Raw genomic sequence first — 144,179 nt, 5'->3', positions numbered from 1 at the left:
AGGTTTAGACTTTTCGGATCCCAGGAATGCTGCTAATCGATTCTAGCCTATACCACGAAGGTTCTAACCTCCGAATTCGGTCCGTGGATCAGAGTCCCAAGAGATACACACTCAAACTATCGCTCAATGACTAGGTTGAGCTCAAATAGAATGAGAGTGGTTGTCAGGCACGCGTTCATAGATGCGAGAATAATGATGAGTGTCACGGATCATCATCTTCTCCTGATTGAAGTATGAATGAGTATCTTAGAATAGAATCAAGCGTGATTGAATAGAAAATAGTAGTAATTGCATTAATCCATTGAAACACAGCAGAGCTCCTCACCCCCAACCATGGGGTTTAGAGACTCATGTTGTCAGAAATACAATATGAAGTGTAAAAAAAATGTCATAAGGTTTTCAATGAATCTCTAAAAGTAGTTTTTATACTAGACTAGTACCCTAGGTTTACAGAAAATGAGTAACTAAGTGCAGATAGTGTTGAATTCCACTTCTGGGATCCACTTGGTGTGTGCCTGGGCTGAGCATTCAAGCTTCCATGTTCATATGCCCAAAGTTGGCGTTAAACGCCACCTCAGGTGCCAGAATGGGAGTTTAACGCCGAAAAAGGTGCCAGTTCTGGCGTTTTACGCCAGACAATTTTAGGCTGATTTTAGATGCTAGTTTGGGCCATCAAATCTCAGGCAAAGTATAGACTACTATATATTGCTGGAAAGCCCAGGATGTCTAATTTCCAACGCAATTGAGTGTGCTCCAATTGGACGTCTGTAGCTCGAGAAAATCCATTTCGAGTGCAGAAGGGTCAGAATCCAACAGCATTTGCAGTCCTTTTTCAGCCTCTGAATCAGATTTTTGCTCAGGTCCCTCAATTTCAGCCAAAAAATATGTGAAATTACAGAAAAACACACAAACTCATAGTAAAGTTCAGAAATGTGATTTTTGAATAAAAACTAATAAAAATATAATAAAAATTAACTAAAACATACTGAAAACTATGTAAAAACAATGCCAAAAAGCGTATAAATTATCCGCTCATCACAACACCAAACGAAAATTGTTGCTTGTCCCCAAGCAACTAAAAACAAAATAGGATAAAAGGAAGAGAATATACAATAAATTCCAAACTTATCAATGAAAATTAATTTCAATTAGATGAGCGGGACTTGTAGCCTTTTTGCTTCTGAACAGTTTTGGCATCTCACTTTATCCTTTGAAGTTCAGAATGGTTGGCATCTATAGGAACTCAGAATTTAGATAGTGTTATTGATTCTCCTAGTTCAATATGTTGATTCTTGAACACAACTACTTTATGAGTCTTGGCTGTGACCCTAAGCATTTTGTTTTCCAGTATTACCACCGGATACATAAATGCCACAGACACATAACTGGGTGAACCTTTTCAGATTGTGACTCAGCTTTGCTAAAGTCCCCAGTTAGAGGTGTCCAGAGCTCTTAAGCACACTCTTTTTGCTTTGGACCACGACTTTAACCGCTCAATCTCAAGCTTTTCACTTGACACCTTCACGCCACAAGCACATGGTTAGGGACAGCTTGATTTAGCCACTTAGGCCAGGATTTTATTCCTTTGGGCCCTCCTATCCATTAATGCTCAAAGACTTGGATCCTCTTTTACCCTAGCTTTTTGGTTTAAAGGGTTATTGGCTTGAAGCAAGCTATGGTCATCTTGTAAATCTCAGTCAGGCGGATTCAAATGGTTATGGAGTTTAAGGTGATGAAAATAAACATAAAATAAAGATAGAGATACTTATGTAATTCGTTGGTGGATTTCAGATAAGCGTATGAAGATGCTTTGTTCCCCCTGAACCTCTGCTTTCCTATTGACTTCTTCCAATCATTCATACTCCTTTCCATGGCAAGCTTTATGTTGGGCATCACCATTGTCAATGGCTACATCCCGTCCTCTCAGTGAAAATGGTCCTGATGCTCTGTCACAACATCGGCTAATCAGCTGTCGGTTCTCGATCATGTCGGAATAGGATCCATTGATCCTTTTGCGTCTGTCACACGCCCCACAATCGCAAGTTTGAAGCTCGTCACAGTCATTCCTTCCCAGATCCTACTCGGAATACCACAGACAAGGTTTAAACTTTCTGGATCTCAGGAATGGCTGCCATTAATTCTAGCCTATACCACGAAGGTTCCAATCTTAGATCAGAAACCCAAGAGATACACACTCAATCGAAGGTAGAACGGAGGTGGTTGTCAGGCACACGTTCATAGGTGAGAATGATGATGAGTGTCATGGATCATCACATTCATCAAGTTAAAGAACAAGTGATATCTTAGAGAAAAAGTAGGCGTGAATTGAATAGAAAAACAGTAGTAATTGCATTAATTCATGAAGAACACAGAGCTCCACACCTTAATCTATGGTGTGTAGAAACTCCACCGTTGAGAATACATAAGAACAAATAGTGTAAGCACGGCCGAATGGCCAGCCTCAAAGGTATAAGGACTAAACGTCCCAAGATGAAAAATACAATAGCAAAAGGTCCTATTTATAGAAAACTAGTAGCCTAGGGTTACAGAAATCAGTAATTAATGCAGAAATCTTCTTCCGGGCCCACTTGGTGTGTGCTTGCACTGATCATTGAAGCATTTTCGTGTAGAGACTTTTCTTGGAGTTAAACGCCAGCTCTTGTGCTAGTTTGGGCGTTTAACTCCAGCTTTTGTGCCAGTTTCGGAGTTAAATGCCAGAATTCTTGAGCTGACTTGGAACGCCTGCTTGGGCCATCAAATCTCGGACAAAGTATGAACCATTATATATTGCTAGAAAGCCCAGGATGTCTACTTTCCAACACAATTAAGAGCGTGCTAATTGGACTTCTGTAGCTCCAGAAAATCCACTTTGAGTACAAGGAGGTCAGAATCCAACAGCATCTGCAGTCCTTTTTCAGCCTCTGAATCAGATTTTTGCTCAGGTCCCTCAATTTCAGCCAGAAAATACCTGAAATTACCGAAAAACACACAAACTCATAGTAAAATCCAGGAGAGTGATTTTTATTTAAAAACTAATAAAAATATTATAAAAACTAATTAAAATATACTAAAAACATACTAAAAACAATGCCAAAAAGCGTATAAATTATCTGCTCATCACAACACCAAACTTAAATTGTTGCTTGTCCCCAAGCAACTGAAAATCAAATAGGATAAAAAGAAGAGAATATACAATGAATTTCAAAAACATCTATGAAGATCAGTATTAATTAGATGAGCGGGGCTTTTAGCTTTTTGCTTCTGAACAGTTTTGGCATCTCATTTTATCCCTTGAAATTCAGAATGATTGGCATCTCTAGGAACTCAGAATCCAGATAGTGTTATTGATTCTCCTAGTTAAGTATGTTGATTCTTGAACACAGCTACTTTATGAGTCTTGGCCGTGGCCCTAAGCACTTTGTTTTCCAGTATTACCACCGGATACATAAATGCCACAGACACATAACTGGGTGAACCTTTTCAGATTATGACTCAGCTTTGCTAGAGTCCCCAATTAGAGGTGTCCAAGGTTCTTAAGCACACTCTTCTTTTTGCTTTGGACCTCGATTTTAACCGCTTAGTCTCAAGTTTTCACTTGACACCTTCACGCCACAAGCACATGGTTAGGGACAGCTTGGTTTAGCCGCTTAGGCCAGGATTTTATTCCTGTAGGCCCTCCTAACCACTAATGCTCAAAGCCTTGGATCCTTTTTATCACCCTTGCCTTTTGGTTTAAAGGGGTATTGCCTTTTTCTGCTTGCTTTTCTCTCTTTTTTCTTTTTTCTTTTTTTTTTTTTGCAAGCTTTTCACTGCTTTTTCTTGCTTCAAGAATCAATTTTATGATTTTCCAGATCATCGGATAACATTTCTTCTTTTCCTTTCATTCTTTCAAGAGCCAACAATTTTAACATTCATAAACAATCAAATTCAAAAATATGCACTGTTCAAGCATTCATTCAGAAAACAATAGTATTGCCGCCACATCAAAATAATTAAACTGTTTTAAAATTTGAAATTCATGCACTTCTTTTTCTTTTTCAATTAAAAACATTTTTTATTTAAGAAAGGTGATGGATTCATTTTCATAGCTCTAAGGCATAGACACTTAGACACTAATGATCATGTAATAAAGATACAAACATAAATAAACATAAAGCACAATTTTTGAAAAACAGAAAATAAAGAACAAGGAAATTAAAGAACGGGTCCACCTTAGTGATGGTGGCTTGTTCTTCCTCTTGAAGATCTTATGGAGTGCTTGAGCTCCTCAATGTCTCTTCCTTGCCTTTGTTGCTCATCTCTCATGGTTCTTTGGTCTTCTCTTATTTCATGGAGGAGGATGGAATGCTCTTGGTGCTCCACCCTTAGTTGTCCCATGTTGGAACTTAATTCTCCTAGGGAGGTATTGATTTGCTCCCAATAGTTTTGTGGAGGAAAATGCATCCCTTGAGGTATCTCAGGGATTTCATGATGAGGAAATTCCTCATGCTCTTGATGAGGTTCTCTTGTTTTCTCCATCCTTTTCTTAGTGATGGTTTTGTCCTCATCAATGAGAATGTCTCCCTCTATGTCAATTCCAACCGAATTGCAAAGGTGACAAATGAGATGAGGGAAGGCTAACCTTGCCAAAGGAGAGGACTTGTCTGCCACCTTGTAGAGTTCTTGGGATATAACCTCATGAACTTCCACTTCCTCTCCAATCATGATGCTATGTATCATGATAGTCGGTCTATAGTTCCTTCGGACCGGTTGCTAGTGGGAATGATTGAGCGTTGGATGAACTCCAACCATCCCCTAGCCACGGGCTTGAGGTCATGCCTTCTTAGTTGAACCGGCTTCCCTCTTGAATCTCTCTTCCATTGAGCGCCCTCTTCGCATATGTCCATGAGGACTTGGTCCAACCTTTGATCAAAGTTGACCCTTCTAGTGTAGGGGTGTGCATCTCCTCGCATCATAGGCAAGTTGAATGCCAACCTTACATTTTCCGGACTAAAGTCTAAGTATTTCCCTCGGACCATTGTAAGCTGATTCTTGGGGTCCGGGTTCACGCTTTGATCATGGTTCTTGGTGATCCATGCGTTGGCATAGAACTCTTGAACCATTAAGATCCCGACTTGTTGAATAGGGTTGGTGAGAACTTCTCAACCTCTTCTTCGGATCTCATGCCGGATCTCCGGATACTCATTCTTTTTGAGTTTGAAAGGGACCTCGGGGATCACTTTCTTCTTGGCCACAACTTCATAGAAGTGGTCTTGATGCACCCTTGAGAGGAATCTCTCCATCTCCCATGACTCGGAGGTGGAGGCTTTTGCCTTCCCTTTCCTCTTTCTAGAGGTTTCTCCGGCCTTTGGTGCCATTAATGGTTATGAAAAACAAAAAGCTTTAGCTTTTACCACACCAAACTTAGAAGCTTGCTCGTCCTCGAGCAAAAGAAGAAAGAAGAGAGTAAAAGAAGAAGAAATAGAGGAGATGGAGTAGGCTTTATGTTTCGGCCAAAGGGGAGAAGTGGTGTTTAGGTTGTGTGAAAATGAAAGAGTGAAGATGGGTTTATATAGGGGTGAGAGGGGCGTGTATGGTTCGGCAATAGAGGGTGGGTTTGGGAGGGAAAGTGGTTTGAATTTGAATGGTGAGGTAGGTGGGGTTTTATGAAGGATGGATGTGAGTGGTGAAGAGAATGGTGGGATTTGATAGGTGAGGGGTTTTGGGGGAAGAGGTATTGAGGTGATTGGTGAATGGGTGAAGAAGAGAGAGAGTGATGGGGTAGGTGGGGATCCTGTGGGGTCCACAGATCCTGAGGTGTCAAGGATATCTCATCCCTGCACCAAGTGGCGTGCAAAATGCCCCTTTCTGCCAATCCTGGTGTTAAACGCCAGGCTGCTGCCTATTTCTGGCATTTAACGCCAGCTTCTTGCCCATTCCTGGCGTTAAACGCCAGTCTGGTGCCCTTTTCTGGCGTTCAAACGCCAGTAACTGTCTCCTCCAGGGTGTTCTATTTTTCATTCTGTTTTCACTTTGTTTTTGCTTTTTCAATTGTTTTTGTGACTTCACATGATCATCAACCCATAGAAAACATAAAATAACAGTATAAAATAGAAATTTAACATAGATAAGTAAAAATTGGGTTACCTCCCAACAAGCGCTTTTTTAATGTCAATAGCTTGACAGTGGCTCTCATGGAGCCTCACAGATATTCAGAGCAATGTTGGAACCTCCCTATACCAAACTTAGAGTTTGAATGTGGGGGTTCAACACCAAACTTAAAGTTTGGTTGTGGCCTCCCAACACCAAACTTAGAGTTTGACTGTGGGGGCTCTGTTTGACTCTGTATTGAGAGAAGCTCTTCGTCCTTCCTCTCCATGGTGACAGACACAAGGGAGTCTCCATTCACTTGAATGATCAATTCTCCTCTGTCAACATCAATCACAGCTTTTGCTGTGGCTAGGAAGGGTCTGCCAAGGATGATGGATTCATCCATACACTTCCCAGTCTCTAGGACTATAAAATCAGCAGGGATGTAATGGTCTTCAACTTTTACCAAGACATCCTCTACAAGTCCATAAGCTTGTTTCTTTGAATTGTCTGCCATCTCCAGTGAGATTCTAGCAGCTTGTACCTCAATGATCCCTAGCTTCTCCATTACAGAGAGAGGCATAAGGTTTATGCTTGACCCTAGGTCACACAGAGCCTTCTCAAAGGTCATGGTGCCTATGATACAATGGATTGAGAACTTTCCAGGGTCCTGTCTCTTTTGAGGTAATCTCTACCTAGTCAAGTCATCCAGTTCTTTGATTGCTCCAAGGTACTTAGCAACTTGCTCTTCAGTAATATCTTCATCCTCTTCAGAGAAAGAATATTCATCAGAGCTCATGAATGGCAGAAGTAGATTTAATGGAATCTCTCTGGTCTCAGTATGAGCCTCAGATTCCAATGGTTCCTCATTAGAAAACTCCATGGAGGTCAGTGGGCGTCCATTGAGGTCTTCCTCAGTGGGAATCACTGCCTCTTCCTCCTCTCCATGTTTGGCCATGTGAGATGTGGTTATGGCCTTGCACTCTCATTTTAGATTCTCTTCTGTATTGCTTGGGAGAGTGCTAGGAGGGAGTTCAAGAATTTTTTTACTTAGCTGACCCAATTGTGCCTCCAAATTTCTAAAGGAGGACCTTGTTTCAGTCATGAAACTTTGAGTGGCTTTGATTAGATCAGAGACAATGGTTGCTAAGTCAGAGTGGCTTTGCTTAGCATTCTCTGTCTGTTGCTGAGAAGATGATGAAAAAGGCTTGCTATTGCTAAACCTATTTCTTCCACCATTGTTGTTGTTGAAACCTTGTTGAGGTCTCTGTTGATCCTTCCATAAGAGATTTGGGTGATTTCTCCATGAAGGGTTATAGGTGTTTCCATAGAGTTCTCCCATGTAATTTACCTCTTCCATTGCTGGGTTCTCAGGATCATGAGCTTCTTCTTCAGAGGAAACTTCCTTAGTACTGCCTGTTGCTGCTTGCATTTCAGACAGACTCTAAAAAATCATATTGACTTGTTGGGTCAATATTTTATTTTGAGCCAATATGGCATTCAGAGTATCAATCTCAAGAACTCCTTTCTTCTGAGTTGTCCCATTATTAACAGGATTCCTTTCAGAGGTGTACATGAATTGGTTATTTGCAACCATTTCAATGAGTTCTTGAGCTTCTGCAGGTGTCTTCTTCAGATGAAGAGATCCTCCAGCAGAGCTATCCAATGACATCTTGGATAGTTCAGACAGACCATCATAGAAGATTCCTATGATGCTCCATTCTGAAAGCATGTCAGAAGGGCACCTTCTGATCAATTTCTTGTATCTCTCCCAAGCTTCATAGAGGGATTCACCATCTTTCTGTCTAAAGGTTTGGACTTCCACTCTAAGCTTACTCAATTTTTGAGGTGGAAAGAACTTTTCCAAGAAGGCATTGACTAGCTTTTCCCAAGAATTCAGGCTTTCCTTAGGTTGTGAATCCAACCATGTTCTAGCTCTGTCTCTTACAGCAAAAGGAAAGAGCATAAGTCTGTAGACTTCAGGGTCAACCCCATTGGTCTTGACAGTGTCACAGATTTGCAAGAACTCAGCTAAGAACTGATGAGGATCTTCCAATGGAAGTCCATGAAACTTGCAATTCTGTTGTATTAGAGAAACTAATTGAGGCTTAAGCTCAAAGTTGTTTGCTCCAATGGTAGGGATAGAGATGCTTCTCCGATAGAAATCAGGAGTAGGTGCAGTAAAGTCACCAAGCACCTTCCTCGCATTGTTGGCATTGTTGTTGTTTTCGGCTGCCATGGTTTCTTCTTCTTTGAAGAGTTCTGTTAGGCCCTCTAAAGAAAATTGTTCTTTAGCTTCTCTTAGCTTTCTCTTTAAGGTCCTTTCAGGTTCAGGATCAGCTTGAACAAGTATGCCTTTATCTTTGTTCCTGCTCATATGAAAGAGAATAGAACAAGAAAGTAGGGAATCCTCTATGTCACAGTATAGAGATTCCTTGAGGTGTTAGAGGAAAAGAAGAATAGAAGGAGGAGGTGGAGAAGAGAATTCGAACATATAAAGAAGGAGGAAGTTCGAATTGTACCTTGAGGAGGAGTCTTAGTCCCTTAAATGGAAGGATGTGAAAAGAGGGGAAGAATTTTCGAAAATTAATTAAAAGATTTTTAAAAAAGAAATTTGAAAATTTGATTGAGATTTTCGAAAACTAAGATTAGGAAAGAAATAAAGTGATTTTTGAAAAAGATTTTGAAATTAGAAAAAAAATTGATTGAAAAAAATTAATTTTGAAAAAGATGTGATTGAAAAGATATGATTGAAAAGATATGATTGAAAATCAATTTAGAAAAAAGAAAGTTTTAAGACTAAAGTTGATTACTTGACTAACAAGAAATTAGAAGATATGATTCTAAAATTTAAAATTTGATCCTTTCTTAATAGGCAAGTAACAACTTGAAAATTTTTGAAGTAAATCTTGAATTGAAGCAAGGATTTTTGAAAATAGTAAAAATAAATATAAAATGGAAAGAAATTTATTTTGAAAGAGATATGATTGAAAAGATATGATTTGAAAAAGATTTGATTTTGAAAAAATATGAAAACTTGAAAAAAATGTGAATTAAAAACAAAATCTTCCCTCTAGTGTCATCCTGGCGTTTAACGCCCAAAACTCTACCTTTTTGGGCGTTAAACGCCCAGCCAGGTACCTTGGCTGGAGTTTAAACGCCAGTTTTCCTTCTTCACTGGGCATTTTGAACGCCCAGCTTTTTCTGTTTGATTCCTCTGCTGAATGTTCTGAATCTTCAATTCTCTGTATTATTGACTTGAAAAGACACAATTTTGAAAATATTTTTGAATCTTTAATGATGAGAAACAATAAAAATGTAACTAAGATCAAGTAAACAATGCATGCAAGACACCAAACTTAAATGTTTGTATACTAAGGACTATAACAATGTAAAAAATGCATATGAAAAACAACAAAACACACTAAACAAGAGAATTTAAAGATCAGAGCAATGAAATCATCAAGAACAACTTGAAGATTAATGAAGAACAATATGTATAAATTCGAAAAATGCAAGAAGAAGAAAGTCATGCAATTGACACCAAACTTAAAAATTAATACTGGACTCAAACAAGAAACGTAAAATATTTTTGGTTTTTATGGTTTTATAAATTTTTTTGTGATTTTCGAAAATTATATAGAAAAGAAAATAAAGAGAATCAAAACTTTTAATAAGAATTCCAGGAATCATTGCAATGCTAGTCTAAGACTCCGGTCCGGGATTAGACATGGCTTACTAGCCAGCCAAGCTTTCAATAAAAGCTCCGGTTCAAAACACTAGACATGGCCAATGGCCAGCCAAGCTTTAGCAGATCATTGCTTTCAACAGTAAAATTGATAGAAATCAACAAGCTCTTGTGATGATAAGTTGAAACCTCGGTCCAAAAGATTAGACATGGCTTCTCAGCCAGCCAGACTTCAACAAATCATCATGAAACTCTAGAATTCATTCTTAAAAATTCTGAAAAGTACCTAATCTAAGCAACAAGATGAACTGTCAGTTGTCCAAACTCGAACAATCCCTGGCAACTGTGCCAAAAACATGGAATGCGAAATTGTGATCATCAACAATGGCGCCAAATACTTGGAGCTCTTAAACGTGAATTACACTTTGTCACAATTTCGCACAACTAACCAGCAAGTGCACTGGGTCGTCCAAGTAATAAACCTTACGTGAGTAAGGGTCGATCCCACGGAGATTGTTGGCTTGAAGCAAGCTATGGTCATCTTGTAAATCTCAGTCAGGCGGATTCAAATGGTTATAGAGTTTAAGGTGATGAAAATAAACATAAAATAAAGATAGAGATACTTATTTAATTCATTGGTGTATTTCAGATAAGCGTATGAAGATGCTTTGTTCTCCCTGAACCTCTGCTTTCCTATTGCCTTCTTCCAATCATTCATACTCCTTTCCATGGCAAGCTTTATGTTGGGCATCACCGTTGTCAATGGCTACATCCCGTCGTCTCAGTGAAAATGGTCCTGATGCTCTGTCACTACATCGGCTAATCAGCTGTATGTTCTCGATCATGTCGGAATAGGACCATTGATCCTTTTGCGTCTGTCACACGCCCCACAATCGCGAGTTTGAAGCTCGTCACAGTCATTCCTTCCCAGATCCTACTCGGAATACCACAGACAAGGTTTAGATTTTCCGGATCTTAGGAATGGCTGCCATTAATTCTAGCCTATACCACGAAGGTTCCAATCTTAGATTAGAAACCCAAAAGATACACACTTAATCGAAGGTAGAACGGAGGTGGTTGTCAGGCACACGTTCATAGGTGAGAATGATGATGAGTGTCACGGATCATCACGTTCATCAAGTTGAAGAACAAGTGATATCTTAGAGTAGAAGTAGGCGTGAATTGAATAGAAAAATAGTAGTAATTGCATTAATTCATGAAGAATAGCAGAGCTCCACACCTTAATCTATGGTGTGTAGAAACTCCACCGTTGAGAATACATAAGAACAAATAGTGTAAGCATGGCCGAATGGCCAGTCTCAAAGGTCTAAGGACTAAACGTCCCAAGATGAAAAATACAATAGCAAAAGGTCCTATTTATAGAAAACTAGTAGCCTAGGGTTACAGAAATCAGTAATTAATGCAGAAATCTTCTTCTGGGCCCACTTGGTGTGTGCTTGGGCTGAGAATTGAACCATTTTCGTGTAGAGACTTTTCTTGGAGTTAAACGCCAGCTTTTGTGCCAGTTTGGGCGTTTAACTCCAGCTTTTGTGCCAGTTTCAGAGTTAAACGCCAGAATTCTTGAGCTAACTTGGAATGCCTGTTTGGGCCATCAAATCTCGAGCAAAGTATGAATTATTATATATTTCTGGAAAGCCCAGGATGTCTACTTTCCAACGCAATTGAGAGCGTGCCAATTGGGTTTTTGTAGCTCCAGAAAATCCACTTTGAGTGCAGGGAGGTCAAAATCCAACAGCATCTGCAGTCCTTTTTCAGCCTCTGAATCAGATTTTTGCTCAGGTCCCTCAATTTCAGCCAGAAAATACCTGAAATCATAGAAAAACACACAAACTCATAATAAAGTCCAGAAGAGTGATTTTTATTTAAAAACTAATAAAAATATAATAAAAACTAATTAAAATATACTAAAAACATACTAAAAATAATGCCAAAAAGCGTATAAATTATCCGCTCATCAATCCTCTATTTCCAGCACTACAAAGTTAGTAGGAAAGGCAAATGGCCCAACCTTGACAATCATGTCCTCAATTATGCCTGATGGGATTTTAATGGAGCCATCAGCAAGTTGGAGGCATATCCGAGTTGGTTTAACTTCATCAGTCAAACCAAGCTTTTTGATAGTGGATGCAGTTATTAGGTTGATACTTGTCCCAAGGTCACATAGAGCTATCTTGGTACAAGCATCCTCTAATGTGCATGGTATCATAAAGCTTCCGGGATCTTTAAACTTCTCTGGTAAGCTTTTCAGAATGACTGCACTGCATTCTTTAGTGAGGAAAACTTTTTTAGTTTCTCTCCAATCCTTCTTATGACTTAAGATCTCTTTCATGAACTTAGCATAAGAGGGTATTTGCTCAAGTTCCTCTGCAAACGGAATCTTTATTTCAAGAGTCCTGAGATAGTTTGCAAAGCGGGCAAATTGTTTATCCTGTTCCGCTTGACGGAGTTTCTGAGGATAAGGCATCTTGGCTTTGTATTCTTCAACCTTAGTTGCTGCAAATTTATTTCCTACAGAAGTGGTTGGAGAAGCCTGCTTAAGGGGGTTGTTATCAGCACTTGTAGGTGTCTGACCCCTTAGTAGTGTTTGAACACCAGAATTGGGGGCTGCATGGGCTTTTAACGCCAGATTGCCACCCTTTTCTGGCATTTGGATGCCAGCATTGGCTGTCCCTGGGGCGTTTAACGCCACTTTTCCACCCTTTTCTGGTGTTTCAACGCCAGAATCATTCCTCTCTGGGCTCTTACTGTCCTCAGAGAGATTTTGGGCAGTGGTTTGGTTATCCTTTATTAGCTGTTCCTTTCTTGGCTTCCTACTACCTTGGATAGATACATTTAGTGTGTTCCCACTCCTTAATTGAACAGCTTGACATTCTTCTGTTATCTGTTTAGATAGTTGTTGTCTTGTCTGATCCAATTGTGCTTCTATATTTTGGTTGGCATTTTTAGTGTCTTGGAGCATCTCTTTGAATTTGCGAACTTTTTTGTTATAATAAGCAATTGATGATTGAGTTCAGCAACTTGTTCTTGAGGACTAAGTTCAGTAGATACTGCTTTAGCCTCTTCTTTCGGGGAGGACTCACTGCTTAAATACAGATGCTGATTTCTAGCAACTGTATCAATGAGCTCTTGAGACTCTTCAATTATCTTTCTGATATATATAGACCCACCAACTGAGTGATCTAGAGATATTTGAGCTTTTTATGTAAGCCCATAGTAAAAGATGTCTAACTGCATCCACTCTGAAAACATTTTAGAGGGGCATTTCCTTAGCATCCCTCTGTACCTCTCCCAGGCATTATAAAGGGATTCATCATCCTCTTGTTTAAAGCCTTAGATGTCCAACCTTATCTGTGTCATCCTTTTTGGAGGGTAATATTAATTCAGGAATTTGTCTGATAACTGTTTCTATGTTCTTATACTTGTTGTGGGTTGGTTATTTAACCACCTCTTAGCTTGATCTTTGACAGCAAATGAAAACAGCAATAATCTGTAGACATTCTGATCCACTTCTTTATCACGTACTGTGTCAGCAATTTGTAAAAATTGTGCCAGAAACTCAGTAGGTTCTTCCTGTGGAAGACCAGAATATTGGCAATTTTGCTGCACTATGATAATGAGCTAAGGATTTAGCTCAAAACTGCTTGCTCTGATGGAGGGGTATACAGATACTACTCCCGTATGCAGCAGTAATGGGGTTAGCATATGACCCCAAAGTCCTTCTGGACTGTTCATTTCTACTTAGGTCCATAATGGAGAAAAGGGAATTGATGTGAATTGCAAATAAAATATATTTTTATTTTTACTTTATTTAATTAAAAACAAACCGAATAAATAAAAAAATAAGATAAGATAAAATAATTAGAAATTAAAATATAAATTTCGAAAACTAAAATAATTACTTAATTAAGAATATTTGAAAAACTTTGGATAGGATTTTTTAAAAAGATTTTGAATTTTGAAATTTCAAAACTAAGATAAGATAAAATAGAAATTTTAAAATAAAAATCTAAATTTTTAAATGAAATTTTCGAAAATTTAATTGAATAAATAGAAAAGATATTTTTTTTGAATTTAATGAGGAAAGAGAAAAACAATAAGATGACTCCAAACTTAGAATTTTTAGATCGAAACAAAAAAAACAAACAGGAAAACTTTAAGTGTCAAAATGAACACCAAAAGACAAACTTTAAAAATTTTTAAGAAAATAGAAACACAAAGGACACCAAACTTAAAAATTTTTGTATTTTGGACACTAATAATTTGAAAATGTATAAGATAAACAGCAACAAATATCAAACAAGAAATTTTAAGGATCAAATAAGGAAAATTATCAAGAACAATTTGAAGATCAATAAGGAATTAAGAACATGTAATTCGAAAAATTGAAAGAAAAATAAAAACATGCAATTGACACCAAATTTAAAACATGAAACTAAACTCAAACAGAAGACTACATTATGAAGTTATTGGTTTTAAAAAAAATTTCGAAAATAATTTAGAAAAAGAAAATAAAGATTCTAAAAATTTAACCAAAAACAATAATAGAAGACTCTAAACCAAAAAGATAAAAAAATTCTAATCTAAGCAACAAAATAAACCGTCAATTGTCCAAACTCGAACAATCCCCGGCAACGGTGCCAAAAACATGGTGCACGAAGTTGTTATTACACTTTTCACAACTCCGCACAACTAACCAGCAAGTGTAATGGGTCGTCCAAGTAATACCTTACGTGAGTAAGGGTCGATCCCACAGAGATTGTCGGCTTGAAGCAAGCTATGGTTATTTTATAACTCTTAGTCAGAAAATTAGTAATAAAAATGATTATGTTTATGAAGAATAAATAACCTAAAATAAATGGTACTTGTAATTCAATAACGAGAAACAGGTTGAGGTTCCGGAGATGCTCTGTCATCTGAATCTCTGCTTTTGAAACAACCCTAATTTTCGAGTATGCGAGATCATTTCTGAATACACGGATTTCTCCGAAAGATCAGTAAAGGGAATACCTCTTCTGTATCATCAAGCATCTCAATCCTCATTGTCATTATATTATCTTTAACTCAGGACCTTAGTTGAGACAAGCTCGATAACGCGGTCACGAAGAACCTAGTTTTTGAACCGTATCGGTTAGGGGTTTTGATTCAGTTTTTCGTAAATAGTCTCAGTTTGACAAAACGGACTCGATTTATGATAGGATAGAGATAATAGTATAATATTATCATTATATTAGTATTAGAAAATGCTTGAATGATATTTTAAGGTTACCTGGTCAGTTTTAGTTAAAAACAGAAAATCGGTTTAACTAGGTTTACAGTTTACTGGTGCAGCTTAGCACCAGCACTCTCTGATGACTTTAGCAATGCTAAGGCCTCATTATACATGTTTTATTCTCATAATAAATATGTTACTAGTGTTATTTATGCTAGTAGCTCAGAAAATAATTTTTAGAGATGTTTTTACGAGTGTTCCGATACACCTAGTTTTAGTAGTTGTACACCAGAGATATTTTAATATTATTTTAATCCACCTCCAAGCCAACCAATCACAACTCACCTTACACCCCCAAGACCTCCAAGGCTATCTCATTTCATCATTTTGGCCGAAAATAACAAGAGAGAAAAGAGAGAAACTTTCATGAACACTTAATCTTCAAAGCTTGATTTCTTCTGAACCAAAACTCAAATCAAAACTCCGATTTCACCAAAATGATCCTCTCTTCTTCCTCTACATAACCATGTAACTTATAAAGGATAGAAATAAGGTGAGATGGCTGTCTCCCTCCCATTTCAATTCGGTTTTCAAGGAAAACCATGCAAACATGTGTTTTCTTGATGTTCTTCCTTAGGAATCATGCTTAACTTGACTTGAGGGCCAAGAAACGTGAATTTTCAGCAAGTCTAAGGTGAGATATCTCTTCCTAACATACTGAGTGAGATTTGGTCAGTTGAGAGTTTTTGGATTTAAAGTTGTTCTTGATGTGTTTTAGGAGGAAAAAGTGCTTAAGGACCACCTGAAAGTCTAACCGAATTTGGAGCAGCAAATCAAGGTAGGGTTTGACGAAATTAATCTTGATTGATTGTGTTTGAGTTGTGTGATTATGATATGGTTTGGCTGTACTTGAAATTGATTGTTTATATGATTGATTCTTGTTGAAATTTTGGTGAAATTTTGATGAAATTTGATGATATTCAAGCTATGAATGTCGTTCTTGAGGGCAGCTGGAAAAACGAACCCTAGAGCTTAAATTGGGGTTCAATTTGTGTTAAAATCATGTAGAAAAGATGGGGTTTTAGTGGCTGCTAATTTATTATGAATTATAGTAAAAATCGGTTGCTGAAAAGACTGAAAAACGGGTAAAAGCAGAGAAAGAATTTGAAGAATATACGAAGAACACGAAGAACACTTTGAGTGTGGTGAAGAACATTGAATAATACCTTTTATATCTTAGAAAGAGCAAGGAAGTAAATATTTTGGTGTTTGAGGGGTTATTTTGTAATTTCTGAAAGTTAGGGTGGTTAAAGTAGAAATATTAAAAGTTACAGGTGGTAAAAAGTGAATTTTTATAGGTTAAAAGTTAAAAAGGGGTAATTTTCGAAAAATTAATGATAAAATAATAAATAATAATAAAATATTAAATAATAATATTTAATTAAAAATAATATTTTAATAAAAATAATAAAATAATGCGGAAAAGGCAGTTTTCTGTAAAAGCTTTAGAAAGACAACTTTAAGCACAGAATCTCATAATTACCTTCATAAAACACTTAGGGAGTGGTAAAAACATATTAGTGAGGCAAAGATAAATAAAAGATAAAAAGTTGAAGAAAAGATAAAAATCGAAGAAAAAGTCTGTAAAGTTTTAATGACAGAAAAACAGACAGAGACTAGTGAACACACTAGGGCAACATAGTTAGTCCTGGATTTGCGAATAGGGTTAGGTATTATATGAAAAGTTAAACTGTTTCAGTATAGACTTAATGAACCTATACTTGGGACAGACTAACTATTCATACCGAAATTTACATAAGCTTTAAATACATACGTTAAACAGAGAAATCAGAGCAGAGTAAAGAAACGCAGAGAACAGAGTAACCAGAGTAAAGTAAAGAGATAAAGAGAAAAAGAGTAATATAGATACAGATGAAAAGAGTAATCAGGGAAGAGAAAAGAGATGTAGAGAACAAAGTAATTAAAACAGAGTAAAGAGATACAGAGAAAGAAAGAGGTATTGCATAAGAATGTGAAAGTGATGATGAATAATGAGAATGATAATGAATGAGAGTTAAGCCCCACTTTGGTCCCTGAGATTGACGAGTTGCACCGATTTAGTCCTCCAGATCCCAATTGCACCAAATTAGTCCCCCAGATTCGAAAAAATGCACCACGTTAGTCCTTTCCCTATTTTCCGTCACCGGAGGTCTGACGCCGTTAGTGACTTGGCAAATATTGCCACGCTGGACACGGTGGAAACGGCGTCGTTTGTAGATTGGCGCTAAAATCCCCCTTTGAGCGACGGCGTTTCTATGCAAAGGAAAACAAAACGTTGGCCTCTCCCTCGTTGTTCTTCACTCTTCGTCTTCAACCCCTCCATGACTGACACAGAGGAAAAACGTCTCTCCTCCGTTAGTCACTGAAATCAGGAACGACTAAGCAATAGGATTCCGGAGACTGCTTGATCGCAAGAAAACATTGAACAGTTGTGTGAGGAGGGACTTTGCTGCAACAAGGAGCTTCTGTTCCGTCACCGAGGTTAGTGAAGAATTTAAAAATATTTTTTTTCAAATTTTAGGGAATGCGTTGATGGTTGTTGATCATAGTTTATTGCTTTGTAAGTTATTTTTCCATAAAGTTTGTAGTGGAATTTGGGCTAGGGTTTTATTTGGATGTTGTCTGCAACTGTTTTTTTGGGGTTTGTCTTCATGCTCTGTTCTGATGGTGGATAAATTTGTTTTATTTTGATATATGTTTCTATAATGTATGAATGTAGTTGATGAAAAGTATGTTAAAGGGATCATTGTGTGGAACTGTTTCTGAAAAGAAATTTTTGTTAATCATGCAGATGGATGTGCACTTAGATATAATGTTCCACCATGGGGGAAAATTTCAGAAAGATGAAAAAGGGATGACTATATATTCTCCTGATAAGAAGGCATGCGTTGGAGACATTGATGTAGATACTTTAGATGTTTTTTGGGTGAGAAATTATTATAAGGAACTAGGATATGATAGGATAGGAGAATGTTGGTAGCATGTGCCTGGGAGGAGTTTAGAAGTTGGGTTAAGAGCTCTGAATTGTGATGATGAGCTGAGAGAGATGTGTTTCATGGGTGAAAAGAATGAGGGGCTGGTTGATGTTTACTTTGAGCATGCAGTTTCAACACCAGAAATTCTTGAGGGAAATGAGATTGTGGAGTATGTTGAGGGTGACCATGATGATTTGAGAGAGCCTAGTGATGAAGATGACCATGAACCCCTACAAGATGAAACCCCAAACCCAGCTAATAAACCCACTACCCCTACTGATGAGACTCCATTCACCAAGAGCACTGAACCAATGCATAATACCTCACCACCCAAGACCACAGAACCAACAGATCCTGGTGCTAGTAACCCAACAACCCAAAACAGTAATCCTACTACCACACCCAACTCTAATCCTAGCCAAGCTACTACTGCAGAGCCTATTACAACTACTCCTCCAGTTCCCCCAAAACTGAAACCCAACTCAAATGTCAACCCAAATCAGAAAGCCAATACTACCTCATCACAGAAGGCCACTGCCAACCCGAAGAATGCCTCTAAGCCCAAGCCCAAGCCCAACAAAAATTCTGTGTCTAAGCCCAACCCAAAGGCAAAGCCCAAAATCAGAGCTAAAGCCTATTGCACAAGGTCTGCTTCACAAGTGAGGACCAGGAAGCAACATGAGAAGAAAAAAGAAGTGCTGAGGTTGTCTTCTTCTGAAGATGAACACACCACAGAGGACAGTTCATATGATCCTGGGAGAGATGATAGCTCAATTGATGATGATGTTGTTAAAAAATGTGAGACCAAGAGGAGAGAGCCTGGCTCGAAGCATGCACCTGCTGAGGGACTAGCAAAGTCTAAGAGGAAGTTTCTTAACGATGATGACGCATTTAGTTTCACATATCAACCTCAAAATTGTTGTCCACGTTGAATTGAATTTATGTCCTACTGAAACAGGATCCACCTGCGAGGCCATCAAAGTTGCAGACAAGAAGGAGGTCCTCCACACCACCATCAGGCTCGATTACTGTGGATCCACTACAAGGAGCAAGCTCAGCCACATCTTCAAGACTGGCCAACTTTCTCAAATTTGTCCCAACACCTGGCTTCAAGCCACCAAGGAAGAAGAAATGAAGATGATCCTCTTTTTGCCTATTTTGGATGAAACTTGACAGCTTTTTGTAAATGATGCTTTTTGTTTTGTGGCCTAAATTTATGACAGTATACTTTTAGTATATCTGAATAGATTATGACAATCATGGCACTCTGTGGCCTTTGGCTAAGGTGTATTTTGTCTAAACAGTTGTCATTAGTAAGGCAGGATTATTGTTACTTTTGTTAAAACTTATTGATATGGATATTGATATTGTTACAATTTCTTCCAGCTTCAAGTATGCTACTTCACATGCATTTTTTTGCAAATTCTTTCAGCAATTTCATTGAATGACAGAAAACAAATATGACATCTGAGAAGAAAAATTTTACTTTCTTCTAATACACTTCCACCCTGAATACAGAAACACAAACTCATCTTCAAGCTTTAACTACCAACATAAAACCCACAACAAAAACTACAAACAAAGCCAAACCTAAAATGTACATTTTTTGGGTTCTAATTTCAGCTTCTATCTTCCCAATTCTCCAAGCCAAATCCACCCTAACTTGGTCACCATCCACAGTAGACATTACCCTTCCTCTCAGGTCTTCTTCTCCAATGTCAGCCCAGACAAACAAACCACACCACCTCTTACCATTAACATTGTAGTTAGGGCACCCAAAGAAGGCTTGTTAGGGTTAGCCTCTGTTGTGGACCACCGAAGAATAGGGCGGCACCCACACCCACACCACTGTGGAACAACCGACCCTCTACTTCGACTGGAACTCCTACTGTTGGACCGCATGGAACTCTGGCTCCCACTTGCAATCATGCTGGTAAACTTGGAAGGGAGCAGGAGACGAAGAACCAGAGAGAAATGGGTAGAAGAAGAAGATGATGGGGTGACATGGTGAACTTAGGTTTTAAAAGGGGGATAAGGACTAATTTGGAGCAATTTAAACTTTAGGCCACGTCATACAACCGTTACTGTGTCCAGCGTGGCAATATTTGCCAAGTCACTAACGGCGTCTGACCTCCGGTGACGGAAAATAGGGAAAGGACTAACGTGGTTCATTTTTTCGAATCTGGGGGACTAATTTGGTGCAATTGGGATCTGGAGGACTAAATCGGTGCAACTCGTCAATCTCAGGGACCAAAGTGGGGCTTAACTCTAATGAATGATGATAATGAGAATGATTATGTGATGAACTGCTGCGTGAAGGCAGTCAGATAGATGGTGGTACGACCACTGAGAGTGCTTTCCTGGGATACTTAGCTATAATGCTATTCTGTAAGTCAGAGGACTCTTACAGAGGTATCGAGAACACACGACTAGCATATACTCCTGTAAGTCAAAGGACTCTTACAGTGAGAGTGTGTGTGTATGCTCCTGTAAGTCAAAGGACTCTTACAGTGAGAGTGTGTGTATGCTCTTGTAAGTCAAAGGACTCTTACAAAGAGTGTGTTGGGCAGATATAAGTTAACTAGCTCCGCCATGCAAGTCAAAGGACTCTTGCAGTGGGTTGCTAGTGCCGCCCTGCAAGTCAAAGGACTCTTGCAGTGGTTTGCCTCACAAGTCAAGGACTCTTGCGAGGGACATTGCCAACAGGAAAGCTTTACCTGGTCAGAGGACTCCGGGTAACGTCGGGAGAGGGTATGTAACCAACAAATGAGCTCATTACCTGCGCTAGGGCTAGACATGCATCATATTTGGTTGCATATTTCCTCCGTTATGATTGTTGTTTGAATGTATGCCTTCTTTGTTTTTATTCTATTCTCTGTGTCTGTGTTTTGTTTTCTTGTATTCTTTTGTTTGTGTTTTGCTTTCTGTTTTCTTTATTTTCTCTATTTATCTGTTTCTTCTGTCTACTGCTTCTCGGTATTCTTCTATTTATCTGCTAAATAACACGGAATTAATGAACTTAACTAATAACCCCGACCCTACTAAGAACTCCCTAGTTCTTACCCCTTCTCTTTCCCTTTCCCCTTCAGATGGAAGTAAGAGTACCTTACTATAGTTCGCTGATGACCGTTCGCAAGAAGAGGATTCTGCTCTAGATAGTCTTCTGAGTCTATGGTGAATATCGTTCTCTGATTATATGTAAATACTGTGAGACCAGCCAACGTCTGCACCCCTTCGTATGCGCACTTTAACCTAAATCCTGTGTACGAGATTCCTATTTTGTGGATACTTCATGAGGTACCAGAGAGACGTCCTGTGGAAAATTCTGATCGTGCAGAGGAGTAGCAGATGATGTTCTATCTTTTGATGACGTTCCACCTGACTTGAGTTGTGAAGACTTAGAACGTACTTTCCCTCGCTTTAGTAGTTTGGAGGGACTAGGTGAGTATAGAGTCTAGGCTAGCCTAGGTGCCAGCTTAGGGACCTCTTGAACAGGTCAGGACTTGGGATGTTGTATGTATATATATGTATATAGATATTATTTAGCTATATCTAGGGGTGTTCTAACTAAAAGTCTATACTCTAATAAAGGCTGGATCACTAAATGTTGTTAGCTGTTTGTGATGTATTTATGTGTGGTTGCTTATAACTGTTTTATCTGTTATTATTTGTGAATTGATTATAAATGATTCTGTCTATTAATTCAAATGTTTTAAAAAAAATACCTCGCTAACTAACTACGCTTTTAACAACGAATCAGGCTCATATAATAAATAATAGATAATAATTAGGATGACAAATTGGTAGCACTCAGTTTCTGGTATGTCCTAGGCGTACTGAAAATTGGGACGTTACATCTTTCCTACTGTCTTCTTCTCCAAACACGCACAGCTTTTTCCATGGCAGGCTGTATGATCTTCTCGGATGAAAAATACCAGGCGCTGTCACCGCACGGCTAATCATCTGTCAGTTTCCACTAGCGTCAGAATAGGACCCTTGTCCTTTTGCACACTGTCACTGCGCCCAACATTCGCAGATTTGAAGCTCGTCAAAGTCATCCCCTTCTACATCCTACTCGGAATACCACAGACAATGTTTAGACTTTTCGGATCCCAGGAATCCTGCCAATCAATTTTAGCCTATACCACGAAGGTTCTAACCTCCGGATTCGGTCCGTGGATCAGAGTCCCAAGAGATACACACTCAAGTTGTCGCCCAATGACTACGTTGATCTCAAATAGAATGGGAGTGGTTGTCAGGAACACGTTCATAGATGCGAGAATAATGATGAGTTTCACGGATCATCATCTTCTCCTGATTGAAGTACGAATGAGTATCTTAGAATAGAATCAAGAGTGATTGAATGGAAAACAGTAGTAATTGCATTAATTCATTGAAATACAGTAGAGCTCCTCACCCCCAACCATGGGGTTTAGAGACTCATGCCGTTAGAAATACAATATAAAGTGTAAAAAAAATGTCATAAGGTCTTCAATGAATCTCTAAAAGTAGTTTTTATACTAGACTAGTAACCTAGGTTTACAGAAAATGAGTAACTAAGTGCAGATGGTGCAGAATTCTACTTCTGGGACCCACTTGGTGTGTGCCTATAGCTTTCAAGCGTTCACGTTCATATGCCCAAAGTTGGCGTTAAACGCCACCCCTGGTGCCAGAATGGGTGTTTAATGCTGAAAAAGGTGCCAGTTCTGGCGTTTTACGCTAGACAGTTTTAGGCTGATTTTGGACGCTGGTTTGGGCTATCAAATCTCGGGTAAAGTATGGATTATTATATATTGTTGTAAAGTCCAGGATGTCTACTTTCCAACGCAATTGAGAGCACACCAATTGGACATCTGTAGTTCGAGAAAATCCATTTCGAGTGCAAGAGCTTCAGAATCCAACAACATCTGCAGTCCTTTTTCAGCCTCTGAATCAGATTTTTGCTCAGGTCCTTCAATTCTAGTCGGAAAATACCTGAAATTACAAAAAAACACACAAACTCATAGTAAAGTCCAAAAATGTGATTTTTGAATAAAAACTAATAAAAATTAACTAAAACATACTAAAAACTGTGTAAAAATAATGCCAAAAAGGGTATAAATTATCCGCTCATCACTCTATCATCCCTACTAGCAATCGATCAGAAGTGACCATTGACAGAGTCATCATGATTCATTGGATCATGCTTGGGAGTGAGGTGGAGGTACATGAGGTAATACCTCAAGAATTGTATAAGAAAGCTGAAAAGCCTTCCACATTAGCAAGGTTGGCTTTTCCCCACCTTACATGTCACTTATGCAATTCAGCTGGACTTGTCATAAAAGGAGACATCCCCATTGAGGAGGACAAGCCCATCACTAAAAGAAGGATGGAGCAAACTAGAGAGCCTACACATGCAACTCAAAAAGAGCATGTGGAGCCGCCTCAACAAGAAATCCCTGAGATGCCTTGACGAGAGGGCAGAAGTCGGCTAATTAAGAAATCAATATATGGAATACGTTGTGAGCATAGTTCTTAACCAGCTAAGATCTGCCCTGTCAATTTAGAAAAGTTGTCACGAAATTTATAAATAAAAATACTGGGAGTATGAGTCCCAGGTCGTCTCCCAACGAGTTGCAGGAAAGGGTGCTAATTTATTAATTAGGAATTTTCTGAGAGAGTTGAATTTGGATAATGAGCAATTAAATAATTATAAATTAAAGCAATAAAACTAAGAATGATTATTAATATTCTAATAAAAAGCCTTGATTGGGGTAATGATTAATTAGAAGCTCTATCCTTGTTGGGATCTCTTAAGTGTAGTATCAAAAAGGTTGTTGTTTTTACTTAGTTAACCCTTATTAAATAAAGAAAATTCAAGTGATTGAACTAATCCTTATTCGCAAATCCTAGTCCTCTCCCTTGGGAAGGTCTTGCGTTAGTAAATACAGAACTAGCCAACAACTTCCAATTTTAACCAACACTTAAGCCTTCCAACTCAAGTGTCTCCTCTTAATCAACCCCCATGTCAAGTATGGAATCTAGTCCATTGACATGAATAAAACACTCATAAAAATATAAGAAGAAGCCATGATAAATTAAATTAAATTAATTAAAAGTAAAAGTAATCCTTTGCATTAACAATCCATGAAAATAATCCAATTACTACTTTAAACAAGAATTAAGAAATGTTATAAATAAAATAAAAGAGTAAGTAAAGAAACAAACTAGAATAATGTCTTCAACGGAGGTAATGACTCTTCAATATCCAAAAGTAAAAGCAATGAATGTAAACTAAACCTAGATCTTAAACTAAAAGTAATCCTAATGTATCTAAAACTGTATGTCTATTATGTTTAAGATATGTCTCTGTGTGTGTTGAGTCTCTGCATGTTCCCTGGTTTTATTCTGTGTTTCTGGGCCGAAAACTAGGTCAAAACGCGACCCGAAATCGCCCCCAGCATTTTCTGTTAATTCTGCAGATTGCGCAGATCACGCATATGCGTCAGTCACGCGTTCGCATCATTCAGCGATTTTTCTTGTCACGCGTACGCGTCGTCCACGCGTTTGCTTCATTCGTGCAGACTCCAATCCACGCGTTCGTGTGAGGCACGCGCTCGCGTCGTGTTCGCTGGTCATCTCCTTAGTTTCTTGTGTTCCTTCTATTTTTGCAAGCTTCCTCTCCATTCTCTAAGCCATTCCTGCCCTATGAAGCCTGAAACACTTAACACACGGATCACGGCATCGAATGGTATAAAGGAGAATTAAAATATACTAATTTAAAGATCTCTAGGAAGCAAGTTTTCAACCATAAAACAATATTAGGAAGGAATTATAAAATCATGCAATTAGTATGAATAAGTGGGTGAAGACTTGATGAAACCACTCAATTAAACACAAGATAAACCATAAAATAGTGGTTTATCATGCCTCAAGAGATGTGTTTTCCTTTCCAAGGCTATTGGGACCAATTGAACACTTCTCTAGGAGAATTGAGCTCCAACATGGATCATCTGAGGATGGGACACTAAGAGCACTCCACCATCCTCCATGAAATAAGAGAAGATCAAAGAGCCATGAGGGAAGAACAACAGAGATAGGGGTGTGGCATAGAAGAAATCAAGCACTCCATTGGATTCTCTATAGGGAGTAGTAGCCGTCGTCACTAAGGTGGACCCGTTCCCTTAGTCCCCTGTTGTCTATGTTATTTTTTTGTTTTTCATATATTTTATTTTATTGTCTATTTCTAGTGCATGATCATCTTTATTTTATGTCTTAAAGCTATGAAATATTCTATGCATCTCTAACCATACTTAAAAGAAAATTCTACTTGAAAAAGAATAGGGAGATACTTGAATTTCGAGTTATATCATAAGAATAGTTCAATTATTTTGATGCGGTGTCATTGCTTTTACTCTTTGAATTCATGAAATAAACAGTGCATGTTTGATGTTGGGGTTAATAATGTTGGTTCTTGAAAGAATGATGAAAAAGGAGAAGTATTATTGGTAATATGAAAAATCCAAAAAAATTGATTCTTGAAGTAAGAAAAAGCAGCAAAAAGAAGGAAAAGAAAAAGAGAAAGAAAGAAGTGGAAAAAAAAAGAGAAGCAAAAGAAAAAGAAAAAGCCAATAGCTCTTTAAACCAAAAGGCATGAGCAAGGATCCAAGGCTTTGAGCATCAATGGTTAGGAGGACCTAAAAGAAACAAAATCTTGGCCTAAAAAGTTCAAATGAACTCATCCCCCAAACTATATGCTTGTGGTGTGAAGGTGTCAAGTGAAAAGCTTGAGACTGAGCAGTTAAAGTTGTGATCCAAAGCAAAAGAGTGTGCTTAAGAACTCTGGACACCACTGGCTGGGGATTCTAGCAAAGCTGAATCACAATCCGAAAGGGTTCACCCAGTTAAAGGTCTGTGGCGTTTATGTATCCGGTGGTAATACTGGAAAACAAAGCGCTTAAGGTCACGACCAAGACTCAAAAGCTGAATCACAATCCGAAAGGGTTCACCCAGTTAAAGGTCTGTGGCGTTTATGTATCCGGTGGTAATACTGGAAAACAAAGCGCTTAAGGTCACGACCAAGACTCAAAAGAATTTGTGTTCAAGATTCAAAAAGAAATAAACTAGGAGAGTCAATAATATCATCTGGATTCTGAGTTTCTAAAGATGCCAATCATTCTAAGCTTCAAAGGAAAGTGAGATGCCAAAACTATTCAGAAGTGAATAGCCACTAGTACCGCTCATCTAATTGAAACTTAGCTTCATTGAAAACTCTGAGAATTATTGTATCCTTCTCTTTTTTTTTAATCCTACTTTATTTTTGGTTGCTTGGGGATAAGCAACAGTTTAAGTTTGGTATTCTGATGACCAGATATTTTATTCCCTTTTTTACATCATTTTCATATAGTTTTTGTTATGTTTTGTTAAAGTTTTATTATATTTTCATAGGTTTTCGTGCAAAATTCATATTTTTGGATTCTACTTTGAGTTGTTGTGTTTTATGGTGATTTTAGATATTTTCTGGCAGAAATTGAGGAGTTTTGGCAAAGTCTAATTTAGAGGCAAGGAAAGTATAGCAGATGCTGTCAGATTCTGACCTCCATGCACTCGAAGGAGCATTTCTCGAGCTATAAAAGTCCAAATGGCACGCTCTTAATGGATATGGAAAGCTAATATCTAGGGCTTTTCAGAAATATATAATAGTCCATACTTTGCTCTGGAAATAAAGGCCCAAAACTGGCATTCAACGCCAGCTACCAACCCCATTCCTGACGCCCAGCGCCCAAAAGGGAGCAGCTGGCGCCCGACGCCCAAAAAGGATTCCAAAGCTGCCGTCCAACGCCCCAGAGGCAGTACCAACTCGTGGCTTTACTCAAGCTCAGCTCAAACACTCACCAAGTGGGCCCGGAAATTGGATTTTTGCACTATAAGACTAGTGTATCTTATTTCTTTAATTCTTAGTTATCAGATTAGTATATATAGAACAAGGATCACCCTTGTTCAGAGGACTTTTGAACTTTTTGCCCATTCAAATACACTTTTACTTTCTGTAAGCTATGAGTCACTAACCTCCTAGGTTAAGGTTAGGAGCTCTGCTGACTTTTATGGATTAATAATATCATTATTCTACTTCAATCTATGCTTGATTCTATTTTAAGATGTATCTTCGTTCTTCATCCTAATGAATTGAGAGTGTAACTTGACCGTCATCCCTATTCTACATGGATTCTTGTGAGTCATTGACGGGATAGTACTGAACTACCAGTTTGATTATACATCTCTTAGACGGCTAATCCACGACTTCGTTGGGACTTGGAGACATCAGTTCAGCCGAGGTACGGGGCGATTAGGGCCTTTGTGGTAGAATCAATGGAGCAGCGTTCTTTGACCCGGAAGATTCGACCTTGTCTGTGGCGTTTTGAGTAGGATCACCAAGGGAATGGACTGCTAGAGCTTCACCCCCGTTCAGATTGGATGACCACTGACCTGGCGTTTGATCTGAAGCAGAGGAGATTAATGACCACTGACCTGGCGTTAGTCACTTATAGCCTGTCATGGAATGAATCATCAGAAATTGGAGTAGACAGTAAGAAAAGTTTATCCAGAAGGATGAAGCATCTCCGAAGCCTCAACCGTTCTCTCATCACTGATTTCACACCAGTTAAGTAATTCTATCCTTATTCTGTTTTTATGAGTTTTTCACAATAAACTATATTTTCTATCCACCTGACTAAGATCTACAAGATAGCTATTGCTTGTTCAAACCAACAATCTCCGTGGGATCGACTCTCACTCACCTAAAGTATTACTTGGACGACCCAGTACACTTGGCGATCTATCTGTGCGAATATTGCAGAGTCAATTTCGTGCACCAGATAACACGTTTACCAATTTTGAATTACAAAGCTTATAAGACTGTTGTTTCCAAATTACAAAGTTATAATGATCATATCACAATCCCTAAACTTGACTAAACAACTTTTTGAAAGAATCAAGTTGAGCTTTCATTGTAAGAAAGAGTTATAACTTATAACTCAGATGAAAATCAAAGGAAGTGACCCCAAGCTCAACTGTTTTTTTTTTTTTTTTTTTTTGAAACAATTTAAGAAAGCGTTAGACACTTCATAGGGAAAAATGTGTTACTTGTAAGAATGGCAGTTGAATTAATTGATTTGACTAGAAATACGCATTTTCGTTAAAACTGAATCGTTAATATAAGATGCAAACTAAATGTTAGATGTAATTAATGGTTGGTGTGTGTATAATGTAAAGAGATTAAATCTACATCATCTGATAATAAAATAGTAAAATAGGTGTATAAAACTGTTTCGAGTTATGCAATGAAAGAAATAAGAAGTTTGTGAAGGAAAATTTAGTTTAATACTTGAAGAAAAGGATGAACCAAAAAGATTAGTGCTGTTTTATTTTGTTTCATAAGTAAAGAAAAAATCTCGTATTATTTATAGTATTTTTGTATTGTTCAATTATGCATGGGAAATTGTGGAGTATTATTAAATGGCTTCAGATAACTATTACTTAGGGAATGTAGTATATTATCGTTGAGTCTGATTCATTTATAGTTATTGTTCTTATGTAGATGAACTTTCGAGGTATATCTAATTTTAGAGGAAATTGAACTTGTCTCTTCATTTTTAAAAGATGTATACTTCGGCAAGAATAGCACGAAGGGTGGATACTTGCAAAAGACACCCGACACTCAAGTCAGTAAGTTTTTAAGAGATGTATAATAATTCTATAAATATAGAATGTTAGACATAAAATAGAACTTATCATGTGAGTTCCCTTTGACATATAAAAATATGTGTCTTTATATAGGTATAGAGTTGATGGATAAAGTTAATGTTATGACCATTGGTCATTAAATCAAAACAATGGTTATTAAGATCATCCGTTACAAACTTAGAATGAAAGCAAATAAAGTTGAGTTATAACTCATAATGCACAATAAAGACCGAGCTATAAGGTGATGGATCACAACCTCCAAGCTTTGCCTGTCAATCATATGATCCAGACTAAGCTTAGAAAATAAAATGAGTTATAAATCGGTTAAAAGATAAGTGAATATTGATATGGTGAGCCCCAAGCTTAGTTAGATTCTTATATCGGCACTTATAAAAAGATAAAAGATAAATAATTCTACAATAAATTTTATCTGCTTAAGTTAACTGTGAGATAGATACTTTGTCAACTTATAACAAGGAACCGATGATTATTTCTCGCTCAAAATATCTAATTTATGAGTATGGATTTAATCAAAAGATGTTATGAAATAAATTATATGAATCTAATAATAAATATGCATAAAAATTATAGAATAAAATAAATGAGTCGATTATCCATATGTCAAGTAGCCATATTTTAAATTAAAAAATTTTGAATTAGCATAAGAATGCATAAAGTTTTATAATAAAATTCATCGTTAATAAATGCAAGCGTTATTGTAGATCGATGCCTTCAATTTATTTTATTTTGTTTACATTTAATTTCAAATGCTATAACAGGTAAATAAAATAATAAATCAATGAAAAAGACATTTAAATATAATGGTTATAAACTACCATGTTTAGTGACTTTTGCTTCAATTCATTTCAAGTAAGAGCTCTACTATGAATAGTAGTAGGCTTTAAGAATTGATATAGTAAATAGAGAAGAAATGGTTAATCATGGTCTTAAAAGGATAGAAAATACATAAAAAAATTATTGGTTCAGCATATATAGTTCAAGAATAGTCTTTAGATAGTAATTGAGACCGAATTTATCCTTCTTTAGGTAACATAGAGGGTGTGCTTCTTAAAGTAGTCGATTTTATTGTCGGATTGATTGAAAATTGAGTTTGTTCTCATATAGATTGATAGTCGGGTTTGTGCTCAGATTGATTGAAGATAAAATTTTTTCTCAGATTGATTGAAAGTCGAATTTGTTTTCGGTTTAGTTAAAAGCCGAGTTTTTTCTCGAATCGATTAAAAGTCGAGTTTATTCTCAGATCGGTTGAAAATCGAGTTTCTTCTCGAATCGGTTGAAAGCCGAATTTGTTTTGGAATTGGTTGAAAGCCAATTTTTTTCTCGAATCAGTTAAAAACCAAATTTCTTCTCGAATTGATTGAAAATTGGAAAAGCCGAGTTTATTCTCGAATTTGATTGTTAGTCGAGTTTGCTCTCATATACAAATTTGCTCTCAGATTCATTAATCGCCGAGTTGGATCTCAGATTTATTGATAACCCAGTTTACTCTTGGATCGATTGATAGCTGAATTTGTTCTCGAATTTGATTAATAGTTGAGTTTGTTCTCATATCCAAATTTGTTCTTGGATTGATTAATCGCCGAATTGGGTCTCGAATTTATGGATAGCCAAGTTTGCTTTAGGATCGATTGATAGCCAAACTTATTTTCGGATTTGTTGAAAGTCGAGTTTATTCTCAAATTAATTGAAAGTTGAGTTTTTTCTCGAATCAATTGAAAGCTAAATTTGTTTTCAAATTTGATTGATTTTGATATGAAATGATAAGATACGTAACTGTAAAGAAATTTGAGTATATAGAGTATATACTTTAAAAGAAGCAATGATGTATTAAAATTTGCAATAAAAGATTTATATATTAATATAAAGGGCAAAAGATAAACAAGATTTCGCATAGATATGGTGACACCGAGGTATAGGCGATAATTTGGTTTGTTGAAGTCATTTACTTTTCTGTTTACTTTGGCTTTAATTAGTGTTATGCCTTTGAACCAAGGTTTTGAAAACCGGACCGGTCATCGAACCGTTCTAGTCACTGGTTTATTGGTTTATTGGTCCAATCGGTCCAACCAATGGTTCAACCGAAAAAACCGTTTTAGAATAAAATAATAAATAAATTATAAATAAACATCCTAAAATATAATTATAGTATAATATAAATCTTAAAATACCTTCGAAATTTAAAACACTATATAAAATATCATTAACTTAATCCATATGATCTTATCAAAATACAAACTCAAATTAAATAGTAAAAAAACATATCTAAATATTAAATCCCAACATCATGATTTATCAATCATCAAAATCCACCAGAACTTGTTGCAAATTTGCTTCGGTGGATTAGGATTAGGATTAGCAGCATCATTCGAAATTAATAAAAATTTTATTAATTTCTATTTGATTAATACTATTATCCAGAACTGAAATTAATAAAAGTTTTATTAATTAAAACAAAATTAAAGACCAGCCACAGCACAATGAAAAATCAAAAAATTATCAACATGACCATATCCAAATTCTGCCACCAACATTCAGCAACAAACAAAGCCAGCAAAACCAGCAATAATTAGGAGCCAGCAACTACAAATCAAAGCAAAACCAGTAACTACAAAACAAAGAAGTATCCATAACCAGATACAAAATTAAAGACTAGCCATAGCACATTGAAAAATCAAAAAATTATCAAGATGAGCATATCTAAATTCTGCCACCAACATTCAGCAACAAACAAAGAAATAAAAACAGCAGGACATTCAGCAGCAAAAACACCATTACCAACAGCATTCAGCATTCAGCAACAAAAATTATCATTCAGCAACAAACAGGGCATTCAACAACAAAAATTAGCATTCAACAACAAAGTGTGATCTTATCAAAATACAATCTCAAAAGTTAAATAGTAAAAAGAAATATCTAAATATTAAAAACCAACATGAAGATTTATCAATCATTAAAATCCATAAATTAGAACCTTGTGACTGACTATTATTCGAACTAGGTGGATTAGGATTAGCAGAATCATTTGAATTAGGAGGATTGGCAGACGAATTATTACTCAAACAGGCATTATAAGCAACTGCTTCTTGATTAATACTTTCATCCATAACTAAATTCAATAAATCATAATCCAAATTAAAAACAGCAACAGAACGGCTAGAAATCCAATAATCATCCATAAGACCATAGAACAGAATCAGTAACAAATCCATTACTCAATTTCAGAGACAAATCCATTACTCAATTTCAGAATCAGTAACAAATCAGTAACAAAAGCACATATTAGAACAGAATCAGTAACATATCAGAAATCAATCACTAACTTCAGAGTTCAGATTCACAAATCCCTAATTTCAGAAATTGCATATTTGAGTAATTTGAAATTTCAGAGTTCAGACCACTAACCTTGACTGAGAAATTATAAAAGCTAGAAATTATAAAACCAATCAGAAATATGGTTAAAGCATTTCATCAAACATGTTGAATGCGGTAAAATTAAAATGAAATAAGAGAATCCAAAGCTTAATTTCAATGTGATAGAGAAGAGAACAAAACTATTGTAACTTTAATTTAATCTATGAAAAAATACAAACCACTACCAAATCAAATAATTACTTATTGTAGTAGAAATCAGAAGTTGCAGAGTTTGAAGAAGAGTATTGGTGTTGTCTGTTGTGTGAGTGTATTGTCTGGTGGCTGGTTTAGGGAACTCACGGCGGGGACAACAGAGAGCAGTTCGACGAGTGGAGCACGCGGGTTGGTCGCAGAGTTTGAAGCAGAGCAACGTGGCTTCCAGACGAACACGAACGGTGAACGACGAGCGAACGCGAACGAAGACGCGAACGTGAACGGCAAACAAACGGCGACGGAAGCGTGGCTGAGCAGACAAAGACGACGGACGCCGAGCTCGAGGAAGCAACCGCGATCGGTGACAGCGAACAGGGGTTGAAGACTTCGAGCACGAGGGAAGCTAGATGACGGATGGCGAGCTTTGAGTGCGACGGACGGCAGCAGTATGCCCCTCCTTGTGGCGGTGGTGTAGGCTTACAGTGCTAGGGTTTTGTGGTTAGGTTTGTGATTTCTCTGACTGAAAGAAAGAAAGGGAGAACGGGAGAAAAGAAACGAAGGAGCTTCCGTTTTTGTGTAAATCGGCCGGGTTTCGGTTCGGTCTGACCGGCCAGTTCTCGTCCGGTTCAACAGTTTTTAGCCAATTTTTTGATTGTCGGTTTTATATACCTGACCGGACCGTTAATACTGTCGGTTCGTGGTTAAACCGGTCCGACCGGCCGGTCCGGTCCGGTTTTCAGAACATTGCTTTGAACAACTATGTTGTTAATGGAGGATGATCTCAAATTTTGGTATTCTTCTAATTCGATTTTGAATCCCTTGTTTGTGTTGACCTTAGAATTTCACGAAATAATTATGAGGCGGTTCCAGTTTAAAAAAAGTTATAAATGTAGCTGTGTGAGCAATTAAGCAACAAATAATTTATCATTTAAGTAAGGGATAAAAAACAAAAAGGACGCAATCATTGCAAAATAGAATCTTTTTACAAAACTAATCATTTGGATTAAGTCTTGTCTAAGCATATACAGTAAGATTAAGTCAACAAAAGGCTAAGGACACCATAAGTAGCATACATATTAGTTGATTTCATAGAATAGACAATGAAAATATATGTAACATTAATATTGTCAAACGCACTAAAATGATTATTAGCAGGAAGTGTTATTATCATTTTTTTGAATGTATGGATTAGAGCTAAAGCTAAACCCTGTCATTTTGTGAACAGATCAGATAATCAAAGAAAAATAAAAAAATGGCATAAATAAGACAATATGAGCATTGAGTAATCAAAATACAATTGAAGAATAAAATAATAACTTGCAATAACAACATAAGTAATAAATAGAGAAGTTTTGCTATACATAGAAACAACTGAGAAAGATTAAACAAGGAAAAGGAAAATTACGGTCGCAGGTAATTTGCTTAAAATTTTTGTAGTCAATAACACAACAAGAAAAAGAATAATTAAAATTCGAAATAGACATACTTGATGTTCTGTACTATACAACTTCTTTCTGATTGGTTATAGGTTGACGGTTAGAAATAGAGATGCCACGAAAAGTATTGAGAAAAGAAGTGTACAAAACGAAGAGAGAAAGATTTAACTTTAAATATAGAGGATTTATATACTTTATTTAGAAAAATAAATAATATTATTGGATTGATCAAATTGAAAGAGATAAGTGGATAATGTGTGGATTGTTGAATACACTGTTAACTCCAACTTTCTTTTCATTCGAAAAAGTAAAGTTATTTCTAAGGATTAGGAAGGAAAAAAGCTAGTGCATATCTTTCTAAATAGTTTTTTCCTAGTTCATAGTAGCCAAGACATATCATGTAAAAGTGCTTTAAATATTTAAAAGCTCACTTTTAACTATACATATATATTTTTTTTTAAAAAATAAATTTTAAATCGAGCATTATACATACCAAATTAAAATTGAAAGAGGCAGAAAATGTCCTCGTACATTAATAAAGGTAAATTTTGGTATTTGCTTTATAATAATAAAGCTCTTGTAATATGATAATATGAATTGATATAAAATATGTAGAATTGTAATAATATATCATGTTAAATAAAAAGAGTTTAAAATAATATATATCTTAAAAATTCATAATTGTAGAGAAAAAGTAATATGAAAGCTATATAGAATGCCAAATCAATATACATTGAATGTGAATTATTTAATTTCTTTCATTAATATTTGAATTTTATTTTGTAAGACATGCTTTAATTTAATAATAAAATAATAAAATAATAGTCATTGAATCACATAATAAGTGTTGTTTAGCTATTACAACACAGTTTCGTGCAATAATAATAGGTTGCATGTTTGCACCTATTTTTTATTTAATTTTGTGTATTAATCATATAGTTAGTAACAAAAATTTAATAACATAAAATGAATAATATAATAATTATATAAATTTGATATACAATTAATTTTTTATGGAATCCAATTTTAAGATTTAAATTCATTATTACCTTCATTTAATTGTATAAATAAAATTATTAAGCAATAAGAATATAATACATGACGAAATAAAAATTTAATTGACATACATAGTTGTTATATGTCATTATTGTAAATAGATGGCTTTATATCTTAATATAAGATGTTTCTTTCTCATTTTTTTTTCAAAATAAAAACACGATAATTAATAATCTTTAGTAATAGAAATAGAAAATAATGAGTATTATTTCATAACTTAAAAAAATATACTATTTGTAGAAATTATTCAAAGTATAAAAGATATATTGAGATTTGAATATAACTAATAAATTAGTAAATATTAGTTACACAAAATATAAATACAGAAATATGTGTGAATACTGAATAGAATATAAAATTTACTTGCGTAAGTAAAGAACTTTAAAAAAGTTACCAAAATTGAATATCATATATATTTTTGCTTTTTAGCGTTAATCCTTTTAGTTGAGATTGAAGTTGCTATAGATGTTATATAACTTTATGAAATCTGAGCATGGCAGAAAGTTGTCTAGCATTAAAATATGCGAATTGCAAAAATATCGTAGAGAATACATAAAAATTTGTTGAAAGATAAAAATTCTTAAATAAAATTGTTGAAATTGGTTCAAAAATTTGAATATAAATCAAATTTTATGAATCTGAGGGGTAGGAATTATTTTACCCATCCCTATAAACAGTGTCAATTGTTCTTGTGTGGATGAACTTTCGAGGTATATTTTGTTGGGTTTTTTTCTCTCCTTTGTGAGGCCCAAACCCAACATTTTGAGGGTGTCTCTTGCACCCATTGTGCCACAACCCTAATTCAGATTTTTGGGGGTCATTGAGAGTGAGAGAGAGTAGCCACCAAGTGAAAGAGAAGGGAAAAACAGAATTCCCGTTTTTGCCTAAAGCAATAAATTTCAAGTGGCAGTTTCTCAGTTGTTCACCGCTGGATCGGCTTGAAATTTAAACTGCGTGCTTCTATCATCTTGTTCTTCATTCTGGTCAGTGGAGATGTTGATTGGAGATTTGCAGTGAGAGAAATTGGCTTCGCAAGAGAGAAATTAGGTTTCCCGTTTTTACACAGAGCAGCAATTTTGGAACGGTATTTTCTCATTCTTTCACCGTTGGATTGACGTGAAATTTGAACTGTAGATTCTTCATATCTTGTTCTTCATTCTGGATGGTGGAGATTTTAATTGGAGGTCTATAGAGGAAGAAATTGGCTTTGACAGCAGCTCTATTTTTGGGTATATTTCATCTTCTTGCTTTTCATTTGTGAGCTTTGGTGCTTTGATGTTTTGGCTGGTTATATGCACATTTTTGTGCTTTGTTTGAGACTCTCTTGTACCTCATTTGATTATAGTGGAACTATTTCAATGGTCTGGACGACTCGTGGTTTTTACCTCTCACCTTGAGGGGGTTTTCCACGTTAAAATCTCGGTGTGTTCTTATTATTGCTTTACTTGCTATATTTGCATGTTATAGTTGCTGCCATATTGTGTTGTGAGTGCTTCCATATTGTTCTTGTGTTGGACATTTGTGTCGTTTCCGCTGCTAGGCTCTTTCATACTGGCATCAGAGCTTATTGGTATTTTTCTGGGCTTGTGATTTTGTGAACAATGGAAGCTAATACTAATACTAGTAGGATGATCACTCTTAATGGTCCTAATTATGATTTGTGGAAGTCGAAAATGGAAGATTTGCTTTATGTCAAGAATTTTCATCAACCAGTTTTTGGTACAGAGAAGCCTAATGATAAATCTGATGATGATTGGACTTTGTTGCATAGACAAGTCTGTGGATATATTAGGCAGTGGGTTGACGATAATGTGTTGAACCATATTATTGGAGAGACACATGCTCGGACTCTTTGGATTAAGCTTGAACAGTTGTATGCTCGAAAAACTGGGAATAACAAGATGTTTTTGATCAAGCAGTTGTTGGCTTTGAAGTATACAGATGGGACATCAATGACAGATCACTTGAATAATTTCCAAGGAATTATGAATCAGTTATCTTCCATGGGTATCAAGTTTGATGAAGAGGTTCAAGGATTGTTACTTCTTGGCTCCTTACCAGACTCGTGGGAAATTCTCAGAATGTCATTGTCCAATTCTGCTCCTGATGGTGTAATCTCTATGGATCTTGCCAAGAGCAGTGTTTTGAATGAAGAGATGAGAAGAAAGTCACAAGGTACATCGACTACACATTCAGATGTTCTTGTTTCTGAGTCTAGGGGGAGAAGCAAAAGTCGAGGTCCTAAAGGTAGAGATCAAAGCAGAAGCAAGTCTCGAGGAAAGTATAAGAATATTGAGTGTCATCATTGTGGTCAAAAGGGACATGTGAAGAAATTTTGTTGGCAGCTAAAGAAGGAGAAAGCCAAGGCAAGTAAAGACAAGAGCACAAATAAAGATGATGGTAGCAAGGAAGACAAGGTTAATGTAACTCATGATGATTTTCTTGTTGTTGAGGAGTTTGAATCTGTTAACCTTGTTGATAATAGCACTAGTTGGGTGATTGATAGTGGTGCTTCTATTCATGTTACATCTAGGAGGGATTTGTTTACCTCTTATACTCCTGGTGATTTTGGTGACGTGAAAATGGCTCATCAAGGTGTTGCAAAATGTGCTGGTGTTGGACAGGTTTGCTTAGAAACCTCCAACGGTACCAAGTTGACTTTGAAGCGTGTGAAGCATGTTCCAGATATTCGGTTGAACTTACTTTCTGTTGGTAAGTTGTGTGATGAAGACTTGGATAGCTCATTCTCTCGTGATAGTTGGAAGCTCACCAAGGGTTCCATGGTTGTTGCTAGAGGTACTCGACACTCTACTCTTTATTTAACTCAAGCAAAGATTGTGAAAGATGTTGTTAATGCTGCTGAGTTTGTTGATGAAACTGATTTATGGCATAAGAGATTATGTCATATGAGTGAGAAGGGCATGAATATGTTATCCAAGAGGAATCTTTTATCTGGTTGTAAGGCTGCTTTGCAAAAGTGCAACCATTGCTTTGCTGGGAAACAGAACAGGGTTTCTTTCAAGAGCCACCCACCTTCAAGGAAGTCAGAGATACTTGACTTGGTGCATTCTGATGTATGTGGGCCGATGAAGACAAGAACACTTGGAGGGTCTATCTATTTTGTAACCTTTATTGATGATCATTCTAGAAAATTATGGGTTTACACTTTGAAGACCAAATATCAAGTTTTGAATGTGTTCAAGCAATTTCAAGCTTCTGTTGAAAGAGAAACAGGGAAGAAGTTGAAATGCATTCGTACTGACAATGGTGGTGAGTACTCAGGTCCATTTTATGCTTATTGTAAAGAGCATGGTATAAGACATCAGAAGACTCCTCCGAAGACTCCTCAGTTGAATGGCTTGGCTGAAAGGATGAACAGAACATTGGTTGAAAGAGTTAGGTGCTTATTGTCACAGTCTGGATTGGCAAAATCCTTTTGGGGTGAAGCTTTGAGCACTGTTGTTCATGTCTTGAACCGGACACCATGTGTTCCCTTGCAATTTGAAGTGCCAGAGAAGGTATGGTCAGGTAAAGATGTTTCTTATGATCATTTAAGAGTCTTTGGATGTAAAGCTTTTGTTCATATTCCTAAAGATGAGAGATCTAAGCTTGATGTAAAGACTAGGCAATGTATTTTTATTGGCTATGGCATGGATGAGTTTGGTTACAGGTTTTATGATCCTGTTAACAAGAAGGTGATTCGGAGTAGAGATGTTGTCTTTGTTGAAGACCAAACATTGAAGGATGTTGATAATGCGGAAAAGCCAATGGTTCAGCCTAGTGATGATTTTTCTGACTTGGATATTACTCCCTCTATGCCTATGGTAGAAGATGGTAGAGTTGAAGCTCAAAATAATGAGCATGATACAAGTGCAGGTGAAGATGGAACAGTTGATCCAATACTTGATGAAGTTGGTGATGATGATCAAGATGAAGAACCTGCTTTAGAAATTCCTGCAAATGCACTTAGAAGGTCTACAAGAGAGAGGAAGCCTTCGTCAAGGTATTCTCCACATGAGTTTGTTTTGTTGACTGATGGGGGAGAACCTGAATGCTTTGGAGAGGCTGTTGAAGATGAAAGCAAAGCTCAATGGCTTGAAGCTATGCAAGAAGAAATGAAGTCCTTGCTTGAGAATGATACCTATGAGTTGGTGAAGCTACCGAAGGGTATGCGAGTTTTGAAGAACAAATGGGTATTCAGAATCAAGAATGAAGAACACAATTCTAAGCCTCGGTATAAGGCTAGATTGGTTGTTAGAGGCTTTAGCCAGAGAAAAGGTGTTGATTATGAGGAGATTTTTTCTCCTGTTGTGAGGATGTCATCCATTCGTGCTGTGCTTGGACTAGCAGCGTCTCTTGATTTGGAGATTGAGCAAATGGATGTGAAGACAGCTTTTCTTCATGGTGATTTAGACAAGGAGATCTACATGGAGCAACCGGAGGGCTTTGTTGTTAAAGGAAAGGAAGATTTTGTGTGCAAGCTTAAGAAGAGTCTTTATGGGTTGAAGCAAGCTCCAAGACAGTGGTACAAGAAGTTTGAATCTGTTATGGGGAAGCATGGTTACCGTAAGACAACTTCAGATCATTGTGTATTTGTGCAAAAATTTTCTGATGATGATTTTATCATTCTTTTGCTTTATGTGGATGATATTTTGATTGTGGGCAAGAATGCTTTGAGGATTAATGAGTTGAAGAAACAGTTGAGCAAGTTCTTTGCTATGAAGGACTTGGGTCCTACCAAACAAATTTTGGGCATGACTATTACTCGTTATAGAGATTCCAAGAAGCTTTATTTGTCACAGGAGAAGTACATAAAGAAGGTGCTTCAAAGGTTTGGCATGAATGATGCTAAATGTGTTGCTAGTTCTTTTGCTCCTCATTTTAAGTTGAGTACCAAGCAGTGTCCAACCACTGATGAGGAGAAACAAGCAATGGATGAAATTCCTTATGCCTCAGCTGTTGGAAGCTTGATGTATGCTATGGTGTGTACTAGACCAGACATTGCTCATGCAGTTGGTACTGTGAGTCGTTTCCTCTCTAATCCAGGTAAAGAACATTGGAATGCTGTTAAATGGATTATGAGATATCTCAAAGGTACAACTAACTTGAGTTTGAGTTTTGGTGGTGAGAAACCTTTGCTAGTTGGCTTTACTGATGCAGACATGGCAGGAGATATTGATTCTCGAAAGTCTACTTCAGGTTATTTGGTCAAGTTTGCAGGGGGAGCTATTTCATGGCAGTCAAGGCTACAAAAGTGTGTTGCACTTTCTACCACAGAGGCAGAGTTTATTGCAGCAACTGAAGCATGTAAAGAGTTGTTGTGGATGAAGAAGTTTCTTGCAGCACTTGGTTTCAAGCAAGACCGTTATGTGTTGTTGTGTGATAGCCAAAGTGCTATTCATCTTGCCAAGAATTCTACTTTTCATCCAAGATCTAAACATATTGATGTTAGGTATCACTGGATACGGGATGTGTTAGATTCCAAGTTATTGGAACTTGAGAAAGTTCACACTGATGACAATGGTGCTAATATGATGACAAAAGCATTGTCAAGAGAAAAGTTTGAAACATGTTGTTTGATCGCCGGAATGGCGAGAGCCTCCACCTAGTCGAGAAGGGGGAGATTTGTTGGGTTTTTTTCTCTCCTTTGTGAGGCCCAAGCCCAACATTTTGAGGGTGTCTCTTGCACCCATTGTGCCACAACCCTAATTCAGATTTTTGGGGGTCATTGAGAGTGAGAGAGAGTAGCCACCAAGTGAAAGAGAAGGGAAAAACAGAATTCCCGTTTTTGCCTAAAGCAGTAAATTTCAAGTGGCAGTTTCTCAGTTGTTCACCGTTGGATCGGCTTGAAATTTAAACTGCGTGCTCCTATCATCTTGTTCTTCATTCTGGTCGGTGGAGATGTTGATTGGAAATTTGCAGTGAGAGAAATTGGCTTCGCAAGAGAGAAATTAGGTTTCCCATTTTTACACAGAGCAGCAATTTTTCTCATTCTTTCACCGTTGGATCGACGTGAAATTTGAACTGTAGATTCTTCATATCTTGTTCTTCATTCTGGACGGTGGAGATTTTAATTGGAGGTCTATAGAGGAAGAAATTGGCTTTGACAGCAGCTCTGTTTTTGGGTATATTTCATCTTCTTGCTTTTCATTTGTGAGCTTTGGTGCTTTGATGTTTTGGCTGGTTATATGCACATTTTTGTGCTTTGTTTGAGACTCTCTTGTACCTCATTTGATTATAGTGGAACTATTTCATTGGTCTGGACGACTCGTGGTTTTTACCTCTCACCTTGAGGGGGTTTTCCACGTTAAAATCTCGGTGTGTTCTTATTATTGCTTTACTTGCTATATTTGCATGTTATAGTTGCTGCCATATTGTGTTGTGAGTGCTTCCATATTGTTCTTGTGTTGGACATTTGTGTCGTTTCCGCTGCTAGGCTCTTTCATATTTCGCCTTAGAGAAAATCGAACTTGTCTCTTCATCTCCAAATAATGTATACGGCAAGAAGAACACGGAGGTTGAGTACCAAACACTCTAATGCTCAAGTCAATAAATATTTAAGAGGTATATAATAATTCTATAAATATAAAATGTTAGACATGAAATAAAACTTATCATGTCAGTCCCCCTTTGAGATAAGAAAATATGTGTCTTCATATAGACATAAAGTTGATGGATAGAGTTGATGTTATGACCATTAGTCATTAACTCAGAATAATGATTATTAAGATCGCTTGTTACAAATTTAGAATGAAGGAAAATAAAATCGAGTTATGGCTCATAATCCACAATAAAAACCAAACTATAAAGTGACGGATCAGTTACAAAATTTTGTAAAGAAGTGTGCGCTCTCAGAGAAGCCATTTCTACAACAGACCATCTAGTAAAGAAAGGACAAGATCTCCTTGGATTGCATATTTTATTTCCTCCCTCTCTGATTTCATGCCTACCTTGTCTTTTGATTTGTTCGAATCCCTCAGATTGAGATGGTCCTGATTTTCTGTTTTGTTTGTTCTTGCTCTGTTTTTGGGGTCTATAACCCCCTTTGATTCACTAAAAAAAATCTATGGCAAAAAAAAGAAGTTAACAATGCCAAAAGAATAATTTCCTGCCTCATGGTTTATGCCAAAATGTTCTTGTATTAGTAAGCTCTTTGAAGTATAACTCATCCTGAATGAAGTTGAACTTGCATCCTCTTTGATAGATAATATACTTCGGTAACAAAGAATACATAGTATCAATACTTGCAAAAGGCACAAAAATTAATAGAGAACAATTATAACTTTGTGAACATCTTATGAAGAAAAGCCTGTTCTTACCTCCTCAAAGCTTTTCTATTTTTATAAGCTTACTGGACATATAACCTTTATTCAAGATGGCTACCAATATCATATAGTTGAAATCCGACACAACAGCTCAGAGTAACCTTATTTTTTTTGTTGGGTCATGGCTCATAGCCAACTTTTAGGAAGGCATACACCATATGTATTACTCGTACTTGGGTTTGTTGATTGCCTAAGGAGTGATTAGATCCTTGTGTGTTATGTAACCCCAATTAAGTTTATATGTATATATTTAAGGAATTACTAGAAGGTATACACGTAAGTATTTTAGTTTAGAAAGTCAAATGATACAAATTAGAACTAGTAGGTTTACCATGTAATTTTACCAAACCTGCTGAAAACTCTATCTGGTTCTCACTTCGTATTTGTTCTCTTGTATTTGCTTTCTTGTTTCTACACATATGGTAACAGTGATGATCTTCATCTACTTACCGAACGAAGATGACTTACGTAGGGTCATGGAAGATCATTCCAATTTATAAAGAACTCAAGGTAATAATTACTTGCTTATGAATATGTATGTTTTCACAATTCATCAGGATTATATTATCATAATTTAAACAACGCTAATAAATATGAAATTCTAACATGAAGCCACAACTCAAGAAAGGTGCTGTGCTACTAAGGAGGTTACCGTGGTTATACTTGGGGGGAGGCGGCGGGGGAGATAAAGATGATGAAAAGTCTATTAATAGTGGGAATTTGTAAATGCTATGGCATTGGTTAAAGTGTCTAAGCAACGGTTGCAAATTATAAGAGATGATGGTTGGTCTCTTTTACTTGACGAAGTCTCATTATTGTGACAAATATAATATTACTGTTCCAAAAATAGATGATATATTTGTGTCACAAGGAAGATCAAGACGCAAAGCTCAAAAGATCTCAAATTTACATCATTTTCAAGTTGAAATATTCTATCAAGTAGTTGATAAACAACTTCAAGAACTCAACTGGGGTGTACATGGGTCGGGCTACAACGAGTTTGCCTTAATCCAGACCCGACCCGGAATATAAACCAGGTCTAATTTTTAGACCCTAACCCGATGAAACTTACGCACCTTTGGGCCGGGTGAAAATCGGGTAAAAATCGGGTGAAAATCAGGTCTTTAGCATGTAAAAATCACCTAATCTCCAGCCATTATTTCACAATTCACATAGTAAAATTCACTTAAAAAAATATAATAAGAACCAACTATTTTCTAAAATTAAAACATAACCATAATCAATACTAATATTGTCTAATAACACCAAATATTTAAATCAATGCAAATAACACAATATTATGCGTTAGTCTAAAGTCTTATGCATTTTAAACATAAAACATTAACTTATAATCTTATAATGACTAATAACACAAAATATTAAGGTTTACAATATTTAAATTCCACATAAGAATAGCCATCATCCATCACTAATAACACAATGTTAATTGTCTATGATGACTGGGCCACCGGGCCGAGTTCGGGTGACCCGAGCTATGGCCCGGACCCGACCCGAAATAATGACTAGGCCTATTTTTGAGACCCTTACCCGACCCTAGACCCGATGAAATCACACTAAATTTGCCCCTAAAATGTTTGGGGCCGGACCGGGTCTTCAGGTCGGACCGGGCCATGTACATCCATAAACTCAACAATCGTTTTACAGAAGTGAATATTGAATTACTTCTTTGTATAGCTTGTCTGAATCCAAGACACTCATTTCTTGGGTTTGATAAGGAGAAGTTAATCCAGTTAGCTCAATTCTATCCATTAGAATTTTCTTCTACTCAACTTTTGGCACTTGATAGTTAACTTGAGAACTCCATACTATATGTGCGTTCTGATGATTAATTCTCAAACTTAAATGCGATTGGTGCTCTTTCTCAAAAATTGGTTGAGGCTCGAAAAAATATTGTTTATCCATTAGTGTTTTTTCTTTTAAAGTTAGTTTTAGTTTTGCCTGTAGCAACTGCATCAGTTGAAAGAACTTTTTCTGTTATGAACATCATAAAGAGTCGGCTTCGCAACTGTATGGGAGATGAATTTTTAAATGATTGTTTAGTGACATACATAGAAAGAGAGACATTCGATTGTATTAACAATGAAAAGATTATTCAATTTTTTTAAAATATGAAATCCAGAAGAATGAAATTTTAAATTATTTATTATTTAAAATTATTATTTTATTATTTTAATTTGTTAATTAAATAATTTGAAAAGTAATCATATTTTATAATACTATAGTATAATTATATAAATTATTATTATACTATATATATTATATATTTTGCCCCCACTAATAATATTTTTTAGATCTGTCACTGGCTATTAATAGTGGGAATTCAAATTCTCTAAATTTTAAATTTGTACTTTAAAGGGTAAAGTGTAATCTTCTACCTTTAAATGATTTCTCTCTCATATTTATTCTTGGTTTTATCTATAAAATAAATAGTGAGAGATCATACTTACTTTCTAAAATAAAATTCAAACTTTAGAGAATCCAAATCCGGTTGATCCGTTGAAGGATGTGGTGACGATACTCGATAGTGGTAAAAGTAGGGAGCATGGTATACGGTCACCAACCAAATAATAGAGTATGTATTTGCGTGTAGATGAAATCTATAATTAAGGAGGGAAGGGGGAGGGGGAACTGGAAAATAAGTATTCGCAGTGAATTTCTTAGCTAGACAAGTATAAGAACCCTGGATTTGCAAAGCCACAATTGTTTTAAACTCTGCTCTTTTCTTGAACGCTCAACGTGTATTTACGAATCTGAATGTGAAATCCTTAAATACAATACACAATTGCATGCAATCCAATGGTTATTGCTTCAATAACGGTTATTTCAACATAATGCTCGGACCCATGATTTGCAAAACATGAAATAAATTTGACTATACAATGTGCAAGAAAGAATTTTATGTCTCTATCTTGAGAAGAGAATTGAGGGAAGTACTATTGAATCGCTGAGCAAATCCTCGAACAACAAGAACAATGACATCCCGAATGTGTCTAGAGTGCACCATCAAGTCTGCTTCGTTCTCACTGTCAACTACTATCTTTAGGCGGTGTTGATCATTCCTGAAAAGCTCCACCTGATTCATTTGATCAACACAAGAAACGAAAGATAACAATAATCAGGCAGTGATGGTTCTTCAAGGAAAATGAATTTCTATAGTTACCCAAACTTACATGAAAAGGAGGGGCGTAACTCCCACGGATTTCGGTAGTTGGAAAAGACGTTTTTGTGGCAGGCTTTACCACCTTGACTCTTTTCTTGTTTACTTCAAGGATTCGCCTCTCGTAAGTGCCTACTGTTGATATCTGAAAATGACACCAGAATTAAGTATTGTCCCAATGTAGCTTTATCAGAGATAAAAATCAATATAATACCTATGATTTAAAACAAAAACACCAGAATCAACCTACCTTTTTCGAATTCTGATCCTTGTCACACAACACCTGTCAAAGATATCAAGTAATGAGCATAAGGACAGAAACTAAATAACCACAGGAGGGAAGAATAATATAAGAACACTTATTCAATTAAACACGGAAGGAAGCAAAAGAGAAAAAATTAAATCATTCTATCCGACAGAGAGTTGCTAAAGTTTGAGTTTAGTTTTGATGTAAGGATAGTGTAAAACATTTTACGCAATCGTCCATTCACATCCATTCTTTTGGATAACCTTTCACATAGTCAATATAGAAAGTAGTTATTTTTGCTGATACGACAATTTTTAATTGGATGCACGTGTAAAACTGCTTTAGACAGTGCATCAAAATTAAATTCGCTAAAATTTATGTATACTTGGACAATAAAGTTTTTACCCACAAAAATTACAAATTATCAAGCTTCCTTCAAGAACTGTAACAGCATCATAATTAAAACTTCGAATTTTGAAATGGCCTTCCCAAGTCAGTTTCATATTTTTTCTTCAATACTACGTTTTCAGAATATTTTTATGCCAATAAAACCAAACATAGATATATAGCCCACCTCAAACTTGACTGAGCCAAGATCAAGGTTCTGCTTCACTTCTCTAATAACATCAGGCTCTGCGAGTGCAAGGATAATCAGTCCCAGAGAACAATTTAACCAAAAAGAATTAGGAACATAGTTCTCCATAAACAAAACAGAAAGTGCAAAAGGCGGTAGATAAAATATCAGATTGAAAGGTATGCACAAAAAAACCATCAGTTGGGTTTGCTAATAATATACAAGATAATACAGCAATTGTTTGCAAAGATCATCATCCACGAAACAGGTTTCCATATACCAGCTGTTATATCCAGCAACTAGATATTAATAAGAATGTCAATACATGAATTAAACCTGAGGTTGCATCTGGGACATATTCAATCAGAAGTGGACTCATGCATCACAATCATACTTCCTAAGAATGGGATTCCAGAGGAATCAAATACTCATGCAAGATATGTTGGGAAAAAGTTGGTTTTCACAAGAGAGGTTAATACTCGTGCAAAGAAAAAATAGGGGTTTGATGGGGTCTAGGCATTTAAAGCTTTTGCAAAATTTGATGAGCACATTTGAAATATTCGATAACATAAAAAGCAAAGAAAATAATCTAGCTGATTGCATTCACACTCTGGGATTGACAACTAACAAATCAGTTCAAATCATAGTGACCATATATGTATATGAGAGATAATTTACTTACAGTAAGCCATCAGTAATTAGATAAACAATGTCAACTTACCAACTGCGATTGGCTCGGTGGATACAGAAATTGATTGTCCCTCTACTCCATCCTCTCTTACAGGAGTATAAATAGCCACCAACCTGTAGCCAACATCATCAACGTTAGCTTCATACATTCTGCTTGTTTCACCTGGAATCATCAGAAGAAAAGATTTCAAAGTATGAAATTTAGTCTCTATGGAAGATGTAAATCAATCACAATACCTCTCAAACCATTGAAACAAAAGAAATATCAGTTTTGGGTAAGCTTGTAGATTTATACCAGGTATGGAGATTAGATCAGGACTTCCAACCATTGATCTAAGCCACTGAATTCTACTTTTTCCTTCCTTCCCACCATTATAAATGCCTCGAACAGCATAGAGATTGGTATGAAATCCCCTTCCCTCAATCTCCAACTTTTGGATTCTAGGAATCCCTATGAAATCACATATAATACTTATGAAGTCAGAAAGCACAGTAGAAGTCCATGAGAAACAATCATAAAAAGAAACATAAAAGCAATAAAACACTATTTTTTCTCCTTCATTTCTTAGCAAAAGAAACACTGCTACACAAGGATGTATCCATTTACTTTAATGAGCTTATAGGGAGTCCAAATAACATTAATTTTTCCTATCCACTTTATTATTCCTCTCCTGAATTTTATTTCCCATTAAATAACGGATATTTTTATCATTTAAGGCATCTCATGCACAAGCAAGACCGAACTAAATGGGCTGAAAAGGTGTTTTTGTTGCCTTTTAGGGGTGTAAACTGAAAACGGAAAACTTGTATAGAATGTATATTGAATCAAAATAATTACCTGGTAATACAGGGGTGGTCTCAATGTACACCACATCACCTGTTCTTCCAAATACATCAGTTACGACACATTCACATTTCAACCGACGACCAATGTCCTCTAGTCGCACCTTATATGAGCAAGAACATTGATTGGGTAATGGATCATAGTCTCCCACTTCTGATGAACAAAACCTGCGGCATATTCATGAAATACACGTCATGAACCTCAAACATTCACTCTGCCTCACACCCTTTACAATTGAAAAATATTTTACATGTCCCTAAAATGACTAGATCTCATTTGAGATAGCAAAATTAAATTTCTCATGATTATTAGGTTAAATCATTGGGAACAAGGGCATTATTACTTCATGGAGTAGCTGGGAGAGATGGTCCGTACTGGCTTCTCGACTTCAAATTGCTACATCTACTCCATAGTTTCCAGAATTTTAGGACTAATGACAATAATGCAAAGGCTTCACATGTTAGAGCCATTTATCTTTGCTAGATAACACTTTTAGCACATGGCACTATAGGCTGGGACATGCTTTACAAAAATGTATTTCTCGATGTATTAAAGAATTGAAAATTTTCATATATTAGGAAAACAGTTTGAGAAAATTAAGCATCATGTCTTAGCAACGATGATTGCCTTCTTCTCCCTCTACTATTACTTGTGAACATCCATTAGAATTAAATGTTAATATTTACTATATTTGCGGTCCAGACTTTTCTATCCAACAATGGATAGAGATACTACATAGCATTCGTAGTGCATTCTCTAGATTCACTTGAGTGTACTACTGTACTTCCTAATACAAAAATCAGACAGTTCAAGCCATTTTGCAATTCAAAAGTATCTGATGAACTGCAGCATGGCACCAAAATAAAAGAAATCCAATGGATTGGGCTGGGGATTTTAGAACTTTCCCAAATTTCACAGTAAAAGGGCACTCTCATAGACTTATTTTCCCTCACACTCATCGCAAGAATGATCTTGTTGAGCAAAAACATCGCCACATAACAGAAACTGCAGTCACATTACTAGCTCATGCCTTTTGCGATGAGGCAGTGACCACTGCGACTCACAATCAACAAAATCCCAATTTAAAACTCTTTTCCACAAGAACTTGGATTACACTCAATTCAAGGGGTTTGGGTGTTCGTGTTTTCCATTCCTAAGATCTCCCAACAAACACAACTTTGATTTTCACTCATCTTAATGCATATTTTGTTCTGATAAAAAAAAAAAGGAATTTCTTTAAGATGAAAAGGATAATAAAGGTTCCACTATACAAAAGCAAAACAAAAGATTTATCTATAAAACATAGATTTCCAATCTCTTCTCAACATGTCTAACAGGGAACATCCCCTATAAAGCTCATGAGCTTTACACCAAACAGATGCTAGGCTTCAAATTCAATCTCATAAAACATGCTTGTTAGAAAACCTGTCATTGAGGATGCCTGCATTATGCTCCAACCGAATAGTCCAAATAGTGGTGAAAACAGCACAGAGCCACAACTTTTTATTACCAAATGCAACAAAGCTAGTCAACAGAAATTGGTCAAGTGTTGCGGGGCACATCCAACATTAATTAAAGATTCTCAACAAATTGTTCCATAAGAAAACAGCCATCAGGCTATGCAAAACCAGATGAGAGTTTGACTCTGAATTTGCCTTGGACACAACGCACAAATCAGGGAGAGTCTTATGAGAATATCGAACTGGCAATTAGTCATTGGTACTAATTCTGTTAAGCACTGCCGTCCAATCAAAAGATTTGACTTTAGACTTTAGAGCGAGCTTCTACTTCCAAATTGTTTTATCTAGATGGAAGTTGTGTTGCAGGAATAAGTAAGAAATCGGAAGAACGATTTACAACTAAAACTACCGGAGTAGTCAAGAGACCATATCCTTTTGTCAAGGTTAGAAGACAAAGAAAAGCCATCAAGGAGATATAACAGAATCAAAAGTTCAGAGGATTCCCTATCATTAAGGTCACAAAAAAAAAAATGGAAGTCACCAGAGGAAGAGGAACCCTAGGTAATCTAAAATGACCGAATAGGAGAATTATAAAAGAACGATAGACGATATAGAAGAGGAAGAGGAAAGGCTAGGTTTACAAGACATGAGAAGCGAAAAGGATATCCTGGGAATAGGCATTGTGGAGAGAACTTAGCCTTTCCTTAATACACATTTACATATTCCTCATCTCATGAGCTAGCTTCTGAGTTTCAAACTTTCAATTAGAACCAATAAATTCTAACAGTATAAGAATATGATCGAGATTGACTCATAATTTTATGACAGTATGAAAGACTATCCTGTATTTGATAGTGGTGACTTGCAACTGCACAATTAGGTTTTGTTTGCATAAACAATTATAAGAACTAGCCAACAAAGTAGAGGTTGTTAAATAGAAGCTTATGTCACTACTCCAGTCAAACAAGCTGAAAGCTTTCAGATAGGCAATTTGAAACTAATAGAATGATCTGAGTAAAGGAGTTAGAAGAATCTAGAAGCTGTTACCGCAGTTATAGGAGTTGCCGGCTAGGATAGGTTCCTCCCTAACAAGCTTAAGATTGTGAAGACCTTCCTGCCCCTATGATCAAGTATGCTGAACACTCTCCTCATCTATGTATAAATACTGGTTCATCACTCTGATATGAAACAGATTCTCATTTCTACAATTCTCGGCTTCTCTCTCTTCTCTCTCTACTTTCGCTTCTCTGAAACTCTATTAGAAACTCAACAGAGTGGAATTTTAGTAATTTATTAAAAATTATATAAACCAAAGCTAATTCTAGCTTTTCCAAAAGCTTATATTCATATTCAATTCCGTACTAGATGAAAGCCACAAATAGACTCAAATAAATCCTAGATGAAAAAAATGTAGAAAAAAGAACTATGGAATTTAAATTTCAAACTGGCAAAATATACAATCGTACATATACTGAATGAAAAATATTAGCATATTGCCAATTTGGATTATAGCAACATACCATTGGTATCTTATCTCTTTTTTGTACTTGTTCCAAACATGTTGCTGAGCCTCACTGTTTGGAATCACTTCCACTGCTGTAAGTACATCACCTTCAACTGCCTTTCCAGTGAGAGCAAGCATCTCCACATATGGCAACTCTAAAAGACAATAAAGAAACCACATTTAATTTCCAAGATTGGTAACGTTGAGATCTGGACGAACAAAGTTCTTTTACCATTAGTAAAGCACATGCTTCAACACCAAATAACTACCTGGGAGTACAATGTCAGTTGGGTCCGATAACCTGAGTTCTCCCACAACCAAATCAGAGCGAACTGGCGTGTATCTGAATAACCAATAATAATGGGAATAAATATCAATTATCAACATAATATGTTATCTCATAGAAATTCTAGGTTTAATTAGTAGAAGGCAAATAATGGTCTGAATAATATGACATTATCTAGATTTGGTGTATAATGATGTGACACAATACTAACTTAATCAGCACATATATCTATTATCCATTATGTATTGCATATATAATGGGGATTCTCCTTTATTTGTTTTCCTGTAAAATATCCTTTTTCATAAATTAATTATTCCTCCCTTAAAGGAAATAACATAAATAATTTTTCCATGTTTAGGAATTGAACCTAGGATCACTGTTAATGGGACTGACATACCTACTATCTTGACCAATCCCATGTTAGTTACTATTTTCAGACATTATTTCTTTAAATAAAATAAATAACCAAAAAAAGTGTATTAATAGGCATGTTCCACTGGTCTTGATAATTAGGTTGACAGACAAAGATCCAATGTGCATGTTGAGAAAAATAACTAGCTTAAACAGCAATGCATATCAATATGGTTCATGCTATCAAATTAGAGACCCAAAACCAAGTGTCTTAGAGTTCAATCCTTGCCAACCCTAATGTTCAAATAAAAGGTTAAACTACAAGGTAGGGCTCACTGCATTGTCATTGCATGAGAAAGCATGATACAAAAACAATATTACAATACCTACACCTTCCCAAAGATTTTAAACTTCTGGGAGAGATGGGCAATTGCATAGAATAAGTACTATTGTATTATGAGTCCAAGCCCAAGATCACAAATAGAATAAGACTATTAAACTTAATTACATAAGGAAACATGAAAATCAGGAAAGAACAATTAAGATTGCTGCCAAAATTCAATTAAATTAATACATCTACGGATATTTGAGGATATTGAAAACTAATAATAAAGACATGCAATGATAATCCTAAGATGGACAGAGCATAAATTGAAGATTAATTAGTTATACAGTTAACTTTAAACAATATAGCTAACAAACGACTAGTGCAATAAACTGTTAGATTGCATATACAACACAACTATGCCCCAGCTGTCATGTTTGACAGTATATAACTATTTCTTGTCTGAGCTTTCATTATAGAACGTGTTTTGGATCAGAAAAGCACCATGTTACATCCTTTGTCAAAATATATTCCCTATTGAATTTACAATGTCCGAAAAGAATAAAAAGATTAAAAAAGAAATTACATTCAACAAGGCCCAACTTCCTCTAGACACTAAAGTTAAAATGGACTCCTATTCACGAATGCTCAGCCTCAACAAGCATCAATGCATCGTCCGGAACACCATCTAAATCAGTTCTTGCAAATGCTAAAGAAACATAAATTAAACCGTATTAACTAATAAATGTTGTCAATTAAAATTTAAAAAAAAACTTCAAAAACGTTTATCCAGATCATGTAACAACACTCACGACTGAGTACATTAAACTGGTCTTAACTCTAATTCTCCACATTTTAAGCAACTATGATTCACTTATCTCTTTCACAATTTCAAGCTGAACATCAAAGAAACTTACATCTATCATGACATCACACACTATCATTATGGTAAAACATGAAAAGCATGATAGTAATATAGAGTAATTACCCAAACAATATACGACAATTGTAATCTGAATCAGTAACTTTGTAAGTTTTAGAATTTGCCCCTTCAATTAGTTCGATGGTTCCTTCATTATTTTCTCTATACCAGCTAAAGAGGCTTTCTCCTTCATATCCACCGAAATATACACCATCCCCAGAATAAATTCCCGAAGACAACTCTATCAGCCGGACATTAGAAACTATGGGAGGAGCTGCAAATTATCATGAGAATAAGACAAGAAAAATTGCAAACACAATACATGTCAGAGGTTAATAAAGCAAAAAAGGCTAAAGAAACAAATAAAAGCATAATCACACTCATCATAGGCCCAAATGATACTATATAGAGTAAGCTTTCTAGATAACAGCACAGAATCCACATCAAAAGCATTTTCAAACCATGTGAAGAGATGATGTAATCAAACATAATTAAGAAAGAACATTCAACGAAGTACTGCAGAGATACCTGGAGAAACTGGAGAACTGCACAATGAAATCAAGGGCTCTCCACATTTGCCGTCAGCACGAGTAGGCACCCAATACAAGGCCAAGTAAGATTCAACATCTATAAGTGATGGCGTATATGTTCTGCCATGACAAGGAAAATAATCACAATCCTAATTTTCAATACATATAAACCTTCATAGAGAATAACACAGCAGAATATCCTGGTACTCACAGGTCTCTCCCGCATATTACGACATCAGAAGCATTTGATATATCCAGTAGGGCAGATCCTTCAAGCTTATTTTTTGTCCGATACCAAATGTATTCCCCAGCTCCTTCATGTCCACCAAAATACTTTTTAATCGGGACAAGCTCTGTGCCTTCACAGCAGTTGGGAACTATGAGTTCGATACCCATAGGATCAGCTGTGCACAGAAGATAAAAAACGAATGACACTAAGGCACATATAATGGAACTTGAAAGAATAACATAGAAACAGAGCACAATGACAAGAAGCAACATCCAAGAGGGTGAAGATGAAAATTCAGTTCAGAATTTTTATGCAAGCATCAATAGTGTATACATATCTCCATGCATACATATATTTAAACCCTCAACTAATTCATTAATAGGAATAGGGGTTCAGAAATGCTCACTTTTTGCAAAGAACAAATCATTCTTGTAACCATGTATCAACTGAACTAAATCTATATTATCAACTATTTAAAGCAAGGTTAAAGCAATTAATGTTACTGGCATCTCCCGTTTTATATTAGCTCCAACTAAAAAAACTAGGGCCAGCAAAAATCCATCCATTGTCGAATTCAAGACAACCTTACCAGGAGAAATTACATCAGACACTATGCGCTTTGGGCTCCCTTTGATTCCATCTTTGCGCACAGGGTTGTATAATAATTCAATGCACACACCAATGTCCTCAAGTGTCAAATTCAAAAAATCTGCTAATTATTAATATCATTTATTTTGCCATAGTGAGTATATAAAACAACTACCTACCCAAGGAACAATAACTACACAAACTCACCACAGCAACTAATTTTCTCACGTAGACCATTCTCTTTCACCCTAAACCACTCATTAGTGCATTCTCCTCTCTCCCTAAAAAGCATACAATAAATTTCATGTCAGGATAAACAAGGATAAAAAACTTCGAAAATAGACATACGAAGCTATAAACAAAACAGTGGACCACAAAAGCCTTACCCTCCACTATAAACAGCATTAAATTTCAAGCACTTCCCTTCCATAAATGATCCAAGGAATTCCAGAAAATGACATTTTGGAATACCTGAATTGCAAGAGAATATAAAACAAAACTGCAATTGCATCCTTAAAAGAAATTTAAAAAATCATCTATGTATTGATAGCACACTAAAGAATTAGTGTTAGATACCAGGTATTATTGGTCCAATTTGTTCAGAAACAACCATGGGACCGCGTGCCCAATCGCAGCGAACAGGCTCACATGAAACAGAAATAAAGAAGCCAATGTCGTCAAGTGAGGGTGTATATGATTCCATGGTGGCACCCATTATTTCACTTTGTGTGCCATCAGAGCTGGTCTGTATAGAACCAAAATCAATATGTTGGTCAGTACAGTGTCTAACTGAACAAAATACAGCAACATTATAGTATATGATCATTAAGATCTTGGTCCTGTTTTTTCACAATAGAATAGATATGTTAACTTCACCTATTTTTCATGTTAAATCGTATGTTCAAGGTTTCTACACTATATATGTAAGGGAAACTACAACTTCCATGATATTGGCAAATACTTTGCATTCACTTTTTTGTTACAATGTTGGTGCTTCAGGGAGAACTCTCTGTTTAGACCTTTAGCAGCAAGAGGAAGAATTTAAAGGAAAATGTTTCTTGAATGAGGAAACCTTCACCATCTGTTACGTCAAGAAACCTAATGGTTACAATGTGTATACTATCTCTCTGAGGAATTTAAGAGCTTGTGACTCTCCAAAAGACTGCAAATGAAAGTATTTATTTCTTTCCACTTTATTCTTTCTTATTATACCTAATCGGTAACTAACATTTTGTAACTAAGTAATTAACTAAATCCTAAAAAAAGATACCCTATCACTGCTCCCCCTCCCTAAACAAAAAAGACATCGATCTTATCCTCAAATATGTGAACTTATAACTAGATATTTACAAAACAGTTCTTCTTGAATCCCAAATTTTAAAAACCAATTCCTCTTGCTTCTTCATCCAAAAGTCCCACTCCAAGGCTCTATATTTAATCTCTCTTAACAAAGCCCGTGATATGGAACCAATGTTGGCTCCAGCACTGTTTGTGCAAAGTGCCATCACTGCTAGTGGGTACTGCTCAGATATCTGTATTGGAACAGGCCAACTTATGTGAGCCCTCGTGGCAAGCTTGGTCAACGCACATGTAAACATGCCCACCTTATCTTGTACTGAAAGCTAGTGATGGTTCGTGACATGATCCAACAACCAAAATCAAAAGCAAACCGTTAGGGATCCAAACAACACAAAATGAAAGAAAAATGACCAAAGATCCACAATTTTACCAGAAACCAGCAGCAGCAGCAAGTTCACTAATTTCCGTATTAATAAAAGTATTTGAATGTAATATATAGGAAGAAATATATTTTGAAGAAACCTGATAAATTTGCAATATAGGATGTAAGATTTTGGTTTTCCAAAAGTTTCAAATATGATTGAACACTTCAAACTAAAATATTTGAAAAAAGTACCCTAAACCAGCGGTATGTTGAATCACCCTCTTCACCACCCCAATACTTCTTTTCAACGTTTAGCATTGTTCCTTCGACAGCATTTCCAATTATGCGTAAAGAAAGTAGTCTTGGGCTTCCTGATCAACAACAAACAACCTCACTATAAGAATCAAAATATAGAGCAAGCAAATCAATCTCCAGACACAGCAGAAAGCAAAATAAACAATGTAAGTCAAGCATAACATTGTTAAACACTTACAATGATGTTGGTGAAAAAAGCACCAACACTTCGCTATTGTTGGTCGGTTCAGCAGAATATTTAGTCATGTATAATTTCCCCACAATAAAACCTTCATCTCATTTTGAATGAAATTTAAACACAATACAGACATTGTAGAAGAGATCTTTTGGTTGGGTTAAAAGCAATGATAATAATATTGGAAACCTGGTGTTTGATTAAGGGTTTTGAGGTAATTTCCAAAGCCTCTGTTAACAGTTTGGCAATAATCTTGTTTCCAGAAACCAAAGCTAACCATAGGTTTCAAATTTCATGACTTAGTTTGTGGTTTTGTTGTTTTGCAATTTCCAGCGATTTGTTGTTTTACAAAATTGACCGAAAGAATCAAATATTAAGTAGTATAAACAATCATTCCATACCATTTATAGAAATTCCCCATACAAAAACTACAGTTCATGCAATAAAAACAAAAATAGATTATCTAAAAACCTCATTTTCAAGTAAAATATCAAAATTAAAATACGTCTAACAATCTATTTCATAAATATCAATTATACAGATATCTAAACTATAACCAATTAATTTACTTTATTACAAGCACTTTTTTGTATAATTGCTTTTATGAAAATTATATGAAATAGAAATCAAATGCTTGCTTAATAAACTCAATAGTTCTATGTCATTACTAAAAGATGTCTAAATTTCACAAAAATAAACCAACTTCTTAATTTATTCTCCCATATAGATCCATAAACATGTTACCAGGGCGAATACGCTCCTGTCCCATGCAAATTCGTAGGTCAGCTACAACACCATCATCACGAACTGGAGTACACTGGAATGAAATGAATTTTCCAATTGCTTCTTTAGTAATACGATACTGCAAACCTGTAACACCTGGTATCGACGAACCCACATCACCATCAACCTGCTCATTCCAAAAGATATTTTATATTGAGAACAAAGGTATAGATATAGATAGACTGTTCTCGCTCAGAGAGAGCGATGAAAAGGTGTTCTGTTATTCTGTTGAGTGTGAGTTATAGAGAAATCAAACGACTGAAATTTTGTATCCCGAGACTGAAATTTTAGTTCGTCTCTGGGCATCAAACATAATATTGAGTCCCAATCCTCCAGTCTCAGTTCCAATCTTTGGAAACAAACACTATGAGAGGTAAGGCAAGACAACAAGAAGCCCAATAAAGCTTTTCAAATTCAATGCGAGGCATATTTTATTATTTATTTTCGAATTTTTAGGACTTCATTTTAAGTTTATTTTGTTGTTAGAGTTTGTTGGAAGATTTGATTTACTTTTGATTTGTTTAGTAGTATTTTTAGGGATTTTAATTTAAATCAAATCTGATTTTTTTTGTGACAATCAAATCTGATTTGAATTAGTTATCATATCTTTAGGATTTTAAATTTTAAATCAAATCTGATCTAATCCAATAAGATCAAATCTGATTTAAATTAGTTATCTTATCTTATCTTTTTAGCTAGTTTGTTAGGAGTCTATTTAAACACTTTTGGTGAGGTGAGACAATTTACATAACTTTGATGAATAAAATTTCCTTAGTGCTTTATGCACGTTTTTTTAGTGTGATTAAGTGAGGTGAGTAATTTGCTTCGCTTCTTGCATGGAAAAGATTGAGTGATTCAATTTTCATCCCTCTGATCTAGGTTGTCAAGGATAGGTTCTTTGAAGGTCTAGTAGGGAGCCTCTTCCAGTGACCTAGGTTGCTAAGAACAGGTTTCTTAGAGGTCTAGTAAGAAAATCTTTATCTATCTTTTATGTTCCCGCTGTGTCTTGGGTATACCTTTACTGAATAATCCTTATCTATTGTGATATAATCCCTAATCCCCAATCTAATTCCTATCACACTACCTTATAGAAATGGGGGCTTGCAAAGCAAGATACACTAAACAGTCCTGGGAAGTTGTTAACATAACAATAGAATTTTACTTATAATCTTCTTATTCACGATAGCATTTTTTTCTATCAAAACAAAAATACAAGTTGTCTAATATTATCACTTGATTCAATGAAGAATGCTGTGAGTTTTTAGGTTAGCAATCTATTTTGTTAAATGAAGCTCAGCATGTTGTAACTATGACAGGATTGCATACCTCATGAAGATACCAATTATATATACTTTTCCCTTCGTGACCTCCAACATATCCATATGAAGCTGTCAATATTCCACCTTCACTATAATCTCCAATAATAGACAAGAAATTCAAACTTGGAGGTAGAGCTGTGAAAATTGTAGGAAGTTGTAAGATATAAGCTGGTTTAATTTCAAGAAGTAGAGATGATATTCTAGGAAATACATTATATGAAACATATGGTATTTATATTCTTGATAGTTTATGACAGAACAAAAACAAAGGAGGGATAAGGGATGTGGAAACTCACTCTCAACTGCTCTATCAGATATTACAAATGCTGGTTCACCATAATCACCATCAGGAGTCATTGGTGTATATTTTGCAACAATGTAACAGCCAACAGCTCCAAGTGGTATGCGGAATGCCTGAACCAGTCATAATCCAACAAGGAATTACAATGATATTATGCGTAAAAAAATCACACCTTGCTTTTCACGAATCATTATGTAATGATATAAAGCACAAAACAACTCACCTTTGCTATTTTGGAAGAACTTAAGGCCTCAAGACTGTTTTCATCCAAAGTTGAAGAATATGTCTTAAACCACTGAACTCTGCTAGATCCTTCAGTTCCTCCAGTAACAATACCAGTTGCAGTTACCTTGCTATTCTCTCGTAGGTCACCAATTATTTTGACATTGGTTACTTTTGGTGGTGCTGAAATCCAGATAAAAGCATCACAAGAAAAATCAAAGATAATATGTTGATTGTTGATGTGATTAGCAGCATTTGGTAAAAGCATCATCATCTTCAGATATCTCAACATATTACTAGAAGAACTGAGAAGAATTACATATATGAAACAATAAAGCATTTAAAAGAATTAAAAATGCTTAATCAATGGTTACTTTTAAATTTGTAAGTATTCATAAATTTATACATATTTACATGCATTGCTGTTAGGATGCCTAATCCTCTACTCAACTCTTTTTTTCTCTTCAAAATAAATTTCTTTTGATATTAAAATGCAAACTTCGGCAAATAAAAAACAAATTTTATTTTCAAAACGCATAGGGTGAAAGTTGGAACCATTTTCCAGAACATTACACACTTGGGGGTGATCAATTAAAAGAATGAAAAGGGGCAGAAAAAGTTACTATAGAATCCTTTGTGAAACCTAACCATGCAATTCACAGATCAAAAGATGACTAACTCCATCCCCTCACGGAATAACATCCTATAATATTGTCCTTGAAGAAAACAGTCAAAATCCAATCCAATCCACCCAAAAGCTCAATTTATTGGCAGGTGGGTGACCATATGCGTGCGGGGTTGGGCAGGGTTGAGGAATGTTTGATATCTCCAATCTAAATAGATGGGCCCACAAATGGTTGTGTGTGTGTGTGTGTGCGTGTGTGTGTGTACTGGCACTGGCTACTGTTAAGAGTATATCCAATAATGGTGAAGCAAAAAACAGAAGAAACAGGGCGGAGGGGACAATGTAGAGTGTTACTGAGATACCTTGTTTGACAACAGGCGACCTTGCTGACAGAGATTTTCCTTCCTGACCTGAGAAAATATACCAATGAAGAGTTAAATATTTACATTACATGTATATACTTAAAGAGCAGCTGGTACACAGGCATCCCACAATAGCACAGAATCCGGGAAAGGGCCGCACCCAAAGGGTGTATTATAGACAGCCTAACCTGATAATTACATCACAACTTGAACCCGTGACCTTGAGGTCACATGGAGACAACTCAAGGTTGTTCCAAGGTTCCCCTTCACATTATATGTATATAATTAATAAAATCACAAAAAATCTAGAAACCAACCTTCAAAATTAATCGGTATGTATACAAAAGCCAAACATTGACCAACATCCTCTTTGGCCAAGGTATATTCAGAAGTACCAGCTGAGACTAACAAAAAGTCACTGCCCAAGTTTACCACAACGAATAACAGAAAAATTAGTAAAACAAAACACGGGAGAAAGGAGCGTGAATCCTATGAGGCATAATAAAATGAATACTCACCCTGCACTCTTGTTCTCCCGTAACCATTCAAACTTGCTGGGACCCTCCCTCCCTCCAAAATAATCACCAACTCCTTTAATGGTATTTCCTTCAACAACATCTCCAACTATTCTAACATTACTAACTGAAGGAGGAGCTGCAATGTGAAACGGAAAAATGACAAACAAACCTCAGATAGTACCATGGAAAGTAGTTCAGCAAAATTGGTCCCTCCAAGATAACAGTTTGACAGCTTCGAAACCAAGAGATATTTCCAATTTTAATCTCATGACAATAGATTAACCCTTTCTTTACAATAATAATTTCCAAATAGAATCATTTCATTAATTATAAGCCATTTATATCCAATATATACTTTCACTTCATGTTCATCTACATATTCCTAATAACAGAGGACACATTAGTACCTAAAAAAGAATTATCACAAGGAAATTAAAAATTCAATTAAAGAAAGTTCCCTATTCAAATGTGCCACCAAGCATGCTTTTCGCTGATGGAATAGTCCTAGTTCAAGAGTTGAGCAAATATATAAATGGAAAGTTTCAGAACAGAAAACAATCTTGAGACCATATTTTCAATTAGGTGAATGTTAGAAAAGGTTAAAAACAGAGAAAAAGTAAAGGTTAGCAAAATAGGGCGTATCTTTAACATGGTGGTCAAAAATGGAGAACATACCACAACTCATTGGGTTCCTCAGAAATCAAGATAGAATCATATAATATCAAAGATTATCAAATATGATCTCTTGGGATTAGCACTGATATTTATCACTATTTCCTTATTAGTATTACGATTTTACCATTATTATAAAAAGATGTTAGTATTCCTCTCATGTAAGTCACATCACGTACACATCACATAAGAATAATATATTCTTTCTCCCATTCTGTAAGCTACTATTTACTCTTATTTTCCTGGTTAATCACGGACTTTAACAGTGTTTAAGCATCTAGCTGTATGCATCTTATAGACATATGAAGGAACAATAAAAAAATGTAAACAACAGGATTCAAGCTACGTTAATAAAACAGAGCAGTGTTATGGGTGTCAACCGTACGCGGTTGAATATTTGGCAACAAAGCCAGAAAACATGAAAACATTATGTTTAATTAGTACACATGTTAGATGAGAGGAATAATAATGAATGTAGACAAGAAACTAAAATAGCAACTATTGTGTGAAGGACATGCAAAAAAAACACTTGTGAATAGTAAGAAGATCTCATCAAATTCAGTGTCATCAAACAATTTAAGTCAAAGAATGATCAAGAATAGTGGTAAACAAAAATCATTAAAGACTCAAAGTTAAATAACCTGTTCGATAAACATGATTTGCACTAAAACACTATCATTTTATCTACGTAGCCCATTCCATTTAACGGAAAAAGACATGTACATGCTCCTATCCAACTGCAAGCAAATCTCGGGGATTATAGATCTTTCACGGTATGCAAACTAAAATTGAAGCATAGGGCAATCAAACCCTTCTCTTATAATGTGTGAAATGTCATAAAGAAATGGCCCCATGGTTATCCAGCAGAGTATTTCATGTTAACCATCGCATGGAACATTTATTTCAGCATGTCACTCTAACAGCCTTCGATGCATTTTTCCTTTTTATATCCATTCAAATAGCCATTTTTACCACCTTCAAAGTGTTCTCTGATGCCAACCACTACCAACTTATGAGTGTGTCACAGAGCCCATCATTCACCTTAGCACCACTTGCACGATAGGCTCCCCACTGTGCATGTCTCCATCCGCTCATCCATGTACCTACACGCAGCACTTCACTTCTCAAGCATCAAGTTACATGATCCTTTTGGCAACACATGGCGATGCATCGCTGAAATCACCCTATTCTCCACATTGTAAATATCCCATGCTGCTTACATCCAAACACTACTTGAATGCACCAGTTTTCATGTTTCCATTTTTTACCCTTTCAATGATGACCCATGTTTGTTGATCCTTTTCCAACAATTGCTGAAGATTCCCTGATGATTGAGCCAACTAATCTTTGCACCATGGTAGCCACTTTGGTTTGTCCATAGTGTTGTCATCTTGTCAAACTTGGCTAATCATGTGTGATTTATTATTGTATGTATAGAAAATTTCTGATGCCTTCATTGAGTTTCTTACAACCCATCAATCCTAATTCATTCAAATAGTTTAATTCCTATTTGGAAGTACCGATGAGTTTTGCCTCTTCAATTTCTCCAAAACATTGTATATCCTTTTACAATCGTATTCAACGTTGAATTAAATTCATTTCCACTTTTCTCTTAATTATTTATTTCCTTTTACCTGGTACCAAGTAAATCAACATGGCATTGAATTATTATCACCTTCAATGATTTTCTTGCTGCGGTTTCTTCTTTTTGGATTATCCTTTCTTTTGCCATCTACCAAAAACACTTCCCATTTATCACACATTTTCTCATATTTCTTTTCTTTCTTTGATATTTCGTTTTAAACTTTCTAAAATAATTCTTCCAAAACCACTTTTTTGAAAGCATAATATGGCTCCATTATGGTTCACTTCCAATCTATTCATCATGCTGGCAAATCCAGCATTTTTTCTGCCTTGTACCGATTTGTTAATCTTGTTCCCAGACTTGTTTCTTCACTGCTTCAATCATAAATATTTAGTTCAGGATTCTCCCATGAGTTGGTAGTTCTTCACTGCCTGAAGTGCACTCTCTATTTAGCCACTGCATTCTCTGTTTTCAAGTGGATTCCCTACGGTGTGGTAAGTGATTTCCCACACTTGGTAATCTCCATCTCGGTTGTCTTTTCTTTATCTCAAGGCAGTGCCCATCTTAACCTTTTCCAATTTGGTTTGTGATATATCTCTGCTTTCACAACGACTTGGCTTCCACCTTTGTGGATCTAATTTTGGCTTCCATTGCCATATATCTCTGCTTTCACAATGACTTGGCTTCCACCTTTGTGGATCTAATTTTGGCTTCCATTGCCAATCTCTATTCCCATTCCTACATTGAAGTGCAACGTTTGACCGATTTGTATGCTGGTGAATTAACTCATTTCATATTCGTATTCTCCATTGGTTGGATGAAGGCCTTTGTGACTCGGTTTTTCCTTCCTTTTTTAGATTCTAGTTCACTGTATTTTTCACATCTCGTTGTGGTGTACCCTCATCCATCTCATGCTGGACATGCTAAAGTACACATTCTCCAACTTATGAAGAGAAGTCGGACGATATTATTGTAATTAGGATTAGCAAGAAGGTTATGATAGTTAGTTACATGTCTAACACAATATAAGTCATGTAATAGACTAATTTTTTTTTTGGTGACTGAAAATATCAACAAACAAAGAAACAAAACACAGCCAAGCCAAGCTAGCTAGAACCCGTTGCCTCTTGCACTAGGTATTGCTCCAAATCTGCACCAGGTTTGATCCAAGAAACATGAGCTGAATCACTTCTAGCTCCGGATTTAGCCAACCAATCAGCGACACTATTAGCTTCCCTTCGAATCAGATGGAACTGGACCTCCCAATCTTTGGACAAAAGATCTTGGAGTTTTAACACAATATCCTTCACCTCATGTGTTGTGTGGCTGGTGATGTTACTCAACACAAGATAAGCATCGAGCGAGTCTGTTTCACAAATAACCCTCTGGCAACCAGCTTCCCAGGCTAACATCAGCCCCTGCCAAGAGGCCATCAGCTCACAACGATAAACAGACCACAAAGGAAGAGCACCTGAACGGCCCAACACCCATCTCCCTCTATCATCCCTCAGAACACAACCAAAACCAGCTCGCTGGGCTCCCTGAAGAACACTCGCATCATAGTTGACCTTGTAGGTGCCGTTGGGTGGAGGCTCCCACTTAAATTTCCTTTCAATATCTGAATAGATAATCCGGTTGTAATGAAGGTTTCTAAGATCAAAGCTCATATTTCTAGCTAGGATCGCCACTTTCTTATCGGACCAAACTTCATCTGGGTTGAAAACCTCATGACATCGATGCCTCCATATCCACCAAATTCCGGATGCGAAAAGGCAGCCCATACTAGATATGCCCTGTTTAAGCCAAGGAGTTAAATTGGACAATCCTCTAGTCTCGCTGAACGAAGGATCAATGATATTCCAAACAGCTTTGGCCCTATCGCAATCTCTAAAACAATGCAGAATTGTTTCCGAATGGGCACCATACCTCTTACAAATATCACTAGGTGTTAACTTGCGCTTGAACCGGATCGCGTCAGTAGGGACAGCATTGTGAAGAGAAAGCCAAAGCAAGAATTTGATCTTCTCCGGGATGAAAGGCTTCCATATCCAATTCCAATCTTCGCTTTCATCCCATTGGAATTTTCTTTTCGCCAACCAAATATATCCACTTCTAGAAGAATACTCTTTTGTTGCGGCAGCAGCCCAAATCCACCCTGGGCCATAGTGGTTGTTACCAGGAACAGGCAACTCAATTAGGGACGAACGGATATGATGAGGAAGAGGAGAATAGAGGTTGCTAAGATCCCATCGACCATTATAAATAACGTCATCTAGAGAAAGGTGGAGGTCAGTTATATGAACATATGGAATTAAGTCTGCAAGCTTACCCAAAGGAGACCATTCATCAAACCACAAAGATTGATCCAAAGTACCACAGCACCACGCAAAGCCCTCTTTCAAGCTATTGAACGCTTTAATCACACTTTTCCAAACGTAAGAGGCCCCAATAACCTCCACAAAACCTTTCCCAGCAGCCAGATACTTCTTGGTTAGGAGTTGTACCCATAGTTTCTCTTTGCAGTGAAGAAGTTGCCAAACAAGCTTTCCCAGAAGGGCAATGTTTGCACACCTAGAGTCCCTCACCCCTAGGCCTCCATGTTTTCTCGGTGCGACAACCTTAGTCCAATTCACAAGGGGTAGTCCCCTCCCATTAGTCTGACCCTTCCAAAGGAATTGTCTCATCATCGAGTCAATTTTTTCACAAGCATAAGAGGGAAAAAAGGCTACTTGCATATTATACACTGGGATGGAAGTCAATACCGACTTAACCAAACATAACCTTCCTGCCTTATTAAGAAGCCTACCTTTCCAGCTAGCTAGCCTCCTTTGGACCTTGTCAATAACCTCTTGCACCATCTTTTTCGCCGCTCTATCATGGCCTATGTTTACCCCCAAATATCTGCCTATGTTCTGAGTTAAGTGAATCTGAGAAACCCTTGACAAGACCTCCTTCCTCCGATGAGTGATGTTCTTAGAGCATTGAGCCTTAGATTTAGCCAGATTAACTTTCAATCCAGATGCCTTTGTAAAGAGTTCAAGAACCTGCATAACCATTTCAACCTGCGACCTTGTTGCTTTGCAGAAAAGGAGAAGGTCGTCAGCAAACATAAGGTGTGAAATCCTAGGTCCCCCTTTGGAGATGGCAACAGGCACCCAAGATCCATTAGACACATAATGAGAGATAAGGCACGCCAATCGTTCCATACACAAAACGAAGAGATACGGAGATAGAGGGTCACCTTGTCTTAGCCCTCTTTTAGAATTAAAATTCTGTAATCTCTCGCCATTCCATAGGATTGAAAGAGAAGAAGAGCAAACACACCTCATGATTAGGCTAGTTATATTCTGAGGGAAGCCAAAACTAGTAAGAGTATGTTGAAGGAATCTCCAATCTACCCTATCATATGCCTTCTCTAAATCAATTTTGAAAGCCATAGTACCTTTCTTGGACTTGGTCTTGCGCATAAAATTAAGGATCTCTTGCGCAATAAGATATTCTCGCTCGTTCCTCTCCCCGGGATAAATCCACCTTGAAGGGGACCAATAACCTCTGTCAGGAAAGGGCGGAAGCGATTAACAAGGACCTTAGTTAAAATTTTGTATATGACATTGCATAGGCTTATAGGCCTAAATTCTTTCATGGCCGTCGGCCTGTCCACTTTCGGGATAAGAACAATAAGAGTCTCAAAAAAGGAAGCATCTAAAACTTCACCTGCGAAAGCTTTACACACAATCTTCCAAACATCCCTTCCCACTACGTCCCAATACTCCTTAAAGAAAATAGCTTGGAAGCCATCTGGTCCAGGTGCCTTGAAGGAGTTCATCTCCATAACAGTCCTCCTCACCTCCTCAATAGAAACTGGTTCAGAGAGAAACTTACAGGCCTCTTGACTAAGTTGCGGCAGGGGAACCCCGTTAAGAACACCAAAATCCACTTCCTCTCTAGAACAAAAGAGTCTTTGGAAAAAATTATTAGCTTCCTTTCTCAAGGAGTCCTCGTCATTCGACCAAGTTCCAACTTCTAACATAAGGCTATGAATTTTATTTCTTTTCCTTCTAACAATGGTTTGGAGATGAAAGAAACTGGTATTTCTGTCTCCGAACTTGACCCATTTTTCCCTAGATTTTTGATACCAGTAAATCTCCTCTCTTAAGAGGACAGAATTTAGCTCTTGTTGAAGTCGTTTTTCTTCTTCCCTCAAACTAGGGTCATCACTAGACTCCAAAGAAATCTGGACTCTATTAATATTTTGCTCAAGCTCTCTTTTTGTAACAAAGATGTTGCCAAAAACTTCTGAATTAAATTTTTGAGCATCTCTTTTCACAGCAGTCAGGCTTTTAGATACATTCGGAGACCCAGAGTCCCAGGCCTTGTGAACCACTTCACGGAAGAGGGGATGGGTGGTCCACGCCGCTTGGAATCTGAAAGGACAGTTTCTCTTCCTCTTGTTCATACCAGCAGGATTACACATGACCAAGATAGGTGAATGATCAGAGTGATACCTTCCCAAAATTTCGCAAAAAGCCTCAGGATATAGCAGACGCCAATCTTCATTAAGAAAGGCCCTATCCAATTTTTTTGCTACATCTAAGCCCCCCTTAACTCTCCTGTGCCAAGTAAACTTCCTTCCCTTCGTACCCATATCCATAAGTCCGCAGCTATCCATGGCAGTTGCAAAAGCAAGAGATCTGTTAGCGTTGAAGGCACCCCCTTTCACATCTGTTGAGACGAGAACTTCATTGAAGTCTCCAAGAGCAATCCAAGGGCAAGTAATAGAAACAGAGAACTTTTCAAGATATTTCCAAAGGGTTCTTCTATATTGCACCTGAGGATGGGCATAAATAGCGCTGCACACCCACACATTAGATCCTTTTACCACTTTGAAGGAGACACAATGTTCAGTGATATCAAGAATTCTACTTTCCTTCCAAGACTCCTGTACCAGTACCCAGATACCCCCACTCTGGCCCCTAACCTCAGAGATGCCAACACTACTATACCCGAGCTTCTCCCAAAAAGATTTCATCTTATCAAAGACTATATGAGTCTCAATAACAATAAAGAAGGTAGGATGATGAATTTTCACAATCTCCTTGAAGTGCACGCGGGCTAATTTACTAGATGCCCCTCTCACATTCCATGCTAAGATGCTTATGTTTTCACACTAATTGTAATCATCATTTTCATTTGAGAAATTTATTTCCACTTATTTAAATATTTTCCTTCAAATATTTATTTCCTTTTTCATGGTGCCATGAAATTCAACAGAAGTTATTTTATATCCTTAAAGCTTAAGTGTAGCAAGCTTAAAACTTAGTAAGCTTTACCTTGTAGAGAGGTGCAAGTGCAACAAATAAAGAGAATATCCCATTATATCTCTATCATATCTCAAAATATCAAATATCTCTAAGGATTGATTGTTATTTTATGATTATTTCCTCCTTTAACAAGGATTATGGCAAATACCTTGTATTTCTACAACACCACATAATATAATAGCAACATATTTCATATTACTCAAGACTTTCTATTCTTCCTCTCCTAACTAAAAAAACCCATCGTCTCAACAGTCTCCACAACCTTTTGTGGCACTAGAATCTTCTTTACCCCAACCATAGCTTCTCCAAACCACAATCACCAGCCTCCTCTAGACAAGTTTCCTCACAAATGCTACCAAGCATGATTCAAAAGAAGCTCAAACATTAAGATAAAGATGATAAAATTTAATACATACCGGCTTTTATAAAATCTGTATATTTATATTGAGGCTCTCCTTTAGCACCTTCCTCTGTTACTGGTGTGTACATGAAAACCAAACTTGAATCAACATCATCTAAGGTTAGCAGATACTCTTCATCTTCTGCCCCAGCAATGACTACAGGACTGCTGTTCCATTTCCTCCGCAGCCAACTATATTAAGGAAAGGTAACAAAAGACATGGCGGAGTTGCATTACACAACTTTCTCAACAGAACATATATTTCATCATTTACACAGATGCAGACCAACACATGGAACCTGAAATGCAAGTACAGATGTAGAGAATGCCATCTCACCTAGCAACACCTTTTCCTGGAGTCCCACCACACCATGCAACCTTCGCACAGCCCTTGATGATACTTCCCTCTACTAGTTCTCCATGAACTTCAAGTGTTACAACCTTTGGAATTCCACTTCCTTGTGAAAAGTAAAAGCATAGAATAAGAAATGCATGAGAAATATACATGCTAAAAAATTGTTAAAGTACAGAACATCAATATAGAAAGAAATCATACAGCTCCTTTTTCTTTTGCCAGAAAGAATCTAAACAGGTAAGCAAACATATAGTTATCGACAGCGCCAAATAGCAGCACTATTGAGGCAAAAGGTTGTGTTTTAGAGTTGAACATCCAAAACTCTATCTTCTTGTCATTTGGCACAAATAAAGGCAATGTCACAGCATTGCATCTATGGTGCCCCTCCATCACTTTAAACCCTTCTCTTTTTTCGTTTTGCTTGCAAAATTCTCTTTGTCCTCACTTCTAGTTTGCCATACTAACAAAAGGGGGTGTTTCTAGTTTTCCCCTCACAATAGCTCACCTTCAAGCAACAACACAATAATTCAGGTTTGGAGGAGCTCATCCGTTCCCCAAAAGCAAAGTTACTTATGTTCATACTTACACAAACCAACTTCACAAAGACAGCTAGGATATCCCACAATTCTCTCCTGACAAAGGCTATTCTATATAGGACATGTTAATAACTATCTGTAAGGATATAAGACAGGTCTACCTCGTGAAACTGCAGGAGAGACGGCAAATATAGAAGGATACTCTGTCTCGCCTAAACAGGGAGTGCATTCCACTTTCAGAATTTTACCAATGTCATCATGCTTTGGCCAGTAAATCTGGTAATCAAACACTTTATTGAGAACAGGGTATCGGACAAATATATTTACAATAACAAAAAGAGAATAAAACATAAAACAATTTAAGGTAAATGTAGTCAACTCATTACCTCACCAGTAGCATCTGGAATAGAAACAAAATTTGAAAGTGTTTTGTCACCAGAAAACCATTGATATTTTAAGACTAATGGAGAGTCCACACTCACTGCACCATCAGGAATAACCGTGAAATGACAGTGACACACATCTTCTTCCGACGGTTTATCAATGGAGGCTTCTTTGAGGAGGAACCCAGGAGGGATATGATCTTTCCATTTCTCTGCTAGAAAACGGAAAGTTGACTCTGCAGCTTGCTCAGGGCGACCAAACTCCCAACCATCTCTGATACATAATGCTGTTTGTGCAGGATATCGTTTGGCTAATGCCATTTCCTCACGAGAAAGATCTGCAAAACTTCTTCAACTTATATTAATTCGTAGGATAACTCACAGACAACAGTAGATAACACATACAGTGGGTAATATTCAGGGAATAAGAATCAAGAAGTTTTAAACAATCAATTCCAGTCCTAACAACAGTAGATGATAAAGGGTAATGAAAAAGTTACCACCCATACCTCTATCGTTATATTTTTTCAAAGTGGGCCCAACTAGCAATATCGAAGCAGCTTCTAAATGAGGCATCTTAAGTATAGGATTCTCCTCCACACGCAAATGCTACGATACAACAAAATCATTGGAAGTAACCAATCAGTTCACATTTTTACTATACATTCATGTAGTAATTTTCACTGATCGCAATCTCTAACATTGGATGTTGAAAATACTGGTATTACACAATTTACAAGTGCAGCCAATGATTTAAAAGTTTCAAACCAGGCACACCACACACGTGCACCAAATGTTTCTAATGGGAGCACATAATGGCTGACTGTCATATTACTCAACTTTTTCCTTTACGGGAAAATATTTCAACTGCATTTATAATTAAGTCAAACATCCATAGAGATAGTATTTTTAATATTACGAGGGAGGAGGAGAAAGTTAAAGAGGGGGGGGGAGACGAAATACCATTAACACCAAGCGAAGAATACCAAAAGCAAAGGAAAGGAAAAGCGATCCTCCTAATAGATCCAAAACAGAACAAATTAGCTTAGCTTTCTAATTGGCACACGTTTGAGAAGGAAAGTCCTCTAACAAATCAATGAACTTTGCACCAAATTGAGGTCTATAAGGCTCTGAGATATAACAGAAGGTAAAAGAGAATTGAAGTAGAATCAGTATAGAAATTTAGTAGGAATCAGTAGAAGATAATAGAAATAGAAGAAAAAACAGAATCACTGAAAAGAGAGTATTAGTATGATAGTTCCCCAATTAGTGAAGAATTCTATTATGTAAGTGTGTATGAGCATATAAGAAATAACCACAATGATATTTGGCATTCGAGAGGCCAATTTCCCCCTCAATTCTCACTCTACTTTTTACCTACCCTTCTCCTCCCTTTTCTATTTATATACTCCTCTCGCCTCCAACAACTCCCTAAAACTCACTTCCCCCAAAAACTCCCTTCAAAATGTTGTTCTTCAATGCCTGAAAAGTAGATGAACCATTCGTGAGACCGAAAGGCATTACTAAGAATCATATTGCCCCTCATGGGTCTTAAATGCTGTTTTCAGAATATACTCCTGCTGCATGCGGATTTGGTGGTAACTGGACTTCTAATCAAGCTTCGAAAATACCGCAGCCCCAACAACTTCATCCAATAACTCATCTATAATCAGAATTGGAAATTTATTAGGTACTATAATGTTTTTCAGCACCCTATAATCCACACAAAACCGCCACCCACCGTCCTTCTTAACCAAAATAACAGGACTAAAGAAAGGGCTCATGCTAGGCAGAATGATATCAATTTGCAAAATCTCGGCCAAAATCTTCTAAATTTCAGACTTTTAGCCATCCAACCAGAGCACCTAACACCACCTCAGGCTGACTCAATTCCATAAGTGCAGTAGGTTCCACTAAGAGTGCATTGGACTCCAATGAAGTCTGTTCAATCTTGCCTTTCCATCATCACAGCTCTACAGGTTTCCTCTCTTTTAACTTCAACAAATACTTCCTCAATTGAGGGTAGGATTGCTCGTCCAATAACTTTACCATGAACATCATCTAGCTCCACATTGAGTCCTGCAAGAAATTGAAACATCCTCACTTATTCCACTGCTTGTTAGTGATGTTTAGCATCAACAGTTGAATTCTACTTGTAGGTATCGAAGTGGTAAGGGTCCTTGCCACACCCACTTCGTTCTATGGAAATATTTGGTGACACTATCACCCCTTGTCGAATGTCTCTAACTTGGAGAGTGAGATGATAAATCTAGGATTTATTCCCAAAATCATATGTAATCTCCTTTACAATATTCCACAATTCCTTGGAGGTCATATAATACATATAGTTACAGCTGATATCTTCCTCCACTGAGTTCACCAGTCATGTCACCACCATGGAATTTTCGGTATCATACACATTATATTGCCTGTCAAAGACACCAGGCTAGCTTCACTCCTCAATGAGGTATCCAATCTTCCCTCTTTGATGAATGTACATCTAAACTGATTGGGATCACATATGGTAGTTCAACCAATTGAATCGCAATGTGGTGATCTGAATTAAATGGGAGTCACCACCAACCAATACCCGTTGCTCATATTTTGAATCTAATAGAGTGGGAGTGGCAGTCTCCTATCCATAATTAATGGTTAAGGGTTAGCCATGGCTATAAATCAAAGGCATAGTGCAAAGTCCTGCTCTGATAACACCTTGAAGTGTTTGAATATTGTGTTATGTCAAATGTGCAGAAAATCATCCTCTTTAGAGAGGGATTACAGAAATAGAAACAACTAGAAAACAAGAAAATACTAGCCTAAAATAAAAAGAAAGATTTCTAATTCTAATCATAAAACCTCCTAAAAATAAGCTAAGCTAAAAAGGAAAGAATATCACAACAAATCATATTTAGGAAAAAATTCATTAAACAAATCACGGAATCTGATTAGATTTGATGTCCTTGACATCCGGTCAACAATTAGTATTGATCCAATTAAGAACTGCAATCCAAGTAAGAGATTTGACCCTGGAGAGAGATTTAAATTTGCAAACAAGTTTATCGATGTTTATTGTTGGTTTTCAACAAGGATTGGATTACTCTTTTGACATCCCTTTGTTCATTGCAAATGGTCAACACTTAACAGTTCCATTATAATTGATAGACATCAGCATGCTTTGTTCCAAATTTTATCCTTAAGAAGAAAGGAAGGAGGGACAACCAATCACACCAAACGGTAAAATAGAAAGAACCCAAGCATCACACCACAAACTATACATTTTCCCTAGTTGATTTTCTTAGAAAACCAATAGTTCATTTCATCACAACAATACAAAAACTAAAAGTATAATCCATATTCTAATATTCTATTGTCTATGACTCCATTCCATATATACATTGAGAGGATGACATTTCACACAATAAATAAGAACTTTGTCAAACAATAGGACTAATTCATACACACAATGCATGATATGCTTAGGCCATGTTATACTAACCTCAAGAACAGGTAAATATGGGAAACCCTTAAGAGTGGAAATTCTGTTTTTGCTGGCAGCTAAGACCTGCACCAAAGTCCAAATACATAGATTAATATATAATCCAATGTGTGTGTATATATCTAAGCCAATATATTGTCACAACTGAATGAAACAAAACAACCTGCAGTCGAGGTTGACTTGCCATAGTGAGAGATTTCAATTTATTTTGAGCTACTGAGAGGAACTGCAAAAACAGAATAAAATCAGAAAGTTTATAAAACACTTAAGTTGACAAACGAGTTAAGACATGATTAAAATCATGAAGTTTGCAGAATTATTAAAGCTTGCCTCCAAGTTAGGAAGTTGCGGGAGACTTGCCAATGATGTAATTTGATTTCCAGCAAGATAAAGTTGCTGCAGAAAAATTTATCAAGTAACAATTAACATTGTAAAACTTTTTCCAAAAGCAGCAATATGACAAACACATTACACATGCATACAAAAATACAAACCCAAGAAAGAAGGCAACACACCTGCAGTACTTTGCAATTCTCAAGAGGCTCAAATCCAGGCCCTTTAAAGTCATTAAAACTCAAATCAAGAACCTGGCAATAAATAATTCTTTTAAGCATTTAGAAGATAACAAAAATTCTCAAACAAAACCTCAAAATCTAAATAAATTACAAATTAAAAGTATACAAAACCTTCACTCTTGTCAATATTTCAACTCCGTCCAATGTAGAAAGGAGATTGTCACGAAGATAAACAAACTGTCCAAAAAAATTAGAAGTTAATCAATAGAACACATTGGGGTACATAAAAGAACATAAAAGAAATAAACCAAAATTCTACAATTAACACTATGTAGTCCATGAGAGCAAGGCAAAATGGAAAACTTATTTTCTTTTCTGATAAGAGAAAAATATTTTTGAGATGAAGATAAGAATGATACAAGAAAATGTACCAATAACATAGCATCCCAATCTCCAATCCATACATGTTTGAGAAGTAAAGTCTGCTAAAATGTCATGTCATTTGCACCAAATAGACACCAAAGACCTAGCACTAACCTACAAAACTTGATTTTTGAAATTTATTTTGAAGGTGTGGGAATTGTGACCCGACCAGAGACTTCGAATAGTTGTATAATATAGCACAATCGTACAAAGATTTGGCCTCCTTTATTTTCAGAAAACCGAAAACCAACAAAACTAATCAACAAAACTGATGTAAGGTCACAAGGCACACAGAACAATCACCAAATGTAACAATGTATTCAGTATAAGTTCAACCACATGACAGTAAAAGTGAAAACAGACCTACTTTTTGAAAAACCCAAAGTCTTCCAATTTCCCTAACACCTCAATCTTTATTTCACAATCTTAAAGAACAAAAACCTAAACCTGTTGCCAAATACAATATCAACTAACCAAAATCATCTCACTAGGGCCAACTGTTCAATGTGTCTAAGACCTGTTAGAAAGTGCTTTGCTTCATGTATTCCAGTTGTTCAGTAATTAAGAGAAAAACAAAAATGGACCACCAAGAAAAGTTATGCTTTTTTTCACAACTTCTCTTCCTAGCAATTAGCAACTGAACAATTTGCACTACTGTTTCTCAATACAAACTAGAGTGAGCTCAATCATAACAAACAACTTTCATTCCAAATAATTGTGTCCATTAAATATCAAGAAAAATGGAAAACACTAATTAATTCATATGTCATCAACTGATGAACCAAAGCATTGCCATAAGAATGCATATTTGTCCTTTTTCTCTTTTTGAAAAAAAAAAGTATACTAATAAGATTGAAAATTACAATGTAGGAGAAGGAGAAGAGATCCTCTATACAAGAACAAATAAAGTAAAGAAGGCTAGCAATGGAGGACAACATTCCAATCTCACAACATATAAGATGGAAACTCCTCTACACAGACTATGTGCTTTACACCATACAGAGGCTAAGCATCTAATCTATCCCACAAAACATCTCCGTCTGAAAATTTGTCATGGAAAGTGCAAGAATTGCACAACAACCAAGTATTCCAAATGATAGCATATATAAAGCACTGCCACAAGGATTCAGCTGCCCCTCTCTTCCCCAACCTCAAACATTGTCAAAAGAATCTAACTTCAGGTTACCAGACATACCCAACACTGACCAAAAATGCTACACCTTACTCGTACATATAACACTAGAATATGATTGTAAATTTGATTGTCTTTTTCTGGTTAAAATAGTAAGCAAACAATCATTCTCGGAATATATTGACATTTGTCAAGATGAAATCTTGAAAAGAAAAGCAGCTCTACCAATAAAAATTACAGTTTTCTGCACCTTTTAAGAAGCACAAAAGTGTTCTTTGTAAAATAATCAATTAAGAATGGAATATAAGAGTGATCAACAATAATAAAACCTAAAATGTGCTTTCTATAGTTCTATCAAATTGTAAAACAAATTCTATCTTTCACAAAAATGTCTAAAAGTAAATAATTTTCTGTATTATCTTATAATATAATTTATCCAAGCATATTCAGGCACACCCTCCTTAGAACACCACCTGTGATAAAAAAAAAATAAACAAAAAAAAAAATCTGACAAACGTAGCTAATATCTGGCATGAGTTAAGATTTCAACATAGACCATCAAAAAAAAATCAGAACATATATCATAATCTTAATGAAACAACCAAATGACATATTTACCTCTAAGTTTGAGGACAAGTTTAATCCACTGGCATTCAGACTGCGAACTCTGTGTCCCCTAAGATCCAACCTCTGATAATAAAATATCACAGATGGATCCTGAATTAGATAACACAGTACGAAGACTAGAAAGTTCCATCACAGTATATCACAAAATTATAGGCAGGGAAGAGATTGAAAACAATAGTTCAGCATCAAATATACAAGACACACTACAATTAGGCCCCCCCAAGAGATATGGAAGCAATTGATGAGACCATTTCACAACATGTATTGGCTCAAGTATGGCAAACATCAACTAGCATTTGCAGTTTCATAGAGGTAAAGTATAATGATTCTTAGTCTGACAGTCTAAAAGATTACTGTACAAGCATTAGATTTTTCCAAACACAACAGCAACCATACTTTCATTCACATACATATAATTCTCTCTTTCGTTGCCAATTGCTGCACTTACACATTAGAGTTAACAGAAATTCATTCACTGAGGAGAATCTAAATACTTGTGATATCACCTAAAAGTATTCAAAAAGACACGAGTCTTACCACATCATCATTGGCCTTATTATCAACCTGTGGAAGAACAATAAACCGTGAATCCCGGGTATCAGGCGTGCCTACTTTCCTCCTCCGAGACAGGCTAGAACTCCTATCAATTGAGGTGGCCGTTGAAGATAGAGACCCTGCTCTTGACCCGCTGGAAACCGAAGGCGACCGCACCACTGATGGTGATGAAGCCTGCAAAACCATCCTCCTAGAAGAACCACCATGGCCGCTGCTGGCAGTACTATCCACCGAAGAACGAACACTCCTCGACGAAGAAACCGACAATGCCGGCCTACTCAACGGCTTCTTGACAACATCCACCTTACTCACGGAAGTCCTCAAACCTAGTCCAACCGGTGATCCAAGTGCAGGCTTCGCCGCAACTCCAGCGCGAGGTGAAGAAGTAACAGAATTTCGCCGGAGCTCCGGCAATGACCTCCGCGTCATTTCGGTGCTGCCCTTGACGCCTGCAGCAGAATCTGCACCGGCTTTCCGTTTTTCATCAGAGATAGACGGCTTCTTCGGCAATCCACCGATGCTGTTTCGCCTTGGCACGGAAACCGAAGAAACAGAACCGGTGGATGAACTTGATCTCTTAGCCGCCAAAGCCGAAGAACCCGAACCATTTCGAGGTTCCGTTACTCTCTTTCTTGCGGGAACTGAACCGCCAGTGTTCGCGGCAGTTTTCGAAGAAGCTCGTTTCCCTGCTTCCGAAGAGGCCTTTCTTTCAGCAGTTTGGGGATTTTCTGGCTTTACGACTTCGCCTTGATGCTCTGAAGGCTCCTCCATTTATAAACAGCGCTTCTGAGAAATTTTCCACAACTGAAAAATAAAATCAAGAAAAGAAAAACATGGAGAAATGCAGGCTTGTAAGACTTAAAATGAAGCGTTTATAAAGAAATGCAGGCTCCGCAACAAAACGGCAGCGTTTTGGGTAGGATCTAAGAAGAACAATGCTTGTTAAGGGTACTATAACTACAGGTAGTAGGTGAGTGAACCGTTTTATGTTTTGTTGTGACCAAACTAGAACATTAGAGATCTAGGATTAGAAGAAGACGCAGGAACTGAAACCGAGGCTGAGTCATAGAAAGAAAAATTAGGAAGAAGAAAAGGAAGACTGGAAGAGAGTGCGAAGTGCGTAACATAGCCAGGGAAAAAGCAGAAAAAGGTTGGGATGGGGGGAGAGAGAAAGAGACAGAGGAGCTGGAACCAGTGAGAGGTGTGAGACTGAGAGTAAAGAAAAGGGAGCAAAAACCGAAGAAAAGGGACCCATATGGGACCCATTTGGGGGTAAAGTGGAGTTTTAAAAAATTTTAAAAGCTATCTGTCCATCACACCCGCGAATTGAAGAGCGGGTTTGGGAGACGACATGGGGCAGTGGAAGCTTAAGTTCAATAATTTAGTCTCATAATTAGCGTAAGATATAGGTTCTTTTCTAATTTTCACACATTATAATAAGAAATTTGGTGGTACGTGAAATCAACCCTATTTTATTTTATTTTATTTTATTTTATTATTCTTTAAAATATTAAATATTACACAATGCTAAGTATAAATATTTTATATTATAAATATAAAACAAACATCATTAAAAAGGAAATTTAAGAGATCTCAATATCACATAAATAAAGAAATGTTAGTACTAATAAATTTTACTAAATCTAATAAGAAATTAATTACTATACTTTGAAGTTTGAACAAGTTTAGATAGGATTAAACAAATAGAATAAAAATTTTGAATTGGTTTCTAACTATTTTGTTTTGAATAAATGAATTTCTAAAAAGAAATAAAGAAAATGGTTTTTATTCTTAATAGACAAATTAATCTATTATTTTTATAAATATTATATGAATTTAATTTTAGCACATTATCACTATAAAGTTATTTTACACATACATCTAATCATATAAAATTATATTAACAAAAATAACTTATTTTTATATTAATCACATAAATGGTCATTTAAAATAATAGATATAATTATACAACTGTATAAAATATTTTATACTATCAGTACATCAAAATTAAACTCATATTATATAATAAAAAGATTAAATTATCTAAAATTTAAAATATTAATTTATTAAGTTTTTATTCCAAAATAGTTTATAAAAAGATAAAAATCAATTTAAGATTCCATTTTAATGAAAATTTTCATTCCCTTTAATCAATTTACCTTTTTATTAAATTTAGATTAATACTCTAAATAGATTCCAAATGAATTTTTATTTGGAAGCATTTATTTCAAAAAAAAAATATTAGAATTTGTTTTCCTCAAATTTTGTATTTTAAGATAGATAAATAGATTTTTCTACCACTTTGACCTATTTGCAACGAGCAGAGAGATCTAAAGTAGCAAGCATCTCGTCAAATAGCTGATGTACTTATCACATTAACACATATATATCAAGGCTGAAAACAAATAAATCAATCTATCTAACATAATAAAAATCTTGTAAGAGAAACACATAGTTTTTTATGATAAACACAAAAAATTTATAAGAAAATCATAGGAAAAAGTATGATAATAAAAGAAGCATAAAAAAAAACTTAAAAGAAGCAGCTAAAAAAAGCTCTAGATAAAAAATACAAAAATTTTATAAACAAAAACACAAAATTTATGCATTTTTTATTTTATTTTATTTTTTCTTTCTCTTCATTCCTTTTCTTTTCTTTTCCATCTTCTCTTTTTTTTCTCAAGGAAAGAAAAAAAAATAACCACAAAATGAGAACAAAAAATGTGAAAGAAAGAAAGAAAAAAAAAAGAAAAAAGACTAAAAATATAGGAGACAAAGTAACTATTTTTATTGTAGAAAATGAAGACCCAAAAATGAAAAAAAAGAAGAGAATCGAGTCATAATTTTGTTTTAACAATAGTTTTTGTTTGTTAACATTTTGGATTAGTGACTTATTAGTCTAATCTGATTGAACTTAGTTTAAAAAATACTTAGCCAAGTAACATGAATAATTTCAAAAATGTTTTGAATGTTCAATTTTTATTTTGAAGACTTGAAATAACCTTCAATTTTTATTGTATATTTGATAAATCACTATTTTACGGTTTATTTTGTATTGAATTGAGTGAATTTTATCAACTATTCTCACACTTATTCATGTAAATTGTATTGTTTTAAGTTTCCTTTCTAATTTTGTGCTATGATTGAAAGCATGTTTCTTTGACCTTAAATTTGCTAATTTTAATCATCTCTTATTACCATTTGATGCCGTGATATGTTTGTTAAGTGTTTTCAGGATTTATAGGGCAAAAATGGTTTAGAGGATGGAAAAAAAGCATGCAAAAGTGGAAGGAACGCAAGAAATTAAGGATTTCAGAATCTTGTAGCAACACGCACGCATGGACGACACATATGCGTGACTGGTGCATCATACAAATGACGCACACACGTGGATGACGCGTACGCGTGACCAGTTCAATATCCAGCGACGCGTACGCATGGTTGACACGTATACGTGACAGAGTGTCACGTGCTGCAATTAACAGAAAACGGTAGGGGCAATTTCTGGGCTATTTTTAACCCAGTTTCAAGCCCGAAAACTTAGACAAGAGGCTGCAGAGTGGAGTTGGAAGAATGAATCATTCACTTTTCATTCATACACACATTAGGTTTAGATGTAGGTTTTTTAGAGAGAGATGCTCACTCCTCTCTCTAGGTTTTAGGGTTTTTTGTCTTGTTCCTTCTCAAATTTAGATTTCTAGCTTACTTTAATTTAGTTTTCTTCTACTTTTAGTTGTTCTAATACTTTAGTTTATCTACTTCTCTTGTTGATTTCTTTATGTTGCCAATTTAGTTTATAAATTCTTCTTGTTCCTTTAATCCATATTAATGCAATTTATGTTTTCATGTTTATGATTGCTTTCTTTAATTTGTTGTTATTGTTTCCTCTTGCAATTGTTAGTCTTAGATTTTGCTATGTCTTGTTAGTTTTCTATGTTTCTATTTTGTGCCTTCCAAGTGTTTGATGAAATATTTGGTTGAATTTTAATTTAGATTTTTATGTTCTTAACTTGGATTGATCAATTAGAGACTCTTGAGTTATCAAAATTCTCTTGTTGATTAGTAATTGAAGATTGTCGGTTAGCTTGAACTTCACTAAATCTAGTTTCTTCCTATGAGTTGACTAGGACATGTGAACTCAAGTTGATTGTATGCACTTGACTTCCCTTCATTGGTTAGAGGTTAACTAAGTGAAGGCAATTTACATTTACCATCACAATTGACAATGATAATAAAGATAGGACTTCTAATTCTCTTTCCTTGCTAAGACCTTTCTTAGTTATTAGTTTATTTTCTTGCCACTTTACTTTCTTGTTTCTTATTACAAAACCCAAAAATATACTTTTTCATAGCCAAAAAATAACCAACTTCCCTGTAATTCCTTTGAGAGACGACCCGAGATTTAAATACTTCGGTTAATTTTATTGGGTTTGCTTAAGTGACAAACAATTTAAACGTTGACCGAAGATAATTTGTTGGTTTAGAACTATATTTGTAATGCGTTATTTTTGTGAAAATTTTTACCGACAATTTTCCTCTGTCAATATTCTAATGTCATCATCATTTTTTCTTTTTGAGATTGCAAACTCTTTATTGCTAAATTTGGATATGATTAAAAAAGATAAAGTGCATGAAATTATATTCTTTTGACAATGAAATTGTATATTATTTTGCTAAACTCTACTTAGACACGATGACGTTATATTATTTCTCAATTTTGGCTTATAGAAATATAATTGAGTAAAAATTGAAGTGAAAATGTAAAAGTTACGAGCAAATTGTCACGGTTTTGGACACGCTCCAACGCTACCGTGCCGACACTCAAACTTATTCAACCTCTTGAGCTAACACCAAGTCAGCCTAACCCTCAATATTTAGCAAGAAAGCTAAGAACACAAGAGAACACAAGAGAAAGAAAGTTTTGGTGGAAAGAACACTCTATTACTCAAGTGTTTATTACAAGTGATTCACACATAATTCACACTAACTCTCACCTCCTATTTATAGCTATCCACCTCCTTAATGGATGGTTAGGATTAAATCTAATCAATGGTCCATATTAATTATTTAGAACCTTCATTACAAATATCTATCCCACTACAACTTTCTAAATACTTCTAGATTCTTCCATACTACTCTTCATACTCCTATATACATTCACACTCTTCTAGAATACTCTATGATCTTCTAGAACCTTCTAGAGTATTCAGGAACCTTCTAAGACATTCTAGAACGTTCTGGAACCATCTAGAGCATTCTCAAACACTCCAAAAAATTATTCAAACACTGTTAAATCTAATCTTCTAAAATTTACCGTGACATTCTCCCCCACTTAATGGACAAACGTCTTCGTTGCGTTCTGTCATGATAACGCTCTAGGTGTTCTGGAAATTACCACAGATTTTCACAATGCGATGCGATTAGCTAAGATCTCTTTGATTTCTTTATCAAAGGATCTAATCACCACAGGCGGAGTACGACTCGAGTCACCTCTACTCGATTCATCTTGGTCTTTATGATATGGTTTAAGCATACTCATATGGAAGACCAGGTAGATCTTCATAGAGGGTGGGAGTTGTACTTTGTAAGCAACCTCCCCAATACATTCAATGATCTCAAATGACCCTTCGTATTTGCGGTTTAAGCCCTTATGAACCTTGCGAAAGGCTTTGAATTATTGTGGAAGAAGTTTAATCATTATCTTATCTCTCACTTGATAGCTCGGATGCTTCCTCTTCTTATTTGCCCATTTTTTCATCCTCTTTGCAGCTTTGTCAAGGTAAGAACGAGTGACATCTGCTTGTTCTTCCCAAGACTTAATCATATGATAAGCTCTAGGGCCCTTCCCTGAGTAAGAGGAAGAAAGAGAGTGAGGTGTAAGCGGCTGTTGTTCAGTCACAATCTCAAACGGACTCTTCCCTGTAGATTCGCTCCTTTGCAGATTGTATGAGAATTGAGCAATGTTTAGGAGTTTTATCAAATCCTTTTGATTAGCGCTTACGAAATGCCTCAACTAATGTAAGGTCCCACATCGGTTGGGGAGTGGAACGAAGCATGCCTTATAAGGGTGTGGATACCTCTCCCTAGCATGACGCGTTTTGACGAGTGAGTGTGGGGGGTTTCGGCTAGCATCCCTATCGTCAAAGGCAAAACCGTGAGGCCTTGTGTGTCAAAGCGGACAATATCGTGCTAGCGGGTGATCTGGGCTGTTACAAGTAACACTTAAGTAAGGCATTCACTCTCTCAATCTGTCCATCGATTTTAGGATGGAAGCTTGTTGAAAAATGAATCTCCGACCCAAGGAGTTTGAACAGCTCCGTCCATAGTCGTCCTGTGAAGCGTGGATCTCGATCACTAATGATGCTCTTAGGCAATCCCCAATATTTCACCACATTCTTGAAGAATAGTCGTGCTGCCTCCTCTGTAATGCAATCAGTAGGGAACCCCTCAGACTTCGGTAAGGCAGAGATGAAATCTAGATAGACACTTTCCCACGGTCACCTTGATGGGGCAGAGGTTCCAACAACCCACTTAGTGTCTTATTTTCAATCTTATCTTGTTGGCATACAAGACAAGTCTTCACATAGCTCTCCACTTCATCTCTCATATAAGGCCAATAATAAGAAGATTCAATGAGTGCCAAGGTCCTTCGCTGACCTTGGTGACCAGCCCACTTGGTGTCGTGGCATTCTCTCACTAATTTTTTCTTAGATTTTCCCATTTAGGGATGTATAATCTTCTCCCTTTAGTGTAGAGAAGGTCGTCTTCTAGCCAAAATCTTTTGGTCTTACCTTCTCTAGCCAACTCCACCAACTTCTTGGCTAATGGATCATGATGCAACCCTTCCTTGATGGTATGCACAATATCTCTTTCGACCATGGAAATGGCTACCAACTCAGCCTTGCGGCTCAGCGCATCTGCTACCACATTAGTCTTGTCAGGCTTGTATTCAAATTCAAAATCAAACTCAGCTAAGAAATCTTGCCACCTAGCTTGTTTGGGACTTAACTTCTTCTGAGTTTGGAAGTAGCTTGTAGCCACATTGTCTGTCTTGACGATGAAGTGTGAACCAAGCAAGTAGTGATGCCAAGTTCTCAGACAATGCACCACCGTGGTCATCTCCTACTCTTGGGTAGTGTATCGCCTCTCTACATTATTCAATTTGCGACTCTCAAAGGTAATAGGATGTCATTCTTGCATCAGAATCCATCCAATAGCATAGTCAGAAGCATCAGTGTGGACTTTAAATACCTTTGAGTAGTCGGATAGTGCTAGTACTGGTCCTTCTGTGATAGCAGCCTTTAACTCATCAAAGGCCTTTTGACACTTCTTTGACTATTCCCAAGAGTGATTCTTCTTGAGAAGATCAGTTAATGGTGCAGCCTTAGTGGAGTATCCCTTGATAAAATTCCGATAGTAATTAGCCAACCCAAGAAATGACCTCAATTTAGATACCTTGTTTGGCGGCTCCCATTCTTTGATAGCCTTCATCTTTTCTTAATCCATGCAGAGAGTTCCATCTTTAAAGATATGTCCCAAGAAGTGGACTTCGTCCCTTGATGTGGAACACTTTTCCTTCTTCATATATAGGTTATTCTCTCGCAAGATCTTAAACACGGTTCGTAAGTGTTCCACATGTTCCTCCAAAGTATTGTTATAGACAACAATATCATCCAAGTAGACCACTACAAACCGATCAAGGTAAAGTCGAAAGATCTCATTCATCAAGGTACAGAAGGTCGCAGGAGCATTGGTCAAGCCAAAAGGCGTCACCAACCACTCATACAATCCATACCTCGTGACACACGTAGTCTTAGGCTCATCACTATCGGCAATCCTCACTTGGTGATATTCTGACCTCAAATCCAGCTTTAGGAACCACTTGGCTCTACCAAGTTGATTAAGCAAATCGGCTATCAAAGGAATATGGTATTTGTTCTTGATGGTTACCTTGTTAAGTGCTTGATAGTCGATGTATAGTCTCAGTGAACCATCATGCTTCTTTTGGAACAAGACTAGTGTGCTATAAGGTGCCTTCGATGGACGAATGAACCCAGTATCTAGCGAATCCTTGAGTTGCTTCTTCAACTCCTCATGTTTTGGCGGTGCAATCCTATAAGGTGTTGAGGCAGACGACTTTGCTCTTGACTCCAATTCAATCTTGTGATCCACCTTCCTCCTAGGTGGTAGTTGTTTTGGCAACTCGGGAGGCATCACATCTTTATTTTCTTCAAGGACTTCCTTGATTTCGGGAGGAACGTCTTCTCTTTCAAGTGTTGACTCCTCTTGTAATAGAGCCAAATATGTAATCTCTCCCTTTTTGAACCCTTTCTTGAGTTGTATAGCAGAGAGTATCAGTGGTCCTCTAGCTTTAGAGACTGTAGGGACCATGCATGGAGACCCTTTCTCCATGAGCATACTATGTCATAGTATGACATAGGTATTATATGTGTCTTCCTTTGTAAATCAAGCCCAATGACTATTTTGAAATCGTCCATGGGTGTTACTGAGAAATCCACAAGACCCTTCCAAGAATCAAGAGTAATCTCAACCGCTTTTGCTACTCCCTTAAGAGGTTCACCCTTGGTATTCACGGGTTTGAACTATCCATTCTTTTCGGTGATCTTCAACCCAAGCCTCTTTGCTTCATCAGGCGTGATGAAGTTGTGTGTAGCACTAGTGTCGATCATAGCCATGACGGGTTTTCCATTGATAAAGGCCTTGACATACAACAAGTCTTTCTTTTCTGCGGTGCTTGTCTCTTTGCCCTTCACAGCATTCATGAGTTAGATAGATCCAACACACTCATTTACTTGAGTTTGGGCCTCTTATTCCTCGGCGATAGATGTCAGAGTCCCTAGCTTGGGATAGTCCTTCATTTAGTGTGGTCCCTTGCACACGAAGCATCCTCCTTTGGGCACGAAAGCCTTCTTCTTTTCCTTGTACTGTTTCTTTGAAGAGTATTTTCCTTTCTTCTTGGTTGAGAAACTCTTCCCCTTGTCTCCCCCACCTTTAGTAGAACTAGGCTTGGAGGAAGACTTGGGTTTAGAGTCTCTCCTATGATACGCAGTGAGTGATTCGGCCACCACGATGGCCTCATCAACATCCTTAACATTCGTTTTTTGTAGTTCTTGTTTTGCCCAAGGTTGGAGTCCATCAATGAAGAAGAACAATGCATCCTCTGATGCTAAGTTGGGAATTTGAAGTGTGAGAGTAGTGAACTCCTTTACGTAGTCGCTAATTGTACTCTTGTGCTTCAACTCTCTCAACTTCTTTCTTGCTTCATAAACCACATTCTTAGGGAAGAATTGTCTTTTCAATTCCCTTTTGAAATCTTCCCATGTGGCTATGTTGCAAGTACCCTTCTCCATATCTACGCATTTTTTCCTCCACCACAAAGTAGCATTATCAGAAAGGTAGAGAGCTGTAGTGGGTACCTTTATTGCTTCTTCGACCACCCCTTGCCCTTCGAAGTACCTCTCCATTTGCCATAGGAATTTCTCCACCTCTCGAGCGTTCCTCACGCCCTTGAACTCATTTTTCTTGGGGAGATCAATCTTTGTTGTCTCCCTTATAATGGTAGGTCGAGATTTTGCCTCCTTGAACCAAACTCGAACTTCCTCAAATAGTTTCAAGGAATTCCCAAGCTTCTCTTCGATTTGGAGCATGCTTTCTTTGAAAGCATCTAGTTCTCCTAATACGTGAGCCTCGAGGGTCTCCTTATCATGTTCTATCCTTTGGAAATGCTCATCCATAGAGGATAGAACATTTTCCAATACAAAAACGCTCTCTTCTAAGAAGTTAGAGTCCTTACCTCTAGGCTCACTTGAAGAACGGACCTTCTTACCTCCCCATTGAGAAGGAATAGCATTCCTTCCCCTTTGAGACTCAACATGCTCCATGGTTACACTAGAAGCCATACCTATAAACCACTTGTGCTCCCTCTCGAACCCTGCTCTGATGCCAAATTGTCACGACCTTGGACACACTCCAACGCTACCGTACCGGCACTCGGACTTACTCATCCTATTGAGCTAAGACCATGTCAGCCTAACTCTCAGTATTTAGCAAGAAAGCCAAGAACACAAGAGAAAGAAATCTTTAGTGGAAAGAACACTCTATTACTCAAGTGTTTATTACAATTGACTCATACATAACTCACACTAACTCTCACTTCCTATTTATAGCCATCCACCTCCTTAATGGATGGTTAGGATTAAATCTAATCAACGGTCCAGATTAATTATCTAGAACCTTCATTACAAATATCTATCCTACTACAACTTTCTAAATACTTCTAGATTCTTCCATACTACTCTTCATACTCCTATATACATCCACACTCTTCTAGAATACTCTATGACCTTTCAGAGTCTTCTAGAACCTTCTAGAGTATTCTGAGACCTTCTAGGACATTCTAGAACGTTTTGAAACCATTTAGAACATTCTCAAACACTCCAGAAAATTATACAAATACTGTTAAATTTAACCTTCTAAAATTTACCGTGACAAGATAGAATAGTTATGGTTTATTTCTTTGTGAACTAAAATTAACAATAAGGAATAAAATATATAAAACTCTAAACCCAAAAAATACAAGCAACAAATGTTGTTTGTCATTATTCTTTTTAAAAATAAAATAAAATAATAGAAACAAAAACTCAAGAAGACACTTTCATTTGAGAATTATATAAAGGTAGAAGAACGCCTTAGAAGAGAAATAGTATGCAAGGATTTAAAAATAATTCGCAGATGAGTGTAATATATAGGGACAAAAAACAAAAGTGAGATTAGATTGATAAGTTATATTCCCCGACAAAAGAAGAACGAAAATTGATATGCTGGTTAGGAGAATATTTAATTTGAGTAAATGGGTGCAGAAAGATGCAAGGAGTTTAAGAATGGAGCTATAGAGTAGTAATAATAGCACCAATTGTGGTAGTGTTGTTAAGAGAAAATTTTTTTATATGATAATGATGTTCATGCCTGTGATAGTAGGAGTGAAAAGGTGGTAGCGGTTTGATTTTGTTGAAGTGGTGATGAGAAATTGGAGAAGAGATATAGAAAGTAAAAAAACAAAGAAGATAGAAAGATAAAATTAGACTATAAAAATGAATTTAGACAATAACATTAAAATCTATTCAAATACTAAGGATAAAATTGAATTAGATACATTAAGAATATTTTTAGCTCGTAAAAAATTTTAGAAATAAAAAATATATTTTACCCTATTTTTAAACACTTAATCTAAAATTGTTGACAAATTTGTTATATTATTTTGATTTTTTTATTTATAATATTTTTTGCTTTAGAATTAAATTTATATCTTAAATAGATATCAATTGAAGTGTTAAATAATATTGTCATTAATAATTATGAATTGAGGTTGTTGGTTGGGTTTTAAAAAAGTTGGATTTTTTAATAATAAAAAAATACAAGCCAATAAAATTCTTATTAAGTCATTATAGTAAAGTGATAGTTATCTCAATTAGATATTTATATTTCTTTCTATTACACCATTTTGATGGTGTGTATGTGTAGCCAAATTAATACTTGATTGATACCTTTTTTTCAAGAGTAATTTAAAAAATTTCTAAATTCACCTTCCCAATTTGATTGTATTATATTAAGTTTTTTCTAGGGCAACAATTTAACATTAGCCTTAAATAGTTAAATTGTAAAAAGATAGGGAAAATTTTTTATTTGGACCTCAAGAAGTAGGTATACCTAAATTTAGATTGCACATTTGCACATCTATAAATAGAATATAGTATTAGAAAAATAATAATTTGTAGAAAATTTTGTGAATATTGACAAAAAAGTATCCATCAAATAAGAAAACTAACGTTATACCCGTAAAAAGATGGATTCCGTGTGATAAAAGTACCCAAATTCTAATTTTTTGTTAATTTTTTAATAAAACTCCTAAATTATCCCCTCCCTTCATCTTCAACCTCAACCCCACACCATCTATTCTTTTTCAACTCCCAACATCTTTGGAGAAAGTCCCTCCATCCTCCAGAGACAGCCCCTCTGTCATCACCTGCTAGACTTCAGTCACACAGTCGTTGCTAGGGGTGGCAATGAAGCGGGTAGGGACGAATTTTTGCTCTATCCGACCCCTTCCCTCTCAACAATAACCCGCATAGAACCCGTCCTGCTCCTACCCGTGGGTAGTAAAAAGTTGAACCCTAACTCGCGAGTACCCGCCCACTCCTACCCGCCCCTATAATTATTAAAATTCAATAAATAAAATTAAATTTCAAAATTTATACAACCATCATCACACACATAATATAAATTAAAATAAAAATTTAAATATGATATAATATTATTAATTATTTTACTAATTATTTTACATATATTACACATGTTATATATTATATATACCGGGGTGGGTAATTATCCGCCCCGAGCAAGTAGAGGCGAGGTGGGTACCCGCGAGTTCGGGTGGTGTTGCCATCCCTAGTCGTTGCATCTCTCTACTCTCCTGTTCTCCGTTACCAGCATCTAGTGACACAGCCGCCATCGCCTTCCCTTATACTCGCACTTTGCAACGCTTTGTCGCCTTCCGTTTGTAGCCGTCCATCCCTGCTGTTTATGTCAATTCAGTCCTTGTTTCCTTTGTCCAACCCGCAATTTCCGTCGCCGTAGTCTTTATTATCGATGTCCGCCGTTGAGGTTGGCGCATCTAGCCCTCTTGTCTCTCACACAAGCTCTTCTCTTCTTCTCCTTTACAATTATCTGATCCTCTTCTTCTCTTCTCTCTCTCCTTTACTAAATAAGAAGAATCCAAAAACCTAATATTTCAACCAAGCTTCCATTAATTGAGATCTCTTTCAATACAAAAAGCGATAACAATAGCTTGAATAGCTCCTATTATAAGCATCAAAGCTGTGCTTGAGTAATAAGTTGGGTATTTCTTGGACATTTTAGCTTGAATGATGAGCCAATTTGAACCCCTTTGACAAAACTCAACACCATTGTCCCTACCAATTCCAATCACTATTTCAAAACTGAAAGTACTCATCACATTTTTTGATCTTTTCAGGTACTCCCCTAATTTCGATTTTTCAAAAGTGAAGGTTATGACTAGCACAAAAATTATGCTTGGTACGAGGTTGTAAATGGCAAACACAAACATCGCTGACATCAAAGCCAACGCCTTATAGAAAAGGTTCTGAAACAAACTTAACTTCCGGCAAATAATAGAAAATAGGTTAAGAATAAGATGGTGACAATAGAGGATTGTAAAAGTTTAAAATTTAGGGAAGAAGAGATAGTGTAGAGTTGAGGTTGAAGATGAAAATGAAAGGTGTGGATAATTTAGGAATTTTATTAAAAAATCAACAAAAAATTAGAGTTTAAATACTTTTGTCACACGTAACCCATCTTTCATGGGTATAATATTAGTTTTCTTGTTTAATGGGTATTTTTGTTAGTGTTCATAAAGTTTATGGGTACAAATAGTTATTTTTCCTATAGTATTAATATCCAACAAGATTAAGCGATGCGTGGATAACTAAATTAATTATTTTATATAGTATAAATTTAAAATGCTATATATATTGTTTAGGGATATATTAGATTATATGTAAATTTATATTAAACTTAGAAGTTAATTTATAAAAAATATTATATAATACATTTATTTTATTTGGGAATTTATATATGATTTAATAATATTATTATTCAACAAAAAAATACAAAGAAAAAATATACCATTTTAATATAGATAATAATTATATTTAACTGTTATTTTATAATTCAATTGAATAATAATATGAATTAAATTTAATTGATTAAGAAGTTTAAAATTTTAATATAGATAATGATTATATTTAACCGTTATTTTATAATTCAATTGAATAATAATATGAATTAAATTTAATTGATTAGGAAGTTTAAAATTTTGTATAGTAGCATATCAAAATTAATTTAGATTTTATAATGATAAATAACAATTTAAAATAAAAAATTAATTCAAAATTTAATCATTATAAAAAATAAAATTATACATAAATTAGACTATAAGTAATAAAAATATTCAATTAAAGTTTATTTACCTGATTTTGTATAATTATTAATTTTTATTTTTAAATAGTTACTTTTCTTTTTTTTAATCTTTTTTTAGGTTATATTTAAATAGTATAGTACAATAATGAAACTATTAGATAAAGGGAAAGTATGAGGAGTCAATGGAATATTTGTACAATGTGTACAATGGAGGTTTATGGAGTATTAGAGATATAACCATTAATGTTACCTTTTCTCATCAGCTGAAACTTTTGGGATGAGTAGTATCATGACATGGTATTAGAGCGCTAGATCCAAAAGGTCAAGAGTTCAACAGGCATATATATAAAATATAAAGTATTTTTTAGATAAATTGTAATGATATTTGATATTTTATTAATATTAAAATATAAATTAAAATTTTTAATGTCTTATTTTAATTATATCAAGTATTTAAAATATTTTTTGTTTTAATAAATAATAATATATACTATATCTAAATTTATTTTAAGAATATATGTTAAGAACAAGACTGGACACGCGGACACGTGATGGTATTTAGGTGTGTCCAGGCATGTCCGGAGAAGAATTTTTTATTTTTTATTAAGACACGGTTGGACACAGCAGACACGCGTGTCGGACGAGTGTCGGTGAGTGTCGTGTTCGAAATGTGTCCGACGCGCGGACACCATAACTCAGAGAAGTGTCCGTGCTTCATAGGAGAAGATGTTTATTATCCCTAGTACTCGGATGGTTATTCTAGATAGTATGGGGATGTTCATTTTGTAACTCAATAGCCCATTGTACACATTGTACAAATAGTCCATTGTCTCCCTAGCGGGATCCTTAGATAAAATATAAGTATGGATATTACTAATATTTTGATAATTAAAAATATATTCAATTTTCTAATTTTATTTTTCATGAATCATGATAACATGTATTTTTAACAATATTATTACAAATAAATTATATTAAAAAAAGTAAATTGTTGAAAAAAAAGTGATATATAGATGACAAAGACACTGTATAACTTATGAATACAATTATACATAGAAATAAAAAAATTAATGGATACAATTATACAATCACCTCCAAATTTTAGTTGTGCAAAAAATTAGCAAGAATAGAGAGGAAGAAAGAGAAAGAGAAAAAGACATGAAATTATGTTAGAAGAGATAAAAAAAAATGTGTAAAGTAAATGCTGATTTATATAGTAAATATTATTAATATTTTGATAATTAAAAACGATATTCAATTTTCTAATTTTATTTTTTATGAATCATGACAATATGTATTTTTAGTAATATTATTTCAACTAAATGATATTAAAAAAAAATGTAAATTGTTGAAGGAAAAAGAAGTGATATATAGACGATAAAGACACTACATAACTCATGAATACAATTACTCAAAGAAATAAAAAAAATTCATGAATACAATCCACCGAGCTTCTGAAAACCGGTTCAAATTGACCAGTCAAACCGGTCAAATCGCAAGCCGATAGAAAAAATGACTCGGACAGATGTTAAAACCGACATTTTGAAAAATCGATATTAGACCGTCGAACCGGTCAGTCAAACCGAACGGAACCCGGCTGGTTTTCTAAATTTTTGCAAAAAGCCAAAAACAGCGCCGCTTGGATTGAACCCTAACCATTACCCAACCCTCACTCCAAAACGGCAAAACGCGCAGCACTCCCCCTATCACCCTTGACCTTGAGCTGCTCCTTCCTCATCGTCATCGAGCTCCTCCCTCACTCCCTGAGTTCCGTCCAGCCACCGGCCTGCTACCGCCGCCGTCGGAACTTCGAGCTTCGAAGTCGCCATCGAAACTTTCTTTCCCTCCATCTTGCAGCCACCGTTTGAGCTTCGAAACCACCGTCACCGGTCTCGCCTCCTGCCTCTGTCCCGCGGCTACTGTCCCGCCGGTGCCAACTCTATTCCACCGGTCAGCCCTTCGGATTATATACTCTTCCTGAGCCAGAGGTGTGCTTTATATGTAGTTTCCCTGTTTTGATTTTAACATGGTGCTCATTTTAAGGGCAATATTATTTAAAATACTCTGCTTTTGTCTTACTTCATATATACAGAAACCTAAAAGTGTACTACATTTTGTTTGTCATTGTTATAAAAAAGACTTAATATATGCATTTTTAGAACTTTTGTCGGTGCAGGTGAACTTCTTAGCCAAACTGGTGGCTTTGAAACCCGGAGATACTGTGCTTGGCATGATAAGAAATGTAATGCAAGGAAAAGATGAAGGTGTTGACAATGCTGGTAATGATGATGAAGGAAATGCTGAAAGGGTATGTTGAATCGGCAAATGTGTTACTTAACTGGAGTATGTTAAGTGTGAGTAGTAAGAAGTAAAAATTTAAAATGGGGTAGAAAAGCCTAAGATGAGGAGAACACACTGTGTTATGCAAATTTTAGGCAATAAATATATTATACGTAGCATATCAATGTGCTCCTTTTCTTCTGTCATTTAGTTGTTAGGGGGAATTTTTAGCAAATTCTTTAGGAAAATAAATCATCTCTCTTTTCCTGCGTGAGAACTTATTTAAAATTTTATACACAAATATCATCTATGAAACATTCTCCCCCATCTTGTTTCTGTTAACATACTCACCCTAAGTTTTATGCATGAATGCAAATTATAGCAACATAACATGTATAACTTTCATTATAATCAGGTGAGTGCGACAGGAAGGAAGTCGCATCCAGTACGTCCTGGCATGTTTCTTGAGACCGTTTCCAAGTTAATGTCAAAGTCATGCTTGTTACATTTTATTCTTTGGTATGAAGCAAATTGGACTACGATGATATCTTTTATGCACTTTTTTATTTTTTTGTTATCTACAGTGAATTTGAAGTGTCGCGGGTTTCACCCATGTGATCATCTTATTAATTAGAGCTTGTGAGTTTATGCTAATTTTGTAAAAGAGCTTATTTGGTTTATGTTTCTTTTGTTGAAAGCTTTATGTTCCTGAAGAATTTATTTGTAAAGATTTTATCATAGTATATGTTATAGCTTATAAATGGAAATCAAATGAGCTCTAACTCTCTTGCGTGCTTATGTCTTTCTGTTTGTCTGATTAAAGTGCTTGACTTATGTATTCTTAGGACTGAGTGAATTTATACCAAGACAAATTGGAATGTTTGCTTGATTTAATGCAAGGTATGTGCTTATTTTTTAATAATGTGTTGAATATGTGGGTTTGAAGAGGCCTTTTAGTGCAAAAATTCTAGTTTGTATTAGCATTGTCACTACTAAAAAACTAGTTATTATAGAGGGATATTTCCGAAAGATTTTATCCCACAAAAATACAGATAGATTTTACGAGGGATTTTTTGTCGGAAACGAAGAAAAATGAATTAGCATAAATTACAGACAGGAAAAAAAATTCGTCGATAATTCTGTCGGAAAAATTCATTTTTTTCGTGGGATATAGTTACCAACGGAAAATCCATTTGTAATTAAATGAACAAATACACTGCATTTTATTAAATTATTATAGACAGAAAATCTGTCTATAATTTAAAATATTCCGTCGGAAATATTAAAATAAAGATTTAGGATCACATTCTCCTCTTCATTTCAAACCACACTTCCGCTCCTCCACAATCATCCCCTCTAAATGCTCCTTCGCCGCGCTATCAGCCTTGCACCGCCGTCGCACCGAACCTCTATTGCACTGAACTTCCATCGCACCGAGGCTCTATCGTACCCGTTCCCGGTTATTCTCCGTCGCACCCCTTCCGTCAGCCTTGCTCGCGTCGCTCCCTTTCGAACCCTAATGTGTGTTTCTCTCTTCGATCTCGTCACTGGTGCTTGCTCTTCTCCGTGTGTTGCTGCGTTTCTCTCTTCGATCTTGCCTCAGCTGTGTAGGTAACCCTAATCTCCTTTCTCTTTCATCGCTGTTTTCTTTCATTCAATTCCATCGCTAACTCTAATTATATTATCCTATGTTCCATCGCTAACTCTAATTCTATTTCCTATTCTATGATAAGAACTTGTAACGGTTACAGTTCTTTATTTTGTGTTCTTATAAACTTGTTTGTGAAATCAAGGTTCCTGAATGCATTGACTAGTTTCATTTTGGTTGAATTTTTTGGGGTTTAGGTTTTTATTGATTCACAGTGTCTCAGCGATTGAAGATTAGTGTCCATGTTAACTTGGTCTTCCATATAGGACTGAGAATCAAGATGCTATAGATGCCGCAATTGTTGGTATACTTGCTGATCCAAAGGAGGTAAATATATTCCCAAATTGATTTTTCAATATAAGAAATTAAAAGAGAAAAAATATATGTTGAATTTAAAGGTAAGAATTTCTAAATCTTAATGTAAATTTTGCAGGCAAGAGCTGGAATCAGGGAGGTCCATTTTTTCCCTTTCAATCCTAGAGACAAGAGGACTGCTCTAACTTACATTGAATTTGATGAAAATTGGCATAGATCCAGCAAAGGTGCTCCTTAGCAGGTAAAAATATTCTATTATTGGCACCAGCTGATTATTTTTGTGCAGGGGACTTAACAATATTCTTTTCTCCCGGTTTAGATATTGAACCTCTGCAACTGCAAAGAGGATGTGAGGAGGAAGGCTATGCAACTATTGTTAAGATTGCTGAGCGTGGGCTCCGATCTTTGGGGGTTGCTAGACAGGTTTGACAAAATAAAGGATATTAACATTTATAGTTTACAACTTGGTTGAATGAGTTTTTATTCATAATTGCTGCTTGAATATCTTTATATAACAGGAAGTACCTGAGAAATCAAAAGATGCTCCTGGTGCACCATGGCAATTTGTTGCACTGCTACCACTATTTGATCCTCCCAGGCATGATAGCGCTGAAACTATCACAAGAGCCCTGAACCTTGGTGTTAATGTAAAAATGATTACTGGTAAGATTTGTGGTGTTATTTTTCTTTTTTGTTCATACCATTAACTCAAATCATGTTGCTTAGAAATTTCTTTTGGGTTTCTTTTTCTCTAGGTGATCAGCTTGCTATTGCCAAGGAAACTGGAAGAAGGCTTGGCATGGGAACAAACATGTACCTTCATCCTCATTGCTTGGTCAAAGCAAGGATGCTGCAGTTTCAGCTCTTCCAGTTGATGAGTTGATTGAGAAAGCTGATGGATTTGCTGGAGTGTTTCCTAGTAAGGATAATATATATTTGAGTATGCATCTTGTCTTATGTCAAATGTTTAAAATAGTTACCAATAAAATCTCCTGGTAAAATAATAATACTGATGGTAGCATCATCCATTTTGTTTTGGTACTAAAACAAAATGGACTGCAACTTACAACAATACTAGCAGTGGTGAGCTCTATTATAAATTTATACATTAAATTCATCTATGAAAAGTTAACATGATATCACCTACTAGTGAAAATTGTGACAGTTATGAACACTAACTTTCTGTTGTTGCAGGATGTTAGGGACTTGGGTATTATGGGTGCTCAAAGTCCCACATCGAGTAGTATGGGATGCTTGATGTTATATATAAGGAGAGTGGTTCTTCTCCCTTAACAGCTTGCTTTTAAGGTGTGGTTTTCCACTTTCCTTAGATACCTAACAATGGTATCAGAGCCTGGTTGTCGGCACCATGGAAAGGGCTACCTATAGGCTGGATTAAGGTGAATACCGAATACTGATAGACCGTAGCAAAGTGGCTACCGTTGGGTCAGTGTTGATAGAGTGAAGCCGCCGTGGACGTCGGCTCTCCAGGGCCGGTGTATTGTTAGGGACTTGGGTATTATGGGTGCTCAAAGTCCCACATCGAGTAGTATGGGATGCTTGATGTTGTATATAAGGAGAGTGGTTCTTCCCCCTTAACAGCTAGCTTTTAAGGTGTGGTTTCCCACTTTTCTTAGATACCTAACACAGGACAAGTTTGGTGTAAGGTCTCTGAGACACAGCCCTGCAGAAATGATGGCAGCCCTTTACCTACAAGTCAGTATTATTAGCCAGCCCTTTATCTACATGGTTGATCTTAATTGATCCATAAACCTCAATATTCTTAACTAAACTTGTTCAATTAAAATAGACTGCGTGCATGTTTGGGCGCCATTATTTTGTTAAAAAAAGATCTTTTTCAATGAAAAAAGATCTTTTTTTTATTTTTTAACGTGTTTGGCAAATTTCTAGTAGTAAAAGTAAAAGCACTAGTAAAATAAAAAAAAGATCTTTTTTGAGAAGCTGTAATTTACATCTTTTTTTAAAAGATCTTTTTTCCTTAAAAAAAAGATGTTTTTCGTGTAATAAATAAACAAAAAAGTACTTTTATATTTTTATACCCAAACATAATTGATAGATAAAAAGACCTTTTTACGTGAGATATCCAAACATAAAATTACTTTTACTTTTCTATAAGATCTTTTAAAAAAAGATAACTCGAAAAAAGATTTTTTCTCAAAAGCTCACCCAAACAAGCCCTGCATTCACCACAAAGAAAGACTATGGCAAAGAAGAGAGATAGAGGCACAATGGGCTGTTGCACAGAGAAATCTTCATGGTCTTCAGCCACCAGAAACAACCAATCTTTTCAATGACAAGTATAGCTACAGGGAACTTTCAGAGATTGCTGAGCAAGCAAAAAGACGTGCTGAGGTTGCAAGGTAAGCTTTCACTTTAGTTACTAGTTACTACACTTGTATTATATAACGTTGATTAATGATTGAATAAAGGATAAATTACACTTAACTCTCTTGAGATTACACATGACCCTATGAAAATATACTAAATTAGAGATTTTGTTTGAATTGGTTAACAGTTTGAAGGAGTGGATTTGTTGAGCATTGAATTGAATCAGATTGGGTACATTTTGAAATGGACTCTGTTGAAAGAGTTTGTTGCATGCATTCTACCTGTTTGCTGTTTTGCCTATTTCTGGCTTTCTGTCATCATTATTCAGGAGAAATTAGGAATAGATTTTGTGTCTGTGAAAGTGGAATGAGCTTGTAGGGTCTCAAAATCCATGGAGATTAATGGTAAATTAATTTGGTATAAGAAAACATGCATGCGCTTTTCAGTCAAATAATGATCCTTTCAACCTTTAAGTCCTTATGGTTATTTATTAACATTCTCTTAAAATGCTGATTCTTTTATGCATTCTTGTTGTTCTGTCAAGCAAGGCATCTGAAGCGGTTGAGCATCATTACGTGAATGCAAGTGATCTCAACTTGTTGGAGGCACATGAAGCTGAAGCGTCCTTAGCTGGAAGGGTGCTTACACTCTTATGGTAGGACTCACCCTTATTCAAACTGCTGCCGCTAAAGGAGCAGGTACACTACTCTCTACTCTCAAAACTTGTAATAATTATATTCCTAAATTAAAACATTTTATTTTCTTCTACTGTTACACCTTCTTCTACTTCTTCTCAATAATATTTGTACTAAAATTTATTATAATCATTATCATTAGTTATTAACATATATATGCATTTGAACATTGAACTGTTTTATATGCTACTATATATAATGTGAAACTCTTTTTAGTATTGATGAGGTGATATATAATGCAACATATGTTATTCATGTAGGCAACATATGATTTTTCGTTTTATGTATGAATAATTTGTGGAAGAAGAAGCCAGAGCATACATAAAACTGAGTGTGTGAATAGATACACATTCAACTTCCTATCCACTTTCCTACCGCTAAAGAACCCATGGCTAACCCAAAAAGTCATTACTCCATGGCCATCCAACCCCAACAACCACCCTCCTCAGTTACCGGAAAACACAGGATTCTCATGACTGCCCCAAACTTCCTCAGGCTCTTATCCATTCTATTCTCCGCCGTTTCCGTCGCCGTCATGGTCACCTCCAACCAAACGGTTTCCCTCTTCTCCTTGTCCCTTGAGGCTCACTTTTACTACTCTTCAGCTTTCAAGTAAGCCTCCAATTATTTTTGTTAATCCTCAATTTCTATATATATGAAAAGAAATATATATATATATATATATATATATATATATATATATATATATATATATATATATATATTTCATTTATTTATTTATTTTTGGTTTGCCGCATAGATACTTTGTTGCTGGAAATTCTGTAGTGTGTCTCTTAACTGTGCCGACACTCATGCTCAACTTTCTGCTGGGACAACAATTACTTATGAGAAGGGACTATTAAAACATTTTATTTCTATCTACTCACACATGATCATATATTCAAACTGCTACTGCTAAAAGAGCAGGTACACTACTCTCTACTCTCAAAACTTGTAATAATTATATTCCTAAATTAAAATAGTATCTTTTTGTTTGTTTATAATTGTATTCACTATTCACCTACTGCACTATAAAGGTTTCTATTGATATTAGAGTATAAAGCACACCTCTCAGAAGAAGAGCTAATCAAGAAAATCAAACGTAATACTTTGACTTCAAATTGATTGTGACTATCTTGCTGCTTTTTGTCACTTTTGTCAATTAAGCATCAAGATTCTAGATGGCATGAAAAATCATCTCATGTTAAGACTGATAGGAATATGAAGTTTCTGTATTTCATTTACTTTTGTATTCATAATGTGTTATACCTGATATAAAAATTTAGGCAATATTCTTTGTGTGAGTTGTTATACTGGTTACATGCTTTATTATTTTTTCACTGCTTGCTAAAGTTTCGTCTTTTTTCTTATGTAGATACCAGCCTCTCCTTCTAGCTGATCAAGTAAAATCTTTAAATGAATATGATGAGGAAGGAGGTAAACTATAATTCTTCTGTTAATTATTTTGACAGATTAATATGGTTGTTATTCTGACTCGATTCGATTGATACAGAAGGCTCACCAAGGGTGCGAGGAAGAGGATGTGGTGGAAGGGGGAGGGGAAGAGGAAGGGGTAAAGGTATTGCTGACCACTTATTACTATTTTTTTTTATTAGAAGATTCCTTATACTTTTTGTTTTGGTTTCTTCGGGAATATGAAAAATACTTACTTAGACACAATCTGTTTCACTTAGGAAATTACGATGGATGTATGGAATACAGTAATGGTTGGGATGGTGGCAGAGGACGAGGCCGTGGTGTACGGGGAAGAGGCCGAGGCTTTGGTGGGAAGTCAGTAGGGTACTACAATTACAATGAGTATGATGCACAACCAGCAGTCCGTGGTATATTGCATGCCCATGTTATGTAGATTTGCTGATAGATAAGTCTTAATTGAATTGCAATTCCATTGTCAGATACAATTTCAATTTATCCCAGGTTTATGCTGTCATCTCTTAAAAATCAAATTTTTATATGGTGCAGAAGAATTACTCCCTGGTTCTCGATCCTTGTTGTATCATATTGTACAATTATTATCTCATATGTGATTTTCTTTAAAAAATTGTTCTTCCAGGACGTGGACGAGGAAGGGGAAGAGGTCGGGGATATGGTCACAATAAATTATAGAACAGATGGACTTGGCCGCGGAGGAGCTGCTTGATCAAGTTTGTGTTTCATAGTATTTATGTGATTCGGTAGAACTGTAGAGGATGGTTGCTCTCTCTGCCAAGTTGTGTGAAATCTTATATTTGGTTAGTAATGAAGGGTCGTAGCAATGCCCACTGTAGTTTTGTTTTGGTTCTTGTGTAGCCTATATATTTTTTGCTAGCTCAAGTAGGTTGCTAGGTTTTCCTTTTGCTTTTTTAGACTTTCTTAAATCATAATTGTAAAATATTTTGATAGGAATTAGGAATCATTGTTATAAATATGTTTTTTGGGATGCTTGGCTTAGCCTCACAGTATATTCCACTTCAGAAGTTTCCTTTAATGAGCACCTTCTTTCAAGTTTAGCCCTTTAACGTGACCTCCTTTTGCTGAAATACAGAAAAACTCCAAATAATTTGGAGGATATTGAATACATTTCTCTCGCAGGACTTGCACTACAGTCTCGTAGACGTTTAGAATCTTTTATGAGAAGGTAATGTTCATTTTTCAAGGAATTTTGCATAATAAATAGCTGTCATCTCAAATTATTGGTAAGACTGCATGTTTAATATTTCAAGCATTCATGAATTTCATAGTTGATACCAAAATAGACTACATTTTAACAAGACATCTGATGACACATATATCATTTTTTGTTTGAAGGATGATGATGAGGATGAAGATGAGGATGAAGATTATAGCTGATAATTTTAGTATAGTTGAACAATATACTGGGAATTATAGTTGATGATCAATACACTTTGTTTATGTTTTGAATTATATTGATTTTCTTGTTTATAGTACTTTTCTTTTAGTTTGATAATACGATGAATTTGTTTATTTTTTGAAATATTATAAATATTCGAATACAAATTAGATAAAAATTTGTATTAAATTTATATAAACGTCTAAAAAAATTCTATTTTACCACTGACGGATTTATAGACGGATTTTCTGTCTGTATTCAGAGTGTGGGATGATTTTCCAATGTTAAAATTACAGACGAAAAATTTGTTGGAAAATCTGTTGCCAATTATCGACGGAAAATTTGTCAAAAAATTTGTCTGTAATTACTGACGGAAATTTCGTCTCTAATTATCGACGGAAAATCTGTCAGAAAATTTGTTTGTAATTATCGACAAAAAATCTGTTAGAAAATTCATCTGTAATTACTGACGGAAAATCCATCAGAAAGTTCGTTGTTTCAAGGAAATAAGGAGAGAATTTACCGAGGAAAAATCTGTTGGTAATTGGTAAAAATCTGTCGGTAATTTTCTGACGAAAAAAATCATCGGTAAATAATTCCTGACGAGGCTTTTATAGAGGACAAAATCTGTTAGTAACCAAAAATTCATCTGTAATAAAGACTAAATCTGTCTGTATTAAGTAATTTTCTAACTGTGTGTCCTATCATTCAGTCTGTGCATGTGTTTCAAAATGAGGTTTTCTTGTTTGTACAACAAACCAAGTTATATAATCTATAAGAGAATGCAAACAATGAATTTAGCTATCACTAAAATTTTGTTATAATTATGTTTTAATGTGTTTATTTATATTTTATTTATTATTTTATTATAAAATGGTTATTTCGGTTGAACCACGGTTGAACTGGTCGAACCAATAAACCAGTAAACCAGTAGCTAAAGTGGTTTGAGGATCGGTTCGATTTTCAGAACCTTAGCAATCAGTCAATCACACAATCACCTAATATATACGCTTAGCAAATTAAAAAAATAAAAATAAAAATTATGGTCATCAACTAAATTCCAGTTGTGCAAAAAAAATAGTAGGAATGGAGAGGGAGAAGGAGAAAGAGAAAGAGGCATGCGATTATGTGAAAGGAGATAAAGAAAATGTTTAAAGTAAATATTGATTTATATAGTAAATATAAGAATGATTGATGAGTATGAAAGGAGAAGAAAATGACTTAGATTTTAATTAAATTTATATCTATTAAAAAGAATTAGCATTAACATTGAAAGCAATAGTGTAACCTATATAAAAATAAAGAATAAGAGAATATGAAAAATTAAAGTTAAAAAAAATCCTATAACATTATATAAAGATAAGTTATTATGAGGAGATAAAATTACAATGAAAATTCTATGGCATAATGCAAAGATAGAATATTGTATTTAAGTTGTGTAAATTAGCCACTTAAGTTGACGTCGCACAATAATAAAAAGCTAGAAAGCTAACGATCTAACAATGTATTTAGAGACTACTTTAAACTATGTTTTAATATATTACTAATAGATTATCTATTATTTGAGTTCACAAAGGATGGCTGATAGATAAATAGATTGGAGTATAAAATTGTATGATCCTAGTAACTCTAATTCTACTTCTAATCAAATATAGATAAGGAAAAAGTTCTTTAAAGTTTCAAAATATAAATTGGATTTTAGGCTCAAGTCATATTCCTTCTAAGAAAGGCTCGTAATTGATCATGAATTTAACTGGGTTTTGATTGTGAACATGTAAATTAAAGGAAATAGCAATAAAAGTAAAGAGTAAAATAAAGAAATTAAAAACAAACATAATCAAATGAATTAAAGGAAACTTTAGCTTAAGGGTATTTTACTATTTCCTATTGTTATATATCCTTTCCCTTTTCTTTATGCCAACAAGAAAGAGTAAATCATCTTAATAAGTTATCCAACAATAATGTAATAAGCCTATTGGAGTTTCTTATCCTAATTAACAAGATTCTAATTAGTCGACCATCAATAAAGTGGAGAGTTAGTTACAAGTATGTTAATTAGGTTAATTCAACTCAATTCAATCCTATCAATCATACATGTGATTAAGGTAAATTTGTCCTAATAAGTTATTCTACCATAACGAGAAAAGTCTATTATAGTTTCTCAAATTAATTAACAAGGTATTAAACATCGACTACTAAAGTGTTCATTAGCACATTACATGAAAAACACAATGAGAGAAAGTGCAAGCGGGGGAGAGAGAATGGCGGTGCAAGGAGATCAACGTGGGATGCACAAAGATGCTAAGGCACCGTCGGAAGGTCATCCACAAGAAGTAAGAGGTTCAAGCAAGGAGGCGGGTAAAGAAGAAAGCAAGTGTGGGGGGAGACCAGCCACGCAAGGGACCTTCGGAAGCAAGGTATCCTTCAAAGATAAGGTTGTAGGGGTTTCGACACCAAAACCCTTGGTTATTGATGAATCTATGGAGGGGGATCGTCTTGCCATGGTTGAGGGAGGCAATGCGGGAAGGCCTAAAGTGACATTTTCTAGTGAAGAAGGAAGGTTCTAGCTGAACCCTACAAAGACTCCATTGTAGTGAAGGTTTTTGGCAAGCATGTCAGTTACACTGCTTTATCTCATAGACTACGCTTCATTTGGAGGCTTAAGGGAGGATATAAAATTTTGGATGTTGGTAATGACTACTTCTTGGTGAAATGCGATCTTTTAAAAGATCGAGAGAAGGTTCTCCTTGGAGGCCCGTGGATGATCGACGGTTTTTATTTGGTAGTTAAACCCTGGTCATTTGAGTTCCATCCGGCAGAGGAATCCTTTGGTTCCACTCTTGTGTGGGTTTGTTTTAATGGGATGATGATCCTTTACTACCAGGAAAAGGCCATGCAACGTATTGCGACGGAGGTAGGCAAACCTATTAAAGTAGACGTTGTGACAAAAGAGGCGGAGAGGGGAAATTTTGCCCGGGCATGTATCCTCATTGATTTAGGAGTGCTAGTGATTGATGAGATTGAAGTGAATGATTGATGAGCGGATATTTTATACGCTTTTTGGGGTTAAATTCATATAGTTTTTAGTATGTTTTAGTTAGTTTTTAGTTTATTTTCATTAGTTTTTAGGAAAAATTCATATTTCTGGACTTTACTATGAGTTTGTGTATTTTTCTGTAATTTCAGGTATTTTCTGGCTGAAATTGAGGGAGCTGAGCAAAAATCTGATTCAGGCTGAAAAAGGACTGCTGATGCTGTTGGATCCTAACCTCTCTACACTCGGAATGGAATTTCTGGAGCTACAGAAGTCCAAATTGAAGCGCTTCCAATTGCGTTGGAAAGTAGACATCCAGGGCTTTCCAGCAATATATAATAGTCCATAATTTGCTCAAGGATAAATGACGTAAATTGGTGTTCAACGCCAGTTCCATGTTGCAGTCTGGCGTCCAGCGCCAGAAACACGTTACAAGTTGGAGTTCAACGCCAGAAACAGGTTACAGCCTGGCGTTGAATGCCCAAAACAGCCCAGGCACGTGAGAAGCTTTAGTCTCAGCCCCAGCACACACTAAGTGGGCCCCAGAAGTGGATTTCTGCATTATCTATCATAGTTTACTCATTTTCTGTAAACCTAGGTTACTAGTTTAGTATTTAAACAACTTTTAGAGATTTATTTTGTATCTCATGACATTTTTAGATCTGAACTTTGTACTTTTTGACGGCATGAGTCTCTAAACTCCATTGTTGGGGGTGAGGAGCTCTGCTGTGTCTCGATGAATTAATGCAAGTATTTCTGTTTTCTATTCAAACATGCGCGTTCCTATCTAAGATATCCATTCACGCTTAATTATGGAGAAGGTGATGATTCATGACATTCATCACCTTCCTCAATTCATGAACGCGTGTCTGACAATCACCTCCGTTCTACATCAGATTGAATGAGTATCTCTTAGATTCCTTAATCAGAATCTCCGTGGTATAAGCTAGATTGATGGTGGCATTCATGAGAATCCGGAAAGTCTAAACCTTGTCTGTGGTATTCCGAGTAGGATTCTGGGATTGGATGGCTGTGACGAACTTCAAACTCGCGAGTGCTGGGCGTAGTGACAGACGCAAAAGGATAGTAAATCCTATTCCGGTACCATTGAGAACCTGGACCCTTTTCACTGAAAGGAAGGATGGTAGCCATTGACAACGGTGATCCACCAACACACAGCTTGCCATAGGAGGACGTGCGTGCGTGAACAAGAAGACAGAGGGAAGCAGAATTTCAGAAGACAAAGCATATCTAAAACTCCAACATATTCTCCATTACTGCATACAAGTATAATTTGTGTTCTGCCCTTTTTACTTTTTACAATTCAAACTAAAAATTATTATTGATATTATATCCTGACTAAGAGTTACGAGATAACCATAGCTTGCTTCACGCCAACAATCTCCGTGGGATCGACCTTTACTCACGTAAGGTATTACTTGGACGACCCAGTGCACTTGCTGGTTAGTTGTGCGAAGTTGTAAGAGAGTAATGTGAACATTGACATCACAATTTCGTGCACCAAGTTTTTGGCGCCGTTGTCGGGGATTGTTTGAGTTTGAACAACTGACGGTGAATCTTGTTGCTTAGATTAGGAAATTTTTGTCTTTTGGGTCAGAGTCTTTTATTTTCTTTTCAAAATCTTCTTTTTCAAAAATAATTTTTCTATTAAATCTTGTGTCAAACTTTAAGTTTGGTATTTTCTTGTTGATTTTCCTTTGTTTTTTTCGAAAATTTTAGTTTGGTTTTCTAAAAATTTTAAGTTTGGTGTTCCTTCTTCATGTTCTTGTTGTTCTTGTGAGTCTTCAAGGCGTTCTTGAGTTTTCCCTGTGTCTTGATCTTAAAATTTTTAAGTTTGGTGTTCCTTGGTGTTTTCCCTCCAAAATTTTCGAAAACAAGGAGCATTAAATCTAAAAATTTTAGATCTTGTGTTATTTTATTGTTTTTCTCTTTCCTCATTAAATTCAAAAAAATATATTTTCCCTCTATTTTAAAGCAATTTTTCGAAAATTTTCACCCATTTTTATTTATTTTATTTTAATTTATTTTATTTTCAAAATAAATAAATAATTAAATAAATAAAAATATTTCTTCTCTATTTTACATCATCTCCCTTTCTCCATCATGGATCTAAGTGGAAATGAACAGTCCAGAAGAACTCTGGGGTCATATGATAACCCCTCTACTGCTTCATATGGGAGTAGTATCTGCATACCCTCCATTGGAGTCAGTAGCTTTGAGTTGAATCCTCAGCTCATTATCATGGTGCAGCAAAGCTGCCAGTATTCTGGTCTTCCACAGGAAGAACCTACAGAGTTTCTGGCACAGTTTTTACAAATTGCTGACATAGTACATGATAAGGAAGTAGATCAGGATGTCTACAGATTATTACTGTTTCCATTTGCTGTAAAAGAGCAAGCCAAGAGGTGGTTAAATAACCAACCTAAGGCTAGCATAAAGACATAGAAACAGCTGACAGAGAAATTCCTGAATCAATACTTTCCTCCAAAACGGATGACACAGCTAAGGCTGGACATCCAAGGCTTTAAACAAGGAGATAATGAATCTCTTTATGATGCCTGGGAGAGATACAGAGAGATGCTAAGAAAATGCCCCTCTAAAATATTTTCAGAGTGGGTTCAGTTAGACATCTTCTATTATGGGCTTGCAGAAAGAGCTCAGATGTCTCTAGATTACTCAGCTGGTGGATCTATCCACATGAGAAAGACAATTGAAGAAGCTTAAGAGCTCATTGATACAGTTGCCAGAAATCAGCATCTGTACCTAAGCAGTGAATCTTCCATGAAAGAAGAGGCTAAAACAGTGACTACTGAACCCAGTCCTGCTGAACAAGCTACTGAATTCAATCAGCAAGTGGACTTTCTAACACAGTAGTTAGCTGAATTCAAAGATAGACTACAAGAGACAAGGATGGCTAATATAAATATGGAAGAATAATTGAAGCAAACAAAGCAGTAGCTGTCAAAACAAATAACAGAAGAATGCTAAGCCGTTCAATTAAGAAGTGGGAAAACATTAAATACCCCACCTCAAGGCAGCAGGAAGCCAAGAAATGAGCAAACCACCCAAAATCCATCTGAGGACAGTAAGAGCCCAGAGAAAGATAATTCTGGCGTTAAAACGCCAGAAATTGGGTGGAAGGCTGGCGCTGAATGCCCAGACTATGCTCAGGACTGGCGTTTAACGCCAGAAACAAGCAAGGAACTGGCGTTGAACGCCCAAAAGAAGCACAGTTCTGGTGTTCAGACGCCAGGAACAGATGAGGAGTTGGCGTCTAACGTCACTCCAGCTTCTAACTCTGGTACTCAAATGCCAGTGAGGGATCAGACACACACAAGTGCTGATGACAACCCCTCTAAAAAGGCTTCTTCAACCATTTCTGTAGGAAATAAACCTACAGCAACCAAGGTTGAGGAATATAAAACCAAGATACCTTATCCTCAAAAACTCTGCCAAGAGGAGCAGGATAAGCAATTTGCTCGCTTTGTAAATTATCTCAGGACTCTTCAAATTAAGATTCCATTTGCAGAGGCACTTGAGCAAATACCTTCTTATGCCAAGTTCATGAAAGAGATCTTAAGTCATAAGAAGGATTGGAGAGAAACTGAAAGAGTTCTCCTCACTGAAGAATGCAGTGCAGTCATTCTGAAAAGCTTTTCTGAAAAGCTTAAAGATCCCGAAAGCTTTCTGATACCATGCATATTAGAGGGTAATTGCACCAAGACAGCCCTATGTGATCTTGGGGCAAGCATCAACCTAATACCTGCATCCACCATCAGAAAGCTTGGTTTAACTGAAGAAGTTAAACCAACCCGGATATGTCTCCAACTTGCTGATGGCTATATTAAATACCCATCAGGCGTGATTGAGGACATGATTGTCAGGGTTGGGCCATTCGCCTTTCCCACTGACTTTGTTGTGCTGGAAATGGAGGAGCACAAGAGTGCTACTCTTATTCTAGGAAGACCTTTCCTAGCAACTGGACGAACTCTCATTGACGTCCAACAGGGGGAAATAACCCTGAGAGTCAATGAGGATGAGTTTAAGTTGAATGCTGTCAATGCCATGCAGCATCCAGACACACCAAAAGACTGCATGAAAGTTGATCTCATTGACTCTCAGGTGGAGGAGATCAACATGGCTGAGAGTCTCGAATCAGAGCTGGAAAACATTTTTAAAGATGTTCCGCCTGACCTAGAGGATTCAGAGGAATTGAAAGAGCCTCTGAAATTTCCTCAGGGAGAGGAAAAACCTCCTAAACCCGAGGTCAAACCATTACCACCATCCCTGAAATATGCATTTCTGGGAGAAGGTGATACTTTTCCAGTGATCATAAGCTCTGCTTTAAATCCACAGGAAGAGGAAGCACTAATTCAAGTGCTAAGGACACACAAGACAGCTCTTGGGTGGTCCATAAGTGACCTTAAGGGCATAAGCCCCGCGAGATGCATGCACAAAATCCTATTAGAGGATGATGCTAAGCCAGTGGTTCAACCACAGAGGCGGCTAAATCCAGCCATGAAGGAAGTGGTGCAGAAAGAGGTCACTAAATTACTGGAGGCTGGGATTATTTATCCTATTTCTAATAGCCCCTGGGTGAGTCCTGTTCAAGTTGTCCCTAAAAAGGGAGGCATGACAGTGGTTCATAATGAAAAAATGAACTGGTTCCTACAAGAACAGTTACAGGGTGGCACATGTGTATTGATTACAGAAGGCTCAATACAGCCACCAGAAAGGATCATTTTCCTTTACCATTCATAGACCAGATGCTAGAAAGACTAGCAGGTCATAATTATTACTGCTTTTTGGATGGCTATTCAGGCTACAACCAAATTGCAGTAGATCCCCAGGATCAAGAGAAAACAGCATTCATATGTCCATCTAGAGTATTTGCTTACAGAAGGATGCCTTTTGGGCTGTGTAATGCGCCTGCAACCTTTCAGAGATGCATGCTCTCTATTTTCTCTGATATGGTGGAAAAATTTCTGGAAGTCTTCATGGATGACTTCTCAGTATATGGAGACTCATTCAGCTCCTGTCTTGATCACCTGACACTGGTTTTGAAAAGATGCCAAGAGACCAACCTGGTTTTAAACTGGAAAAAATGTCACTTTATGGTGACTGAAGGGATTGTCCTTGGGCATAAAATTTCAAACAAGGGAATAGAGGTGGATCAAGCTAAAATAGAGGTAATTGAAAAGTTACCACCACCTGCTAATGTTAAGGCAATCAGAAGCTTTCTGGGGCATGCAGAATTCTATAGGAGGTTTATAAATGATTTTTCAAAAATTGCAAAACCTCTAAGCAACCTGCTAGCTGCTGACACACCATTTGTGTTTGACACAGAGTGCCTGCAAGCGTTTGAAGCTCTGAAAGCTAAACTAGTCACAGCACCAGTTATCTCTGCACCAGACTGGACATTACCATTCGAATTAATGTGTGATGCCAGTGATCACGCCATTGGTGCAGTACTGGGGTAGAGGCATGACAAGCTTCTACATGTCATTTATTATGCTAGCCGTGTTTTGAATGATGCCCAGAAAAATTACACAACCACAGAAAAAGAATTGCTTGCAGTGGTTTATGCCATTGATAAGTTTAGATCATACTTAGTAGGATCAAAAGTGATTGTGTACACAGATCATGCTGCTCTTAAATATCTACTCAAAAAGCAGGATTCAAAACCTAGACTCATAAGATGGGTGTTGCTTCTGCAAGAGTTTGATATAGAAATAAGAGACAGAAAAGGGACAGAGAACCAAGTGGCTGACCATTTGTCCTGGATAGAACCAGTGGAAGGGGCGTCCTCCCCCTCTATTAAGATCTCTGAAACCTTTTCGGATGAGCATTTGTTCGCCATTCAGGAATTACCATGGTTTGCAGACATTGCAAACTAAAAAGCTGCAAGGTTCATTCCCAAGGAGTACAGCAGACAACAAAAGAAAAAATTAATTACTGATGCAAAGTACTACTTGTGGGATGAACCCTATCTCTTTAAGAGATGTGCAGACAGAATAATACGTAGGTGTGTGCCTATAGAAGAAGCACAGAGGATCCTATGGCATTGCCATGGATCACAATATGGAGGCCATTTCGGAGGAGAGCGAACAGCCACCAAGGTCCTCCAATGTGGTTTCTACTGGCCTACACTCTACAGAGACTCCCGAGAGTTTGTGCGTAACTGTGACAGTTGCCAGAAAGCTGGTAATTTACCTCATAGTTACGCCATGCCTCAACAAGGAATCTTGGAGATTGAGTTGTTTGACGTATGGGGAATTGATTTCATGGGGCCTTTCCCACCATCATACTCAAACACTTATATTCTGGTGGCAGTTGACTATGTATCAAAATGGGTAGAGGCCATTGCCACACCCAACAATGATACTAAAACAGTACTAAAATTCCTCCAGAAACATATATTCAGCAGATTTGGTGTCCCTAGGGTACTAATCAGTGATGGGGGCACTCACTTCTGTAACAAACAACTTTACTCCGCCATGGTCCGGTATGGGATTCACTACAAGGTGGCAACTCCATATCATCCACAGACAAATGGGCAAGCTGAAGTTTCTAACAGAGAACTAAAAAGAATCCTGGAACGGACTGTAAGTACCCGTAGAAAGGATTGGGCACGAAGCTTAGATGATGCTCTGTGGGCTTACAGAACAGCATTCAAGACTCCTATAGGGACCTCTCCGTACCAACTTGTGTATGGTAAGGCTTGTCACCTGCCCGTGGAACTGGAACATAAGGCCTACTGGGCAACCAGATTCCTAAACTTTGATGCCAAATTAGCTGGAGAAAAAAGATTGCTCCAGCTGAATGAGCTAGAGGAATTCAGATTCACTGCTTTCGAAAATGCCAAGCTGTATAAAGAAAAATAAAAAAGGTGGCATGACAGAAAGCTGTCATCTAGAGTCTTTGAACCAGGACAAAAGGTTCTGCTATTTAACTCTAGGCTCAGGCTATTCTCCGGGAAACTGAAATCCCGATGGAGGGGACCATATGTGATTACAAGTGTATCACCATATGGTTATGTGGAGCTTCAAGACATTGATTCTGATAAGAAGTTCATTGTTAATGGACAGAGAATCAAGCACTATCTTGAAGGCAATGTTGAGAAAGAGTGCTCAAGGCTGAGGCTAGATTAAAAACTCAGCAAGGTCCAGCTAAAGACAATAAAGAAGCGCTTGCTGGGAGGCAACCCAGCCATGGGGCATCACTTCCTCTAAGCATTTTGCCTTATTCTTGATTTTATTTGTTTATATAAAGTTCATTGATACTAAGGTAAAGACGCAATTGTATAAGTTCACAGGGTTACAGAAGGATCCTGCACACAAAACAGAGAAAAGGAGCTCACTGGCAAGAAAACACCAGTAAAAGTCTGTTTTGGGCATTCAACACCCAAAAGAAGCATCCACTGGGCGTTGAACGCCAGTAAGGATAGCCATCTGGGCGTTAAACGCCAGAAAGAAGCATCTTCTGGGCGTTGAACGCCAGAAAGAAGCTCCTTCTGGGCGTTTAACGCCAGATTTACAGCGTCCTGGGCGTTCAGAAAAATGCCCAGTGACAATGGAGTTCCTGGCTTTCAACGCCAGAAAGAAGCAACAGCTGGGCGTTGAACGCCCAGGAGAAACAGCAGTTGGGCGTTGAACGCCCAAAACATGCAGTGTTTGGGCGTTCAAACGCCAGGATGGTGGGGAGGAGGTAATTTCGTTTTTACTTCATAGTTTTCATTTTAGTTTTAATTTTCATGTTTCAATTCATGATTTATTGCATAAACATATTACAAACCCTGATTTCTAAAATCCCTAATTTCTAAAAACCCTACTTTAAAAATATCAAATGTATCTTAATCCATAAGCACAAATCCTTTTTTCAATCCAATTCAACTCTTTTTCAAATTTTCAAAACAAATCTATCTCTTTTCATTCTAAAATCTTTTCAACTAATCAATATCTTTTTTTAAATCTCCATATCATCTTTTTCAAAAATCCAAATTTATCTTTTTCAAATATCTTTCATATCTCTTCAATTTTAAATTATATCTTTTCTTATCATACTTATTTCTTTTTAAATCATATCTTCTATCTTATCTTTCTCCCTATTTTCGAAAACCCACCCCCTCCCTTTTAAAAACACATTCGGCCTCCCTCCTCTCATCCACCATTCAACACTCGTTCTCCTTCTATCCCTCTCCTTTCTTTCTTTTGCTTGAGGACAAGCAAACCTCTAAGTTTGGTGTGTTTATCCGTGATCACTAAACCATACCCACTAAGATCATGGCTCCTAAAGGAAAACAACCCACTCCAAGAGGCAAGAAAGAGAGTGTTCCAAAACCACTTTGGAATCAAGGGAGGTTCTTAACCAAAGAACATTCAGACCATTACTACAAAATAATGGGTCTAAGATCAGTGATCCCGGAAGTCAAGTTCGATCTGAAAGAAGATGAATATCCGGAGATCCAAGAGCAGATTCGAAACAGGAACTGAGAAGTCCTAGCTAATCCTGAAACGAAAGTGGGAAGGAATATGGTTCAGGAATTCTACGCTAATCTGTGGCAAACAGACAGGCAGAGAATATCTGGAACTGCCCTCTATGACTATAGGACTGTGGTCAGATGAAAGATTGTTCACATCCACCCTGACAAAATCAGGGAGATCTTTAAGCTACCTCAGCTGAAAGATGACCCAAACTCCTTCAATAGGAGAATGATGAGAACAAACAAGGGCCTGAATAAGATTTTAGAGGATATATGCATCCCTGGAGCCAGGTGGACCACCAGCACGAAGGGTGTCCCAAATCAACTCAAGAGAGAAGATCTCAAACCAGTCGCCAGAGGATGGCTGGACTTCATTGGGCGTTCTATATTGCCCACCAGCAACCGTTCTGAAGTCAATGTTAAAAGAGCAGTGATGATCCATTGCATTATGTTGGGAAAAGAAGTAGAAGTTCATCAACTGATCCCATTTGAATTCTACATACTTGCAAACAAGAACTCCAAGGATGCCAGGTTGGCTTATCCAAGCCTAATCTCTATGCTCTGCAAAGATGCTGGAGTAAAGATGGGAATAATAGAGTATATCTCAGTGGAGCAGCCAATCACTAAAATCACAATGGAAAAACAACAAGTGCATGATGATCCCATCAAGAGGAGGGCGCAAGAATTTCTACCAGAACTCCCTCAATTTGAATACTGGAAACATCTTGAAGCGTCTGTTACTAAATTGCAAGAAGCCATGGACCAAATAAAGGAAGAACAGCAAAATCAAAACAGCATGCTCTGCAAACTGCTCAGAGAACAAGAAGTGCAAGGGCGTGAATTAAAGGAATTAAAGCGTCAGAAACTATCTCTTGAAGGGCCAAGCACTTCACAGACTAAAGAGACATCCACTTCCCAACTTCAAGGTTGTTGAGTTCTGATATTAACCTTAGCCCTGTGATAACTGTTTTTATTTGAGTTTTACCTTAGGAGTCATATAGTAGTAATTAGTATCTATATTTTTGATTTTATCTCCAATTAAGCTATAATTTATTTTTCTCATCATCATTAAACATGAATAAAATAGAAGATTTTCTTTAGAGTAAGGAGTCAATAATTTTCGAGTTTTCAACAAGAAAAATTCTAATTATTTATATGTGGTGGCAACACTTTTGTCTTCTGAATGAATGCTTGAACAGTGCATATGTCTTTTGAATTTGATGATTAAGAATGTTAAATATGTTGGCTCTTGAAAGAATGATGAACATGAGACATGTTATTGGTAATCTGAAAAATCATAAAAATGATTCTTGAAGCAAGAAAAAGCAGTGAATACAAAAGCTTGCAGAAAAAAAAAATAGAGAAAGAAAAAGAAAAAAAAAGCAAACAGAAAAAGCCAAAGCCCTTAAAACCAAAAGGCAAGGGTAATAAAAAGGATCCAAGGCTTTGAGCATCAGTGGATAGGAGGGCTTAAAGGAATAAAATCCTGGCCTAAGTGGCTAAACCAAGCTGTCCCTAGCCATGTGCTTGTGGCGTGAAGGTGTCAAGTGAATACTTGAGACTGAGCGGTTAAAGTCAAGGTCCAAAGCAAAAAGAAGAGTGTGCTTAAGAACCCTGGACACCTCTAATTGGGGACTTTAGCAAAGCTGAGTCACAATCTGAAAAGGTTCACCCAATTATGTATTTGTGGTATTTATGTATCCGGTGGTAATACTGGAAAACAAAGTGCTTAGGGCCTCGGCCAAGACTCATAAAGTAGCTGTGTTCAAGAATCAACATACTGAACTAGGAGAATCAATAGCACTATCTGAATTCTGAGTTCCTATAGATGCCAATCATTCTGAGCTTCAATGGATAAAGTGAGATGCCAAAACTGTTCAGAAGCAAAAAGCTACTAGTCCTGCTCATCTAATTAGAATCTGAGCTTCACTCAAAAACTCTGAGATATTATTGCTTCTTAAATTATTTGTATTCTATTTTATTTATTTAGTTGCTTGAGGACAAGCAACAGTTTAAGTTTGGTGTTGTGATGAGTGGATATTTTATACGCTTTTTGGGGTTAATTTCATATAGTTTTTAGTATGTTTTAGTTAGTTTTTAGTTTATTTTCATTAGTTTCTAGGAAAAATTCATATTTCTGGACTTTACTATGAGTTTTTATGTTTTTCTGTAATTTCAGGTTTTTTCTGGCTGAAATTGAGGGAGCTGAGCAAAAATCTGATTCAGGCTGAAAAAGGACTGCTGATGCTGTTGGATCCTGACCTCTCTGCACTCGAAATGGAATTTCTGGAGCTAAAGAAGTCCAATTGACGTGTTTCCAATTGCGTTGAAAAGTAGACATCCAGGGCTTTCCAGAAATATATAATAGGCCATACTTTGCTCAAAGATAAACGACGTAAACTGGCGTTCAACGCCAGTTCCATGTTGTAGTCTGGCGTCCAGCGCCAGAAACACGTTAGAAGTTGGAGTTCAACGCCAGAAACAGGTTACAGCCTGACGTTGAACGCCCAAAACAGCCCAAGCACGTGAGAAGCTTTAGTCTCAGCCCCAGCACACACCAAGTGGGCCCCAAAAGTGGATTTCTGCACTATCTATCATAGTTTACTCATTTTCTGTAAACCTAGGTTACTAGTTTAGTATTTAAACAACTTTTAGAGATTTATTTTATATCTCATGACATTTTTAGATCTGAACTTTGTACTTTTTGACAGCATGAGTCTCTAAACTCCATTATTGGGGGTGAGGAGCTCTGCTGTGTCTCGATGAATTAATGCAAGTATTTCTGTTTTCCATTCAAACATGCGCGTTCCTATCTAAGATATCCATTCACGCTTAATTATGGAGAAGGTGATGATTCATGACACTCATCACCTTCCTCAATCCATGAACGTGTGTCTGACAATCACCTCCGTTCTACATCAGATTGAATGAGTATCTCTTAGATTCCTTAATCAGAATCTCCGTGGTATAAGCTAGATTGATGGCGGCATTCATGAGAATCCGGAAAGTCTAAACCTTGTCTGTGGTATTCTGAGTAGGATTCTGGGATTGGATGGCTGTGACGAACTTCAAACTTGCGAGTGCTGGGCGTAGTGACAGACGCAAAAGGATAGTAAATCCTATTCCGGTACGATTGAGAACCTGCAGATGATTAGCCGTGCGGTGACAGCGCACCTGGACCCTTTTCACTGAAAGGAAGGATAGTAGCCATTGACAATGGTGATCCACCAACACATAGCTTGCCATAGGAGGACGTGCATGCGTGAACAAGAAGACAGAGGAAAGCAGAATTTCAGAAGACAAAGCATCTCCAAAACTCCAACATATTCTCCATTACTGCATTCAAGTATAATTTGTGTTCTGCCCTTTTTACTTTTTACAATTCAAACTAAAAATTATTATTGATATTATATCCTGACTAAGAGTTACGAGATAACCATAGCTTGCTTCAAGCCAACAATCTCCGTGGGATCGACCCTTACTCACGTAAGGTATTACTTGGACGACCCAGTGCACTTGCTGGTTAGTTGTACGAAGTTGTAAGAGAGTAATGTGAACATTGACATCACAATTTCGTGCACCAATGATGTTATTTACAAAGTAGATTATGAACATCTTAAACTAATTTGTGAGAAGTATAGGTGTTATGGTCATGTTGCAGTTGATTGCAAGAAGGATAATGACGTTAAAGCGGTGGAGGAAGGTTTCTCCTTGCCAAAAAATGATAACCAGCTTGCTGACTCTGCAGAGATGGAGTAGCAGCAAGATGCTTCCTTTTTTGGCAAGTCTTCAATTGATGAGGGAAATCAGGGATATCCAAAGTCAGCGCCTAGTAAGGTGCATGCGAAGTTAGGAGATGTTCAAGCAACTAATCAGGAGGAGGCAATTGGGGCGTGGATTAAGGTGGTTAAAAAAAGGGAAGGTTCTACGAGATGTGGACAAGAATCTTAAATCCCAAGGGCCCAAGAACAATAGGCCCATCACAAAAAAACCTGTGGTGGTAGCTAATTTCTCAAAAAGACGAATGAAATATGGGCATCCTTCCTCAGGCAAGTCTAATAATTAGTCCAAGGGCAATAATACCAAAACATCTTTCTCCTTCTCACGAGGGAACAGTGGCAAGAACAAGTGGAAGCAAATCAGATACTCCCTTTCTCCATTATAACAGAAAGCGTCTGAGGCCATGCTCCTTTCAGAACTCCCACAAGATGCGGGAGCTAAGGAGCAGGATGAAAGGAACCAGAAGCTTTTTAGGCCCAATGTTGGAAAAAGAAAGGAGATCGCCAAGGAAAGGGTGTCTGAGCTATAAAGTAGGTAGTGTAATTTTCCTAAATTTATTGTTTATTGCAAGGTTTTGAAAACCGAACCGGTCATCAAACCGCTTTAACTACTGGTTCACTGGTTTATTGGTTTGACCGGTTCAACTATGGTTCAACCGAAATAACTGTTTTAAAATAAAATAATAAATAAAATATAAATAAACACATTAAAACATAATTATAATGAAATGTTAGTGATAGCTAAATTCATTGTTTGCATTCTCTTACAGATTATATAACTTGGTTTATTGTACAAACAAGAAAACCTCATTTCGACACTGGTGACCGGAATTCACTCACTATAAAATGAATCCATTCTTTGGCAAGCACACCAAATATCGTCAAGTAATAACCCACTAGGAGTGGGGTCGAATCCACAGAGATTTGTAGATTTGAGCAACTTTAATTAATGGATCAATTAATCAAGTTAATCAAGAATGATTGCGAGTGCATAATTCTAAAAGCAGAATGATAAATGAATTAAAATTAAAATAAAGCTATAAAGTGCAGAAACGTAAAGAGCAAGTAAGTAAATAGCAGAAACATAGATGACTAAATTGTAAATGGGGAATGGGTTGATGACAGAAATTAAAGAAAGCTATAAAGAATGGGTAAGATAAGAATAGGGAAGATTCATTGGAGTTGGGAGATATTGTTCTCTTTGGATTAAAATTAGATCATCTCATCTTCAATCATGCAACTCATTGACCTCTTGGCAATCATTATTGATTGAACCCCAATTTCTTGGTGATTCAATCTCTCAAATCTTGATAATCAGTCAATTCCTTGGTCTAATTGCTCATGAAGAGAGATATGATTGGTCCCTGATTTTACCACATATCATCATAGATCCAAATAATTGGGCAGATTTCATGTCACTGTATCCAATCCCAAAAACCCAGATCTACTCAATGTGAGAAAGGATTTCAAGCACAGTTTCATGTTTCCTTTTTCAAGGCTCTCATGAAACCCAATTTGCATTCAACCTTTTTTTCCAAGATGATTGAGCACTACGAATGAAGAACGAAATTCCTTCTAGCAAATCAAAGAGAAGATGAAGAGAAGAAGAAATTCACTGTCAATTAATCCATCAAGTACAATAGAGCTCCCTCCCCCAATGAGAGGGAAGTTAGCTACTCATAGCTCAGTATAGAATGGAAGTTCAAAAATGGAAAATTAAAGCTAAGTACAAAAGTGAAAATAAAAGCTCCAAAAGTCTCTAGTCTGAAAGTGTGTAAAAGTAAAGTCCTTTTCCAATTCAAGGCACCACCTATTTATACAAGTGTTCTATGAGTCTTCAGGTGTACTTGCATGATCTCAAAGTGGGCCTTTCTCATTTTCAATCAGTACAATACAATTCGGCCGAATATTCTGCTTCCAGGAGAACGTAGCGCTCTTTGAGAAAACAGAGTGCTCTGGCACCTACGCGTACGCGTCTTTTACACGTGCGCGTCATTCAGCTGTTTGGCATATTCACGCGTACGCATCACCTATGCATGCGCGTCATTTCTCTCTGCAGACCTTGTCCAGCGTACGCGTCACCTACGCGTACGCGTCCCCTGTAGCGCTCTCCAAGAGAGCGTAGCGCTCTTGCTAACAACGCTTCCGACGCGTACTGTAAGAACCGCAACTAATCAACTGATTAATTAAGTGATTAATTGCCCAAATTAGATTCCGAAAAGTTAGAGAGAGAATTTGAGAATTTAAAGGTGATTTTTGGACTCAGTAGGTCTTTCTGAGTCAAAAAATGTGCATTCGGTGAAAAATCGTGAACTGGCAGTTGAACCGATTGAACCGGTTCAAGTCTGCCCGGTACCGCACGAGAAAAAGTGGAAACCGTCAAAAACCTTAGAAAAACATTAGAAATAGAAAACCGGGCATTAATTTTAAAGGTTTGGCCCAAAGTTAGGCCAAACGTGCTAAAAATGCTAACGGCTTGGACCAGGCCCAAGTAGGGCCCAAGCCCAACATATAAAAGGGTTCATAAGTGAACCCATTTTAGCATAACACACAAACAAACACACTCATACATGCTGAAAAGAAAAGAAGAGAGAAACCCCATGGTTATTATTCATTACCATCTTCACAAGCTCATATCTTGAGCTATAGAGCTCCGATTGCTGCACTGTTTGCGGCTACACATTCTTCATGAAGAGCTCTACAAAACCCATACAAGAACCTGGAGAGATAACCACAAAATCTTTTCTATTCTTCTCTCCAAAATTTCGGTTCTTAGGGTTTGTGATTAAGTGAGTTTTTGTGATTTTGGATGTTTAGATTTGTTCTAATCCTTGCTTAGCCTTGGGTTTTGACATCCAAATCTGTTGGAAAAGGTAAGAGCCATTAAACCCTTGTGAATTTATGTTTAATTGGAACCCTAGGTTGATTTGAGGTGACTTATATGTATATAGTTTGATTATTGTGGCTTTGGGAGCTTTTGGAACTTAATTGTGCTTAGTGGAGTGGAAGTGAAAGCTTGGATTTTGGTTGAAAGCTCTTTGGTGCTCAATTTTGAGTTTTGGACATATAGGAGATCGGCCAAGGTATGGTTTCGGTTTCCTCTATGTAGTATATAATATTCATGGACACTTTGGCTAGTGACCCATAGGATATGTTTGAATTTAAATGGTTGTTGAGTTGTTAAATGATGATATGTGGTGATTTATGATGAATTAATGATTGTTGGGTTTGAGTATGATGAATGATGGTAATATGATAATGATGATTGATTGTGTAACTTGAAAAGGCATAATGATGATATAAGTGACGTTGAATTGGATGATTTGGCATTATGGTTGTAAAGTATGATATATTGGTGTTGATGTTGAAGATGATGAAATGTGAAGAAAAATGTGGTAATGTTGGTGTATTATGGCACAAAAGGTTAATTTTGATGAAAGATGAAGTTCTTGAATGGTTTGGTATGATTTGGAATGTGTATGGTAAGAAATTGTGTAAATGGTGAAGTTTGGTAAAATTAGATTTTTTGGTGAACTTTGTTCGATCATAACTTTTGCCTCGGTTTTCAAAAATTGATGAAACTCGTCTAGAATTAAAGATCTTTGAAATTTGTAATTTTGTAATTTTGTAGAGGAAGTTATGATCATTCAAAGATGGTGTTAAAAAATCGGAAATTCTGCAAGTTGCAGAATTTCATGATTTCTGATATGTGCGCGCGCACACTCTTGTGCGGACGCACACCCTGCGAAAATTTTGACCTATGCGCACACACAGGCAGGGAAATGTGTTCTGTTTGCAGTGCTAGCACAGTTTGTTCGTGCACATATCTAAGGAAAAATTTCAACCTGTGCGGACGCACAGGCCTGTGTGCCACACACGCTGGGAAGGCCAGTCTGTTAGGGGCGCTGCCACAGGTTGTGCGAGTGAACAGATTCTATAAGTTTTGCCACCTATGCGTACGCACATATTTTAAAATTTCCTGGGGCGTGCGCACGCACAGACCCCTGGTGTAGTTCTTTTGATTCTCATTAAGGACTTTGCTAGCATAATAGATGACATGCACTAACTTATCTTTCCTTTGTCCTAAAACAGCACCAATAGCAAAGCCTGATGCATCACACATCAATTCAAAAGGTAAGTCCCAACTAGGTGGTGCTATAATAGGTGTAGAGAAAAGTTTGCTTTTAAGCTCATCAAAGGCTTGCATGCATTCTCTATCAAAGATAAAAGGGACATTAGAGACAAGCAAGTTACTTAAAGGTTTGGCAATTTTTGAAAAGTCTCTAATGAACCTTCTATAGAACCCAGCATGTCCTTAGAAACTTCTAATTGCTTTGACATTGCAAGGTGGGGGCAATTTTTCAATCACTTCCACCTTGGCTTTGTCCACTTCTATGCCTTTCTTGGAGATCTTGTGACCAAGAACCACACCCTCTGTGACCATAAAATGGCACTTCTCCCAGTTCAACACGAGGTTAGTTTCTTGGCATCTCCTTAGCACCAAGGCTAAGTGGTGCAAGCACTTAGAATATGAATCACCAAATACAGAGAAGTCATCCATAAGCACTTCAATAAATTTTTCAATCATGTCAGAAAATATGGAGAGCATGCACCTTTGGAATGTTGCAGGTGCATTGCACAATCTAAAGGGCATTCTCCTATAAGCAAAGACACCATAGGGACAGGTAAATAAGGTCTTCTCTTGATCTTTGGGGTCTACAACTATTTGGTTGTAGCCAGAATAACCGTCCAAGAGGCAATAATATTCATGTCTCGCAAGTCTTTCTAGCATCTTGTTCATACCCTAGGTCGAGCTATCCGACCTAGGGAGATCAAAGACAAAGCAACCAACCTCTTCAGGTCAGGACCTCCAACCTCTCCTTTAAAAGAGGTTGGCCAAATCAACATAAAAGGCCTGAACAGGCCTAAATAAAGAGACACAGCCCAATCTAAAGGCAGTTGAAGCCTAGAAAGATAAGGGCGGCTCCCCTAGGAGATAAAGATGACCCCACTTGAAGATAAATATAAGATAACTAACTTATCTTATCTAGAACGGTCACTCTGCACCATTATAAATACACTGGAGCACCCAGGTATAACTATAGTCTGATTCTACTAAAAAACCTGCTCAAAGCCCATGCCAACTTAAGCATCGGAGTCTCTTGCAGGTACCACTATCCTCCGGTGATGAAGGATCGGTAGCACCATCAAGTCCAGTAGGTCAGACACGACAGCTCCGGCCACCACCGCAGATCTCGACCGAGATCGACCTACAGTTTTAGGTAACCCTCGAAACACATCTGGTCCATGAAAGGTAGGGGGAGGTGATTCTTCCTGGTAGCTTCATCAAGTCTCCTATAATCTATGCACATGCTCCATCCAGTCACTGTTCTTGTTGGTAGCAATTCATTCCTTTCATTTGGCACAACAGTGATTCCTCCCTTCTTGGGGACTACATGCACTGGGCTCACCCAAGGGCTATTTGAGATTGGGTAAATTACCCCTGCTTGCCATAATTTTAGCACTTCTTTTTGTACCACTCATTGAACATATCCGGAGGACATTTCCTTGTCAAGTCTTTAAATATCTCCCAGGCCTCATAAAAGGGTTTCACCATCTTGCTGTCTGAAGGTTTGCGCTTCAACTCTCAATCTATTGACTCTCTGTGGAGGGTAGAATCTTACTAGAAATTTATTCACAACATCATCCCAAGTGGTCAAGCTCTCCTTAGAAAATGCTTCCAACCACTTTGCTGCCTTATCTCTGAGAGAAAAGGGGAACAAAAGTAGTTTGTAGGTGTCAGGGTGTACACCATTTGACTTTACAGTGTCACAAATCCTCAAGAATGTAGTCAAATGTTGGTTAGGGTCTTCTTGGGCACTCCCTCCAAATGAGCAGTTGTTCTGAACAAGTGTGATGAGTTAAGGCTTCAACTCGAAGTTGTTAGTATGAATTGTTGGCTTTAGAATGCTGCTTCCGCAGTTTCCTGGATTTGGGTTGATGTATGAGCCTAGAACTCTCCTCTCTTGCCCAACATGATTGCCAGCATCTTCTCCAACTTGGGTATGCACCTCTTCCTCCATAGTAACTCCTAGATCTTCCTCCACTACTTTTTCTCCAACTATTCCTTTGCCTCTTGCTTCCCTCCTTAGCCTAAGAAAGGTCCTCTCAGGTTCACTATCAAAAAAGGATGAGGTTTCTCCTCTTCTACCTGTCATACAATTAACAAATACAGGCAACAACAAGTGCAGAATTCAGTAAAACAGATTATAGTCAGCTTGGTTAGAGCAATTTATCAAATAGTTAGCGGATTAGTATGGAAATATAGACAGTGAATAACAAAATTTAAGATGCTAAGGGAAAAGAAGAAAATAAGAAACTGAAATTAAAGGAATTAGCAAGGAAAATAAAATTGCTTAATCTAACTATCCATCAATTTAGTCATTGTCAAATTTAAACCAATTCCCGGCAACGGCGCCATAAAACTTGGTGACCGGAATTCACTCACTATAAAATGAATCCGTTCTTTGGCAAGCGCACCAAATATCGTCAAGTAATAACCCACTAGGAGTGGGGGCGAATCCACAGAGATTGGTAGATTTGAGCAACTTTAATTAATGGATCAATTAGTCAAGCTAATCAAGAATGATTATGAGTGCAGAATTCTAAAATTAGAATGATAAATGACTTAAAAATAAAATAAAGCTATAAAGTGCAGAAACGTAAAGAGCAAGTAAGTAAATGGCAGAAACATAAATGACTGAATTGTAAATGGGGAATGGGTTGATGACAGAAATTAAAGAAAGCTATAAAGAATGGGTAAGATAAGAATAGGGAGGATTCATTGGAGTTGGGAGATATTGTTCTCTTTGGATTAAAATTAGATCATCTCATCTTCAATCATGCAACTCATTGACCTCTTGGAAATCATGATTGATTGAACCCCAATTCCTTGGTGATTCAATCTCTCAAATCTTGATAATCAGCCAATTCCTTGGTCTAATTGCTCATGAAGAGAGATAGGCTTGGTCCCTGATTTTACCACACATCATCATAGATCCAAATAATTGGGCAGATTTCATGTCACTGTATCCAATCCCAAAAACCCAGATCTACTCAATGTGAGAAGGGATTTCAAGCACAGTTTCATGTTTCCTTTTCCAAGGCTCCCATAAAACTCAATTTGCATTCAACCTCTTTTCCAAGATGATTGAACACTAAGAATGAAGAACGAAATTCCTTCTAGCAAATCAAAGAGAAGATGAAGAGAAGAAGAAATTCACTATCAATTAATCCATCAAGTACAATAGAGCCCCCTCCCCCAATGAGAGGGAAGTTAGCTACTCATAGCTCAGTGCAGAATGGAAGTTCAAAAATGGAAAATTAAAGCTAAGTACAAAAGTGAAAATAAAAGCTCCAAAAGTCTCTAGTCTGAATGTGTGTAAAAGTAAAAGTCCTTTTCCAGTTCAAGTCACCACCTATTTATACAAGTGTTCTATGAGTCTTCAGGTGTACTTGCATGATCTCAAAGTGGGCCTTTCTCATTTTCAATCAGTACAATCCAATTTGGCCGAATATTCCGCTTCCAGGAGAACGTAGCGCTCTTTGAGAAAATGGAGCGCTCTGGCACCTATGCGTACGCGTCTCCTACGCGTGCGCGTCATTAAGCTTTTTGGCATATTCACGTGTACGCGTCACCTACGCGTGCGCGTCGTTTCTCTCTACAGTCTTTGTCACGCGTACGCATCACCTACGCGTTTGCGTCCTTTGTAGCGCTCTTGCTAACAACGCTTCCCACGCGTACGCGTACTCCACGTGTACACGTGGATGTCAAAATATCAACTCCACGATGCCGCTCCATCCACGCGTTTGCGTAATCTTCCACCATTGCCACACCCACGCATACGCGTCACTGACGCGTACGCGTAATAAGAGGACTTTTGTGTGGTTTATAATTCACAAATGAATTCTCGTTGCAATTATAGTTTCTAAACCAACAATAGTCCTTTCATACAAAAATTTGGTTGTCACAAGTAACAAACCCCTAAAATTATAAACCGAAGTATTCAAACCTCGGGCCGTTCTCCCTAGGAATTGCAACAAAGTATCTTGTTATTGGTTATGAGGTATTTTTGGGGATTTGAATGAGAAACATGAAAAGTAAATGGCAATGAAAATAAACTAACAACTAAAAAGGTCTTGGCAAAGGTTGGTAGTCAAGGATCTCTATCCTAATCACTAACCACAACTTGAGAATTGGCAAGAATCAATTCCACTAAGTCAACCCCTAACTAATAGTAGAGGAAAGTCAAGTGAGCTATATCAATCCAAGTCCATAAGTCCTAGTTCTCCACCAAATTAATTAGTGAGATCTAGAGTTAATGGTTCCCAATCGTCAATCACTTGGACATTAGTAACTCAAGAGTTCCTAAGTTACCTTCCCAAGCCAAGAGCACTAAAATCTACTCTAACATCTTCTCAAGCATTTTGACAAACACTTAGAAGGCATAAAAGGGAAACATAGTAAATCAACAACAAGAGCAAAATCTAACAACAATTAATTGTAAAGAATTAACAATAACAATTAAAAGAAATACAATTATTATGAATTACCTCTAATTGAATTGAAAGAGAAGAGAAGGAACAAGAGTAGATCTACAACAAAATATAAAAGCAACATAAAGGAGATTACAACAAAAGAATAGAAGAATCATGATTGCAACAACAAGAATTGAGAAGCAAAAGTAGAAGAAAGCAAGAATCTAAATCTAGATCTAAGAACTAAGCCTAATCCTAATCCTAATCCTAATCCTAGAGAGAAGTGATAGCTTCTTTCTCTAAAACTAACTAAAACTAATCCTAATGAGTGTGTATGAGCAAAAATGAGTGAATGATGATTTCTCCTTCAATCCTTGGTCCTTATATGCATTTTGGTGCCAAAGTTGGTTGCAAATTGGGCCCCACAGCTCTCAAAAATCAATGGGCACATTTTCTATTTAAAAATCACGTGCGGTCACCGGCGCGTACGCGTATGGTGCGCGTGCGCGCCCATCGAGCATTTCGCGATCCACGCGTGCGCGTACCGTGTGCGTGCGCGTGGATGAACATATCCAATTCTTTGGTTTTTTCATGTGTTCTCCACTTTGCATGCTTTCCTCTCCATTCCTTTGATCCTTTCCTAGCCTTTTCAACCTGAAATCACTTAACAAACACATCAAGGCATCTAGTGGAATCAAAGGTGAATTAAATTTAGCTAATTAAGGACCTAGAAAGTATGTTTTCACACTTAAGCACAAATAAGGAGACAATCATAAAACCATGCTATTCCATCGAATAAATGTGGGTAAAAGGTCATAAAATCTCCTAAATTAGGCACAAGATAAACCCTACAAATGGGATTTATCAACCTCCCCACACTTAAACCAAGCATGTCCTCATGCTTAAACCAAGAAGGAACAAAGGGTATGGCATTTATTCAATGAAACTAAACTATATGCAAATATGCAACTACCTAAATGAATGCAATAGCTTGGTCAAAATAAATCAATTCCCAAGAAGCATATATGCACAAGGGCTAAGGACTAGCAAGTCTAATCCACAATTGAATTGAGTTATTAAATATTTTTATAAACTTGCATGAAGAGTGATGATCATAGGTGAAAACATGTAGTTGAGCAATCGAACCCTCACCGGTAGTGTTTGCACTCTATTCGCTCAAGTGTTTAGGGTTGATTCTCTCAATTCTCCTCTAATCATGCTTTTCAAGATTTGTTTTTCTTCTATCAATCAACATTTATTTTATGCATGCATACAAGTATTATGAGGTCTTTTCATTGGTTGTAATGGGGCTAGGGTCAAGGTAGGATGCATATATGGTTAAGTGAGCTTGAAATTTGAATCTTTGATAAGCCTAGACTTCCCGCCTAACCTACGACAACCTATATAATTCAAAACTAGCCTAACTACCCATTCTTCACTTTTTAACATACTCATGCATTTTCTTTTCATTTCACAACACTTATGCATTGATCCTTATTGAGCTTTGCTTTGGGGCATTTTGTCCCCTTTTATTTCTTTTCTTTTTCTTTTTCTTTTTTTTCTTCTATTTAATTTTTTTTTCTTTTGTCTTTCTCATTTGTTTTTCTCATTTTTTTCTTTTTAAGCTATATACAAGGACATCAATGCATAAGGTCTATACATTTAATTAATACATGAGCATATACCCAATTCCTAATATTTTCAACAAAAATACAAACTACCCTTTTATTCACCCAATGTCCCAAATTTTCTCACACTTGAATGATACACACACTAGCCTAAGCTAATCAAAGATCCAAATTAAGGACTTTTATTGTTTTTCACTTCAAGGCTTGTAATGTGCTGAATTAAGAACAAGTGGGTTAGTTGTAGGCTCAAATTGGCTAACAATGGATGATGAGAGGTAAGGCTATTTGGGTAAGTGAGCTAATGAAACAATGGCCTCAATCATATAAGTGCATGAATACACAAAATAATGGACATAAAGAATCAAACAAATCAAAAATCACAATCATAGAAAGAGAATAATGCACACAATAAGGAAAATAAGTGGTTATAAGATGTAACCACACCATTAGGCTCAAGTCTCACTTGCTTGTGTTCTTAGCTCAAAACATGATCCACAATGTATATAATTCAAGCAAGTTCTATGAAAAGTTTTTACTCAAATCAATTTGTGCCCTATAGATAGAAATCTTGAAGAACCTCATTATTTTGACTAAGCTTATTGTGTATATATATGCAAAAATAAGAAAATGCAAGTAAAAATCCTAAAAACCTAAAATGAAATGCAAAAGTGTTGAGATTAGAAACTTGTCACCCAAAATCGCCGACTAGTCGGACGACCTCCCCACACTTAAAAGTTTGTACCGTCCTCGGTGCATTCAAAGATGAGCAAGGGGGTACAGCGACTCTCCGGGTTGCTACATGTTCTTCTTTCCGCTTCCATGTTTGCTTGTGGTGCATCATGCATGAAAAATAGAAAGTAACACCATAAGATGAGAAAATACAAAGAAAGGAAGCATACATTGTTGGAATGGGGTATTAATCACTAGAATTGAGTGAGTAAATTAGTGTGACATTAGGAAATATTAGGTATGTGAATTCTAAATTGCGCGGTTTAGAACACACATTAGCATAAAAAGCAATGTCACAAAAGAAGCATGCACTTCACTTATCCTAGTGTGCTTGAGATGCTTTAAGTAAACTTGTAAGGTAAAACAAGCATTAAAGAAGCATGAGAGCATTCAAGCTATAAACATACGGATGCATATGATCATGAAGCACAATGCATTAAGATAAATGCTCAATATCCAACATCAAGAAATTGCGTAATCGAGGGAAAAGATTGAAATTATATGGTGGCAAAATCATGCAATTCAAAAGGTTTAAGTGCTCTAAAGGCAGTATCATTCACTTGGTATTCACAAAAGTTAAGCATGAAGAATTCAAAACTAAGTAGCAGGATATAACCTCAACAATAGAATCCAACAATGAATATCTAAAAACATGCATGCTAACATAGCATTTAGGCAATAAGAGGCAGCAATGTGTAGTAAACAAAATCAATAATCCAACACTTATAATGAAAAGAGAGAAAATGAAATGAAAACTAAACTAAAACCAACTAACTAACTAACTAACTAATTATTTAACTAAAATAAATGGTTATCAATGGTGTTTGGGAGTGTTGGATGAGGGGTAGAAGAAGGAAAGAAGAAAGGAGAAGGAAATAAATAGAAAGAGGAGAAGAAAAGAAATGTGTTGAAGGAAGGACATCCACGCGTACGCGGGCATGGCGCGCGCGCGTGGATGGTGGTGCAATGGATGCGACGCGTACGCGCACATGGCGCGTGCGCGCGGATGGCTTATTTCGAGAGTGGCGCGTACGCGTCATGTGCGCGTTCGCGCGAGTTGGTTTGTGCGAAAGGCACAATGCGCGCGCAACGTTCGCACAACTCTCGGGTTTTTGGCTTGGGGGTAGAATTTCTCAATCCACACGTACGCGTACATGGTGCGTCCGCGTGGGTAGGAGAAAATGCTTGATGCACGCGTACGCGCGCAGTGCGCATACGCACGGATGGTGCTCTGTTTTTTTTTTTTTTTTAATTTTTTCTATGTTTTTGCACCAATCCAAGCATTCCAAACCTCCAAACAGCTACCAAAACACCATAAAACCTTATTTAACGTACTAAACTACCAATTATACTCAACAAATCAACCAAAAATATGAATTTAAACTAATTTCCAATATATAGAAAAAGAGAAAATGAAAAGAAGTTACCATGGTGGGGTGTCTCCCACCTAGCACTTTTGTTTATTGTCCTTAAGTTGGACTTATGGGGAGCTCGGTTTAGGAACTATATTGCAACGAGATTTCATTTGTGAAATTCTAAACCGTCAAAAGTCCCTAGCCAAATTTTGAATCCAACTTTGAATGTTGTCGCAGGCGCTCCTTGAAAGAGAACGTAGCACTCGTGGCTGAAGAACGCTCCTCATATCCAGACGTATGCCTCATCCACGCGTACGCGTGGTCTTCCAAAAATCACACTTCGACGCGTTCGCGTCACCCACGCATATGCGTCGCTAGCAAAACTTTCTTGGTGGAGAACGCAGTACCTCTTTGAAAAAGAGCGTAGCACCAGTAGTCATAGATAGTGCTACAGGAGTGCGTAGCGCTCCTTGCAAGAACGCAACGCTATCCTCTGTATGCTTCCTGTTTTGTTCTTTTCACCTAAAAATTCATACAAAAACCCATTTCAAAGCAATGTCCTATAAATTTAGCATTTATTTCATATAATTGCATCACTTTGAATGAGATTTCACCAATTCCATGGTCCTTTTAAATAAGAGAAAGAGGTAAATGACGTAAGCCATCAGAAACACATGCACAGAATAACTGAATGATAGGACAATGCTAATACAAACTAGAATTTTTGCACTAAAAGGCCTCTTCAAACCCACACATTCAACACATTATTAAAAAATAAGCACATACCTTGCATTAAATCAAGCAAACATTCCAGTTTGTCTTGATATAAGTTTACTCAGTCCTAAGAATACATAAGTCAAGCACTTTAATCAAACAAACAGAAAGACATAAGCATGCAAGAGAGTTAGAGCTCATTTGATTTCCATTTATAAGTTGTAACATATACTATGATGAAATCTTTACAAAGAAATTCTTCAGGAACATAAAGTTTTCAACAAAAGAAACAAAACCAAATAAGCTCTTTTACAAAATTAGCATAAACTCACAAGCTCTAATTTAATAAGATGATCACATGGGTGAAACCCGCGACACTTCAAATTCACTGTAGACAACAAAAACAATAAAAAAGTGCATAAAAGATATCATCTTAGTCCAATTTGCTTCATACTAAAGAATAAAATGTAACAAGTATGACTTTGACATTAACTTGGAGACGGTCTCAAGAAACATGCCAGGACATACTGGATGCGACTTCCTTCCTGTCGTACTCACCTGATTATAATGAAAGTTATACATGTTATGTTGCTATAATTTGCATTCATGCATAAAACTTAGGGTGAGTATGTTAACAGAATCAAGATGGGAGAGAATGTTTCATAGATGAGATTTGTGTATAAAATTTTAAATAAGTTCTCATGCAGGAAAAGAGAGATGATTTATTTTCCTAAAGAATTTGCTAAAAATCCCCCCTAACAACTAAATGACAGAAGAAAAGGAGCACATTGATATGCGGTGTATAATATATTTATTGCCTAAAATTTGCATAACACAGTGTGTTCTCCTCGTCTTAGGCTTTTCTACCCCATTTTAAATTTTTACTTCTTACTACTCACACTTAACATATTCTAGTTAAGTAACACATTTGCCGATTCAACTTACCCTTTCAGCATTTCCTTCATCATCATTACCAGCATTGTCAACACCTTCATCTTTTCCTTGCATTACATTTCTTATCATGCCAAGCACAGTATCTCCGGGTTTCAAAGCCACCAGTTTGGATAAGAAGTTCACCTGCAGCGACAAAAGTTCTAAAAATGCATATATGAAGTCTTTTTTAAAACAATGACAAACAAAATGTAGTACACTTTTAGGTTTCTGTATAGATGAAGTAAGACAAAAGCTGAGTATTTTAAATAATATTGCTCTTCAAATGAGCACCATGTTAAAATCAAAATAGGGAAACTACATATAAAGCATACCTCCGGCTCAGGAAGAGTATATAATCTGAAGGGCTAACCGGTTGAACAGAGTTGGCACCGGTGGGACAGTAGCTGTGGGACAGAGACAGGAGGCGAGACCGATGACGGTGGTTTCAAAGCTCAAACGGTGGCTGCACGATGAAGGGAAAGGAAGTTTCGACGGTGACTTCGAAGCTCGAAGTTCCAACGTGGCTGGACGAAAGTCAGGGAGTGAGGGAGGAGCTCGATGACGATGACGAAGGAGCAGCTCAAGGTCGAGGGTGATGGGGGAGTGCTGCGCGTTTTGCTGTTTTGGAGTGAGGGTTGGGTAATGGTTAGGGTTCAATCCAAGCGGCGTTGTTTTTGGCTTTTTGCAAAAATTTAGAAAACCGGCCGGGTCCCGGTTTGGTTCGACTGACCGGTTTTCGACCAGTTCGATGGTCTAATATTGGTTTTTCAAAATGCCAATTTTAGCATCTTCCCAAGTCGTTTTCTCTATCGGTGTGTGGTTTGATCGGTTCGAACCGGTTTTCAGAACCTTGGTTTATTGTTATGGATAGTGAAAACATAAGCATCTTAACGTGGAATGTGAGAGGGGCATCAAGTAAATTGGCCTGCGTGCACTTTAAGGAAATTGTGAAGAATCATCATCCTACCTTCTTTATTATTATTGAAACTTATATAGTCTTTGATAAGATGAAATCCTTTTGGGAGAAGCTCGGGTATAGTAGTATTGGCATTTCTGAGGTTAGGGGCCAGAGTAGGGGTATCGGGGTTCTGGTACAAGAATCTTGGAATGAAAGTAGAATTCTTGATATTACTGAGCATTGTGTCTCCTTCGAAGTGGTAAAGGGGTCTAATGCGTGGGTGTGTAACGCTATTTATGCCTATCCTCAGGTGCAATATAGAAGAACCCTTTGGGAATATCTTGAAAAGTTCTTTGCTACTATTTCCTGCCCTTGGATTGCTTTTGGAGACTTCAACGAAGTTCTCGTTTCAATGGATGTGAAAGGGGGCCTTCAACGCTAATAGATCTCTTGCTTTTGCTATTGCTATGGATAGCTGCGGACTTATGGATATGGGTACGAAAGGAAGGAAGTTTACTTAGCACAGAAGAGTTAAGGGGGATTGGATATAGCAAAAAAATTGGATAGGGCCTTTCTTAATGAAGATTGGCGTCTGCTTTATCTTGAGGCTTTTTGCAAAATTCTGGGAGGGAATCACTCTGATCATTCACCTATCTTGGTCATGTATAATCCTGCTGGTATGAATAAGAGGAAGAAAAACCGTCCTTTTAAATTTCAAGCGGCGTGGACCACCCATCCCCTCTTCCGTGAAGTGTTTCACAAGGCTTGGGACTCTAGGTCTCCAAATGTATCCAAAAGCCTGACTGCTGTGAAAAGAGATGCTCAAAAATTTAATTAAGAAGTTTTTGGCAACATCTTTGTTACAAAAAGAGAGCTTGAGTAGAATATTAATAGAGTCCAAATTTCTTTGGAGACTTATGATGACCCTAGTTTGAGGGAAGAAGAAAAATGACTTCAACAAGAGCTAAATTCTGTCCTTTTAAGAGAGGAGATTTACTGCTACCAAAAATCTAGGGAAAAATGGGTCAAGTTCGGAGATAGAAATACGAGCTTCTTTCACCTCCAAACCATTGTCAGAAGGAAAAGAAATAAAATCCACAGCCTTATGTTAGAAGATGGAACTTGGTCGAATGATGAGGGTTTCCTGAAAGAGGAAGCAAATAATTTTTTCCAAAGACTTTTTGGTTCAAGAGACGAAGTGGACTTTAGTGTTCTTGACGGGGTTCCCTGCCGCAGCTTAGTTAAGAAGCCTGCAAGTTTCTCTCTGAACCAGTTTTGATTGAGGAGGTGAGGAGGACTATTATGGAGATGAACTCCTTCAAAGCACCTGGACCAGATGGCTTCCAAGATATTTTCTTTAAGGAGTATTGGACGTAGTTGGAAAAGATGTTTGGAAGATCGTGTTTAAAGCTTTTGCAGGTGAAGTTTTAGAAGCTTCCTTTTTTGTGACACTTATTGTTCTAATCCCGAAAGTGGACATGCCGACGGTGATGAGGGAAAAACGATTCCACACAAACTCACCGGCAAGTGTACCGGGTCGCATCAAGTAGTAAAACTCACAAAAGTGAGGTCAATCCCACAGGGATTGATGGATTGAGCAACTTTAGTATGGTGATGAATTTAGTTAACTGAATATTGTGAATTTGGTGAAATTTTGATTAACAGAAAATAAATTGCAGAAAGTTAAAGTGCAGAAAGTAAATTGGCATAAAAGTAAACTGTTGGAAACTTAAATGGCTGAAACTTAAAGTGAAAGAAATTAAAAGAGCTGAAACTTAAATTGCAAGAAAGGTAAATAACTGAAACTTAAAGTGCAAATAATTTAAATTACAGAATCTAAATTGCCAGGAAATATAAATTGCATAAAGAATAAAGGGATTTGGGTATTGGGAATTAAAACAGAACTGGTAAATGTAAACTATAGTAGATCAGAGAAGAAAATGTAGAAGATGAAAAATAGAATTAAAACTTAGATCTGATTTAAAATTTTAAAACAGAAAAGGAAATTGCAGAAGAAGAATGATCAGAGAAGGAAATCTAGATCAGACTCTCAATTCTTTAACAGGAAATTTAAATTGCCAAAGTAGAAAAGAACAGAAAGAGAAATTTGCAGAATAAGAAAAAAAGAAAAGAGAATTTAGATTTGATCTCCAGTTCCCAAATTCTAAGAACCACAGAAGAAAAATAAAAGGAAGCTCTATGATGAGCGGATATTTTATACGCATTTTGGGGTTAATTTCATATCGTTTTGAGTATGTTCTAGTTAATTTTTAGTCTATTTTCATTATTTTTTAGGAAAAATTCATATTTCTGGACTTTACTATGAGTTGTGTGTTTTTCTGTAATTTTAGGTATTTTTCTGGCTGAAATTGAAGGAGCTGAGCAAAAATCTGATTCAGGCTGAAAAAGGACTGCTAATGCTGTTGGATTCTGACCTCCGTGCACTCAAAGTGGATTTTCTGGAGCTACAGAACTCGAAATGGCATGATTCCAATTGCGTTGGAAAGCGGACATCCAGGGCTTTCCAGCAATATATAATAGTCCATACTTTGCACAAGGATAGATGACATAAACTGGCGTTCAACGCCAGTTCTCTGCCCAATTCTGGCGTCCAACGCCAGAAAAGGATCAAAAGCTGGAGTTGAACTCCCAAACTGGTACAAAAACTGGCGTTCAACTCCACAAATGGCCTCTGCACGTGACTTGCTTAAATCTCAGCCCCAGCACACACCAAGTGGGCCCCAGAAGTGGATCTCTGCATCATCCATCATAGTCTACTCACTTTTTGTAAACCTAGGCTACTAGTTTAGTATTTAAACAACTTTTAGAGACTTATTTTGTACCTCATGACATTTTAGATCTAAACTTTGTATTCTCTGACGGCATGAGTCTCTAAACCCCATTGTTGGGGGTGAGGAGCTCTGCTGTGTCTCGATGAATTAATGCAAGTATTTCTGTTTTCCATTCAAACACGCTTGTTCCTATCTAAGATGTTCATTCGCGCTTAACTGTGATGGAGGTGATGACCTGTGACACTCATCACCTTCCTCAATTCATGAACGTGTGCCTGACAACCACCTCCATTCTATATACGATTGAATGAGTATCTCTTAGATTCCTTAATCAGAATCTCCGTGGTATAAGCTAGAACTGATGGCGGCATTCATGAGAATCCGGAAAGTCTAAACCTTGTCTGTGGTATTCCGAGTAGGATTCAAGGATTGAATGACTGTGACGAGCTTCAAACTCCTGAAGGCTGGGCGTTAGTGACAGACGCAAAAGGATAGTAAATCCTATTCCAACCGGATCGAGAACCAACCGGTGATTAGCCGTGCTGTGACAGAGCGCGTGAGCGTAGTTTTCACTGGAAGGATGGAAGGTAGCCATTGACAACGGTGATCCACCAACACACAGCTTGCCATAGGAGGACGTGCGTGCGTGAACAAGAAGACTGAGGAAAGCAGAGATTCAGAAGACAAAGCATCTCCAAAACTCCAACATATTCTCCATTACTGCATAACAAGTAACCTTTAATCCATGCTCTATTGTTTATTTGCAATTCAACTGATAAACATAATTGACTTCCTGACTAAGATTTACAAGATAACCATAGATTGCTCCAAACCAACAATCTCCGTGGGATTCGACCCTTACTCACGTGAGGTATTACTTGGACGACCCAGTGCACTTGCTGGTCAGTGGTACGAGTTGTGAAAAGTGTGATTCATAATTCGTGCACCAAGTTTTTGGTGCTGTTGCCGGGGATTGTTCGTGTTTGGACAACTAACGGTTTATTTTGTTGCTTAGATTAGGAAAAATTTTTCTTTTTTTGGTTTAGAGTCTTTTATTATTTATCCCTTGTTAAAACACTTTAAATTTATAGCTCAATTAGTTAGAATGTGGTGTTTATGTTCATGGTAATTGGCTATCATATTTTTTAAAAATCTTTTTCAAAAATAATTTTTTCTATTAAATCCTGTGCCAAACTTTAAGTTTGGTGTTTTCTTGTTGATTTTCAAAAAAAAAAAAATATACTTCTTCAAAACAAGTGTTACATTCATAACTCATTTGGCTAGAGTGTTAATCTGTGTTCTTGGTAATTGGGTTAGAATCTTTTATATTCTTTTCAAAACCTTCTTTTTCATAAATAATAATTTCTCTATTAAATTGTGTGCCAAACTTTAAGTTTGGTGTTTTCTTGGTTTTCTAAAAATTTTAAATTTGGTGTTCTTTCTTCATGTTCTTGTGTTCTTGTGAGTCTTCAAAGTGTTCTTGAGTTTTCCTTGTGTCTTGATCTTAAAATTTTTAAGTTTGGTGTTCCTTGGAATTTTCCCTCCAAAATTTTCAAAAACAAGGAGCATTAGATCTAAAAATTTTAAATCTTGTGCTATCTTATTGTTTTTCTCTTTCCTCACTAAATTTAAAAATATCTTTTCTCTCTATTTTTAAAACAAATTTTCAAAAATTATTTAAAAAAAAAATTTCAGTTTTTTTTTAAATTTAAAATCTTTTCCAAATCATATCTTTTTCAAAACTTCCTAACCACCTTCTCTCTCTCCTCATTTTTTCGAAAATTTTTAACCATTTTTATTTATTTTACATCATCTCCCTTTCTCCATCATGGATCTAAATGGAAATGAACAGTCCAGGAGGACTCTGGGGTCATATTCTAACCCCTCTACTGCTTCATATGGGAGTAGCATCTGCATACCCTCCATTGGAGTCAGTAGCTTTGAGTTAAATCCTCAGCTCATTATCATGGTGCAGCAAAGTTGCCAGTATTCCGGTCTTCCACAGGAAGAACCTACAGAGTTTCTGGCACAGTTTCTACAGATTGCTGACACAGTACATGATAAAGAAATAGATCAGGATGTCTAAGACTGTTACTGTTTCCATTCGCTGTAAAAGATCAAGCTAAGAGGTGGTTGAATAACCAACCTAAGGCCAGCATAAGGACATAGAAGCAGCTAACAGAAAAATTCCTGAATCAGTACTTTCCCCCAAAACGGATGACACAGCTAAGGCTGGACATCCAAGGCTTTAAACAAGGAGATAATGAATCTCTTTATGATGCCTGGGAAAGATACAGAGAGATGCTACGAAAATGCCCCTCTGAAATATTTTCAGAGTGGGTTCAGTTAGACATCTTCTATTATGGGCTTGCAGAAGGAGCTCAGATGTCTTTAGATTACTCAGCTGGTGGATCTATCCACATGAGAAAGACAATTGAAGAGGCTCAAGAGCTCATTGATACAGTTGCCAGGAATCAGCATCTGTACCTGAGCAGTGACCCTTCCATGAAAGAAGAGGTTAAAACAGCAACTGCTGAACTCAGTCCTGTGAAACAAGCTGCTGAATTCAATCAGCAATTGGACTTCCTAACAAAGCAATTAGCCGAATTCAAAGATAGACTACAAGAGACAAGGATGGCTAATATACATATGGAAGAACAGTTTAAGCAAACAAAGCAGTAGCTGTCAAGACAAATAACAGAAGAATGCCAAGCAGTTCAATTAAGAAGTGGGAAAACATTAAATACCCCACCTCAAGGCAGCAAAAAGCTAAGGAATGAGCAAACCACCCAAAATTCACCTGAGGACAGTAAGAGCCCAGGGAAAAATAATTCTGGCACTAAAACGCCAGAAAATTGGTGGAAGGCTGGCGCTGAACGCCCAGACCATGCCTAAAACTGGCGTTCAACGCCAGAAACAAGGCAAAACTGGCGTTCAACGCCAGAAATGGGCAAGGATCTGGCGTTGAACGCCCAAACTGCGCAAGATCTGGCGCTGAACGCCCAAAATGGGCACAATTCTGGCGTTCAGACGCCAGGAACAGACAAAGAGTTGGCGTCTAACGTCACTCCAGTTTCTAACTCTGGCACTCAATTGCCAGTGAGGGATCAGACACACACAAATGCTGATAACAACCCCTCTAAAAAGGCTTCTTCAACCACTTCTGCAGGCAATAAACCTGCAGCAACTACGGTTGAGGAATATAAAGCCAAGATACCTTATCCTCAAAAACTCCGGAAAGAGGAACAGGATAAGCAATTTGCTCGCTTTGCAGATTATCTCAGGACTCTTGAAATAAAGATTCCATTTGCAGAAGCACTTGAGCAAATACCTTCTTATGCCAAGTTCATGAAAGAGATCTTGAGTCATAAAAAGGATTGGAGAGAAACAGAAAGAGTTCTCCTCACTGAAGAATGCAGTGCAGTCATTCTGAAGAGCTTTCCTGAAAAGCTTAAAGACCCTGGGAGTTTTCTGATACCATGCATACTAGAAGGTAATTGCACCAAGACAGCTTTATGCGATCTTGAGGCAAGCATCAACCTAATACCTGCATCCACTATCAGGAAGCTTGGCTTAACTGAAGAAGTTAAACCAACCCGGATATGTCTCCAACTTGCTGATGGTTCCACTAAATACCCATCAGGCGTGATTGAAGACATGATTGTCAGAGTTGGGCCATTCGCCTTTCCCACTGACTTTGTTGTGCTGGAAATGGAGGAGCACAAGAGTGCTACTCTCATTCTAGGAAGACCCTTCCTAGCAACTGGACGATCCCTCATTGACGTCCAACAGGGGGAAATAACCCTGAGAGTCAATGATGATGAGTTCAAGTTGAACACTGTCAAAGCCATGCAGCATCCAGACACATCAACAGACTGCATGAAAGTTGATCTTATTGACTCTTTGGTAGAAGAGATCAACATGGCTGAGAGTCTCGAATCAGAGTTGGAAGACATCTTTAAAGATGTTCAGCCTGATTTGGAGGATTCAGAGGACATGAAAGAGCCTCTGAACTTTCTTCTGAAAGAGGAAAAACCTCCTAAACCCGAGCTCAAGCCATTACCACCATCCTTGAAATATGCGTTTCTGGGAGAAGGTGACACTTTTCCAGTAATCATAAGCTCTGCTTTAAATTCACAGGAAGAGGAGGCACTTATTCAAGTGCTAAGGACACACAAGACAGCTCTTGGGTGGTCCATAGGTGACCTTAAGGGCATAAGCCCAGCTAGATGCATGCACAAAATCTTGTTGGAGGATAATGCCAAACCAGTGGTGCAACCACAGAGGCGGCTAAATCCAGCCATGAAAGAAGTGGTGCTGAAAGAGGTCACCAAATTACTGGAGGCTGGGATTATTTATCCTATTTCTGATAGCCCCTGGGTGAGCCCTGTTCAAGTCGTCCCAAAAAAGGGAGGCATGACAGTGATTCATAATGAAAAAAATGAACTGGTTCCTACAAGAACAGTTACAGGGTGGCGCATGTGTATTGACTACAGAAGGCTCAATACAGCCACCAGAAAGGATCATTTTCCTTTACCATTCATAGACCAGATGCTAGAAAGACTAGCAGGTCATGATTATTACTGCTTTTTGGATGGCTACTCAGGCTATAACCAGATTGCAGTAGATCCCCAAGATCAAGAGAAAACAGCATTCACATGTCCATCCGGAGTGTTTGCTTATAGAAGGATGCCATTTGGGCTATGTAATGCGCCTGCAACCTTCCAGAGATGCATGCTCTCTATTTTCTCTGATATGGTGGAAAAATTTCTGGAAGTCTTCATGGATGACTTCTCAGTATATGGAGACTCATTCAGCTCCTGCCTTGATCACCTGAAACTTGTTCTGAAAAGATGCCAAGAGACCAACCTAGTTTTAAACTGGGAAAAGTGTCACTTCATGGTGACTGAAGGAATTGTTCTTGGGCATAAAATCTCAAACAAGGGAATAGAGGTGGATCAAGCAAAAATAGAGGTAATTGAAAAATTACCACCACCTGCCAATGTTAAGGCAATCAGAAGCTTTCTAGGGCTTGCAGGATTCTATAGGAGGTTTATAAAGGATTTTTCAAAAATCGTAAAACCTCTAAGCAATCTGCTAGCTGCTGACACGCCATTTGTGTTTGACACAGAGTGCCTGCAGGCGTTTGAAACGCTGAAAGCTAAGCTGGTCACAGCACCAGTCATTTCTGCACCAGACTGGATGTTACCATTTGAGCTAATGTGTGATGCCAGTGATCATGCCATTGGTGCAGTATTGGGACAGAGGCATGACAAGCTTCTGCATGTCATTTATTATGCCAGTCGCGTTCTAAATGATGCCCAAAAAAATTACACAACCACAGAAAAAGAATTACTTGCAGTGGTTTACGCCATTGACAAGTTCAGATCATACTTAGTAGGATCAAAAGTGATTGTGTATACTGACCATGCTGCTCTTAAATATCTACTCACAAAGCAGGATTCAAAACCCAGGCTCATCAGATGGGTATTGCTTCTGCAAGAGTTTGATATAGAAATAAGAGACAGAAAAGGGACAGAGAACCAAGTGGCTGATCATCTGTCCCGGATAGAGCCAGTGGAAGGGACGTCCCTCCCCTTTCTTGAGATCTCTGAGACGTTTCCTGATGAGCATTTATTTGCCATTCAGGAAGCACCATGGTTTGCCGATATTGCAAACTATAAAGCTGCAAGGTTCATACCCAAGGAGTACAACAGGATACAGAAGAAGAAATTAATTACTGATGCAAAGTACTACTTGTGGGATGAACCTTATCTCTTTAAGAGATGTGCAGACGGAATAATCCGTAGGTGTGTGCCTAGAGAAGAGGCATAGAGGATCCTATGGCATTGTCATGGATCTCAATATGGAGGCCATTTCGGAGGTGAGCGAACAGCCACCAAGGTCCTCCAATGTGGCTTCTATTGGCCCACACTCTATAAAGATTCCCGAGAGTTTGTACGTAACTGTGACAGTTGCCAAAGAGCTGGTAATCTGCCCCATGGTTACGCCATGCCTCAACAAGGAATCTTAGAAATTGAGTTGTTTGACGTATGGGGAATTGACTTCATGGGACCTTTCCCACCATCATACTCAAACACTTATATTCTGGTGGCAGTTGATTATGTATCAAAATGGGTTGAGGCCGTTGCCACACCCACCAATGATACTAAGACAGTGCTGAAGTTCCTCCAAAAACATATCTTTAGCAGATTTGGTGTCCCTAGAGTACTAATTAGTGATGGGGGCACTCACTTCTGTAATAAACAGCTTTACTCTGCCATGGTTCGGTATGGAATTCGCCACAAGGTGGCTACTCCATATCATCCACAAACTAATGGGCAAGCTGAAGTCTCTAACAGAGAATTAAAGAGAATCCTAGAACGGACAGTAAATACCCGTAGAAAGGATTGGGCACGGAGCTTGGATGATGCTCTGTGGGCTTACAAAACAGCATTCAAGACCCCTATAGGGACCTCTCCATACCAACTGGTGTATGGTAAGGCATGTCACCTGCCCGTGGAACTGGAACATAAGGCCTACTGAGCAACCAGATTCCTAAACTTTGATGCCAAATTAGCAGGAGAAAAAAGATTGCTCCAGCTAAATGAGCTAGAGGAGTTCAGATTCACAGCTTTCGAAAATGCCAAGCTTTATAAAGAGAAATAAAAAAGTGGCATGACAGAAAGCTGTCATCTAGAATCTTTGAACCAGGACAGAAGGTTCTGCTGTTCAACTCTAGACTCAGGCTATTCCCCGGGAAATTGAAATCCCGGTGGAGGGGACCATACGTGATTACAAGCGTATCACCATATGGTTATGTAGAGCTTCAAGATATTGACTCTGACAAGAAGTTCATTGTTAATGGACAGAGAATCAAGCACTATCTTGAAGGCAATGTTGAGCAAGAGTGCTCAAGGTTGAAGCTAGATTAAAAGCTCAGCAAGGTCCAGCTAAAGACATTAAAGAAGCGCTTGTTGGGAGGCAACCCAATTTTTATTTATTTTCATGGTTTTTCATGTTTTATTAGGTTCATGATCATGTGGAGTCACAAAATAAATATCAAAAATTGAAAACGGAATAAAAAACAGCAGAAAAAAAATCACACTCGGGAGGAAGCACCTGTCTGGCGTTCAACGCCAGAACAGAGCATGGTTCTGGCGCTGAACGCCCAAAATGGGCAACATCCTGGCGCTGAACGCCCAGAACAAGCATGGTTCTGGCGTTCAACGCCAGAGATGGCTAGTAAATGGGCGTTGAACGCCCAAAATGGGCACCAACCTGGCGCTGAACGCCCAGAGTTGTGTGCAAGGGCATTTTGCATGCCTAAATTGGTGCAGGGATGTAAATGCCTTGACACCTCAAGATCTGTGGACCCCATAGGATCCCCACCTTCCCTCCTCATAATCCTAGTTTTTTTTCCACATCTTCTTCTTCATCTATTCCTTCCTCTTTTGCTCGAGGGCGAGCAACATTCTAAGTTTGGTGTGGTAAAACAATTATGTGAAGGATCTATAGCTCAGTGGTAGAACATGTGGCTGCAAATCAAGAGATCCCTGAGATACCTCAGGGGATGCACTTCCCTCCACATAATTATTGGAAGCAACTGAGGATAGAAATACCAAAAATCACTAGGAATCAAACCACAAAGGCAAGGAAGAGACATAAAAGAGCTCAAGAACATCATTGGTTCCTCAAGAAGGAAATGCCATCATCACTAAGGTGGACTCGTTCCTTATTCTTACTTTCTCTGTTTTTCGTTTTCTCTATGTTAAGTGCTTATCTATGTTTGTGTCTTCATTACATGATCATTAGTAGTAATTAGTGTCTATTTTGATTTTATCCCCAATTAAGCTATAGTTTATTTTTCTCATCATCAGCAAACATGAATAAAGTAGTAGATCTTTTGAATAAGAGGCAATAAAATTTCGAGTTTTAATAAGAGAAATTCTAATTAGTTAAATGTGGTGGCAATGCTTTCTGTCTTCTGAATGAATGCTTGAACAGTGCATATGTCTTTTGAATTTGTTGCTTAAGACTGTTAAATATGTTGGCTCTTGAAAGAATGATGAACATGAGACATGTTATTGATAATCTGAAAAATCATAAAAATGATTCTTGAAGCAAGAAAAAGCAGCAAAGAACAAAGCTTGCAGAAAAAAAAAAGCGAAAAAAATTATAGAAAGAAAAAGAAAAAGCAAGCAGAAAAAGCCAAAAGCTCTTAAAACCAAGAGGCAAGAGCAAAGAGCCAATAGCCCTTAAAACCAAAAGGCAAGGGTAATGAAAAGGATCCCAAGGCTTTGAGCATCAGTGGATAGGAGGGCCACGAAGGAATAAAATTCTGGCCTAAGCGGCTAAACCAAGCTGTCCCTAACCATGTGCTTGTGGCGTGAAGGTGTCAAGTGAAAACTTGAGACTGAGCGGTTAAAGTCAAATTCCAAGCAAAAAGAAGAGTGTGCTTAAGAACCCTGGACACCTCTAACTGGGGACTTGAGCAAAGCTGAGTCACAATCTGAAAAGGTTCACCCAATTATGTGTCTGTGGCATTTATGTATCCGGTGGTAATACTGGAAAACAAAGTGCTTAGGGCCACGGCCAAGACTCATAAAGAAGCTGTGTTCAAGAATCATCACGCTGAACTAAGAGAATCAATAACACTATCTGAATTTTGAGTTCCTATAGATGCCAATCACTCTGAGCTTCAATGGATAAAGTGAGATGCCAAAACTGTTCAGAAGCAAAAAGCTACTAGTCCCGCTCATCTAATTAGAATCTGAGCTTCAATCAAAAAACTCTAAGAAACTATTGCTTCTCAACCTATTAGTCTTCTATTTTATTTGTCTAGTGGCTTGAGGACAAGCAACAGTTTAAGTTTGGTGTTGTGATGAGCGGATATTTTATACGCTTTTTGGGGTTAATTTCATATAGTTTTGAGTATGTTCTAGTTAATTTTTAGTCTATTTTCAATAGTTTTTAGGAAAAATTGATATTTCTGGACTTTACTATGAGTTGTGTGTTTTTCTGTAATTTCAGGTATTTTTCTGGCTGAAATTGAAGGAGCTGAGCAAAAATCTGATTCAGGCTGAAAAAGGACTGCTAATGCTGTTGGATTCTGACCTCCCTGCACTCAAAGTGAATTTTCTGGAGCTACAGAACTCGAAATGGCATGCTTCCAATTGCGTTGGAAAGTAGACATCCAGGGCTTTCCAGAAATATATAATAGTCCATACTTTGCATAAGGATAGACGACGTAAACTGGCGTTCAACGCCAGTTCTCTGCCCAATTCTGGCGTCCAGCGCCAGAAAAGGATCAAAAGCTGGAGTTGAACTCCCAAACTGGCACAAAAACTGGCGTTCAACTCCACAAATGGCCTCTGCACGTGACTTGCTTAAATCTCAGCCCCAGCACACACCAAGTGGGCCCCAGAAGTGGATCTCTGCATCATCCATCATAGTCTACTCACTTTTTGTAAACCTAGGCTACTAGTTTAGTATTTAAACAACTTTTAAAGACTTATTTTGTACCTCATGACATTTTAGATCTAAACTTTGTATTCTCTGACGGCATGAGTCTCTAAACCCCATTATTGGGGGTGAGGAGCTCTGCTGTGTCTCGATGAATTAATGCAAGTATTTCTGTTTTCCATTCAAACACGCTTGTTCCTATCTAAGATGTTCATTCGCGCTTAACTGTGATGGAGGTGATGATCTGTGATACTCATCACCTTCCTCAATTCATGAACGTGTGCCTAACAACCACCTCCGTTCTATATACGATTGAATGAGTATCTCTTAGATTCCTTAATCAGAATCTCCGTGGTATAAGCTAGAACTGATGGCGGCATTCATGAGAATCCGGAAAGTCTAAACCTTGTCTGTGGTATTCTGAGTAGGATTCAAGGATTGAATGAATGTGACGAGCTTCAAACTCCTGAAGGTTGGGCGTTAGTGACAGACGCAAAAGGATAGTAAATCCTATTCCAACCGGATCGAGAACCAACCGGTGATTAGCCGTGCTGTGACAGAGCGCGTGAGCGTAGTTTTCACTGGAAGGATGGAAGGTAGCCATTGACAACGGTGATCCACCAACACACAGCTTGCCATAGGAGGACGTGCGTGCGTGAACAAGAAGACAGAGGAAAGCAGAGATTCAGAAGACAAAGCATCTCCAAAACTCCAACATATTCTCCATTACTGCATAACAAGTAACCTTTAATCCATGCTCTATTGTTTATTTGCAATTCAACTGATAAACATAATTGACTTCCTGACTAAGATTTACAAGATAACCATAGATTGCTCCAAACCAACAATCTCCGTGGGATTCGACCCTTACTCACGTGAGGTATTACTTGGACGACCCAGTGCACTTGCTGGTCAGTGGTACGAGTTGTGAAAAGTGTGATTCATAATTCGTGCACCACTCCAATACCCCAAAACAGAGAAGAAAATTTCAGAAGATGAAGAACAACAGGAAAGTAGAAAATTAAACAAAACTCAAATCTACCATTCTACCCAATTCCCCAAAAGAAAAACTAAAAAGAGGATCAAAGTGAGCTCAGCGTTCATTCACTCACGCGTGGGTCTTGATTGCAGCTTCCAGGGGAACGTTGCGTTCTCAAAGTGAGCTCAGCGTTCATTCACTCACGCGTGCGCGTCCCCTACGTGTGCGCGTCTTTTTGCATTTTTGCTCATCGACGCGTACGCGTCATGCACGCGTGTGCATCACTATCAACTTCAGCTCCCAACATGCTTGGGCGCCCCTTTCACGCGTACGCATCTTCTATAGCGTTCTCTTAATGAGCGCTACGTTTGCTTAATGAATGCTGCCCATGCGTGCGCATCTATTGCGGGTGCATGTGGGTAGCAAAATATCAATTTCAGGCTTCAGCGCCAGCCATACGTGCGTGTGCTTCATCCCAGGTGCTCCATCGACGCGTGCGCATCAAGTACGCGTGCGCATCG

General features: G+C 37.0%; 2 protein-coding genes, 1 long non-coding RNA gene, 1 other non-coding gene and 2 pseudogenes across 10 annotated transcripts; 4 read left to right on the top strand and 2 right to left on the bottom strand.

The window, feature by feature from the left end:
- The first annotated feature begins 7,795 nt into the window (after positions 1 to 7,795).
- Positions 7,796 to 7,903, top strand: LOC148570925 (small nucleolar RNA R71). The gene has a single exon (XR_015908542.1). It is a non-coding gene; the product is annotated as a small nucleolar RNA R71 (small nucleolar RNA).
- A 36,949-nt stretch (positions 7,904 to 44,852) lies between these two features.
- On the bottom strand, positions 44,853 to 77,362 carry AIR9 (Outer arm dynein light chain 1 protein). Of its 7 annotated transcripts, none has more exons than XR_015907190.1 (37): positions 76,140 to 77,362; positions 75,594 to 75,665; positions 73,592 to 73,657; positions 73,421 to 73,492; positions 73,236 to 73,301; positions 73,069 to 73,131; positions 72,906 to 72,971; positions 69,919 to 70,018; positions 69,413 to 69,747; positions 69,188 to 69,302; positions 68,473 to 68,593; positions 68,152 to 68,327; positions 60,158 to 60,293; positions 59,957 to 60,057; positions 59,640 to 59,687; positions 58,654 to 58,835; positions 58,426 to 58,543; positions 58,137 to 58,264; positions 56,772 to 56,937; positions 55,790 to 55,908; positions 54,451 to 54,619; positions 54,261 to 54,345; positions 54,082 to 54,155; positions 53,876 to 53,998; positions 53,269 to 53,461; positions 53,056 to 53,177; positions 52,594 to 52,801; positions 50,913 to 50,986; positions 50,660 to 50,798; positions 50,187 to 50,394; positions 47,674 to 47,846; positions 47,131 to 47,286; positions 46,867 to 46,998; positions 46,146 to 46,204; positions 45,575 to 45,607; positions 45,338 to 45,469; positions 44,853 to 45,240 (listed from the first exon to the last, which is right to left on the bottom strand). XR_015907190.1 is itself a non-coding variant. In XM_021118950.2 (36 exons), exons 1-36 carry the CDS (start codon positions 76,926 to 76,928, stop codon positions 45,064 to 45,066), a joined length of 5,088 nt encoding a protein of 1,695 aa, XP_020974609.1. In that variant the 5' UTR covers positions 76,929 to 77,362; the 3' UTR covers positions 44,853 to 45,063. The 7 variants fall into 7 exon arrangements, 3 of the variants coding, with proteins under 3 accessions (XP_020974609.1, XP_088364105.1, XP_088364106.1); XR_015907191.1 differs by having other exon boundaries at positions 53,876 to 53,995; XR_015907189.1 differs by lacking the exon at positions 50,187 to 50,394 and having other exon boundaries at positions 46,867 to 46,949; positions 53,876 to 53,995.
- An 11,603-nt stretch (positions 77,363 to 88,965) lies between these two features.
- On the bottom strand, positions 88,966 to 92,002 carry LOC148570924 (WAT1-related protein At4g01450-like; annotated as a pseudogene).
- Positions 91,860 to 99,621, top strand: LOC107630546 (uncharacterized; annotated as a pseudogene).
- LOC148570923 (uncharacterized) lies at positions 92,979 to 93,974 on the top strand. Its single transcript, XR_015907459.1, has 3 exons — positions 92,979 to 93,092; positions 93,299 to 93,353; positions 93,837 to 93,974. It is a non-coding gene; the product is annotated as an uncharacterized LOC148570923 (long non-coding RNA).
- Positions 99,622 to 102,542: 2,921 nt separating the features above from the next.
- LOC148570922 (uncharacterized) lies at positions 102,543 to 103,348 on the top strand. Its single transcript, XM_088507170.1, has 2 exons — positions 102,543 to 102,871; positions 102,952 to 103,348. The coding sequence occupies exons 1-2, from the start codon at positions 102,543 to 102,545 to the stop codon at positions 103,346 to 103,348; spliced, it is 726 nt and encodes a 241-aa protein (XP_088363296.1).
- The last annotated feature ends 40,831 nt before the right edge of the window (positions 103,349 to 144,179 follow it).

The sequence above is a fragment of the Arachis ipaensis genome, chromosome B3 (genome assembly GCF_059453495.1).
Source record: "Arachis ipaensis isolate K30076 ecotype BB chromosome B3, ASM5945349v1, whole genome shotgun sequence".
Classification (NCBI taxonomy): domain Eukaryota; kingdom Viridiplantae; phylum Streptophyta; class Magnoliopsida; order Fabales; family Fabaceae; genus Arachis; species Arachis ipaensis.
This window is presented reverse-complemented; position numbering and strand designations above follow the sequence as displayed.

Bases quoted from the DNA above. Each gene is read 5' to 3' on its own strand.
- AIR9 (XM_021118950.2), bottom strand. From the start codon at position 76,928: ATGGAGGAGCCTTCAGAGCATCAAGGCGAAGTCGTAAAGCCAGAAAAT. The intron at 59,688-59,956 runs GTTGGTTTCTAG...ATATTTTCTCAG, and splicing joins CATACCGATTAATTTTGAAG to GTCAGGAAGGAAAATCTCTG. The intron at 55,909-56,771 runs GTAACATGTTTA...GTTGTTGATCAG, and splicing joins ACAGGAGCGTATTCGCCCTG to GAAGCCCAAGACTACTTTCT.
- LOC148570922 (XM_088507170.1), top strand. From the start codon at position 102,543: ATGAGAGAAAGTGCAAGCGGGGGAGAGAGAATGGCGGTGCAAGGAGAT. The intron at 102,872-102,951 runs GTTCTAGCTGAA...TTTATCTCATAG, and splicing joins TTTTCTAGTGAAGAAGGAAG to ACTACGCTTCATTTGGAGGC.